General features: G+C 29.7%; 2 protein-coding genes and 1 non-coding gene across 5 annotated transcripts; 1 reads left to right on the top strand and 2 right to left on the bottom strand.

The window, feature by feature from the left end:
• Window positions 1-30,845: 30,845 nt before the first annotated feature.
• Window positions 30,846-30,917, bottom strand: Trnac-gca (transfer RNA cysteine (anticodon GCA)). Its single transcript has one exon. It is a non-coding gene; the product is annotated as a tRNA-Cys (tRNA).
• Window positions 30,918-39,507: 8,590 nt separating this feature from the next.
• LOC129962477 (uncharacterized) lies at window positions 39,508-40,173 on the bottom strand. Its single transcript, XM_056076213.1, has one exon. It carries the CDS (start codon window positions 40,171-40,173, stop codon window positions 39,508-39,510), a length of 666 nt encoding a protein of 221 aa, XP_055932188.1.
• Window positions 40,174-78,424: 38,251 nt separating this feature from the next.
• LOC129963949 (conotoxin ar11a-like) lies at window positions 78,425-143,686 on the top strand. Of its 3 annotated transcripts, none has more exons than XM_056078568.1 (4): window positions 78,425-78,575; window positions 135,678-135,771; window positions 135,892-135,937; window positions 143,388-143,686. In XM_056078568.1, the coding sequence occupies exons 2-4, from the start codon at window positions 135,708-135,710 to the stop codon at window positions 143,554-143,556; spliced, it is 279 nt and encodes a 92-aa protein (XP_055934543.1). In that variant the 5' UTR covers window positions 78,425-78,575; window positions 135,678-135,707; the 3' UTR covers window positions 143,557-143,686. The 3 variants fall into 3 exon arrangements, with proteins under 3 accessions (XP_055934543.1, XP_055934545.1, XP_055934544.1); XM_056078570.1 differs by lacking the exon at window positions 78,425-78,575 and adding an exon at window positions 121,055-121,146; XM_056078569.1 differs by lacking the exon at window positions 78,425-78,575 and adding an exon at window positions 125,736-125,824.
• The last annotated feature ends 493 nt before the right edge of the window (window positions 143,687-144,179 follow it).

Below are 144,179 nucleotides of genomic sequence, written 5' to 3'. Positions count from 1 at the left end.
CTCGAAATCAGTCATTATAACGCTTAAAATCGTTTTTGACATTTCTTTTCTTTGCTCGGGATATTTAATTAAGTACCTAAAATTGATTACCTTAAAAATTACTGAAGTACTTAAAAAACTAATAAATATAATAATAGATTCGAATTGAATTCGAGCCCCATAAATTCATTGAAGCGGCTCATAGATGATAATTTTAAGAGTGTTCGATCCGTTTCCTGGAATGACTTATAAAATTTATTTTTAAGAAATTGCCTAAAACTATCTTCAGTTTTGCTTGATTCTTCAGAGGCATTAGAAAACTTCAATTATCTTGAATTATTTTTCAAGAATGGGAGCTACATATTTTTCAAACTACTTCATAAAATAATCAATTAAGATTCGCTAGATAAGTGGAATATTGGAAATTTTAAAATGAAACAACTCGAAAATCAAATAAAAAATATTGACGTATCTTCAGCCTCTTATTTGCTACTAAACCAAGTGTTACTAATAAGAAATAATTATTAATTAGAATTAATTTTGCATTATTGCAAATCTAATTTTCGCCCTATAAAGAACAGCGTTATTTTTTAGAATTCGATTCAAGAAAATGGTCATTTTACTTTTTATACAAACTTAAGTGATTCAAATACAGAACATAATGACAATGACTCACAAAAGAAATGAGACTCCATTAAATAAAAGTCAAAAATAGATGTAAAACTCCTCTTGTGAACGCAGCAACTTATCAAAAATTGCTGAAATTCCGAAGCCAAACATTTTAATCCTTTACTGTTAAGAAATTTCAAAAATCCACTTTTTTAATATGATTTTAGAGAAATAGTATTATCTTTTCTTTAATTTCCTTTTTTTTCTCACTTAAGTTTAAAATCCAATTTGGCTTCTTGTGCTATGCATAAACTCCAGAGATACGCGGCATTAGGTTACTATTAAATATTAAATCGAAGAATTAAAAATATGTTGCATTTATCAACAAGTGTGGAAGATTGTGATACATATTTATGGCTTTCATTATGATAAAAAGTTAAGAATTATATGCAGTATTGAAGAGTATTAAAATATTAATATTCCATAAAATTATAGCAGTAAAGGATTTTATAAAATTAAGAACTGACAATTAAATTCTAAAAATTTTGATTAAAAATATTCTTGACTTGTAGACCTTTGACTTATATATGTGATAGGGAATTAAAATCATTCAGTTCAATTCTATGAATACAGTACGGAGATGAAATCAAAAAAAAATATTTCAACGAATAAAAGTTTACACAACGAAAACATGCATTTTAATTTTTAGATATATATATTAAATATTTTTTAATTAGTCGACCCATATTTCAACTGATTATCGGCTAGAATGTGAAAATAATTGAATATATAATAAAAAGCCGTGTCAGAAAGATATAAGAAATAACATTTTTAATTAAAAAAGGAACAACGACATACCTTCATTAACGATTTTTAGATTTTTAAAATATTTATTCATATGAAGCAAGATGCAATGCAAATTCTATTCTAATGAATGCCTTAATTAATTGCATTTTTATTTCAAGAAAAACTTATTTAATAACTGTTCCTCCAAACAAATTTCATAATGTGGTTATCGACGTAATTCCAACTAATTTGACTAATTTTCAGATTCTGGATTATCATAATTGCGGTTTTGCCAGTCTTAAAACAAGTCAAAGTAGGAAAAGAAAATCCTAGAATGATACTTGCAAATCTCTTCTAAGTCTTTTGAGAGACAGGCCCCAGAGGAAAGATTTAATCCTTCCTGGCTTACGAGAGAACAGGACAAGGATACAAAAAGATTTACGGTATGTTAGTCCGTGGCCGACTAATTATAGATCTGAAAGAAGATTGTGCGCTCGAAAACTGCCTTGGGAATATCATCAGTTTAGAAACGGTTCCATGTGATGGTGATATAAAGAATAGTCAGAATTTGCAAATTTTACTTGAAGCTCAAACTTTGCATGGTCTTTTGCTAAAAATACCACTTAATGTAATTTGAGGGTTTAAAACTTAATTTTTACTAGATCAAGATGCGAAAACTTTGATGATGGAGGCTTAATGAACCTTTCATTAGTTTTCTTAATGATGAAATGGGTCCTACTCCTAAGTCATGGAACTGCGTTAATTTAATAAATGAAGCTAAAAGCTTTCATATTTGAATCGTTTTTGGAGGTTGGATTAAAAAATATTTAAAATGTCGTTATTCCACCTTAGACAATTAGATTACATATCTGCAAATTAAATTAAATTATTTTCTAAACAATATATTCTAATAAATAAATAATCTAGATTTATTTTAGACTTTCCTTTCCATGCTCATTTAACAGCGTTGTAAGTACAAAAATAACAATAAATTTTAAACAAATTCAGTAATTATGAAAGTTTGTTAAATGATTAAAATTCAGTATTTCCATAAATACATTTCATTATTTCATAAGGATTGTGCATTGCCAAAATTGCTGTACATTTATAGGAAATGTGCAACATAACTCCAATTGTATATAGAAATATTGTACTGTATATATTTATATTTATAGGAATAATTTTATGGTTAACTGACGAGTTCTTGAAATGACAAATGAAAAATAATATATGGACAGAGAATTTGTGTTTGCAAAGTCTTCTGGCAAGATAGGTTAAAGGCGACAATTACTGGCACTTTAACAGAATTTGTGAAGTATTTTCTCAATAACTTCTTTTTTAATTACCATAGTCTTGAGTTTCAAAATCTTTCAAACTAGTTTAGGTCTGTTTTACAAATTTCATTTATAATATTTGCCAAAATATTAGTTATATGAACCAAATATTGAGGGCAAGCTTTTTCACCAATTGTTGATTTGCAGATACTAATTATCAGTAGAGAAATTATCTAGTTATTGACATGAGTGCACCAGTTTTCGACAAGGGAAGATCCTGTTCATTTCGCATTCAACCATCAAACGGGTTAAACAAAATATCAGTATTTATACCCTTATTTATTGGTACAAAATTTGTTGAACACTTTTAAACTTATTTCAGTTATGTCAGTTATTTTCAATGCAACAAAATGATCCGAGAAGGACAATTACCTGCGAAATTTTTAAATTGGTAAGTATACTTTGATACATTTCAATCAATATTTAAGGAATTAAAACTTTTCTTATTTCCAAACATTAGAGTCCTCTGTAGTTTGGTAACTATGTACTGCTTGCCCTTCTGCTACTGTCTCTCCCTAATCAATTTGAAAAATAATATTCGGTCAGTTGCAACTCTGAGAGAATTAGCAACCTCTTTCTTTTTCAAATTTCTAAAAAGTTTATAACACTTGATTACCTCCCTTCCCCACTTTTTTTTTTCATTAAACATTGCGGCTGTGAAGAAGTCACCCTTACTTATTTTTTATTTTGTGCCCATTTCTGCTGACATTTCGACTACTCATATCCTTCTTCAATATTCTTCGGTTTATGGTCATCTTTCATTTCATTGTTCTCATTGGATAACTCTTGGAGTTCCCATTCTACTTCTTTTTCACTGAAATTTTCAGGTAATCAGATTTTTTACCTCTAATATTTTTCTTTCCTATGCCGGTGCCATTGCCATTTTATTCTCCCTCTCTGTTATATTTTGCAATTTAATCTTCATTTTTCCTGTTTTTCTTGTATTTGTCTGTTCCTCCTATTTTTTTTTCCTTCCCCACATTTGCTTTATTTGTTGTCTTTCTTTTCAGGTATCTTTTTATTTTATGTTACACTTTGTGGCGGTATTTTTTATTGACATTAGATCAACTAAGAGATCTCTTCGAGAGCCTTGGTATTAAGGCAATGGCTCATTATTTTACTGAACCTGCACTGAAGTTTCAACGGTTATCAACGAGTGCTTCATAGAACATAAGATGCTGGTTTAAATGAGATTCGGAAATAACTCAATATCTGGCGTTCTCCAATTCAAGAATTGACCATACGCCAACCTGTTATTATCAGACCTATCAACAATTGATCCTTCTGCTATTTTTTAAATGAAAGCACCACTCTGTAATGTGTAAGCATTTAAAAAAAGTTTTATGAAGTAAGCATGTATTTACACCTCAGGTCTATAATTGGTGAAACCAATCCTTTAGAAGACCCCCACTTCCTAACCCAAGATGGCAGCGCATTGCCGTTGTCTTGAAAGTTATTCAGAAAAAAATTCTTGTTTGCTTGGCAGTCAAGAAGAGTAGACGTTTACGTGAAGTGTGAGCGATCAGTTGCTCGCGAGGAAAAGTGCAGCAAATTTATTTTAACGATCACGCGGAAACCCAGGTAGTTTCTTATGAAATTAGTAGTTTATGAACAAAAATAATTTGTATTGACTTGAAGAATTATTCGTAACCATGATATGGAATTGTTTATCGGTAATTGTATAAAAGTGAGGAGTGGCTCGATGTGAATGAATGGATGATTAGTCAAGGAAACTGTTTCCTGATTTTTCTTGCGTAGAATGTTCTATTTTTTGCAAACAGGAGCTCAGGATATGTGCTCACAAATAGTGCAGAAATACTTCGTTAGGGAAATGTCCCCTATATTCGACATTTAGCACTGCCATGCGCAACCACTCACTGTCGTTATAATTCCTTTTTCTAAATGAATGACGAATTTGATTTATCCATTAGAAGAAAAAATAATAAATAAGAAGAAAAAGTGATATAAAAAGAAATTTTAATGCGATGAATTTAAAAGATTTCTTATTGAACAGAAAACGTGGAAAATCTTCGAAGTATATCCAAACCTTTATTATTATAAAATAAATTAATCTGCTCTGACAGTGATACATGAATATCTGTTAGATAATCTTAAACAATATTTTGTTACCTCAAGAGTTGAGATTATTCACAGAAATAATTTACCACGGATAACCGCTTCTAAATTAAATTCAATAGTTCTGCAAAAATAATATTCGAATTCATTTTTCAATTGTTTCTTCGTATAAGTATATATATTATTGTATATTTCATTGGCACCAAATCTGTCGGCCCTCCACAAATGCTTGAATAAACCTGGATTAAAAATGGAGTTAATGAGGTTCTTGAAATGAATGAAATAAAATAAATATTCATTTTTTTTTCTTTTTATTGAGCCAGAGAAATTTTTAGAAATGAAGCACAAAACAAAGAGAAATAAGAAAATTTCTAAAATTATTTATGAATTTCGAAAAACAACTAAATGATATAAGAGTATGATGATATAATAATTCCGCAATGAACCGAGTTTCAGAACAATGTAAGAAGACTGGATGAATCATTTTATGCGAAATATATAAAGACTGGATATCTCAGATTCTCTGGCTTTACATTGACAATCCTTTTTTTAACATAAGCAGATTTTTTTAAATAAAATAATGAAATGATAAATTCAAATTTTAAATATCCGTGAATCCGATTTTTGTACCATAATATATTTAACACACGGCTGCTGTAACTATTAGAGTGCATTTTTACAATCATGATACTCACTCTATAATAGAAAAAAAATGGAAATTTTGCTTATTGATCTGCTCAAGACTTTGATCGCAATTTTTATTAGATTTATAACTGTATAAAACAGGTACAAAATATTTATGAAACACACTTTCAAATAACCTTCGGAACAAAATTGTCAAGTTACATCAACACATGCATAAAAAAATGGTATCTTTTGTTTATTTATTTACTTATTTTTTGGACGAGAGAGGTATTTCTTCGTTAATAATAAAGTTCCTTCTATTGCTAAAAAACTGCTATTTTTTTAGTTTTTGAACGTTACATGGAATTGTCAACAAAATCCAAACAACCTCGAATTTTATCTCGTCTTCAGAAGTCTCAGGATTTACATATCTTTTCGTGCAAAGATACAAAAAAATTTCGGGATGTTGAAATTTTATATGCTGATAAAACGAAATGCTGATAAAAATAATAAAAATTCGAGACTCTAATACTTAGATTTCAGTTCAAATGGCTACACTAGAGAATTCGGATTTCTTAAACTCGAGCGTTTTATTGACATAATAAGGTTCCAACGATCCGATGAGTGCTTAAGAGACATCTATTTTTAAATCATTTTCTTGTTAGTGTAACCCAAATCATGTGAATTTTCTCAGATCGAACAGAGCTGATGACTTGCTCAAACGAATCAGTCGTATTGATGACTTGCGCCAAATGAATTTTACCTGTGTTTGTCCTAAAGAATATTTAAATTTTTGCCAAAGGCACTACTAGCATTTTTTATGGTTAATCATGATTTGTTTGAACAGATAGCAAAGTAGTAATATTTTATACAGTATTGTATGATATTCTTATGAGTTATGTTATGAATGTTTTAGACAATCAATTTTTTTCCAAGTATCTTGGTGAGGCAATCTTGAAACTTTTAAAAAATATATGAAGAATTCTATTTTCCTATAACTAATCTTTACAACATTAACATAAAGCAATTTAGATTCATTAACTAGAAAATGAAAGAAATTACATTAACTAAAAGTGCAAAAAATTGTAAATATTTTATAATGCTTCAATTATGCTTCAAAATAAAGGGACATTTTCTTGTAAAGTAAGTTTAAATTTTTTAGTATCAATTGTAGAGTATTTTCAGCAAATTTCGCACTCTTAAAGAAGAAAAACCAGTTGAAAAATATTCATATTAATCATATAAATTTTTAACAAACAATCAACCGTCATTTCGACTCATTCCATGATTTAAAAAATCGTAGGTAAACAACTATATTTTGAATTTGTAATTTATAAAATTTTTGGCATTTAAGGGAAAATAATCATATTGTGAAAATCCACTTAGCAAGCATATTATCATCTAAAACAGAGTAAACTCGAAAATAAAATTGCTTTGTTTCCAGGAAAAAAAATGTTTTTCCCACAAAACACTTTCTTTCAATTAGAGATGCTTTCAAGCCAGCGATTCGCCGAGTCAACTAGCTTCATTCTACTAACTAGAAACAGAAGTGGAAGAAAAACGTTTGATGTATTTCGCTGAAAAATAAATTACAATTTTCTTAGAGGAATTCTCGTTTCTTCTTCAGATAACTTTTATTTTTAAGAAGAGAACTTTAAAAGTGAATTTCCGAGTTGGCTATTAAAGCAGCAAAAGAGCGAACCTCTCAACTTTATTTTTTCCCTTACTTAGAACTTTGGGAAGAAAATGTCATTTGAAGACCAAATGAGAGCAGAATACTTTGAACTGGAAGGAAAAAAAAAACCAAAATTCAGTAATGAGACAAATTTAGATGTACCAACAAAAATGCATTTCTTCAGTTAAAAAGAAATTTCATTACTACATCACTTGTTTCGGGATTAAAATTTTGTTATTTTTATCATGCTTCAAAAACATTTCCAGCTTTATTTTGGTAAAATGAATTAAGTAAATGTATTTATAAATTGCAAACAATGTCTGAATCTATGTATTCAAGAAAATTTAAATTTTTCGACTCGGCAGAAAGACAGCTCAAAGAAAGCATGAAATTGACTCTACATCTCAATAGTACTTAAATGTATTGCTTTAATCACATGTTTATGTTACTGGATGATATACCCAGAGTTCCCCAATATTAAACCACTTTCATGCGTAATTTTTTTAAACATAAAGACTACTTTTAAAAAATATTATAATCTTTTTGTCGTCTATAGTTCCATTTTTTTGCACTACTAATAAAACAAAATCGTTTTATTGTCTGAAATGTTTTTAATTAAAATTAAAATATCCATTGAAGCAGGCGAATTTAAAAACTCCGATTGTTAGTTTTCTCCATAAATTTTTCATATTTTTTTATATTATTCCTGCAAATTTTGCCCACAAATGCTGAAATATAAAAAAGTTCTAAACTTCATTTTGGAATACGAGGAATTAAATAGATAATTTTTGATATAGAGAAATTAAGAATTATAGAAATTAAAGAGAATTTTAGAAACAGATTGGTAGAACAGTTTAAAGACTTAATGCTGTCTAGCAAAAGAGTACTAAAAATGTCTTTATTTTAGAAAAATTTGGGTTAAAAAAATTAACATAAATCAAAACATTTCCCAGAACCCAGAACTGAAACTTATATAAGTGAAATAATAAAATTTTGAGTTTTAGGATGGTTTCAAAATTTGATGAATAATTTTCCAAAATTATTATAGAAAACTGTCAAAATTTTAGCTATTTCTCATAGCATACAGCTGCTTCTGTCTTTAAATATCTGTTTCATTTGATCGCAAAACTTTTCTTTTAAGTCAGAGTGATTGGCTTACGTTTGAAGAAAATGAATTAAAATTCCTTTTTAATCATTATTTGAAAGCCATTAAAAATGAAGGTTAAAAATATCTTTAAAATAAATAAAAAATTTAATACAAATACTGGTAGTGTATTTCAAAGTCTTAAATTGCACAGCAAAGGAGTACATACAAATTTCTGTATTTCAAAATCATTTACGTTAAATTTTCTAAACTATTAATAAATGGCTCAGAAATGAAATTGGTATTGTTATAAAGGAAACATTTTTAATTTCATGACTGTGTAAATATTTTGGTTATTTTCTTCGAATTTTCTATAAAAATAAGGCAAACTGTGGGTTAATTTCTCTATTAAGTTGCCGTCGGCGTACATTTATTCCATTTACACCCTTAGACTTTACTTTACTAACCTCAGTTGGAGTGATTGTCTTATTCCTAGGTTTTAGGCGTTATAAATCAATACTTTGAAGCAAATGAAAGCGAGGTGAAAAGATATATATTAAAATAAAGCATAAAGTAAAAAATAGTTGTAAGAATAATTCAAAGCTGACATAAATTTTAATGTTTTCTATGTATTTTAAAATTAGCAACATTTGAAGGAAATATTGTGAAAAAATGAATATGTTGATGAATTGATATCACTGAAATAGTAAAATTTGAATTTAAAACCCTAATATTTCTTGTTCCACACTTTGAAAAGTAAATAGTGCTTTTTTTCTTGTCTTAAAAAAGGAGCATGCAAAGTTCATTGAAATCTATCCAGTCGTTTAAAAGATATGAAATATATAAATAATTAGGAAAATTCGAAAACACTTTTTTCATGCAAAATTGCAAAGATTCAGTTGGAAATTATGTAAGTACTGAGCTTACAGCTCGGGCTCGGAATCTCCAGACTTTCACCTACTTGCACCCATATAAAAGTTCCTTGGCAGTCAGAAGCTTGACTACGACGACGACCTCAAATGAGTCATACGACAGCGGTTTTTAAGTTTGTGTGCCGGCGTGTTTAAAGACAAAAGATCTATGCTTTATGATTTGAATTTGTATTTTTGGAGATCAGACGGCAGACAATGTGCACACTAATGATTGCAAAACCGAAGATGTTAAAATGCTTCGGAATGTTTTAAAATCCATTTTATCTCTATGACCAATGATTTCCAAATTATATAACTCTTTACCACACAACAATCAAGCCAATCGAAAAGATGCCTTTCATAAGACTTTTTTAATCAGTCGAAATTATCCACATTATTTATGTGAGTAATATAATCTCTTAGAGCTAGTGGATATGAAGGCCACGCCTAACTCAGAAACGTCTGGTGACCTTAACGGGATTATGACAAATGGTTATATTATCGGAACAACTATTTGCCATTGTCCTATTTCAGTCATGTGATCCCCCTAAAGTAAGCGTGACCTTCAATTGTGCACAATAGCTGGCCTCGTGTGAATCCTATTTTACCGGTAGAGATTTCAAATTTTAAATAATATGAGCTTTCATCAATAAGAGCTCCAAATCTTGTATCCTCGTTTGACAGATTTGTCCTTTATATATCGTTTAAGTGTGTCAGATCCGTTATATTACATCATCGTCTCATTAATTTCTAAGATTTTCCCGGTATAAAACATTTTAGAAATGAGTAGGATAGCATATTTAATATACGAAGCAGTTTATGTAATTTATGATAGCCATTGGTTCCTAACTTAGAAATTCCTCCAGTATCAGTTGAGTTTATGTGGTTTAGGAGTCAGCCAACCCGATTACGAGTCATCAGGGATGAGATATAACTATCGTGTAGTTCCAGCGCTCCAGACTAACGATCTCTGTAACATGGTTGATTCTTTAATGATCGTCAATAAATTGATTCATAAAAAGCTACATATTTCGTTAGATGCTTTAGGAGTAAATTTTTCCCCTGCCTGTGTGACGTACAAATTAGTTTGAAATATTATTTATTAAGTCCACTGTAAATATCTGTTGAAATATATCAATTGGAGAAAGATTGCTTCCATTAGTAATACACTTACTGGGACCTGAATCTCTGGTAAATTCATTGTGATTTGCTGTAGAATATTTTTTTACTCCATTTCGGTAGAACGGAATTAGATTATGCAGGCGCGTTGGAATCTGTTTCCTTTTCATTTCTCACATCATCTTTATTAACGCCATCGTCATCATCGGACTCCCTGATATCATACACCTATTCAATTTAATATCATGTGGTATTATCCACATCGCTATCATCAATTATGTTCTCTTCATCTAATGGAATTTCATCCCCAAGCAAGAAATTTCGTCTTAGATAGGCTCTTTCTTTAAATTTTATATAGAGAATTTCAAGAGGAATTCAGAGAATTTAAAATAATATACATACTTATATATTCATAGAAGAATAAGTTATACGTTTTTATAATTGTAGTAAAATCTCAGTTATTGGGGTTATGTGTTCATTGTTTCTAGAAATTACTTGAGGTAAGGGCTGCATTAGGACAAGTTGTAAAAGACTTGCCAATGGAAATTTTTAGGCTAGTACAAAACTATGTGGCTTATTAATCTTCATATAAAATACTTTTGTATTCTTTTATGTGATTTTTTTTATTTTCTCTTTCGAACTAATGCAATGTGAAAATATGAGTTTACATAAGAAATTTCTATTTAAATATACCCATTTTATAAAATTCATTTTGTTTACAAATAGAATATGCAAACGACTAATACTGTAATTATAAATCTCTTAAATATAGCATACTTTTATCTAAAATAATACTCAAATGTATACGTTTAGCTGTACACATAATATATGAAAATAAGCTCCTAGCTTGTTTCCGACTTTTCTCTATTTTGTATGACATAAATATTAAACACACAAACGAACTTAAATATTTAACTTTTCTATTCTAACTTATATAATGTCCTCATTGAGGAGTTTTTCTATGATTTTTATAAAAGTAATCCATCTCTATTTTATTTGTAAAATGTTCAAAGTATTGGATGAATTTTTAAAATTATACAGCATTTGAGATTTTGAATCCTAACACTCAAATATTTCATAACGAAATTCAGTCATACTTTTACATTGAGTGCTTTTTAAAAACATATCAAATTTAACAGAACTAATCGCAAAATAAATGGTATCTATTTTAACTTTTAGAACTTTTGTTTTCATAATCACAGCTACATGGATTTATTGAATAGTAGAGATTCTATAAAAGTTTTGGAAAAATCTATCATTTTCAAGGGAACGTAACACAAAATAAACATAAAAGATAAAATTTATGGGTTCTTTCATTTGAAACCAAGAAATTCAATTATTTTTCTTTTATTTGCTGAAGTTTCTTTTTTCGATTTCATTTCCAAAAACTGTTTTTTGTTTTTAAATCGGAAAAAAAACTAGACTTTGAAATTTCTTTTCTTAAAAGAATGAAATGTGTTTCCAGTGATTTATTCATTTGGTCTATGTTCTTGAGAGGGGGACATGCTAAAGTCCTTTATTGGGAGAGTAAAGTTAGTTTCACAAAAATTCGATAAGAATTAATGGAATTTATTCAAAATTTTTGCAGATTATTTGATCCAAAATGTAATTTTCTTTACTCTGTTCCAATTCTTTCATCTTAATGAAAAGCTTAATTTTCTAAATATTTCTTGGTAGCATTATCGACAGTTTTGCAAATCAGCATATAAGATTTCTTTACTGAACATTTGTTTTATAACTTTATTATTTTGTTTTGTTTTATTTTTCCTAAGGTATTTTCCACTTCAAATCAAGAAACGTAAAAGTTATGAATCATTTGAAATGATACCGAAGAGAATATTCGAAATTAAAGAGTTTAAAGAAATAATTAAATGATCTTATTTCTAAAAAATATTTTTATGAATTTGAAAATTTATTTCGATAATTTGTATTAATGTAGAATATTTCATTAAATATACTCAAAATGTCTGCTGAATTGCCATGCCCAAATAAGCATTATTTTTTATGAGTGTAAATACACCCAAAGAATTAGAATTTGGAGATCAGTGAACAAATAATTTTTTCATCGCCAATTGCATTTCCATATTTTTTCAAGTAAGTCACATAAGAATTTTTGTCACTAAATTTACAAAGCAATTACTGTAAATGAAAAATATATCAATTAAATGGTCTTTTTCAGTAATTTCCATTGAAAAACTGAATTAAACCAATTTCAAATTTGAGCTTTCATAAATTTTTTTATTGTGTAAGGTAAGGCCGGGATAGACTGGTTGGTCGATGCTCGTTCTCTCATTCAGGTCTAAATTACGATCTGTGAATGAGTGAATAAAGTCCGCCATGTGGAAAGGGCTGTGACGCATGAATGTCGAAAAAGTATTCTTTACCCTAGATGGCGCTACTGAAACAAGCGACGCTAAAACCCGGCTTAAAATCGCTGACTTCGTTAGTGGGCTTGTCTATGACAAGTGCCATAAACAATAACATTATACAAGGTTGTCATAAAGCCTTTCCCTGGGAAAAAAATATTTTGAAATAACATTTGAATATAATATAATGAATGTGAAATTTATGCTATAAAAATGTTGTATTATTATTTTTTTTAGTTCATCATATAGTGCAACTAATACAGATATAGTGACTTCCCATTTTATTGTTAACAAAATGACGTCAACGAAGAAAAAGTTTAATGTTTTGTTTGGTTCTATGTCTATTTGGTTTAATGTCAATTTTGGGATGCATAAAAGACAGAATGTTTTGCAGCTCAAATTGAAAGTAGTGATACACTCAAAATTAAGATCACAATTCTACTGTAAAAGTAGAAATGTTAAACAATACTTGGCGAAAATGGAAAACCTCGTCGTCAAAATTCGAGGAACCAATTTTGTTTACGCTGAAATTTGCATCTAAATGATTTTATTAAAATCATTATAAATGTCATTACAATGTATCGAAAAATGTGTCCAATTTTAATATTTTTTGTAATCAGGGAAAGATTTTGTACCCACCCTGTATATCATTCTAAACCAATATTTATTTAGATTTATAATATTGTAATAATTATTCATATTTATAGTATCTAAATTACTATACGAATCTATATTCATATGTGAAAACGAACATGAAAGCAGATTGGGATTGAAATTCACCTTGTGGAGTTCTCAAGAAATTGTTTACTTATGATTGTAAAATATGATAGCCAAGAACTTAACGCTGCTTATAATTTGAGGCAGTAAGAATGTTTCATGTACGTTGGTCATAATGCTTTTAAAACGGAATTTAACAGTCCTGTAGACATTTTATAAGATATTTTTAAATGTATTTAGGAGAAAAGAAGTTTTCAGAAAAGCTTTGAAAAAATAATTGTAATTTTTTATTAGTGGAATCTTCAAACACTTAATTAAGACTTCAATGGAAGACAAAAATGCTAATATCGCTTGAAATTGAAGTAAAGCAAGTAAGTGAGAGCATTACATTGGCCAGTGAAAAAGTTTAAATCGATGGAAGGAAAGCATTCGTGAAATAAACATTATATCATTACTTAAATAGGAATTCAGAAGTAGGAAATTCAAAAGCAAATTTTTTTACTAGAAGAATTTTAATTGGTAAATGAATTTTACTCTGAAAACCATTATTAGAAAATAATTAAGAAAAAAAATACATTTGACTAAAAGAATTTTTTTTTATGAAATAAAGAGATTGTCTTCAGAGGAGAATCTTAGACAGCACATGGAGGACGGATTATGCAATCAATTATATGAACTCGAAATAAGTCTCGATTTCTTATCCAAACTCACTAAATTCAGATATCTCAAACCTTTGTTTAGAAAGATGCTTTATCTTTAGAAATATGCCTCTTCTCTATCGCTTTCATGCGTTTAATCGATTCATTTTTTTTCGATGTCAAAATTCTGGTGAAATCGCATTTTCAAGCTACATTCCAAACATCAATTTCTTGTTGATCGCTCTCGTTATCTGTCATAAACATACATTACAATTTAGCACGGTTCGATTTTATGAAATTATTCGGAGGATAATTTTTATTTCAAATTGCATTATAAAAATAAACAATAAAGAAAAGCACTAGAATATATCTCTAATATTGAACATTAAGCTTGTAGTGCAATTTTTTGCCGCTGAATCACCGTTTGAATAAATTGCATTTATATATAATTTTTCAATTTTTAACTACAAAATGACTTAAAATGACATTCTATTGTACGCTATTATTTTATTGCCATATATATAAAACTTCCAAAAGTGCAATAAATCATTAACAACAATTTTTTCGTTACGTATGCGGACAAAAATCTTAAAATCTTCAAAAGAAAATATATTACATAATATTTGCAGAGCCTGACAACATTAGCTGCCTTTGATAGTGTTCGCTCACAAGTTTTCTTATGAAATACAGTTTTTATGTTATGGATGATTAATCGAGACATCTCCTTCCTTACAAAACATTATATTTCTTTTCGCCCGAAAACGATGATCACGTTCAGAAATACTAAATTTCGGTTAGGCTTAGTTTCCAGCACATTTCTCGAATACTTCAAAGAATGTTACAGCACATTCGTTTTTTCAAAGGGCGAGCTGCTGTAGGAAGAAATGATATATAAGTATAAGCTCTTAATCATACGATGAACATAAATGGGTTACATATCAGAAAAGAGAAGAGACGGTGACAATTTTCTATTTGTCTGTGTTAACGGCGGCAGAAAAAGTTATATTTTGGCATTTGTGTTAGTGCTTGTTATTAATGGGCGAAATATGTGATACTTTTTTAAACTATTTTCTGACGGTATATTCGATTTCTTATATTTTCTACAAACACTCCATAAATTATTACTTGGGGTTACAAATGGATATTTTTTCTTATGAAATCTCAATTGGCAGGATATATGTATTTTCTGTCGTAGAAAGAATAGTTCAGTGTTCAATCACTTATTACTCTTATGATTAATATGAATTAATTTATAAATTCGATTCTGCTTTTTAAGAGGGGTTCCATAAAGTTTATTCAATTTTGGTGATTTTTATCTTTAAATCGCTTTTCGATATTCCACTGCTTAAGGCTACATTTATCTAAAAGTCGCCGTAATAATGCAATAATGCGAAAATTCACATTTCTCCTCTTCTAAAAAAGAACAAGCATTAACGTTAAAACAACGAAGATTGAATAAGAGATCATAGCATTGTGGAAATTAATAAATAAAAGTTGCGATTCATTATAGGTATTGAAAAATCTTCAACTTGTCTGAGGTTTAGAAAATATGCATTCAATTTCCTCTTTCTATTTCTTCTTAAATTGGATAAATTACAAAAATAAACTTTTGAAATACAAGTATGTTACATATTCATCTGTAACAGACAAAATAATAGCAGATGTGTTCTTCGTATATCATCTTACTTGTTATTAACATGATATACATGTAGCAAAAATCAAACAATGACATATCCATATCTAGGTTTCACAAATTTACTTTTCCCTATATTTTCCTTTGATTTCTATTGTTAAGCATTTTTTAAATATTCAACAATATTACACGAATTCAAAATTATTTAAATAAGTTTTAAAAAAAATAATTATGTTCAATTTAAAAGCGTAACAGACATACCGACTTTTTGTAATTTTGCAATATCCTTCACATATCTCTATTCTGTTACAAAATAATTTATAGATACTAATTTATAGATACCATTCATTTGATAATTAAATCTTCTACGACAAATGCCTTTAACATTGGTGTTATGACTTTCTGATCATATAGCAATAATTATTTTATTAACTACGGAAGTTTTGATTGATCTTTATTTATTTTCAATCCTAACATTTTTAAATAATAATTGTTTGATACGTAAATTAATCTAGTTAAAAATCAGAAGAGTTATCCTTTATTAAAATAATTATTTCGATTGCTTGTTGAATTAAATTTTGGGATGCATTGTTTCTATATGTTTTAGAATATTGTTTGAATTTATTAAAATTATTTGAAACCTGTTTGACTTATTACTTATTGGTTTCTAAGCGTAAACAGTGTAACTATGCATCGCGGATTCATGCCAATTTATAAGTATAAACTAATCTGAATACGTTATGTATATATGTAGTGACGAACGCCTGATGACGAGCGCCATCTGCTGGCCAACAGGTGTTGATGCTTGTTAGACGGAGTACAGATCAGACGGGTCTCTGAACGAAAAACGCGATGTAGGTCTGGACGAGAGCTGTGAGACGATAAATGCAGCTGACGAAACGACGAATATTGTCATGCAATGACTGCGATATTAACATGTGAATCAATCCTGCGACGTATTAGACGAAATCTGTTTAATGTTCATTTAATTTATATTAATGTAATTGTTCGTCCTAAATGTAATTAAATGTGTGTGATTCTAAAATAGTAGTGATTCCTGAGTCCTACAAATATATATATATACAGGTGGTTATCAAAATAATGAAAACACCTTAGATTTATAAAGACTCCTTTATTAGTATGGTGTAGGACCACCTTTGGCATGTAATACAGCTTGGATTCGCCTAGAGATCGATTCACACAAGCATTGAATGGTGTTTAGAGGAATATTGTACCATTCTTCCTGGAGATATTGTGAAAGTTCTGGGAGAAATGCCAGTGGGAGATATCGATTCTGTATTGAACGTTCCAAAATAGACCATAGCGGTTCAATTATATTGAGGCCGGGTGACTCTGCGGGCCAAGGTAGATGTTTGACTTCATCCTCGTGTTCATCAAACCATGATTGGAAAACTCTCGCTGCATGGATAGATACATTATCATCCTAGAAAATTCCATCTCTTGCAAGAAACAAAGTTTGCATCATAGAATGCCAACTTCCATGACCAACAATGGCCAGCTAAAATTCCTCTATACTTCTCCTCTATCATCCTTCCTGTCAGGGTTAAGATTGGTCAGCAGAAAACCATGACATGGCTGCCCATATCAAGACAGATCCACTTTCATGCTTAACAGTTGGAAGGAAATAATCACGGCCATACGATTGCGCAGGTGTCTCCAAGCGTGCACCCGTTCTGTTGTAAGAAAAAGAGTGAAACACGATTCGTCAGACCATATTACTTACTTCCACTTAACAATCTATCAGGTTTTGTGAGTGCGACACACTGTAGATGGCTTTTACCATGAATATTTGTGACAAGTGGATTGGGAATTGTTGCTCTGCTATAAATGTGCTGTTTATGAAGGTCCCTTCTAACGGTAATCACTGACACTGGAGAATCCAGAAGGGTATTGAGCTCTGCGGTCAGTTTTGCTGCAGTTGTTTTAGACATTATAATCCGCTTTAATACCCATAGATCTCTTCCACTGAGCTTCTCTTTCCGCCCACTATTTTTCTTTGCCAACTTGTCTTGCCGTACTGTGTTTATGCTGTCATGACAATATACACCGTATCTCTAGAAACGCCTAAAAGTGGGGTTATTTCGGTCGCATTTGCTCCAGCTAGACGGGCTCCTACAATGTGGCCTCTTTGAAAATCTGATAGGTCCGACATTTCACGCTTTCGAAAAAAAATCCAAGAATTACAGAACTTCAATAAGGCTAATACATACTACCAGAATATATCCATTGCTATTTATAAAAAAAATGGTGGCTATTATTATATTTTAATGCTTACGAAGCGCATTCGAAAATATCACTTTTATACACAGGCGTTTCCATTATTTTGATAATCGCCTGTATATATGTAATGATATTTTAAAATCTAATTTGAACTTAATTAATTTCCTAATTTTTAGCTGAATTCAGCACATATTAACTTCATTCTAAAATATTCTCTTATTTGCTGATCTCATTCCACTTCTTCTATTTAATTAATGCAACAGAAAGCTCTGTAAAAATGTTTTCGTCAGCAGTTCCCACACTCCGAGTGAAGGGAAAAAAAAATGCTAACCTAAACAAATTCTTTTAAAGATCCCTATAATTCCCTTACCTAAATTTGACATGTGTAATCTCATAGCATATGTTCACAGGGGTAAAATTTTCTTTAGCTTTTCCTCATTTTTGCTTTGTGTCCCGGAAATCATGAAACAGCCAATTTAGGCAAATACTTATATAAATATAGAAAAACAGTCAAAAACATTCAATAACTGTATTTTCATTAAAATTGGCATGAAACTTTAAATACAATCGGCAGCTTTTTAATTTTGTAGGTTCTAACTAGTTTATAGAAATTACTCTTAGAGCGAACTAAGTAAAAAGTAATTTCTTCGTAGCGCATGTTGGATAAATAATGACAAAACTTAAAATATCAGAGGAAATCGATTAAAATAAATTTCAGTTATTTTCAAAAAACTAAAGTTGTCAAAGGTTTCTAATATTAAAGTAAAATGTTAATTTAAATTCACTTCCCATACTATAGTTTATTCTGAAATTTTATTCCAGATTTAAAATTGGATTTTTTTTTTGTATGTGTGGGGTGAGTTGCAACGCGTGTTTTTATTACCTTTTTAATTAATGAAATACTCAAGATTACTCATTTTATTTTTAAATAACTCATAGAATACTTTTCATCCTTTTTATATTTATAATATTTTATACTTTATCCAAGAGGATATCATCTGCAGCCATTAAAAGACTTTAATACCAAAACTTATTGTTAAGGTTCAAGCCAAAACTTCCTCTTATATCTTGCAGCATTTTAAATCCGGTTAGGGTGTAAATTCAAGCTACATTAAAAAAAAATAATGTGCGAAATTTGAAATATAAATGAAAATGAAATCCAAAATATTAAGAGATTTTAGACTGCATTTCAGGGTTCTGGAGCAAGACTAGGGCAAAAGAGCATATAGCCCTTATCCGTGAAGTATATTATTGTTTAAATTTTGAATGGAGGTTAAAGATTTGTCTGCATGTTAGCTTGTAGTTTTATAGTGCAAGAACTGGTGTGTGTGTGTGTGTGTGTGTGTGTGTGTGTGTGTGTGTGTGTGTGTGTGTGTGTGTGTGTGTGTGTGTGTGTGTGTGTGTGTGTGTGTGTGTGTGTGTGTGTGTGTGTGTGTGTGTGTGTGTGTGTGTGTGTGTGTTTATTACGGTTTATCGGCACTTCAATATTTTGATAACTCCCCTGTTCTACTATCTGTTTTAATACTACAAGGAGTAAATGAAACAATTTTCTATTGTCATTTGGATAAAATTGTCTCGGTATGTTAAATATGAATTACTTAAGGATAAATAAAATGGAAGTATAAAATTTATCTCTAATGCATTGCGATGTTTTATAACTAATAGTTATTTTCATGCATTGTTTTGAAATAAGAAGGAAAAGTATAAAATAATTTACCATTCAAAGTTTCAAATGCAAAATAAACAAGTAGAAAATGGCAGCTTAGTACTCCAGATGGAATGACAGGATAGGAACAAAAGGTACTGAAATCAAAGAAGCCGAATAAATAATAGCTGCATCGAACGCAACATCAAGGAAACATAAACTATAAACGTATTTTAAAGTGTTCAATAGAAAGCCAACTTTCATAACTTTCGAAATAATGAATACATAAATACATGCAAGTAAATGAATCTCAGAATTTACAAAAGATTTTCAAAAATACACAAAGGAGTTTGAAAGATTCTTAAATATATGTTTCAATCCATAATAATGATGAAAAATTCACAAAATAAAATAAAAAGCATGTTCAACATTTTAAGAAGGTGAAATATTTTATTTTAACATCTTAAAATATTTTAAACAAATGACTTTATACGAGATATTTATTTTAATAATAGTTTATCTGTAAACTAACAATTTTGAGAACTGGATTAGCAATTCAGCATTCCGTTTCACTGAAATAATCATATTTAAAAATTACATATAAATAAGCTTTTAATAACGGCTTAAAACTTATAACGTACGTTTAAGTTTACCTTCTTAAATTTATCAGCAATTATTTCTGAATTTTCAAATAACACATTTGAAATGTAATATGGATAAACGCATTCTTGAACAAACAAAGTAATTTTCCAGAGTCATTTCACTTTTATTTCGTAATGTGTATACTTTTTAATTTACAGTAAACTCATTCCATTGAAGTCATATTTTTCACTCTATCAAATAATAAGATAATATTTTTTTTAAATGCATTTTATATTAAAATGGAATATTCCAAATTTAGTCAAATGGCAAAATTTAGTCATTGGCAAATGTGGCTAATTTTTTTTAAGCTACTTCAGATGTATTTGCTATAGTTGTCTACTTTATTACCTATTCACTTGCTTTTGAGATTTGAACCACATATTATCAATCAATCTCCTTTTATTCTTATTCCTCGTCCATTTTATTTCCTATTCCTCCTTAAAAAATTGCATTATATTTCCTATAATCAAAATATGTTCTCTTTCTTATCATGAGCAGGTTTGTAATTTGTCATATGGTTTATTTTTTATTAAAATACTCTGCATATTTGAATAAAATTAAAAGTAAATTTTTCATGAAAGTGCGAAATAATTAGCAGTAATGCGAACTCAAAAAGCAGTTTTAAATTATATTTTTCCGTCATCATGCAACTAATTACAGTACTTGCACTATTACGAACCAAAGATTGTATCTAAGTGTTTTTAAAGAAGGATGGGTTAAAAAAAATTTCAGATTTTAAATCACTTATGAAAGCTATACAATGACATCACTTTTGAGCTTTATTTATAATGAGTAATTCAAAAATCTATTTTGTTTCCGCTCCATCCTAATATGCACTGTTTATGATCACAAAATAGTTAAATCTGCCACTAGCAGGTCAGTCATAAATGCTTAATTTGAAAGATTTAATTTAAATTTTCGAATTGACGGACTCTGATGAATTTCAAAGATAATGATATCATAATATGTCTCACATACTTTTCAACAATTTCTCAAAGAATAAAAATATATCTGCAAACTAGGAAATTACAATGTGAAGTGGCGAAGTAAAACAAAGTGACTTCAAAAGACCTACAGTGAAATACGAAAACAATAAAATTCCTTCATTTATTGCTATAAAAAGGACAAATATCAGATTTTTTTTCATAAACATATCTAAAATTATTTTCATCACTTGTAATCATCGTATTTTAAAACACAATTTATTTCATTTGTTTACGATTTCCAAATTTCCATGGAATTCGTGTCTTGTTTCAAATTTGATCCTAATTTTACTTCTTGATGTCGGTTGGTTACTTCTATTAAATAAAAAGTGTCTCGAAATCCAACTAACGTAAATTATTGTAAACACAGTGCACTTCCGAGTATCCGGCCTAATGTGGCGAAAAACTGACCGAATAACAAAAAAGGCAGAAAAGCTGGAGTTCCATGAAATCATTTCTTTGCCCACCAATGCCGGAAGACAAACTTTTATCCAAAACTCACTGTTATAATGCGTATTTTCTCACTTCTTATTGAGTACTAAGTCATCCATTTACCTCAATATGAAAGCAGCCGAAGCCTATTGAATCAGAGAAGCAGTTGCCGGTAACGTGTCGAGTTAAAATAGAAGGCTCTCTATTGGTAGTTTATATATGTTTACATACTGCACTCTACATTTCAAAAATTTATTAGAGAAAAAGTAAGTTAAAAGATGTAAACTGTTCACATTTTAACATAAATACTGTAATGCCCAACTTAAATGCAGAAAACATAAACAAAACATGAACATAAATCGTAAGCCTAGTTCTGAAGAAAACTGGCTCAAACTGATTTTATTTTTCACCGATAAATGATTATACCGATATAAAAATTAATCTAAAATAAGAGCCAAAACTTATAGTTCTTAGGTTTTGAAAAACTCTTTAATAGATAACTTAAAAGACACCTTGTCTTCCTCATTTAATTACGATAAAAGAAAACTAGACCAGAAAGTAAGGAAGCCGGATAGTCGCGAACCGGTTACTTGGAAGTGTAATGTAATAAATGCAGTTATGGCCAAATGTATCGATTGTTCTTTGTCTGTTTTTTCTATAATTACTAGTGGAATATACTTCAATACATAGTCGCAATTCAAGCTTTTAAATAATAATGTAAGGAACGGAGATAAAAATAATTATATTTATTTAATGGACTTAATAATTTAAAAATAACTGGATTTTAATTAAATATTATTATATAGCTAGCACGCTTTGTCTATATTTAGGTTTTATAATATTTACATCAAAAGTTTTTAAAAATTCATACATTTTTAGAGATTTTTTTTCCTAACCTGATAGTTAAATGTATAATTTTTCTAAATACAAAAATATAAAATAAAACAGATGGCTTTTGTTAATATGCATAATTTAATCCTTTTAATTATGTAATAAACAAAATTGAGAAGTTAACCGCGCTTGTAAAATTTTGATTAAGCAAAATTAAATGACACTCAAGAATAGTTCTTTGTTCAGATGAGATAACGAGCTGATTTTTTTTTAATTCTTTTATTTGATGTTAATGAAAGTGCCGATATTAACGTCAGCCGTTGGCATCAAGGAAATAACTCGTTTCGCTTCAACTGATGATGACACTGCCTTCACCTTATAAAGAAGAAACAAATGTATTCAAGAGATATATATGAATATGACCTTCAGAGTATATTACATTCCATACGAATCTCACTTAAACAAGTATCCCACTGATGTTAGTCGTTTTCAATTACAACAAATGATTATTCACAGTTTATGTCAGTGAAATGAAATGTATATCGCTAGATTAATATTCAGATAGGTTTCTTATTTAATGATTTTCCTTTTGTAATTTTAATATATTTAAATGAAAAAACTTTCGTTCCTTTCAAAATTAGGCGCATAACTTCAGTCTTTAGATTTAATAAGAAATTGCTTAAAGAAGACGGGATCTTTTTCTACTTTTGTAGTTTAAAATTAAAAAAAAAAAAGACTTACGTCAAATAAAACGAATGAAAAGATCTTTCTTATTGTTTAAAATACCGCGGATGGTGTGCAGTTTCATTTTGTATAGCACAATGACTTCAATAGATATTTCTATGACAGACGTCAAATTCTCTAGTTAATTTAATAGTGGAAACAATTACTTATTCTTCCGGGGTAAAAACGTGTGACTTCATTTCAGAATTTAAGTAATACAGCATGCATCACGCATCAGATGAAACGCACAGCTATGTTTGCAGTATGACTTCGCTTCAATGATTTTACAATACTCTTCATATAAAATAATTCAACTAGGTTTTATGTAAAATGTTATAATGGTAATCGCATTAATGTAATTGATAAGTATATACCTTTCATTTTATTAGGCGCTTGTATATATTTTGATCATTTTTTTCACTTTCAAAAGGCATTTATTGAGAAAAATTGGCACATTATATATCAATCAAAATATTTTCCATCATTTTTATAATAATAATCCAATAAGTCTTACAAATGATTGTCATCGAATTTTCTTGGTCTTCCAGACAGTTCTTTGTCGTTGACATCTAAATCCACTTTTAAATCTTAAAAACCAAAACCGACCATTGGGATATGACGGAGCAACATCACCATAAGTTTTTAAAAGTGTCTGATGGGCTTCGGCAACAGATTTCTTCAAATCAAAAAAAAAAAATCAATGAATGTGGAAATGCAATTTGGAGAGTTTCATGTTTAGGGTCTTTATGCACTGAATAACTAAATAATATTAAATGAAAAACTTTCAAAATGATAATAATAAAGTAATAGTAAATAGGTAAAACCCAAAATCATTGTCGCTTATATAGATAATTCGCATGTTTACCAATAGATGTCGCTGATTAAAATTCATGAAAGCACCTGATAAGTTGAGCAAAAATTAGTATTTGTGTAAGATAATCTGTGTAAAAGATAACACCGATAATGATGAGTTTTCAAATTCATTGTATGAATTTCCAAAACAAATCAGATTGAAAAGGTCTTAGAAATAGTATCTGGTGCAATTATCAGATCCTGCAGCACCTGATTAATATTTGAAAATTCTCACTCTTAGATCACCAATCATTTAAATATTTACCAGTACTTATTCCTGATATTTCAATAATAATAGCATTAACGCTCAATACCAATTAAACCAAATGCATTTTTATGTACTCTTTAAGTATTAAAAGAAAAAGCATAGATAAAATTCATTGAAAAAAGTGAATTTATTTATTCTGTAAACTAGTGTTGTGTAGTTACCTTAAAAGAAACAAATCACTTAGAGTTTATTCGTCTTTAGAAAGAATAAATTAAAGAGATCAGTTATTTTATTATTGCAGCTTAACTTGTTAAAAAATACTTCTTTTCCTAAGAATTTAAATTAAACTATACAATAATTTTAATTTTTAAGTACTAATTATAATTTTTTAAAAATATATGAAAATCAAGCAAGTTTTTTGACAAATAATCATTTATAATATTAATCTTAGTTTTTTATTTAAGTTCAAGTGATTATAAACTTCCAAAACATTATAAAAAATTAAAATCATGAAAACATTATACCTTTACTATTAAAAGTCCTCTAACTACAAAGTTAAAAACAATGTTCCTGTAAATATAATTACTTTTCCTTGGATTAATTATAAGTAAAAGCAGGCATGTGCGAAAGTGCTTTGATGGTTTTAGTTTTATTTTCTTTGCCAAATCGTCTAGCAGAAAAGTTTTTAAAAAATGCATACGTTAATAATAAGAATTAAGAAAACATGTTCTCCTCTGCTCCTAATACTCGTATAAAAAATTCTGTCTGTTTTTAGCAAAGCCACCTGGAGAAAATTGCTTTAAAAAACTTCTTTAGCAACAACTCAAGCACTTAAATGTTCTTAAAGCTTCCTGTTTTGATAATTATTTTTTAATCTAAGTGAGAATTAAATGCTTTTATCAGAGTAACTTTATTTTTTCCATTAAAAGTGAATGTATAATTTTAACTGAAGTTTTAATGTGTTATATTCGTCATCACTTTTGCTTTAATTACTTTTCAGAATGACGATAAAAGTTCAGGGAGAGAAAAAAAAATTCATTTCACTTCTACATTAGCATATATAGTGAAAATTTAGAGTCGAAATCGAATATGCTTTCGTCGAACGTTTGTGTAAATTGAAGTAATTTATAAATCCTCTAAAAAAAATTGCAAAATGAATTTTGTTCTTTAAATCTGTGTAATGAAAACAACAGATGGAATTACTGGTTTTACACGTGCCGATTTTTCTAGCGCTACGATTTAAATTTGTTAATGATAAACTGAATAAATAATTATTACATGAATTAATAGATAACATAATAATAAATAATAAAATATCTTTTGAAGTAGTTTTTACTTATAAAAGCATGGAATTCCGTGATTTTTCTTTTAAAAGCAGGGAATGTGTCACCTTTGTTTTAAAAAGCTTGTGTAAATACATATTACAAAAAATGGCAAAAATTATAAAAATATATAACGATAAGGAATATATTTATTCGATGTATATTCCTTGCTGGTATGTGGCTTTAGATCGCCTTTTGTACATCTTATGATAGTTGCTTTTGCTCATTTCCAATTGGTTTTCTGAATTGGTGGAAAAGACTTTGCAATAGACCTTTACTTTTCACTAAACCGTTAATTTCGCTTAGAGTGTACCAAAGTATATGAGTAAATATATTCTTTGGACTCACCTAATAGACGTACTGCTTATTCACGTATTCACATTTCTCTCTGAATTAACATCCCTCTCTGCAGTTAACAGTAAAAAAATGTTAACCCTAACCAGTGATAGGTTTGGTAAACATCACGAAGGTCATCTGTTCTTATTGAAATTGTTGCTGAAATACTTGATATGGTTACTGCAAATCCATTACATACTGTAAGAAGTGTTGGATGCATTTAGGTTGCACCCAAAATGGTAATCTAGACTCCTGTTCTCTGGATGATTCCTCGTCGATTCTAGCGCGTGCAGATGTTGCAACTAAGATACGAGCAAGAGCATTTCGACTAAGTGATCTAAGTGATTTTTTTTCTCATCTGATATGATGATGATAGCAAGTGTCTGTTGCACTTATTAAAGATCGATGAGGCATACTTCAAGAAATTCGTTCACATCATTTGACAGAGAAAAATCCTTACGTTCCGGAAACAGCGTCTTAGCACGATGCTAAAGTGGTTGCGTTGTGTGGCGTCGCAAGTACGTTCGCTCTCAATCCGTTCTATTTCAAAGGGATCCGAAAAAAATGCTCCATTAAAGTGCTCGGTATCCAACAATGCTACAGAATTACATACTTTCAGAATTCCACATGTATTTGATTAAGTGATGCAGTAATACTTCCGGATAGAGAACTCTCCGGTAACTTTGCAGTTTAGAAGCCACTGACCGCGGTCCACCGACAGTCTTTCGATGGATTTATGTTTTTGAGGTTATTTAAAATCTTAAATACATGCTTCAAATACATGAGAATCGAAAGAACTGAAATTTTTCACAGAGAGTTAAGTTATACAGATTCTTCCCTTAGTATTGCATTCCGCATTGATGCTAGCAGTCTCCTGAATGCATGCATGATCCTTTACAAAAGTAAACATGATGAAATCTTTTAATTCCTATAAAAAAATTTCCATCATCTCTCTTGTGTTTTCATAGTTCTTTACAATAACCTCCTTTGAAAATATCTTCCATCGAATATGTTCATGAACAATTTGGTACTGGTATTACCTGGAAAAAAACTGGTATTACCATTCAAACATTTCTAAGTTGTTTCACTATAATCCATCCATGGAAGATCTATCTCTTTCAATTATTACAATCGCGAGAGCATTCAATCACTATTGTGTGGCAAATCTATACTTTCGAATATTGTATGGCAAAATATAGCTCAAAATATAAATAGATTACACAATAAAAAGAAAACCATAAACGTAAAGATTTGTAATTGTTTAAAGAATTTATTGCAACATAAGAGTAATTTAAAAATTTAAGAAATATAATATGATTTTTAATAAAGAATCTGAAAAATAGATGAAAATAAATTGTACTATTTCTCAAATGGATCAAACTTTATTGGCTTCTTTAATATATTTTACGGAGCAATCTTTTTTTTTTCAAAGTTAAATAAATAATTTGTCTTAACTACGGATTGTTTAGAAAATTGTAAACAAAGAAAAAAATGTCTTAAATATTAGTTGTTTCAAAAATTTTAATTAAAAAATTTAGCTTTAAAACTGCATATTTTTTAAATAAATATAAATCCAAATTAATCTCTTCCTTGCTTCCAAAACCTTCTATTAAAAGAAGAAATAGATTATTATCCCGTAATTTTTTGCTTCTTCACAGGAATTCCTGGTAAAAAGAGAATCAGCTGAAAATGAGATAAGAAATTCTATTACTTTTTTATTGAGTAAAGACATTGTTAGGAAACTACAAAACAGGTCTTCATTCATGTCCGCAAAGGCTTCCAGATAAAAGTGAAAATGGATCGTTGGAAAAAATGAAAACTGCCGAAATGTTTCCATAGAGTGAAGAAAATCTTTTCGCGTGGACTGAGAAGAAAGTTAGAAAATTGAGTTAATCTGATGTTTTCAGTAAACTTTCGGACTCACGAAAAATGGCGAGAAAAAACTCTTTAGATTTAGAAAAAGTTGCTTTGAAAAGGATTGTTTATTTATATATTTATTTATTTATTTACTTTTCTATTACTTTTAAACCACAACTTTCAATACAAATATAAAAGCTCCAGTCGCATATAAAAGTATTTTTAAAGGTCAGGTAAACATTTTTAAAGAAATCCTCAACAAATACATTTTATTCTTTATTGACTGTGCAGTAACAACATTTACCCAGACTTATAACTTTTATCCTTTAAAAAGTAACTTTTTGACAGATGAAATTATTTTGTTTTTCTGTGAGAAATTTAATCATTTTTTTCGAGGCTAAAATATACATCGAAAGAATTTTTCAAATTTAAATTCTCAATATTTTAAAGTATTTCGAAAGATTATATTGAAAAGTACACTCATTTTGAAACTTGTATATTTACGTGTTATGGACCATCGGTCTGTATGAGTTCATCTGAATTCTATTGTTCATAGGCATATTAACAATATTAACATTAGAGGAAAAGAAATTTAGCATGCATATAAAGCATACCATTAAACTCAATGACATTTCGACATCAGACTATAATAATTTCAACTAACTTATTTGGTAAATATATGATAATTGAGGATTTTAATACTTTTAGATATATATTTCATATACGAAAAGCTATACATATTAAGCGGGTCTTAAATGCTAGCATTATCGTCAATGATAATTAAATAATAATTGTAGAAAAACAAATTGAATTCAAAGATTGATTTATCTATTATTTCAAATGTTATTATTTAAAAGGGCACGCTTTTTTCATATATAGAGGGCACTCTTAGCTCTGAATTGGTAGGGATTCTTTGCAGTGGATAAATAAAGAAGACAACTGAATCTGCTGCCGTTATAATTATTTCTCAATTAAAAATTTAAATTCGAACGATATGTTTTGCAATGGACCAAAAATTAGAAACACATCTTTCGTCTGCATGAAAAATTTAATTATTTTTAAACAAACAAAAACTGTACGTAAAAACTTTCATATTAATTTTGAAGGATAATTCGACAATTCTATTTAAATATTTACCAAAATTCATTTATGTGCAAAATCTGCATAAGATAATATACCAGAAAAGCATAAAAAATAATTTAAAGGTTCATTTTATACGCTGTTCACTACAAATTCGCAGAAAGAGTTCGCGCGATTAAAGCAAATTACTTTTCCTGTATGTGTAGTAAAAAAAGTCGTTTATGACTTCAGTGATGTTTCCGTAATGCGTCTGTCTGACTTTGATTAGCTAGAGCACACCCACCTTGTAAACCACCTACGCGGTCACTTCCCGTTTTAGAACATGAAATCCTAGGCTACTACAATTGAAATGAAAGCGGAAGCTAATTTGCTTGGTTCGGGCGTGGAATAACAATTGTCAAGAGTTCCGAATACGGCGAAACGATAACGATATTATTTCGTAATACACACTTCCTTATTCTGAGCTGCACTTCGAGAGAGCTTCCAATGGATGTTTGTTTTGCGAGCCGATTGAAATGTGGTATAGATCCGCATGCTTTTGGAAATCCCCAAAATAATGTTAATACATTATTCATTTAAATAGTTTTCGTATTCTAATTATTTTTCCATTACTATTTATAATTAGAAAGGGGAAATATCTAGATCCATCTGGAGGATATCGAATTTTTATTATTGGTCTCATATTGAAAAAGTGTCCAGGCTTGAAAAAGCACTTTAAATGATAAAAAATATTCAATATATTTGAGGTTTTGAAAAAATTAATTAAAATCGTTAAATCTAAACAGTGTAGAAATGAATTTTTCCTCCCTAAATTATTTATATAGATAAAAATAACTAGATATGCCCGACAATTTTGATCTCTGACTTTTCTGAATTATATAAATTTATTTCACCCAAAATAATGGTGGTTACAGATATTTCATTTCTTCCTCCATCCGATATTCATGTAAAACACGCGAATGAAATGTTGCTGGATATCTAAGCGGATTCTCGCTTCATACCCAGTGTACGGCAATGATAGTGTGGTTGTGTTGGCTGTTACATTGGCGTTTAATGGCTATTTGTATCTTACTTAAATGTCCGTGTTACATTTCCTGGTGATCAATCGTTCAAATGCACCAGGCGGTTAAGTATCAGCACAAAGGAGTTTTTCCTTCCTTCTGCTTTTCGATTTTTTTTTAATGAATTTTATAAAAAAAATTAATGTAGCTTCGTTTCAGCCAGATTTTTATTTAATTTTTTAAAATTATTTTCTGTTTATGATCTGTGATTTCATTGTTAGAAAAGTTAAAAAATATTAAAAATATTTTTTCCCATTTTTTTATTATTATTATTACAATTACAGTATATCCCGAAACTAAGAACTAACTCCCGAAAATATTAAAATACTGCATTCCAAAAAGACTTCGGGGTTTAAGTTGGAAAAATCCGAATCTTCAATCGAATAATAATCTATCATGGAACTGACGCCTTTTCCCAGAGGGCTGATGAATTATTTTTCAACATAATCATTTAATTGATATTTGAATTCAAAAAATATTAAATTAGTAAATGTTAGAATCCGAAAATATTCACAGAAATAAATGGTGTATTTATTTAGAATGTAGACAGATAAAACATTTTGGAAACGTATTAGAAAATTCAAAATACGAGTTAAATAAAAATGTCGAATGAAGGAATTTATAACATTCCTGAAAATGAATTCACTGGCAGAACAAAAATGAATATACTTTAAAAATAAGACTGTTTTCTTTCCTGTTTTTTTTTTTTTTCGGAAATGTCTATTAGGAGTTTATTCAGTATATAAGGATATCCATTTATGGTCCTCTAGGCTAAATCAAAAGCTTCATTTTACATATAAAGATACAAATGACACAAAAAAATCTCGATAATTGATTATAATTATGTTGATTTAAGATAAGGCTCTCAAGTTAAGTTTAAATTATTAACTAATTAATTAAAAGGTATGAAAACATAATTGGTAGGTATTAACTAAGATATATGGCGCTTAATTTCTAATAACTGCGAATAAAAAAAAATATTCTACAACTACAAGCGCAACTGAAATGTAGATTCTTTAACTATTTCATAATATAATTAAAATAAGCGCTAGAGAGTTTGAAGACAAAAAAAAAAACTCGAAGGGGGCACCCGGGTTTGAACCGGGGACCTCTCGATCTGCAGTCGAATGCTCTACCACTGAGCTATACCCCCGCTCTCGAAGCAGCAAACTGTTTCCGCTCATAAAGCAAATACACTTTTTAAATCTGAAATCACGTGCGCTGGCTGTCATTTGAACTCAGTTATCAAAGTTCTTATCAATGCGAAGGAGGTATTCGAGCACAACTGATAACACTCGGAATTTTCTAAAAATATTATAAGCAATAATTATTTAAAATTATTTATGACATTAGGCAAGTTATTTCCGTTTCCTAATCAAAAGAAATCAAAATGCAAAAAACAAAACACTTAATATCGCAAAATTATTTCAAAGAACTCTTTATTATAAACAGACTCACAAATTGCGATAAAAACTTACATTTAAGATAACTAATATCACTGCAGTTTAACTACTTCATTACAAAAATAAGCAAAATAGTCTCATTCAAATTCATTTTGAAAAGTGATACGATTTTTTTTTTATTTCAATCCAGGAAGCTCGTGATATTGCGAGGAACGGGGGAGGCTGTGTTCAAAATAAAGGGTCAAATAAAACGATGCATTCTAATAAATACTGAGTGTCATTTTACACAGATAAACAACGCTTGATATAATCATTCTATATTCAGAAAGAAATTTTATGGAGTTCTTTTGTCATTTCAACTATCAATGATCCATATTTTGAATAATAAAACACTGAATTTAAAAAGAGATTTGGTCATTTGTATTAAATTGTTTCTATAACTCTATGATTCTTAAATTTTCTGTTTATTTTCAATGAAGCGGCAAACTTTAGTTTCTTACAAAAAGCACGCAGCAATTCAAACTCTTCTCTTTCCTTAATTTTAAATGAAATCAAAAATTTTAAGTATTTTATATATTTTTACTATAGGGATGTCAATGAATTTTTTTAAAAAAATCTTTTAACTTTAATTTTTTTTTTTCGTAGCTCAGTATACAAGGAAAGTAATTTTTTTCTGGGAAAATCCCGAATCTCATATGCAGCAACAGATATTTTTAGATAATTTATAGCAAGTACCCATACGCATTCTGCTTAATCCTTAAATCCACCAAATGCGATCAAATATGTAACATACCGCACCATTGCTTGTAAATAAATAACTATTAGATATTGATATTCAATTTTTCAATCTCTTCGTTGTACGATCTGGGTAGGATTATTAAACAGGGAATTGTTAAAAGATTTCGCAACTTTGGGAAAGAGTACAGAATATTTATTTACAATATTTATAGAATAATTTAATTGTGTACTTTCGCTGGATACTCAAAGACATGTGCGAACACTTATTCAAAATAACATTAGTATAAGTTAACTTTTGAAATATTATTCTAACAACATTCCTAATTAATTACTTATTCTATAATTATAAAAAGTACGTATCATTATAACTTTTTAAATAGGTCAGATATTATAATTTAGTATTAATTTTTTTAAAGTTGGATGATTTTTTAATTCATTGTACACTGAAATACTTTTAAATTTAAATTTCACACATTTTTTATGCACAATATATTGAAAACTACGCTTTTAACAGTGATCTTTAGTTTAATTGTTTTGCTATTTCATCTTATCAACATTTGGTTCAGAAAACTGCTTATATAAAAGTTAATTAAAATCAAAATATGATTTTGGAAGTTGGGAAGAAGGGAAAAGGACCCTTGGACTCTCATTGCCAAAGGGCCCTAATAGGATTTAATCCAGCCTTGAATCATTAAAAAAAAATTATTATTATGCATGAAGTAGCAAAAAATTAGAGAAAAATGTAAAATAATAAATCTAACACTCAAGTGACAACATTGTAAAGTTATTGGAGAATTCTTAGAAGAAAAAAAACTGCTTCTGGCTTTTGTAAACGTTTCTTCCTATTCAATGTTGAAACGTCTACTAAGCAAGAATAAAAATTTTAAAGGCCTTCAGACTATTACACCACGTGAAGGTATTTCAAAATAAGAATATAAATTGCAGTAGTTGTGTAAAATGTGTTTAGATTGCAACCAGACCTTGAAGAGCCGCATTTACTGGATCGTTTGCACAAATATTAACCTTTCATAATTTCGCTGAAATTAAAATGGTCAAAACGTTGAATACCACGTTAAGACATTGTAAATAATGAGGTCATGGTTTTAGGAAAAATCTACATTTTTATAAGATAAACTTCCCCCATTCTCGCCATTTGCGGGCTTCTAAATGTCCGTTCCAAATGTTTAAGGCTACTAAATGTTGTTTTCAGACATATGTGTTGCTCATTAATGTTTAAGGGCTATGAAACGTTCATTGATTCACAACTTAAAATGATTTTAGGTTGCTTCGGACGTAAAAAGTGTTTCATTTTTAAAAACATATTTTTTATGGTTACTCATTCCACATCGAGCTGGCAAGAGATTTAAACAGAAATTTAATATGGAAACATTTATTAAATATATAAATTCTGACAATTTAATGTAATCAAATCTGACCTGAACTCTATAATTTATTTATTGATAAATAAAATCTAGTATTATAATTTCAGAAAAATTATCTTTAATAAACGCTGGTCTTCCCTATACCAGCCTTCACATGGAATGGCATTACGTTTTGTATTTTGTTATAGTAAAGCAATCCAAGTTAAAAACTCTCCATCCTTTAATACCATGCTTTCAATCAGAAATCAATTTTTAAAACAAATATCTGATTTGGAAAACAAAAGATATTATCAAATTTTTGCATTTTCAAGTTATTCTGTTCATATATATATACAAAATGAATTGCTGGCCACTCTTTTTGAGAAATTGCAAGCAACATTTAATAAGCATCTACATTTTTGGCGATAAAGCAATTTTCCAAATCTCAATCATCTAGCTCTTTCGGTTTTCGAGTTCTGGTGTTCGCATTTGCTTAGTCAGACGAGAAGCATATCTTTCGGCGCATTTAGTAACTTAGAAATTTATTATTAAGCAACATAATAAACTTCGCTACTCTCATTCTAACTCAATGTGTATTTAGTTACCTTCACAAAAACTCATAATAACACTTCATGCTCATGCGATTATAATCTACCACAATTTATCAAACTCACAGTCAGGCATAGTTCCAAAAGGATTTTAGGACTTAGAAAAGTCAAAAGCATGATTTTCAATAAAATTTCGGAATCAAATTCCTTGACGATTATAATACTTCCTCTTTGCATATTTCGCATACTTGAAAATAAAAATATACTGAGAATTCTAATAACAAAAACTAAATCTACCATGGTTCCTAGTGAAACCAACTGATATATTTTATATGACATTGTAATATGAAAGAAAGAAAGTAAAAATGGTATACAAATTAATATGGAAGTCAATCATTTTTATTACTAACAAGTTTTTTTTTTGGCAGTTACGTCAGACAGATATATCGATGCATTCTTGCAATCTTCTCTGAAAGCTGTTGTGGGCATATTTCCAAAATTCATTATAAATAACTGTTGATTAATCAAAAAAAGGCTTCTAATGATGCTCGTGACATGCCTCCAGAACACGCGGTCTTTCAGGAATCCTTAGGGGAAAAAATCAAGAATAGAAAGATCATGTGATTGAAGTGGATTTGCAGTATCTCTATTTCAAGAAATAAAACAATGAACAAATGTCAGATGAGTTTATACTGATACTTGGTAATTGGGCTGTTGCACCATCCTTCTGGTAAACCTCCAGAACACGCAGTCTTTCAAGAATCGATGAAAACTCAAACACAGTAAAATCAGGAAGCCAAATTGGCTATGCAGTATCTCTATAAGAGGCAAAATTATGTATAAAAATCAGGCGAGTTCGTACTGACTCTTGGGATTCGGGCTGTTACACACCATCCTTCTGGATCAATAAGTCTGGAGCCAAAGCATTACTTGGATTCATTAAAGCTTTCCAACATCCCCATATAACATCTCGAACTCATAGCCACTGCTTTGGCATTGCAGTTTCCAAAGACACAGAGCCTAATACATCAATCTCACATCAAACATATTTTGGGAAAGTCTGACGTCACTTCATCAAGAGATTGCGTAGCCAATTCAGTTGTTCCAATCAATTGACTTCTGATGTCACATTTCCTAAATATAGACTCCTGGAATTCTTCAAATACTGTGTGTTCGAGGAAAGTGTCGCGACTATGCAATCTCTAAAATAAAATATTGTGGATGAAGTAACGTTTATTGGTAAGAAATGGCGAAGAAGTGAATGCGATAACTTCCGGAGAAGTCATAATCAAAGATTTCCAAATGTGTCTCTTATAAATATCAAAAAAATAACATGTAGGTTCTTAAACAATTGTTTCTTTTTTTTATCAAAACCATTTGAAATATGTAATCAAGATCCGTGACATCCTATTAAAATCTGCTGAAAAATAGCATGCATTAAAGTAGCATGAGCGCAAATATTGAAAAGCTTATAGTAATCAAACATTTTTAGTAGAAATATATTTGAGCAAATTTAAATGAATTACCTTTTTCTAGTGATTCAAAAGAAGATTACTAACAAATGAAGTCGCATAGATAATGAAGACAAAAACTTATTTCAGTAGTTTGAAAGTTTTTTCCTGAGCTGATATTCAACTGGACATTTTTTTCTTTCATTGATTAAAAAAAATTCCGTTAAAATCAATCTACTATTTAACAGACTTGGATTTCTGGATCCGCTTGATTGCTTTTTATGTAAGAAGCAACAATATCCGCTCACTTCACTTCTGTCTACAGGCACACAAACAAAAATAAAACTGAATTATCTTGAACGTCTCATTACTTGAGGAATCGATAAAAAAACATTCTATACTAATCATAGAAGTCCTTAGGCAGACGAGTTTCTTATTTAATTTATCCTCTTTTTTTCATCCTTATTTCTATTACTATAACTTCAGCTTCTCGAGCTTCATTCTAAAAAAATCATATAAAGAAAACAAAAAAGGGAGAATCAATGCATTCAATTAAAATTGAATGACTGGAAAAGAAAAAAAGTCTATTAGTTCTTTAGAATAAACTTTTTTCAATCCGATCATCCATTCGAAACAAATACTCATTGTGAGTATTAAAATTCTGTCATTTTCTGCCTTCCTATTAAAGTTTTGAGTTTATAAAAAGTTACGAGATCAAATATTTAAAAAATACAAATTTTTCAAAGGGAAAATTTATTATTGATTCTCCTGTTTTTAGATAGAAAGTAATTGGTTTCTTATATGCATAAATAATTCGAAAAAAAATGTTTAACTTTCTTACAAGCTTTAATTTTTTCTCCCCCTTCTCTGCCCCTTTTTTTCCGCTCTGCACAGAAGTTCTCACTTTCATTCATCAATACAGGATAATTCGGTTTCAAAATGCAACTGATTTTCTAAGAATGGAAATGAGATTATGAAATATGCAACATTATATCTCTTCCATTATTAATGCGATAAAAAAACGTGGCATAAAAATGGCATGCAAATTACCTGAAAAACTCTGCGTATATTATCTAACATTTAACAAGTTGATTTTCTCTGAGTATCAAAGTCGTGTTCTTTTTCTACAGTAAAGGATTCCACAACTGAATTGGCAGGTCGCGCTATATACACTGTATAAAACATATATTCACTCTGTTGGCTAAAGGTAGCAATTATATCACAAGACTTCATGTGTTTAATGGATATAATTTGATGATGGGAATTTTTTTCAGAAACTGAAACATTACAGGATATAACGACTACAGATTATTGCCTATACTGGAGGTATTTGTTATCAAGATTTTGATGAAATAAATTCTTGCTATAAAAGGTGAAATTCTTTCACCAATTTTAGGACAAAATATATAATTTAAATTTTCTGGAAATACCGAATGCGAGAAAGATATTCAAGGAATCGTTGTTATATAGTATGAGCATATAATAAAGATGCTATTGAGTGTTAGCATATTCTCTATTCATATAAATATATCTAAAGGAATTTAGAATAAAAATGTGAAACCTTTAAATAAGAACATCATAACTATAAGCAAAACGAGCAAGAGTAAAACGTTCGATTCAATTATGTATTGTAATCAAAAGAATGTTAAGAAAAAAAGACTGACAGCTTTTGAAATGTTATTCTAAACAAATTACGACTTTTTTTAAATTTCTTACAGGGGTTTTATGAAAAAATGAGGGATTTGTGTTGTTCCTCTTTTTCTTTTGATAGTACCAAATGTTATAAACAGTATATTTTCCAATAATTAGGAAATGTTACGGGTAATGCCATTCAACATGTCATTAGGACTTTTATTGCGTGTCACATACGCAACCGCTTGCTACCTGACATCTTAAGAGGTGTTTGATTTTATCGTAGATGAAGACTAGATTTGCCACTATCTCTTAAAGAATAGTCAAACCTCACTGAACGAGGACATTTGGATTAGAGAGATTCGCATAACGAGCAAAACATAATGGAAAAAAGTGACTGGCTTACGGAGCGATGATTCGCAGAACGAGTGGCGAGAAGGCACTGTGATGTTACATGTTCGATTGGTCTTTATTAGTCTACATTGAGCTTTTGTTTGCTGAGATTCCTTATCTATACTTACATAAAGCTCAAGTATACTTATATAACACACAAGTGTGTGTGTGTGTGTGTGTGTGTGCGCGCGCGCGCGTGTTGGCGCTCTACAGGCCAGGTCATTTGACATACAGCTACCAAATTTGGTACGTGTATGCCTTGGAGGTCGGAAATATGCACCTGGGGTCCCTTTTTTGAAATTTTAATTAAAATTTTAATTATTAATTAAAAACTAACTTTTCCGCCAAAAAAATCCTTTCATTTTCCCCACCGCCAAATGAGTAAGGCTTGTTCTTTTTCCAACACCAATGAGGCTAGGCTTAACATTTTTCGGCCGATTATTTCAAACGATTCTGTTTATTTTCTTAATGTTTTATGCATTTAAAATTAAACGTTGTTAATTAATCGATCTTTCAGATTCATTCTGAAGTACTTTTGAATTAAAATAAAACAGATTAAGGAAATTAAAAATTTCTGATCTGCATAGCTCTACCTCAACTGGCGTAGAAAAATTCACGCATTAGCGTTACCGTAACTGGTGTTGAAAATTCCCGCATGCGCATTGTATTCTGATTGTTTACATTTAATTTCAACGAAAGCGGACTCGATTTAAATTATTTTTAGGTTAGTTGCATGATTTTGTAATAAAATTGCATTTATGTTAGTTTAAGTTCCTCGTTTTTTAAGTATTTTTTTTACTTGTTTTCAGCCGATTACTTTAAACGATTCTGTTTATTTTCTTAGTGTTTGATGCATTTAAAATTAAACATTGTTAATTAATAGATCTGCTCAATATGAACCTTTTGTTGACAAATTCTTGAGATATTACATAAATTAGGAAAGATATTCTTTAGTGCTCATAAGGTTTAAATGCTCAGTGACTCTGTTTTCTGTAATCATATTACAAAGAAAATGCTTTGTTTCAGTAAAAAATATAATTATATTAATTGCAGATTCATCCTTTCCACTTTAATTTAAAGCATAAATTCTACGGGAGCTAACAGAAACTTTGAGAGATACACATTACGTTATGACTGAAGGCCTTTATAATATTATGAGTGAAGTGAAATTTGAAGTTTTAAAATATTTTAATGAAGAAGTTATAATAATAGTTATAATAATAAAGTAGGAATTACATAAAATAATTAATTATTAAAATTTTAACGAGTATTAAGATTGGCGAACCGGCTGGTCGCCAAAGGCGGCTAGTATCTAAATAAAAGAAAGGTAGCTTTTGTCGAACGTGACTCTGAGGGGTTTGAACAAGTGTCTGAGCCTTAATAGACAAGTGCGTCTCTGTTCAATATTATGGGACTAGAAGGGATAGGAATGACATTGATGATCTGGTGGTAGAACGTAGCTAGAACTATCGAAGAGCTTATGAACCTGCATTCTGTGTCATAGCAAAACGTTTCCAGGAAGATTTGGCAGGAGAGAAGAATACTGTTTGTCTACCTCAAGAATAGCTCCCGCCAATATGTCTACGATAGTCTGTTGCCGTGGAAACAAGACCTGCTCCATTTTCAATAGGGGATTTAAAAAGAAAGGCATCCATGTTGGCTTACTAATCGCCTTGATGACGTATTGGCGATTTTTTTTAATTGATTTATAAAGAGTGAAAAAAAAACTGTTTAATATATTAATTATATAATAATATTTAAACTTTTAGACATAAAAATGAAATATTAATGAATATGCAATAAAGATGAAAATTATTACTATAAAAAAGTAATTATTTAACTTTTTAATATTTGTTTAATATTTTCATAACTATTAATAATTATCAAGGACTTTAGATTATTAATACAATGACAGAACTTCGTTGATTATTAAACTTTCAGCATGTATTTTCAAACAATTTCTAAGGCAAAACAGTTTTTAAAGTAAAATAAAATAAAATACCGTCTAAATTTCCAAAATAATGTTCATTCAAGCATTTCAAAATCCTCTAAATCACTCTCACAAGTTTCGGTTTCTTCTGAATCAGAATCATCATTGGTATAAATTTGAAATGACAGTTCGTCCACTAAATCTTCTAACAGTCCATCTTTCTCCCAATAATTATTTTCAAGCTTTTCTACGTGTTTGCAATGCGCTGCCCATTCTGCCGAAGTAACTTAAGTGATAGCTGTTTGAAGAAGAGATTTCAGACTGTCCAAACTTAAATCACCAATAACATTTCGTTCCTTTATTATTCTCTTTACAGAGGACCACACAAATTCGATTGCGTTCAAATCGCAATGATAAGGGGGTAGTCGGATAACTTCATGTCCTTCTTTCTCTATTAAATTATCAATTTTATAGACAATTTTCTTTGGACGATTACTGTCTATAAGAGAGAACAGTTCCGCTTTTCGCATTTTTTGATCGCAGGGTATTCCGTTGTTTTTCAACCAGTCTATCATAACTTTTTTTGTAGAATACTTCGTTGGAGTGGAGTTTTCGACAATCGTATGATACGGTGCATTATCCATGCATACGACACTGTTTGGTTGCAAATTTGGAAGAAGTTTTTCCGACACCCATTTTTTAAAGTTTTCATGGTTCATTTGCCCGTGATAGTCGCCGCTTTTTGTTGATGCTTTATATACTAGTAAAGCACCCGTAAGGAAACCCGTTGATGACCCAGCATGAACAACTATGAGTTTATTTTTCGAATTAACATTTGCTGTAGCTCCCAAAACTGTGTCATCTTGCCAACATTTCTTAAATGTCAAATTGCTGTCTACCCAAGTTTCATCAATATAGACAATCGGTCGTCCAGCTTTCCTGTGACATCTCATTTCTCTCAAATATCTGTCTCCAAAAAACAATATTTGGTCTTTCCATGAGTACTTTTCTGTTATTCACGCACTTCTTCCATCGGAAATTCATTGAATGTAAGACTTTGCACAATGTGTCTTTTTGCCACGAAAATCCAATTTTTTCTTTCAACACGGGTAGTAATTTTCTGAGGGATGGTACTTTCCTTTCTTTTTTGTAAAAGTCTTGAATTGTTTGCCGTATAACACACTTGTCAAAGTCGTCTATTTCACAGTTTCGCTCACTAGGTCTTTTACGGTGTTTACCGGGTGATTTTAAAACTGTCGATGAGCCCGATGTTGAAACTTCCTTCCTTTATTTTTTTTTTATTGTTGCTTCAGAAATTCCAGTTGCTTGAGAAGCCCTTTTCAGAGCTTGTGGGAGTGGAATTAACACAGATTTCGATGAAGCTTCATTGGAACAAAATTCCGCAACATTATATACAATTTTACGTGCCTGCGATTTCAAAATTTCACCCTTCCTTAACTTAAAGGCCATCTTGCAAGTTTAGCAAATTAGCAAAATCAATTAAACCAGTAAGGAACAAATAATTTTAAAAGCAAAAGCAAAATAAACACAAGGATAAGATAACGCGTGCAACTCTTTTAAATCCAAGAAGACGAATGACGTGATGTAACCTTTAATTCCGCCAATTCCCTACACGATTAATCCCCATTAGAAATGAACTAGTCTTGTTACTACAGCGACCGCCACTAGATAGACTTCTTGGCGGGAGCTATTCTTGTGATCGACAGACAGTATAACAGTCTCAGCTGAGCAAAAGCATTCTACCGAAATAAAGAAGAGGCGGTAAACATGCGATTTTGTTGCATCGTATGTTGAGAAGCATCCTTCTCATAAGACGGTAGCTATGAGAGTTGAAATTCATTTAACCCAAATGCCTCGTGTTCGCCAAATTTTAAGACAAATGCCTTTATAGAATTTTCTTATTAAAAATTTGTTTGAATATTTTTTAGACAGGAGCGCATTGTCCAATTTTACATAGATTCTTATAGAAAAAAATGGTTTGTTTTACGAACGTTTCACCTTATGAGTAAGATTTGGGAACGAATTGTACTCGTTATGCGAGGCTCCGAGGTACAAGAATATTTCTCTTCTGATTCGAACATTTCAGGAACCAATAACTTTAAAAATATCTGTCCCTCCTTTCATTCCATCATTTTAAGCATCTTTTGCGTTGCAGAATAGTAAACAAAATTCCTAAATAAACTCATCTCAGAATTGTTCAAGGAGAAAAACCTTTTCATTAAAAGGTGGAGGAGAGAAGAGATTATAAAATCAATGAATACTAAAATCAATCATTTAAGTTTAATATTTTACAATACGCTTAGTATAAAGAGTAGCTAGTTTACATTCTTACAAAGTAACTTTCTTTTATGAAAAACTCATTAGCTATAATACTGTTTGAAAATATTGAGCGTTTGTCTATTGTCTTCTTCGCTTTATCGAGCCTCCAAACTTTCCCGCCAAAAATGCGTTAAGCGTTGAGATGCTTTCATTCTGGTCTTAATATAAGTATCTACTTAATTAACTTTTTGAATAATTTAAGGTAATTACTTTTTTTGCAGTCTTTTATCCCCATTTACTAGGCTATTTCGAAATACTTAAATCTATCTTGCTTCTAAAAAGAGAACACGTTTTCTTGAGTGCAACATCATTAAAATAATAGTTTGAAGGACAAGTTAAATGGATATTCTTAATTTTCCCTGAATTATAATTAATGATTAATTATACGCAGTTTAATTCGGATTTCATGGATGGGGAATTTTTCCAGCCGGCTTCGGAAAGTAAAATTATTAAAATGATTACGAAGAGACTCTTTCAACGCTACTTACAGTGATAATTAATAACCATTTATAAAAAAAATAATGAAATGATTTAAAAATATATTTTTTTAAAACTTCCCTTAATCGTGAAACATATTGAGAGTGTTCACAATTAAGTCCATTGTCCCAGAAAGTAGAGCATAAGAAAATAAAAAAAATAGCAATCATCTTTGTCTGCATAAAAGAAAATCATGTAGCTTTATGATTAAATATTTGAATCTTCATGCGTGTGATCGTGTGTGTGTGTGTGTGTGTGTGTGTGTGTGTGTGTGTGTGTGTGTGTGTGTGTGTGTGTGTGTGTGTGTGTGTGTGTGTGTGTGTGTGTGTGTGTGTGTGTGTGTGTGTGTGTGTGTGTCAATATATTTTAGAAGATGTGTGACAGAAGAGAAAAAACTTTTGAAATTTTACAGTTCGATTTATTTCATCAAGGGTGACATATTATGTACAAGGAAGAAGTAATTAGATACAACAGTCTGCATCGCGATACATGAGCAGAAGGGACTCAAATACTTCCCTTCAGGGGTTTAACAAGGAGATTTTGATAGGTACTTCTTTGATACGTGTATACTTAAGAAAGAAAAGTTTATGTATTAGGGTGTCCCAAAAGTTTCTTTCTCATAGCGCTATGACTGGCCTTATCTGGCCCTGCTTGTGCAAACATGCAGGCTTATCTATTAGCGGTCTATGTCATCGGATTCAGTCGTACCAGAGCTCTACTGCTCCCCAAGCAACACCCCTAAAAAGTTCTTTTGTCAATTTGGTGGGATTGGAAAGGCGTGATTTTCTACGAGCTCCTTCCACAAGGCGAAACAATAAATTCTCCGAAATATTGTCATCAACTGAGTCAATTGAAGGCTGCCATAGCAAAAATAACGACCAGAAATACGAACCGATCAGGCGTTGTTTTTCATGATGAAAATGCGGGACTACATATTGCTTTAGTCGTACTGTGTGTCCACCACGAGAACACTTTCAGAAAAATGTCTATGTTTACGGCGGGCGTTATAGAACCGGGTTTCAGTAGTGACGATCTATTTCGAATAGGAGGAATTGGACAGAAGTCTGGGGGTTATTTTTTTTTTCTTGGCGTCAATTTGAAGCGATAAAAAAAGCTGGTGCTTATTTGTCTTTTCACATTAGCCGCAGCTGCATGTGTCTTTATATTTGCTTGCCTTACTTCTTTTATATTTTATTAACCATTTCTTTGGTAAATATTAACTACATTTCATTATTTAATAATTTTTTTCTTGTCCCTTAAATTTTGACATACTTTAAAATGCCTTTTCAATTTATAAAAGAAGAGACTTTAAAATTGCAAGCACGTAAAATTGTGCATAATGTTGCAGAGTTTTGCTCCGAAGAAGCTGCAGCAAAATCTTTGAAAGTTCTTCTTTCACAAGCAATGAAAAGAGCTTCTCAAGCGATTGAGTGGTGGAATTTACTATTAAAAAAAATTAAAAATGAAGATTCGACAGTGGACAAGTAAAACAAGTATTTAAACAAGTAGATACCCAAATTTAAAACAAGTATTAATTTTTTGTCATGCATGATTATACTTTAGATTTCTTAATTATTGTTTTCTTCTTGTGCAATCGTTAGATATACAAATAATTATCCAGATTTTCTATTCGATTTGCACTGTTCTTTGTATAAATATGACAGGAATATCAGATCTTTTCAATATTTCAAATATTCAAATGATTTCCAACTTTAAATTATTTCTTGAATTTGTTTTTTTAAATTAAATGTAATACTAACAAATATCTCCAATTTGACGCTAAGCGTGCTAAGAAACTTTAATGAATTTCTTCTAGACAATTGGCTACGCGAAATGAGCTCCTCCTACAGTAACTTATTTCTCTAGCGACAGCTGCAAACATAGACAATTGTCTAGAAGTGTTCTCGTGATGGACACACAGTAAGAGAAAAGTTCTTACTGTTTTATTGGGATGTTTTACCGCATCCTGCTTTCTCTGCAGATCTCGCTCAATCTGAGTATTACTTCTTTCTGTCCTTAAAAAATTATTTTAAGTGATAGGCGCTTTAAATCCATCAGCGAAATAAAAGCACATCTCGAGGATTATTTCTTTATTTCTTGTTCAAAACACAACAATTTTGGAAAGAAGGCATAATGAGGCTTCCTGAGAGATGGAAGAAGGTAATAGAGAAAAAGTGTTCTTATATAACAAAATAACTAATTAATAAACTGTATATATATATATATATATATATATATATATATATATATATATATATATATATATATAAAGCTTGTTATGAGATAACGTTCTAGTCTCCAATAAAGTCATTGTAAGCCCTGCGCAAGCAAAACATTTCTACTCACGTTACCTAAATAGTGCGTATATACATATTGTCTAATAATATAATTTGCATTCTGCATTGGTATCATTGGTCAAAGTTTTGTATTTTGCTAAAACATTTTGACTATAAAAAATGCATTCAATAGTATAGTAAAATGTATTCAATATGTATGTAATGTATTCAAATGTATTCAATCTTTTTATAGCCTGCATTACACCAGCCAAACTGTTAGCAAAATTAGGATGCTCGTTTCATATTGGGTTTTTCTTTCCATCCGAATGCGTGTACACAAACTGTTGATGATTCGAACCCCGTTCGCAACGATTTATCACTTGAAGTGAAATGATGCTTCCAATTATTTATGTAAGATGTTATTTGACGGTTTTATGGAAATGTTTTTTCACTCTATATAAGAGCGGAAGCACTCGTGCGCGTATACTTAGACGTAGATTCAGATTTATTTTTTTTCACTTGTGTTCGTAGTCTGTGTCGGTGTAATATGTGATATTTTATAATGTATTAAATGTTTGTTTGTCGCTAGAAATAAAAGTCTGTGTTTTTAAGAAGTCTTCTCGACCTGCAACATGCATTTTTCACTGCTATTATTAGAATATTTTACTCTGTGGGCCTTACAGACAATTGATCTTGACAATTACAGGGTTTGAACCCAAATATCGTCTGACACAAGATTTTGCTGATATAATGCAAGATAAATAATGATGTTTGTATGAACACTTTTTTCCCACATAATTTAGGTTTAAAAAACATATACTTCAAAATTCGATGGTAAGTAAGCCTAGTTCACTGGTTCCAATCAGGCATTAAAAATTTAGGCATATTTGTGAAAGAACTGAAATCAAATAAGAAGTATCCTGATGAAGAAATTTAGTGAAATTAATAGAATATTAAATGAAATATTTCAATTAATTTACTCTGAAACTCCGAACGAGCACCAAAATTTCTTCTGTAGATAGAAAAGTATATTAAATAAATTCTATTAAGTTCATCAGCTTATAAATATTAAAATAAACTTTATTAATTCCTATATTCTTATATAAAAAATCATAATGTTTTTAAGGAAAATACAAAAAAAGAAGAATTAGCAGTTGTTTCAAACAACAAAAATAATCAACGAATTCAAAATTTCAGAAGTCTTTTTTTTTTTCTTTATCAACAGTGCAAGTATTTAGACTTAGCATTTCATTATATTGATATCTCATACAAAGTTTTGTTGATATCTCATACAGAGTTACAGACATTTAAGTGGATAATTTGTATTTCAATAGATTACAAATTAATAATTACCAATTGACCGTTCAATTTGATGTCTCTTTAAAGCAACAAAATCTTTTGTTACATGGTCGAATTCAACACTTTGAATAAACTCAGAACATAAACCATTCAACATACATTTGAAAGCCTAGTCTACGTTGAAAAGTTTCTCAGGTAAGAAAGATAAATTTCTTTATTCTTTTAAGAATAATATATCTTCTTCTAGCTGCAGTAATAATTAGTAAAAAGACGTATTGCTTTTCAAAAAATAATTTGAAGAATTTCTCAGAAAAATTGTGAGTTTTCCTTCTTGGTTCAGTTGTATGAAATTAATGCATTCTTCACTAAGCTCTTTCGATAAGTCATTTTGATAGATTCGTTCAAATAAGTCACTAGTTTTTCGAATTCGGTCACCTTCCATGTTTAATAACTTATAAAAAACAAAAAATAAATTATGTAATGCAGAATGCTCTTGTTCTTTTTTTAAAAACTTTGATGTATCGCGTAATCAATTTTTCCCAAAGAATTATATGCCAGTATAAAGGTTTTTAAGTTATTTCTATATCCAATATTTTTTTTCGTGTGCTGCAATTTTAAAATTGTTTTTACAATCATTAAAACGGTCAGCAAAAGAGTTTTTTACCCAAAATAATTAGCATGGTAAACAGCAGGAAGATCGTTATGAGTTTGAATGCATCATCTATCCTCCTTTTCCAGATCTTCATTTTTGGGTGGGGGGAGGGGGGGTTAGAAAAAAAATATGCTTATTTACAAAGTTAGGTTAATCGGAATAAAATGTTTGGATATGAAAAATCAGTATTTTTCCTCTGCTGAAGGTTAGAGGATATTTCTTGTCATTTAATTTATAGCCTTAGAACTGTAGTGACATCAAGTTCCAGGATATCATAACATCAAAATTTTATTCGTCAGCATTTAACCCACTTACACTTTGAATGAGCATTACTAAATTTCAAATTTATCATCATCGTTCATTTCAGATATTACTTTAAATTCTACTTTTCTACTACTAGTTAACCATTTCAAATTTACCAATAGCTGCAGCTTATATAATAGCAACTGATTCATCTTTAATTACACTTATGGAAGTGCTCAACACTAAGAAATTAATTAGGATTAAATTTTTTTCAGGATTTTAGAATGGATTTTTTTTCCTTTTCTCAAATTTCTTTTGTATGTATCATTAGCATTGTGTAAAAAAAATACATCTTTTTTTTTTTAATTCTTTCGTATTGTCACTATAAAATTTATAATGAGTACATAGTTCCATGATGGAAATTATTCATAGAATTGATATTCATATGAAACATAACTTAATCATTACACCATTTATTAATCTGGCGTAATAAAGATTTAAATTAAAAAAAAGCTAAAATTCATAAAATAATTTATACCAAATATAAACACCGAGAAGTAATATAAATATGACCCATTGAAAAATAAAATGAATAAATTTATATAAAAAAAAATGTTTGAGGTATTTTAAAATTATCATATAAGAAGAAAATTATAGCAAGAATAATAAAATTCTATTTCGAAAACGCTGAAATGTACACTTTTCATGGACATATAATATGAAATTAAACTTGACAACAACCATAAGCTGTTTTGGTTAGTAGATATTGGCTTATATCCGAGGCCGTCTGTCCTGACATAGATAAAGCATCTCATAAAAGCAAGCTATCAACATTTATAGAAAATATATTTCATACACTCAATGTTTAAATAACAAAATAAATTTTATTAAACAGATAGGAATCTTACCAATTATATATGGAAAAGTGTAAATACAAACCTATATTTCTTTTATTTCACAGATATTCATTTCTTACGAATTAATTTGGCGATTAGATTTATAAAAAAATTTAACTGATCGATCTTCGACCTCCTTTCAGCTCCTCGTTCCTAGGCAACAGCCTGGTCGACCTAATCGAAAATTCACCAAGCACAATTTGTGTCGTATTATTCAGTGTGGCTGTCACATACGAAAATTGACAGGTATTCTATATTTCTTCCTCGATTTAATTAAAAACTCACATCTCCCGTTGTAGAGAAATATCTGTTGAATGTAACCATCACTACCATATCTAAGCGAAATAAAGACTATACGTAGCTAATCGCTACAGATCAACAAGTTTGGAATTTAAAGAAATAAATTCAATGGCATTTTAAAATGCACATGGTGAAGAGAAAATTATCATTATGATGAAATTTCTATATATTCATATAATGACATTAAATCTAGTATTTTGTGAGTAGAATTTGAAAAAAAAAATTATACCTGTACAATTTCAAATTACCTTTGCAGGAGTTCCTTAATCATGTTTTATATATTCATGCATTATCTTTGATATTCTCATAAAGTTACTGTCATGTAACAACATTGTATATAAAAAAAGAGAAAAAAACTCCGATAATGAGAAAAAATAAGATAAAACGGAAGGGCTTTAAAATAGTGTGTCAAATGCTTATTAGTTGAATTATTGAAACAATGTTAGAAAGTTTGAGTAGTTTCTACTTCTGTAAACTTCAAACTCTTTATTGCTACTCTAAAGAGCAATGCATATGGTCTCTGCCAATTTTGATGGTGTATTCATATAATTGTTTCCCACATTTAATCAAAACTTTAAAGAAATATTAAACAAGCAGTCCGACATTTAACCAGATTTCTCAGAAGTAAATGTATCACCAAAGGAAAAAAATTTCTGTCATCTCTGATAACTAGTTCCACTAGCAAAATAAGAAATCATTCGAGTGTAATGAAGTTTTAGATTATGAGACTTCTTAAATGGGCAGTTCGATTCCACTGTTTCTAAGATTATAATAAAATTTTAGGAAACTCCCTTCATTGAATCAATGGATGACCAAAGAATTTCCCATCGTGCCCGCTCAAAGGCGTTTAAGTACAAATTTAAAAATAGATGTTATATCTTATAAACAAGGAAGAATATTCCTTGGAAGAAAATCGTTTCATTCCTACTGAAGAGCAAAAGGCTAAATGTATTGCGAAGAGATTCCTGATAGATTATTTAAGAAAATGTATCCAAAATCGAAAGATAAATGTCGGAGCATTTTCAATCCGTGGGAATCAACTTTTCTCATCTCCCAGTAAAGGGTTCAGAAAGCCTGATAATAATGATGATAGAGTCGACATTTTGAAACACTATAGAGACAAGAACGATAAATATGTAAATGAAGGAACCCTGACCACTCCTACAGCTATGCTGAACTTCCAATAGCAATGAACCTATTTATCCCAAAGAGAACAACATATATGGACAATTATAATGATATTTTCATGATATATACTGGTAGGTTATTCCAGCATGCGATGTGACATGCGGCAGGTATAATTCTGATTGTCACCGATTGAGAGGAATAGGAATTAAAATTCGCGTAACGTTTATTTACAAAATTGCCTTATAAATACAACGATGAATGCAAAAATACCTTATAAATACAATGATGAATGCAAAAATACCTTATAAATACAATGATGAATGCAAAAATACCTTATAAATACAATGATGAATGCAAAAATACCTTATAAATACAATGATGAATGCAAAAATACCTTATAAATACAATGATGAATGCAAAAATACCTTATAAATACAATGCCTTTACATAGAAATAAAATAAACAATTGCTTTCATCGGAGCTTTTACGGTAACAGTATGATAGTAATATATTTATTACACACCTGATGATAAAATTATTCCAAACTCTTTAAACAGATGTATCCAGAATGTCACTTAATGACATGAAGAAGCAGTTGGTGCCCTTTCCCTTTCATGTAAATTTCTGCAACTGAAGATAGTCATAGCCATATTAGTATAAGAACAGTAGATTCAAATGTCAATTGTTTCAGCAATATTTTTTTTTTAAAAAAACATAATTTTAAAGAATTTTGCAATGACTTGGAAGAGCAAATAGCAAAGAATGATACTTGTTCATAATATATTGTTTTTGCCCTCTGAAATATGTGATAATTACTAATGTTTCATTCGTTTACAACATGGACAGTGTGTTGGCATTTTATGTTATAGAATAAAGAAATGATCCTGAACAGTTTAAATGAATTTCTTAGATATAAACACAGCTTTTGATGAATTGCTGACTTCAAGTCTTCAATGAATTCGCTAATACATACTATCAAATGATTTATTACTTTTCTATGTGATGCAATATTATAATTAAATAATAACCTTTATTTCAAGAAATTTTTTACACGTTAAGAAATATAGAACTATTGACCCTATTTGTCTGGCTGCATCTGATAGTTGAAAACTCCTAACAGTATTCAGCACATGAATAGACAATACATTGCTTCGTGATTAATAATTACATTAATCGAAATGAATTGTCTACAGTAAACCGTTTGAAGTTCGACAGCAGAAATTTAATTGTGGAAAAAAAATTCACTATGAGCACCTGTTTATAATACAACAATTCCGGATTTATCGGAAAATTTTGAAGCAAAAGGGAGCTCAAAATGCAACAACAACAACAAAATGATTGCAGTGTACATAGGTTTGCTCGATATATTAATCTTCCCAGACCGGTATTTATAAAGAAACTCATGGTTGTTATGAGAAGCTTAAATAATTAGTCAATCTTTGTGAAGTTAATACAATTTTATCTGTTGGAATAAAATAATATGATTGTCTCTTTTTTTTTGTCAGATGCTGCTTCATATAGAATGCATTCTAAATTTTTAAATAGACTTTGAATAAATCTATTTTAAATATTTCATAAAGAAGATTTTTTAAATGAGTTCGTGTGATTTAAAGGCTCATATTTAATGCCTTGATTTATCACCAAATTTAATAATTTAATTTATCACAAGTTAAGCGTTTTAAACTAATAAACGATAAACCAAATATTAGCAACCTTATATATTTTTAAAAAATGTTAAATAACATAAAAAGTACAAATATTTCAGGAGACAGATGGCGATCATAAATAAACTTTTGAAAAATTGGATTATAAATAACTTTTTTGTGATTTTACATGCATGAAATACGGAAACAGGCATCAAGTTTGTCTCAAATATTCTACCATATTTATATATACGGGTGGTTATCAAAATCATGGAAACACCTTAGATTTATAAAGAATCCTTTATTAATATGGTGTAGGACAGCCTTTGGCACATGATACAGCTTGGATTCACGTAGGAATCGATTAATACAAGTGTTGAATAGTGTTTAGAGGAATATTGTACCATTCCACCTGGAGATATAGTGAAAGGTCTGGGAGAGATGCCGGTAGAGGATATCGAATACGTATTGAACGCTCTAAAATAGACCATAACGGTGCAATTATATTGAGGTCGAGTGACTGCACCAGCCATGGTAGATGTTCAACTTCATCCTCGCGTTCATCAAACCATGAGTGAACAAGTTTCGTTGCATGGATAGGTGAATTATCATCCTGGAAAATTCCATCTCTTGCAGGAATCAAAGTTTGCATCATAGGATGGGCCTGGTCAGCTAAAATTGCTCTATACTTCTCCTAAGGGATCCTTCCTTTCAGGGTTAAGATTGGTCAGCAGAAAACCATGACATGGCTGCCCGTATCATGACAGATCCAAGGCCATACTTGACAGTTGGAAGGAGACAATCACTATCATATACTTTTGCAGGTGTCTCCAAGCGTGCACCCGTTCTGTTGTAAGGAAAAGAGTGAAACACGATTCGTCAGACCATATTACTTTCTTCCACTTATCAATCTATCAGGTTTTATGAGTATGACACCACTGTAGATGACGTTTACCATTAACATTTGTGACAACTGGCTTGGGAATTGTTGCTTTGCTATAAATGTGCTGTTTATGAAGGTCCCTTCTAACTGTAATCACTGACACTGGAGAATCCAGATGGGTATTGAGCTCTGCGGTCACTTTTGCTGCAGTTTCTCGCTTTTTAGGCATTATAATCCGCTTCAATACCCGTCGGTCTCTTCCACTGAGCATCTCTTTCCGCACACTATTTTGCTTTGCCGAACTTGTCTTGCCACACTGTGTGTATGCTGTCATGACTATAGACCCCGTACCTCTAGAAACGCCTAAAAGTTGGGATGTTTCGGTCACACTTGTTCCAGCTAAACGGACTCCTACAATTTGGCCTCTTTGAAAATATGAAAGGTCCGACATTTTACCCTTTTGAAAAAAATCCCAGAATTACAGAACTTTAATAAAGCTAACACATACTACCAGAATATATATATTGATATTTATAAAAAAAAACTAGTGGCTATTTTTATATTTTAATGCTTACGAAGAGCATTCAAAAAATGTCACTTTTATTCACAGGTGTTTCCATTCTTTTGGTAATCACCTGTACATTGAGAACCCCATTATGCTCAGCTAAATGCAATGCAAGCATGAGGCAAAGTCAGACTTCAGCCTTTGGAGCCTCTAGGTCCTTGATCTCTTGAAGCTGCATTTTAAGCCCTTTTTTCATGAGCTATTCTCAAGTTCTGAGGCAGTGCTACATTGTTTGAAGGCGTTCGGGCTCATGGACCTGGTTCGATGTTACTGTTGACCAGCTGGGATAAGCCACAACAATATTGGGAACCTCGGGAAAAGAAATAAATTCCCCTGAAATTTTCATATAATATTCTTTACACGAAAGTTATGGAAGATCTGCAGCACAAAAGATCTATTATACAAAATCTAAGAAACATTTTTAGACGAAAATAAATTAGAATTAAAACTAAGTATAAATATGCATTCTTTTTATATTTTATGACTTATTGTTTCTAAAATATACTTATCAATTTGTGTATGTAGTATAGCTGTCAGTCTTTACCGATATATACGATGTAGTACATGTCTTCTTTTATACATTTTTTTAGCTTCTGAAGGAGAGTTCGAACTCTTGTATGCCATATAGATATGCCAACTAGTTCTAATTTTTCACGGTATTCATATCATAAATGTCCTTCACAATAATATCAAACCCACAGAAAAAGAACAAAATAACACGATTTTATAGACACTTTCGGTTTCAGGATGCTACTTTCAGCTTAGCTTTTGCTTCAGGCAAAATAAAGTATAATCATTATAGCTTTTTCTAATACACTTAAGGGGACAGTGGACTGTTTTAGGCATTTTGGGGAATTATTCTCTTAGAGTTATGAAATTTTTATGCATATGTATCAAAATATAAATATGTCAAATTTCTTTTTTAAAAAATTGTTAAGCAAAATATTATTTTTTTAAAATTAAAAGGTGTATAATGTTTTTTTTTAAATTTCAAAACATTTCAGGCGACTTAGTTTTTAATTCTTTCTATTATTTTTTTTTCCTTATTACCCAATATAAGTTGATTTGTAATAAAACTGTATTCCAATTAAATGCTAATTTCTTAGAAATATTTTTATACACACTTACTGGATTTTCATAAGAATTTTATATCTTTCAGAACTGAAATTGGCATTTAACTATCTCAAAACACTCGAAATATAAAATGCATACCCTATTTTCTTTCAATTTTTAAAAGAAATCTGTATTGTCCATTCTATTTAATTTCTTCAAAAATGAAGACACCTGGAGCATTTTAAAGATATTTAAATCTAATTACAATATCATTCTGAGGAAAGTCATTCAAAGGTGCATTTTTCATGTTGGCCTTTGAAATATTCATTTCATTGAACATTATATCTCATAACATTATTTTATTTGAATATAAACTTTTATTTTGGTAAAGAAATGATAAAAATAAAATTTCAAGTTTTTGTCCATTTTTGCTTATTTCAGTCCACTGTCCCCTTAACGAAAAATGGTAAGTAGTTTGAAAACCGGAAAATCTAAAAAAAAATGTGAACTTTTTTTTTTCCTTCAAAGTCATCGGAAATCGGTGCTTTCAGAGTCATTGGATAAAGTTTCAAGTTTCTTTCAGACCACCCTTTTCATGACGTCCTATCAGATGAGCATTACTTTGGAGTTTCGGCTGCTATTAAGACAGGAAACAATACAAACGAAGCATCCCAAACGATTCCATTTCTACCAGAACTGAAATATATTTGAATTTTTTCCAAGCCTACGGACTTTGCTTATTCGGTAAATCTAAATAATCTTTCACTGAGGCAAATGATACTAAAAAAATAAAACTAAATATTGGGAAAGACACCGATTATAATTCGCACACAAAACATGAATCATTTGAGTCGCATTTAACTCCATTCATCATGAAGAACTTTGAATTTTCTTATTCAATGCAACTGAAATTTCCTGTGTGATTTTCTCTTCATAGCATTTCTATCTGCGAAAAATTTCTAACAAGACTATTTTCATGACACCTCTTCGTATCGTATAATATCTTCTTTTAAAAAGAATATAAATGGTGATTTTTTTCGGTTGCTTCATTGTCATTTATATTTTGAAGAAGCCTTAAAAGAAGTCATTCAATTCTCCACAATACCCATATTATTCATAAAAAAATCAAAACATATTTTTTAAATAACACTGTAAGTTTTTTAGTGAAAGTTTAAAGAAAGAAAATAGAAATAATTTTAGAGAGAATTCTATTTTTAATTGAATATATAAAGTATATATATACATATGCGAAGTCTTTTCCCTTATGTTAATAGCTCGTATTTTTACTAAAACAACAAAGAATACTCCTATTTCCAGTAGCTATGATCTTAATATATATATATGGGGGTAGCACTGAGCATTTTTCATACATCTATCGGCCACACATTGACCTGAATGCCTCCTACAAAAATATACCGCATCCAGCAGCATAAAATACATAGTTCAGATTCGAAAACGCATTTCCACGAACAGTGGAATGTATATAATAGTGTAGAAACTAGATTCAATTATTTCCTTTTGCAAACACCATCCTATGACAACTGTTCTTATAATGGAAGTGCCAAATATGAAAGATGTATTTTTTATGTGTTTATGTGTAGATAATTATTTCTTCAGTAAAACGGCAAATACTGTGAATGTAATAGGTTCTCACAAACATTTTTTTTCTATCAAATACACGCAGAATACTTGAAGGAGTTTTTTTAAATATCCCAAGTTCTGACCATCTTTCATATCCAGATAGAGGGTGTAGTTGTTAGTTGATATAAAGAATGGTTTGCGCCGTAAGATTTATCGGTACAAGTAAATCATTATGGAATTCAGACAGAAAAAAGAAGGATTCTTCTCCAAAAGTTTCGACAGAAACTACATTACCATGCATCAAAGTGTTCTATTTTAGGCTTCAGACATCGAAACTGCCTTCGTAAATTGAATTTCGGAGTGACTCTTCGATCTTTCGATGCATTATTTTTTATGTAAAGCAGCAAGACAGTCATGTTATCAATCAATGATAAAAGATAAAAAATCCCTTGCCTTTCTTTGGTCTATTTTGAGATCAGTAGTTTATTGAAGCTTTTAAAGATCAAAACATAGAAAATGTTTACTGAATCGCATTAAAAAAATATGAGTTTTTCATCACAAAACATCCAACGAATGGACTAATTATGGAAACTGATTATTTATGAGGACCCTCAAAAATATTATTTTCCAATACTGGTCCTTTAAATCAATCCATTTATTTAGCAGCCGTTAGAAAAGTCTATAAAAACATGTCAGTTCATTAGAATTAGAATATATAAATATATTTAATACAATTAGTATATATAAATATATTTAATACAATTAAAATATATAAATATATTTCATTTTAAGAAAAAAAATTAAAATTCGACAGACAACAATTCCATATAACCAACCAATACAACAAAATCCAATGGCCATTTTTCTTGACTTAAGGGGGTTTCTTTGGAACGACAACTCTTAATGACACATCCAATCTTTCATTAACTCCTTTTAATTGGATTGTCAATGTCGTAGTGTGGGTAGTGGTATATCGCCTAGGGCATTGATCGATATTTACCACCCCTTGTCCATGTATTTATATCCTAAAGGGTCCAAAATGTACAGAAGTTCTAAAATTCATATCAACAAGAAAACTTTGTTGGTGTATATTGCAACAAAGTTGGTGTATACTGAGCAAATAAAGAAATTTTGCATGCATATTTTATAATACAGGATGAGTTTTATTTTACTTCATAAATGAAAGAGTATAATAGAAAAAACCCATATGAATTAACAAACAAAACTGTAATCCTATCCTATTTCTGAATGTTGCAATTTAAAGCGGATAAAATGAATATGTTACCAATTGAGGAAAAGCTTAATTTAAGTACTTCTGGTACATCAACACGCAAAATAAGAACATATTTTCAACGAATAGAGAGAATTCTCAAGAATATCTGTACTCAGGATACCCAGATTTACAGCTGAGCAACAAACCCCAGAACCTTGGCGAAATACAAAATACAATCATGTTTAATATTGAACACTGGAAATACTGTTCTAGCTGCAATTGCTCAAATTTATCAGAAATTTGTCCCTTCCATCAGCTTTCGATCGGTTTCTAAGGGTTATGACTGAAATCGTCATATTCGCTTTATAAGAGTAACTTCCAAACTCTCAATAAGAGTAACGACCCATCATTATAGTAGGGGTAACTTAACCTTACAAAACTGATTTACCCACCAGATTACTTATACTTAATCACTTACACAATTCTTTATCATCTTACTTCTCATTCATTATTGGAATACCTCACATTTCAAAACAATATAATGCATGTTTAAACAATTTTAATTGTTTTCTTCAAATATTTTATGTTTACATAGTAAACAATAAGTGTATTAAGTTTTAGAGAAATCAAACCCAACGCTAAAAAAATCTGAGAATTTTTTTGTGCTGAAAAGAGTATCAATTCAATTGATATAAAAACAGCAAATTAATTAGATAAAATTCTTTCAAGTAAAGGAAAAAGGGCAGAAAAAATAAAAAGTTAACTAATGATTGTCGGTTAATCCGAAAAAAAGTATTTAAAGCATGTATTTCAAATTCTTAACTATGATTATGATTTAGCATAATGTTGTCCCCAGACTCTTGGAAAAATAATTATGTACAATATTAATCTTAATCTTCATTTAAATCCAAGTAAATATTATATATCAATTATAATTACTACACAGTAATTTATTTAAATTAAAATCTTGACTATAACCAACATTATACTTTTAATATTTAATGTGTTCTAACTACAAAATTATGAACCAAGTTTTTGTAAGTATAATCAATTTTCCGCGGATTAAATTCACTCAAAATTAATCATATACGAAAAATGCTTGCATAAATTTAATTTTACTTTTAAAAAAAAATGTCCAAGAGCAGCTTTAAAAAAACATCTACATCCATAATTAAAAATATGAATCTTGCTACTATTAATGCTAAAAAATAAAACAAGTTGTGTTTCAGACCAAGTAGTTTTTAAAAATGTTTTAACAGAAACCTAAATGCTTTAATGCTTTTCAGATTTCATTTCAATAATTTCATTAATTTGAGCAAAAGTTAATTTTTTTATTAAAGCACTCTATTTTCCCACCTATCTATATAGTTAAAATAATTAGGGAAACCAATGAGCCAATAGCTCGGAACAATCACCTGTCCTTCCTGCCTAATTTTGTTTCAAATTAAAGCTCATGGCATTTAAATCCGTCAAGAAAGACGCCTACTCTTCTTCATCACAAAGCTTCGATAGAAACTGAAAAAAAAAAAATATTCGTTATATATTCTCTATGAAGAAAACCCTCGATAGAGTTCTCCAGCCAGAACCATGGTATCAATTCAAAATGCTTGTTTCATACAAATATTCATGAACACTGATCATATGGATACTCATTAATGGTCGTCTATCCCCTACATCTCCATTCCCAAAGATATTGTAAATACAACTGGACCGATTCCGCTCATTTTTATCGTGGACCGTCTTCTGGTTTTTTATAATATCTGAGAAAAGGATAAGAAGGTTCTGGAAAGATTTACATAACACACCTCCTAATAGACCTATTGTCAAAATGCCTATCGATTCTGGAATGTTTTATTTTGTCGCCAAATTCGTCGCCAAGGCCGGTGCTCATTCAGCATCCATAAAAACCGTTTGTAAAACTGCGTCCCTTACTTGGAGATTCACTGCGCTGGAAAGCAATATTACAGTGCGCAACAAGTATGTACGTATTACGTCTGTTCCATATTTTCTACTCTTCCTTCATTTGGTCGATTTCAACCAAATGTTGCGCATTTATTCTTTAAGTCAAAGGAAGGAATATTATCAACTGAACAGAATGAAAATATTTTTTTTCCACGGCTTATTTCATGGAAACTCTTGTTAATCTAGAGATATTTTCTTAATGGTAGATATTTGCAAGACATAATATGAGCAGATTGCTTCAACATAGTACTAGTACAGATTGCTTCATTGCAAGGCGTTAAAAACACTGATTGGAGACATAATATGAGCAGATTGCTTCAATATAGTACCAGTACAGATTGCTTCATTGCAAGGCGCTAAAAACGCTGATTGAAGACATAATATGTACAGATTGATTCAATATAGTACCAGTACAGATTGCTTCATTGCAAGGCGTTAAAAACGCTGATTGAAGACATAATAAGAGCAGATTGCTTCAGTATAGTACCAGTAGAGATTGCTTCATTCTAAGACGTTAAATGTAATTGTTAAATGTATTTAACGTTCATTGTAAGACTATTGACTGTGGAAAAGGATGATTGGTTTTATTTAGCATTCCCTTAAAAATATGTAAGCATTTTTCTCTTAGTCTGAATATATTAATAAATTTCCTATGTGAAATCAAAACGTTTAAAGCAGATTTCATGAATATAATGTATATACATATCATGTTAACACTATGTGTTTCAATAAATATAGAGTGATTCCAAATTTATGGTACTAACATGTAAGGATGGCAGAAAAAAGGATAAGAATATCTTCACATCGGAAACCCAGGTCGCAATCCATGTCCATAAATACAAAATGTCTCAATTCAATTGAAACAAGATGTTTTGTTTCTTGAAATATGAAAAGAAAGATGGGTGGGCGACTGTACATAACAATAACAACAAGCCCTTACTCCCCGACTACCCTTTAAATATGCAAAATTGACCAAATTGTAAAAACAGATATCTGCTTATACTTAAAAATTCAATACGAAAAAAAGTTCTTTACAAAAAAAACTTATATATATATATAAAGAAATGGGCTACTAATAAATGTAAGCAACATACAAGAACTAAATTCACAATTTCTCAAATAAAATAATCATTACTACCCCTAGAAATAGCTCTTCTATCACAGGATACCTTTTCCAAACCAATCCTACTTTTCAAAGTAAAGTTAATACTCTATGAATGGCGAATTTATTTAAATTCCTAATTAAATTACTAATCTTATTTTGAAGATATTTTGTTTCAATTCGCACGATAACGTAAAAATCTGAATTGATACTTAATACCAGTCAAACTTATTTTTGTCTTATAAATTAATTGCTACTTTGATTTAATTACGGATTTAAATATCAAACATTTTGTAATACGACACATTAGCCAAGCACGTTGTTGAATGCGGAGGAATTAAATTAACAATTACAAATTATTTCCAATGCAAATAAAGGCAGTGAAATGGCAGCGACAAAAATGGCTAATTAAATTAATTAACTTAAATATGCTGTTTTATTTTTGAAGGAATCAGATTTCAACTACCAAATTATATCTTTTCTTCACTTGAAGACTCCAAAGCCTTTTATAAAGAACCAGAATTTCATTTTCCTTCTCCAAGATCTGCGACTTCACACGAAATCCTGGGGAAAAAAGAAAATCATTTAAAATGAGATAAGAAATTCTCTCCTTTTTTTTTATTTGAGTGAAAACATCGTTAGAAAACTACCAAACAGGCCTTCATTTTCACAGAATCTGTCCGCAAAAGGTTCAAGAGGAAAAAAAATGAAAATAAATCGTTAGAAAAAAATGAAAAACTGTAAAAATGTTTCCAAAAAGCTGAGAAAATCTTTTCGCTTGGGATGAGAAGAAAGTTAGAAAATTGGGTTAGTCTGGCGTTTTCAGCAAACTTTTAGTCTAGCGAAAAATGGATGAAAAAATTTTTACATTTAGAAAAGTTGCATTGAAAAGGATTGTTTAATTTTCCTACTATTGCCAGGTTGGATTTTCTTTTACCACAACTTTTTTTAGAAATATAAAAATAACAATCCTGCAGAAATATATTTCTAAAGGTTAGAATTATTTTTAAAAGAAATCTCCAAAGGAATATATTTTATTCTGTGCTGATGTTTCAATAACTGCGTTTACCCAGACTTTTTTTTTTATTTCATCAGACTTCGATTATCTTATTAGATTTCGATAAGAAATTTTTCCTGGTTTATTTGGGTTGTTGTTTTTCTGCTTGATAATTCTGTTATAAAATAGTGAATTTAGATACCAAATAATCGAAGCACCAGTGGCATAAAGAAGGAAAGGGGGGCAAGAGAAATATTGATGTCTTAAACGTCAGCCATAGGGAAAAACAAAATGATTATTAGTGAGTATTTGTCACTAAGCAAAATCTGATGAGCGAAAAAAAGTACCACATCTCGAATGCTATTTAACCTTGTTAAATCACTAATGACAATTAAGGTTTTTAAAAATCATATATGTATCAGGTTCCAATTTCAAAGGCGCCATGGAGACAACACATTACTGTATTTAAGCCACTTTATAAAGTCGAACTCGGTAAGAAAGCAAAAGGCTACAATAATCTGGATCCCGTTTACCATATTCCTTGCGTCATTGCAAAATATTAGAGCAAATTTAGTATGATTTAGCCTATTTAATTCCCTTTTTTTATTTAAAACCATAGCCCGTTTGGAGCGGTCATTGTAATACTGAACCATCTTCAGATAACAATACCTGATCTCGCCACTCGTCCCTCCTTCTTACCACACCAGCGTACAAAGAATGAAGCTGTTATGAATAATCATAAAAGGGAAATATCATAGTAAGCACTGAGTATCTAAAAACGCAAGGCTGTACATAAAGAAAATAATGAAACAAGCGAAAAAATTAAAGCGTTCACTGAACTACTATTATTCGATAAAATAAGATAACTCTATGAAGTTGAAGTTGAAGTTGAGAGAGATATTTTCAGTGGTAAATATTTATAGCAAAATATTTTATGGCAGATATTTTCATTCGTAAATATTTATGGTAGATATTTTCATTGGTAAATACTTATTTTAAATATTTTATGGTAGATATTTTCATTGGTAAATATTTATCGTAAATATTTTGTGGTAGATATTTTCATTGGTAAATATTTATGATAAACATTTTATGATGGATATTTTCATTGGTTTTTAATTTATAAATCTAATTCATTTTCGTGCTTATAATATTTTTTGTATAAACTGCGAAAATATATTCGGAATATATAAATTCATTCACACAGCTAAAATTAGGGAGGGAATGATTAAACGTTCCATCATTTTAGTCTATTCCGGGACACTTGGATATACTACAGCATGGGGAGTGACAAGTGAAATTGCTAATGCAAGGAGATTTATGAGATTTACGTCACACCGAGTTAAGGAATATTTTTCATACATCCATATTACATTTAATAGAATTACTAGTGGCCGAAATTTACATATATTTGTCAAACAATAATTATTATACATTTAAGCGCAATTTCATTTTAATTGAAATCTGTAGTAATTAATTCTCTCTGTAATTAGGCTCTATATATAAAGCGATATTTGTTTCGTTTCAATCGAACTATTTCCCGAATGGTAAGAGGTTACAAAATTCACCGGTGCAGTGGCCAATTGTTGCTTTTCTAGTGATGTCAGTTTAATTCGCCACTGATAGAAGGGATCGGGAAATTCTTAAATATTTATTATATTTATATTACAATGAATATTATACTATATTTATTAGCAATTTCTTTTTGTGTATTTTTTTCTGGTCAGTATTTTTTAGCGAAATATGAGAGAAAATATTGCTGCTTTTAAAATCATTATTAATCATAGTCATTACGTAAAATTTTACTCTTTCTAAATTGTTTTTGAAAATAAAACATAGTAAAAAATAATTTTCCAAATATTTTTCATAAAATATTCAGAGTAAGATTTTTGATTATTTCTTAAAATACTATGTTTATCGCCATTATTTAATTTGACAAATTAAAATAATATTTGATTACTCATCAATCAATAATTGATAATAGTTTTAAATCATATGTTTTTAGAATTATTTTGTCACTTCTGATTAAATAATCGATGCAACTTCCTTTTAGTATCCCAACCTGAATTGTTAAAGAATAAAAAAAAAGTTTAATGCATTTTTAAAACATGGTTTAATATTTGATTATAAAATTAACACATTTTTTAAATATCCCCAGAATTCAATAAGTGCTAGAATATGTACTTTTGTTACTTTGAAAAAATATTTCTTCGCTGTCAATGCTAAAAGATTAACTAAACAAAAACTGAAATTTTGAATCTCATAAACATTGTATGCTTACAAAATACGTCTATTACAACAAACCAAATGGCGGAAATGTACTATGTTTCCATGAGATCTAGATAGGTAGGCGGTCATCTCGTCTCCTTTCGCGACGGGCGTGCCATATATGCATCACCTATGAACGTCTCTTACAGCTGGGCGTACCACTCGTGCATTTCTGAAAATCGAGCTCATGGAACGTTGGATATGTGCATTCTAAACTGGAACAATTTTTAAACGTCGCAAGATGGCTCCCTGTGTACAATACTTTTGAAATAAATATAGTTTCAGTGCTCTGACCTTCAGCAAGCTCATATTCAGCCTGACTTTGGTATTTTACTCATCAGCTATTGCAGGGGAGGAGGTAAAAGTAATGTAAATAAACACAGCTCGTCTATGTAACTTTCCACTTGGTAGAATCACTTGCGTTTCGTATCTTGATGCGAATTCTTTTTTGCTGTTACTGGTCTTCTTGAGATTTACTATCAATTCTGTTGTATTTAGAGTAGCTTTCGGATACATTCCGCGCACTTTTCTTTTAATTACGGAAAGCCTTGGTTTTGGCTTATTTGTCAGAGGAAGCATGTACTCGTATTATGAATTAACAAATAATCTAAAAGTAGCAAATGCTAAAAAGGGTAGCAAAAATTACAAAGTTAGGACTTTATTTTGTTGTTGTTGTTGTTGTTTTCAATGTTGGGCTTAACGACGCAAAATCCCCTTCCTGTGACATGATTCCTTTCGCGTACACTTCGTCCCGTGCGTGCATTAGCATAGAGGCCTCCAGTCCCGAGAGGGTTATTGAACTATAGTGCATATTTTATAAGGTTTTTAAAAAAAGGCACATTGTTTTTAAATTTGAATTCTAATTAATTTATGAATATTATTTAGTCATTTATATTATTTATTTTTGCTGTACATTAGCTTAGGTCAGTAATTTTCGTTAATCTAACAAGTAAGTACTGTTGGTATTGCAAGACATTCTGCACTCTCATTTAGTATTTTGAACTGTATTATAGATTATGGTAAGGGCTTAGAATTTTTAGTTTTACGATAATTTAGAAAAGAAGCAATGCAAATTAAATCCAATTAATTGAAATTATGCATCTGAGGCTAGGAGATCTGAGGCCGTGTTCGCAGCAAAAATCTTCCATTCTCTCATACATGTCATTCAATTGTTTATGATAAAATTAGCTGTTTATTACTTTGAAACTGACTTCCAGTCACCTTTGAGTTTTTAGCAAAACTAGTAAATTAATGGGATTACTCATCAGAAGAAATGGTTATCTCTTAAATTGAAAAATAGAACAATGACAATCATAACTATAAGTAATTGAAAAAAAATAATGAATTACAAATGTTAATATCCATTTCTGTTTAAAGCAATTACAATATTCGTATTGATGGAGCAAATTTCAGCTCTCTTTTGTGAACATGGAAAAAAGAGATGCAGAAAAATCCGCTGCTTTCTCTTTTTCATAGAATGCCTTTGTTATATTCTAATCTTCTCTCCCTAATCACTAATTCCTGTTAAAAAGGCTGGGCCACAAAAAAAATTTAGTGAATCATATGGGAATTTACAAAACAAAAAGAAAAATTTAAATTATCAGTATATTTCAGTTTAAAATGTCATGATGCAATTTAAAAGTAATAAAAATAATTTTTTAGAAAACCAATTTTTTATAAATATTCTAAAAATTCGCTACACATTTTTTTATCAAGACTTTCGTGATCAAAATGTAATCGATAGAAATGCACTAATTGAAATTTTATTCACAATTATAATACATTCTTAAAAATATTTTTTTGTCCTTTATTGACTAAACATTGGTGTATAATTATTCCAACAATATTTATTTTTACAGGTTTGTTAATATATGTAATGACAATTAACTCTTTAGTTTATTAATAAAGGTGTTTTATAAAAGTAATTTCATTTTTATTATCGTTTTCTTTTCAAATATTATTACATTTTTTTACTATAAATATATTTGACTCTTATAATAAATAATAGCACAAATTTATTGTAAGTTGGAGCCTCTTACATCAAATAAAAATTAATCAATAAAGTGACAATTTACTTCTGAAGATTAATTAAAATTTTATTCTTTGAATAATAACCATTTAAAATTTCTGAATTATAAAACCCCGAAAATTGAATGAAAAATCGATTATAAATTTTCATCTCAATGAATGAGAAATTAAATTTAAAAAAAGCATTTAATGTGTTCTATTAAAGCAGAAACAGTAGACTCATAGTTTGGAATTCCCAGCAACTAATATATTACCTCAATTTTCAGACCCTTTAAAGAAATACATTAGAGATCATCATTTGTTTTGCATAATCTTAATAGTTCTCATTATATCAAAAAGAAGAAATGCTCAGGCATTTACTACAAAACACTTAACTTCTAATTGAGATAGGGATAGGAGATCTCCAAATGGAAATTTCCGTAATATTCCATCCTCGGCATATTAAGTCAGAATCATAAACAAAAGTCGAAAAAAAACACTTTATCGTATACCTCACAGAGACAAAATTTTCGTTTTAAGATAACGGAAAGAGGTGATTATAAAATCATGAATATTAAAATCAATCATTTAACTTTAACAGCTTAAGATGCTCCATTTTTAGATGATGAATATGTTTCAAAATATGGATATCAATTAACGAGTTTTCATTCCTTTAAAATAATTTTCTTTTGTAAAAGACTCATTAATTGTAAATCTGTTTGAAAATATTGAGCTTCTGTCTATTGTCTTCTTCACTTTATCAAACTTCCAAACTTTCCACTCAAAAAATGCATTATGTGTACGAAACCTTTCATTCGAGTCTTAACATAAGTACCTGCTTAATTAACTTTTTGAATAATTTAAGGTAATTACCATTTTTTGCGAACTCTTATCCCCATTCACTAGGCTATTTCGAACTACTTAAAATCTATCTCTCTTCTAAAAAGAGAACACGTTTTCTTGAGTGCAACATCATTAAAATAATAATTTGAAGGACAAGCTAAATGAAGAATCTTAATTTTCTCTGAATTTTAATTAATGTTTAAGTATACACAGTATAATTTAGATTTCATGGATGGAGAGTTTTTCTTCTCCGTTTCAAAAATTAAAATTAATAAAATGATTGCGAACAGGCCCTTTCAACGCTACTTACATTAATAATTAATAGCCTTTAATAAAGAATGCTAAAAGGTATTAAAATAGATTTTTTCCTCTTCATTTTCAACTTGAAGTATTCTTTGAATGTTAATATGTCAAAAATGTTTACAATAAAAGTATTGCCCTAGGAAAAGAAGAGAAATTTTAAAAATATAACATGACGCTTTAACTTTATCAATAAAATCATCATAAAACATTGTGACTAATTTTTTTCGATGTTCGCAACTGTTTATGAGTTACATCTTTTAAAATAAATATCTTTTGGGTAGTCTAATCAATTCAAATAACGTCACAAGCATATGCCAAACGTAACTACGTGGTATTTAAACATGCAATTGAATATTGTATTGTAATTTTCAGTACACATGTACCTATAACAAACAACATTTTACTCTTAACTTTTTGAACTCAAAAATTGTACACTATTTTTCAACTTACAGGTGTTATAACGCAAAAGAGAGAGCGTATTACAAGCCTGTAAAATTCCTTTCCAGTTAGTTCTATCACCGGAAAAACTGATTTACAATCATCTTATTGGATGCTGCTCGGGTGCCGAGCCAGTAATCCCAGGCCTTGGCGACAAATCCAGAAGTTGACGACAAAATATATAATGCTGAGAACTTCGAGAATTTTAACGATTCGTCCATTAGGAACCGTGATACGCCTGATTGGTCTAGAAGATTCTCGGCCTGCCTCCCAGGAACTATAAAAGGACGGCAGTTTCAAGCTGCGAGTAGTCGAAGCTGGAATCGTAGTCAAGTAGCGAAACAACGGCGGAGTGCCATCATTGTATGGATCCCAAGCTATTGCTGAGCTGAGCTGTGTGCCGAGTCCTGTTATCTACTGTAGAAAAGCGTCGTGTCGTAAGTGGAGTAGCCAGTTGTTTAGTAGTGAGTCGGCAGTTGGATAGAGCTAAATCGTGGAGACAGTGAGAACTTAGCCGTTTGGAGAGACCGTAGAACGAAGATCCGAGGATCCCCTCTCCTGCTGGATTCTGTCTGGCCGCTTTGTGTGCTGTGGTCGAATACTATTTGTGGGCTACTGTTGTAGTTGCTGCTGTGTGCTCGCTTCGGTTGTATATAGGTGCCGTCTTGGTATTTGTCTCGTCTGTGTACTCGTGTTATTCGTGTAAATAAATGTCGTTGCTGTTTTCTAGTGAGGCCTGCTGATTGCGTTTTCACACCGTACATCCACTACAAGCGAACCCGGTGAAATCCGTAACAGATGATTTTGCCAACAGAACTTTTTTAAATTCCCACTTTTCGGTATTCAATTATTAATTTTTCAAACGCATAAGTATAGATCTTTCAAATTAATAATAAAATACAAAATAAATCGTTTAAGGAACAATTTGATTCATCATAAATTTTAAAAAAGAATATTATTTAGATTTGATTATTCAAATTAATATAACAAACACGAATGTTTTTGATACAAACAGAAGATGGTAAATGAATTCGACGTCCTAATTTCATAACTGACAAAATAATTCATTTTTAAATAAAGTTCTGACGTAAGAACTACATAAAAAGATTCAAAACAACAACAAAAAACTCTACAAACAGCAATTATGCAATGCTCAGGATGTGATTTAGTATAATGGTAATATGCCTTTAGGTCGCTCATTCAATAAACTATTAAAACGAAATAACCAGTCAATTTTGAGAAAATAACCCTCAAACTTTCAATGTTAATTATACAGGGTGTCTCAAAAACCTTGACTGCGGATTTATTCCTTAAATATTGATGATAGACATATACTGTAAATCACAAAGTCGCGTAAACAATGTTACAAAATGTTATGAAATTGATTAAAATTTTCAGGGGATTAAACTTTAAAAAATACAAAATTTAAATTTTTATATGAACCCCTCACAAAAGAATTCCCATAAGTAAAATGCGCCCCATCCTCTAATAAGGTCATGAACAAAATTTCAGAATTTCATCATGAAAACTCTCAAGGATATGTTGAAACAAAGTTGGTGAAGGATCAATCACAAATTAAAATGCAAATGTTTATAACTTCGGTGCAGATGACACGAAGCAGGAATGCATCATAAGGCAATAAAATATGCTTCATATCTTTAGTTTTAAATACAAATTTTAAAATCCATGCTCCCTGAAAATACTTTAAAATTTTATATCATGAATTACAGAATATAACTTAAAAATACCACAGTCAATGATCCTGTAAAAAAATTTAGAAATGTTTGCATATGCAAATATATATCTCTGATTGGTGCATCCCATAATCTCAACAGACGCGTCATTATATTATTTGTGCTCTGTCTTACGTAAGCTCAATAGCATAGCTTACATAAGAATAACTCGCACATAAATATTTCACACTTCTGCTACATTTTGGGAGTTCAATTAGCTTGTACAAACAGTATGCCATAATACAGAAATGAAGAACTTTTTGAAATCCTAATATTTTACAGTTTATGCAATTGCAATGCTAGCGAAACTGCACAGGAATTTCGGAGTAAATATCCCAATCCCCGACATTCTTGTGGGAGATTTATTTAGCGGTTAGTGCAGCGAATGTGTGAAAGAAGAATCGTATATCCTGTAGGTGGACCAGGTAGGCCCATACTTCACTCAACCTGATGAAGAAATTGATATTTTGGCTTACTTTTGCAGTCATCCACATAGTAGTGTTCGTACTGCTGCTTCAGAAATGAGCCTATCAGTGTGGCAGCAGTGTGGAGAATACTGAGACGGAATAGATGGCATCCTTTTAGCATTCATGGTGTGCAAGGACAGGAGTCAACAGATTATCAACGTCGTCTAGATTTCTGAAATTGGTCTGTTAATCAGGAAGATGCTAATCTCTGTTTCCTGAAAAATATAATTTGGACAGACGAATGCTGTTTTAAACAAGATGGATGCATAAATCCTCAAAATGAGCACTTTTGGTCAGACGCAAATCCATTCGTGGTACGTGCTATTCATCATCAGAGGCAATTTTCTGTGAGTGCATGGTGTGGTATTTTCAAAAACCGCTTGCTTGAACCCATGCTGTATGATGGTACGTTGACGGGAGACAGATATGTTAATGAGATTCTGAATGTGGTTATTCTGACTTTATGGAGGAACTTCCTCTAACAGTACTTCCATATGTTGGTTCCAACATGATGGATCTCCAGCTCACCATACTACAGTTGTGAAACACTGTTTAAATAACGAGTTTTCAGATAAGTGGATTGAATTGCATGGTCCAGTCGAATTTCCCCCTAGATCATTTGATTTTACCCCCATCGGGTGGTTTTTGTGGGGTCGTTTACGTACAGCGATTTATTTGTCACTTCGCTTACATAAAGCAGAATTGCAACAATTTTAGAGGGTTGTCGTGACATCACCGAACAAGAATTCGATAGAGTGTACAGAAGTGTCATCAGACGAACGCAGCTCTGTATTGGCATGGATGGAAAACATTTTGAACAAATTATGCAATATTTTCTTTAAGTTATCATTTCTTCAAATTTTTAATACGTTTGAACCAATAAATAGCAAAATTATTATTTATTTATTCAATCATTCATTTTGTTAATTTGTGTACGACCTCTAAAACACGAACATCCAACATGATTTTTCCTCTTTGCGAACTCCAATCCAGGCATCGAAAAGTGGTTTAAGTTAGCATTTATGTAGTTTCATATCTTTGAGACTTTTTGTGATAAAATGCTGAAATTTTGTACATGATCTTATTAGAGAATGGGACACATTTTACTCACTGGGAATTTTTTTGTACAGGGTCTGTATATAAATTTAAATATTGTATTTTTTTAAACTTTAATCTCCTGAAAATGTTAATTGATTTCATAGCATTTTGAACTTTTTTACGCAACTTTGTAATTTATAGTATATGTCTATGATCAATATTTAACGAATAAAAGCTGCTATCAAGGTTTTTGAGACACCCTGTATACTAATAATATGTCAATCGCGTAATCTTGGCAATCACGTGACCTAAGTTCGGTCCTGGGCAAGTGGGTTTTTTTATTAGTGTTTTTTTTTCAAAATTTTTTTTAATTAATTTAAACATTTACAAATTGTTTTAATTAACATGCTTTTCATTTTTTTATTCAAAAATAAATATTTATTTATTTTCCAGTTTCTTGAATTATTTAATTTTTAGAAGAAAAATAATTAAAGATACAAAAGCATTTTTCTAATAAAAATTATTTAAATAAAATTAATAACTTACAGACAGTTTCAATTCATACGTAACTCTATTATGAAAAAGTAGAAGTTCACATAAAGCATAATTTATTTTTAGCAGGAAATATAATTAAAAGCATAACTTAAATGATGCTGAATATCATTTATAATTACTGACATCATAAAAATATTTCATTAATTTTATATTATATATATCAGAACCAGAATGACAATTCTCATAAAAACATTTGAAACAATACAAGTATATTTTGACACCATGTACAATTGATAAATAATGATTATCCAAAAGAGAAACATTAAAATGTTCGATAGGAATATAAACTTCATTTAATTTCAAAAAATATTTGCCTTTCTTCAGAAAATCGGGCAGTATAAGAAACATTTCGTATCATGTTATTAAATATTTTGAACTATCTACCTTTGCATTCCATAACTTAACATCTGCTTTTCATTTTTCTTATTATTAATATTGAGAACATTTGCCGCTATATTTTTATTAATTTCAGTTGTTCTCTTCAATTTCCGATATAAATACAGCTTCGTTGAGTTATAACAAATGATTTGTGATTATTAAAATTCAAAAATTAAAAACTTTGGGGATTTTAATAGTTATCTAAATTATTTTTATCGCTAAAATTATATTTAGAATTATTTTGACACTTGAAAGTTAAATTATAATTCAAGTACCTAATGAATGAACAGAATTATTTTTCTTTTAAAAATAAATTATAATTTACTTATTAAGAGACAAAATATTTATTTTTGCATACAAAAATAAGTAGCAAATTTACTAAAACCATTTTTAAATTGTCCATTTAAATTTAAAATTACTTTTCTTCTAAAAAATTATAATTCAAGAATTAGAAAACAAGATTACATATTCAATTAAAAAATTAAAAACATATTAATTAAAGTTATTTTTAAATGTGTAAATAAATTTGAAATAATTCTAAAAGAAAATAAATTTAAAAAAAACACTAGCCCGACCCGAATTCTCCTCTCGTCATTGATAATTCAGCGGCCTACCGACTGTTTATGTTCTACAACTATAATGCCGAATTAATGTATAAGCTATACTGAAAGTTTGAGGGTCATTTTCTTCAAATTGGCTAGCTATTGCTCTTCAATATGTTAATGAATAAACATCCTAAACTCATGCTAGCATTGTACTAGATCTCATCGCTAAGTCAATTTTCCAACCTATGCCCCCCACCCTTGTGAGTCAAAGTTTGAAACAAGTATTTTATTTTAAGATTTCAACTTTCCGAATACATTCTATCATATATCAAGGTTCTAGACTGTTTAGGTATTAAAAAAAGATGCTAACAAACATTTACACAAATACATTAAAAAAGTCCTTTTTTAACTAAAAGCTACATTTGAAAATGTAACAATTTCATAAACAAAGGATAATTATTTTTCTAAAGAGAAAAAAAAACCTGGTGTTGGACTCCCTGCTGAAAAAACAGCAACAGGATATTAGTATGGTATTTTGCATTGACTCAACAGCTCATGCAAGACATTTTCCCAGTAAAGTACAATCTGGACCTTGATAAATGTATAGTGAATGTTTATGAAACGTAAAATATTCAATAGAAAGATGTCCAAAAATGATTATTTATTCTGAGAGAACAAGACTTAACTAATTGTCAAAATACTGCTACTGCTTTTATGATTTTTTTTTCTTCCGGATTCACGTACGCATACAGTTTATAACGACTTTGTGGACTCTTTTTGGAACACTCGAACGTCATTTTCCAGTCAGCATATAGACAGCAATGCCTTGATATTTCTCTTATCTCCAAAATATGCACATTTTTGCTTTGTTCAGTTTCATTTTGATTTTGTTTGTTTTTTCTCGCAACATTTCGTGCTTTGGCCGATATGAAAATCTTTTCTTTGCAGCTTTGTGTAATTCTAAACAGATTTTACACAAAGTTTTTCGAACAATGTAATAGGAAAAATTTGCAATATTGAAAATAAATTCTTGCCTAAATGCTAAGCGTGTATTTTAAAAGAAAAATTATAACAAATCTTTAAATTCAAATTAACCACTTTTGATTTGAATATTGTACATTGCAAAGAGGCATGTCACCCTGCTTATCTATTAATGGAAAATCAGATTTATTAATCTTCATATTTTTTAATATTAATATAATCTATTTTTTAACATTAACATGTATTAATATTAATATAATCTATTTTTTAATATTAATATTTCCAAGTATTTCCAGGTTTCTGTTACCAATTGAGACAGTAATAAGATGACTAAAAGTCACAGTTTTGTGCTGATTATCTTGATTTAATAACTTTAACCGTTTAGAAAGTTCAGCAAATTGGTACACAATTTTGAAGTTTCAAACCAGTTATATTATGCTTAATGTAACTTCCAAGAGGATATTATTTTGTGATACAACTAGATACATACAAAAAATTTTAAAACGCGGATGAATTATCAGGGAAATATAAATGAAGCATAAATTAATACGTCCTTTCTAATGCATAATTTTTTCACCGGAAAAGCACAAATTTGCATTTCATTTCTTTTTCATATAAGGAAATAGCACCACTATGCTTGTAACGCGCATTGCTTAATAAAAATTTTCATACAACACGGCAATCCAAATGAATGTCAAAACATTCATTTGCGCCAGACATAATTTAGATGATACGGATTCCTTCCCGAAGTATTTTGCGATGAATTTGACCTTCGCCTTGGTCATCAAAACATCCCGAACTGCAGGCAGCAATTGCCACGTGTCAGTTCGAGTGGCATAAAAAATTGATTACTGAATGGAATAAAAACAAGAATCCTTTTCACTCCCCGCGTCGATTGAATGGAATATTGAATACAAGCTTATCTCTTCTAGTTTTTCATGTCTAGATTCTAGTTTTTTCATGTCCTCACTGCTCTAGAATTTTATTTATGCATCTTAACTCCATATAAGAGAATTATTTTACTTTCTATCTGTTATTGCTGAACTGAAATACAAATAATAGTGTTCCTAGAAGGTTTCGGTTTTGACATTGATACTGATCTTGTTCTAATCAACAATTTACTCAAGTGCAAAGATGACTCTTAGTTAATTCTGCATTTTAATCTATTTATTCTCTGGCCTGAAATGATAAAATGTTTACTGCTGTCAAAAAAATATTTTTGAGGTGTATTTGAAAATTCAACATTTAAAAGAATTTTAAATCGATATTGTAAGAAGTAAAGATTAGAAAATGTTTAGTATTTACTTTTGTTATGATTGCTGTTTAATAAGACCAATAATAAAATCTAGGCGAAAGATTGCAAATAAAAAAATCATTTGTTTTACTAAATTAGATTATTTTTATATCATCACAGATTCATAATAATAACAGTTTTTTAATATTGCTATGTTTTTAGATATATGCAAATATATTTATAATCTGCTATTTTGATAACACAGATAAATGGTCTACCACTGCCACATGGCTCTAGGTCGAAGCGCCCTATGGAAAAAAATTTTAACACAAGAAACCTCATTTTCGATCTGTAATATCACTCAAATTCTCATTGTGAGAAAATAAAATCAAATAACAGCGAGATCTGATTCTCAAGAGAGGACTTCTTGATCTTCAGTTAAATACTTTACCTCTGAATTTGCATTGTCAAAGAACTTAAACCTACCAAAATACAAAGAAGCACTTTCAATAGATATCGAGTACAACGCGCTTTCTCATTCATAAACTCGCTTCCATTTTCAATATTAATTCAAAATAAACAAGTGACAAGAGACTGCAGGATATCAACAGAAGAACTCTCGATTTGAAATTGAATACTACTGTCATTATGATATACGTCAGCGCATTATCATACGCAAATTTACGTATTCTGTATTACGTAATTACGTATGAAAAGGTCCCTGCCTTTAAATTAACTTCATCAACATGCTAATGATTTATGTTAGATTATTTATTTTTTGTTGGTAATTTCGTGAAAATGTCTAAATTATTTATTTATTTATTTTAACAAATGAAAATGCTGTGTGTTTGTTTGTGCGCTGTTAGATTTCGATAGAAGCATGTTGTTAATAAATACTGTAATAATTAAACAAATATAAGGAAACAGAATCTGGTAAGGTGCATCGCATGTGATAAAGAGTTAATGTCATTCGAATACTTTTTAATTTATGTAATTTGTTCTTAAATTTTAATTTTGGCAGTTTAGCCAGAGATATTTTTAATCCAACTATTTGTTCCTCATCTCGTCAACTCAATTTCCCTAGAGAGTTGCTTATTCTGCCTGATCAAAAATCAGCCACATCGCATCCCGGCGCAAGCAATATACAATATACAAGCTATATGCATATCTAATGAAAGAAATCGCTTTGAAATATTGCATTAAATCGTAAAATGATTGCGGCAAAAGGAACTCTAGAACGATTTGGGGATTTCTCAATCGACAAGCGGTTGATTCACCATTTACCTGTAACAATCAAGAGTAACGAAACATACAATTTCAAGAATAAAAATTAATTACAATGTCAATTTTTTTAAAATATATATATTATTATTGGAACATTGAAACCAAATGAAATAAATACGTTTTTCCAAAATACTAAACATTTTTTCAGCCGCAATATATTTTTCATTAGTCATATTTTGAAGTAAAAATGTCGTCATTTCAAATTTTTTTTTTTTTATATATTTTTAAAATTAGGCAATAAATGAAAAATGATCGTTATTTTTCGCATTTATTATATTTAAAAAGAATTTTTAATGCATCCAACAACTTTCTTTTTTGGAATTTAATTATCTCAATTTTAGTTTTTTATATAATTTAAATTAAATTTATAGATGTTTATGTTTTAAATGCTAACAGGTTAAATGCGATGGATGTCATTTTTATTATAATATCCTAGTATTCTTATATAGATTCTACGACTATTTTTTTTTTTTAATTTTTCAAAGATTTTACATAAACTTGCATAACTGAATGCAAATGACAAAAAGATAAATAAAAATATAAATTTGGGCTTTTTCATTTGATTTGAAGATTTTTGTCTATCCTTCGAAGATTTTTTTTAAATAAATTCTTATTTCCATCTACATTTTAAAATATAATGGCGAAATTGTCTTGTTTTTTTGTTAACAAATTATTTAACATTGATATTAAAAAGATGAAGACATAAATGATTAAAATTTAAATCACTGCACCTTGTGGAGTTTATGCGATTTTGTTGCCTACAAACGATTTTAATCTCAAGATGTTGAAAGTTTTATGTACTTATTAATATTTATCTAAATTTGTGCATATAATATTCAAAACATGGTCCTCTATTTTATCTAAAGAGAGGAAGTTAGAATAGGCTTTAGACTATAATCCGTTCTATAAGTCTAATAACAGATTAAAATACGCCACTACACACATTTTCAAAGAAACTGCCATGCTTGAAGCTAAAACTCCTGGTATTATTTAAAGAATACACAGCTAATAACGAGTTATTCTCGTGTTTTAAGGTACGAGAAACATATTTGTACCGTCTGTCAATTATTCTGCCATCTAATAAATAAATAAAAAAAAATTGCGAAAATAGTTACTAATTTCGACATTTAAGTTGACGTGTCATGCATTCTAAATTAATATTATTTATCATGCTTTCTAACTATAAAGTTTGAAACATTCATTCCTCAAGCTTTTGCGACAATGCTTTGAGTTAGTCATTCATTATCAAGTGTATGTGTGTGTAAATATGATTTTACAGATACGTGGCTAGAAAGGATAAACCTTTGAAATGAACTTCAATTTATTTTACCACAAAACCATAGTTTGTAAAAGGGGAAGAGCGATAAGACTCATCTATTCACATAACAACTTAAGAGCAAAAGAGACAGAATTTTTTTCCTTCAATGATTTTACTATGAGATTGTCATAGGGATTTCTTTGGTAAGGAAATCTTAGGTATCTATGAAGGAATACTTAGGTATTAGAGATTTTTTATCCCTTCGCTCATGGCGTGGAATTTACCGACTCAACAATTTTTTAAAGTGAGTGTTAAAAATAATGAAGTAAAAAAAGTTCGATTTGGGTCAAGAAATAAGTGAAAATTGTAAAATGAAGTGATATGGGCTAATTTAAGATAAAATTAGGAAATCAATTAAGATTTAAACTAGACTAAAAAATATCATTACATGTGTGTGCGTGTGCATGTGAAAATATATCCAAAAATATGTTCACCTTAATAAATGTTATTATAAAGTATTCTTTCATTCTCTAAACTACTACTACATCACTTTATTATTCACTTAAGTTCCAAGCATTGATAGAACAATTTTACCGCATTATAGAGTTCAGCTTGCTTCCTGCTCATACCAGCAACAATGGTTGATGGGTGCAGTCTTCAATCATCCATCTCTGTTCACGACAGAAAACGAATAAAATATTGTGCAATTATTATTTTTCTTCCGGCATAGGCGAATGATATCCTGCAACTATTTACTATGGGAGTCGGTGAAATTTATAGTGGCAGGAAAGCATCAGATACCCTTGATGATTCTGTCATGAAGAAATAGCGAGAATTTATTTTGGTTTTAAATTATGTATTCAAAGTCCATCTGTTTCCACTTCAAATAAAACAGTTGATGCTAAAAACTGTAAGATAACGTTTATTTTTTGTTATTGTACTTGTAAATATACTAAATTATAAAGTGACTAGTTGCCCCAAAACTAGCCGAGACGGTCCCGATTTTAAACAATCGCTGGCTTGACGAAATTGCCTCTCATTATCTAAAGTGCCACTACATGAAACGCAGAACATCTAAACACCTCAGATGTAGAACAATATCCATATTAAATAAATAGTATCCGATTTAGATTCCTTTTTGTTTTAAATGCAATAAATGTTATTAATCATATAAATTGTTAATACATTTTTATCAGTATTTTATTTAGTTTAGTAGTAAATTAGTAATACCATTCTCTGTTTCATTCAACATATTTTTATGCTCATAATCTTACTTCTTTGCACAATTATGAAATCTTATATGCTTTTCTGAGTGTTAAACTAAATTTGCACTTTCTTGCATTCATGTTTCTTTAATTCCATTTCATTTTTATCCAAAAGACATATTATAAATGTTTAGTGAATTTTCTCTGCCCATTTTCAAGCGCTTTAATCCTTTTTAAGTTTTTGAAAACATATAGGATTAAATAAATTAACACACTAAAAAGCAAGTCAGTTTTTATATACTTTTTATATAATTATAAAGTTTTAATAAGTTTGGAAACAGCTAAATATTCTTTTTTTACTTGACGTAGTAATAGGCTTCAGAATTTTGAAAAGTAAAACTTAAAAAGAATTTTATACCAAATAATAAAATATTTGATCAAAAAAATTCTGCGAAATAATATATATTTATTTATAAACAGATATTAGATGACGGCTTTGCTAAAGAATTAAAATAAATAATTTTATAATTATGAGATACAATGAAAATATTCAGCGCAAAAGTATGCATTTTGAAATTAGAAGAAAATGAGGTTCGATTTTATTTTTTTTTTCCTGTCTCTGCTCAACATTTTATAAAAGTATTATACTAATTTTCGTTTACAACAGTAAAGAACAAAACTTCCCGAAAAGGAGACATTTATTGCGATAATTTAAAGTAAAATTTAAATTACCTAAATAATTTTAGTAAATACCTGTTCAAACTGGATCAATAATGATGTTCATTAGAATAATTTTAGATAAAAAAAAAGATAAAATTCTAAAAGCTTATTTTAATATTAAAATGTTTACAGTCACTTCCAAGAATCCAAATGCGGCATTAAATTTCTATATTCGAAACAAAATCCAAAATGTCAAGAAAATAGATCTTAATGCATTTTATATTTTTAAATTAGTTTATAGGCTTAAATTTTTCTTTCTCTTGCTCTTGTAATTTTTCTCCTTGGTGCCACCGCGAGTAAGAGGATGAGAAGTCATCATATAAATAAAAATGTTCCCTGTTTTCATAATCGCAGCTTTTATTAAAGCATAAGGCATAATATTACGATCAATGAGGAAGAAACTACCTAAAGGGAAAATAGTAAAAGTGAAATAAAATTCTTTATATATTTATACTTTATCTCCTTTTGCTTTTTAAAAAATTGATAAATTATTCTTTCTTTATTAGTGGCATTTTTCGAGGAAGGGAAGGGTCCTTTATCTCCATCTTAATAGCAATCCAGGCATAGCATTTAGACTAGTTCTCTAATCCAGGGATGAATTACAAAATATCTACTCAATTAATTATTATGTTTTGATTAGATGAAAAAATAACATATTTTAATTAATTTCCACAAAAAATAGAGTTGAAAAGCATTTTTATAATTTTATTTCTGTCTTTCTTACATTTATTTGTAAAAAAAAATTTAACTAATACAGAATTATAAAAACGGATGCAGTGAAATGTTTATTTATTTATTAACTGCACTTTTATAACCCTTCTAAAAATATGTATGTAATTTAAGATTTCATACATCAGCTATTTTCCAATTAGCTTCTACTAGTTGCAATTCGGTCGCCACAATCTATATATTAATCTAATCCGCACCGTAATAAATTCTTTCGAAGAACTCTTTATCGGCATCCATAAATTTTTCCTTGTTTAGTAACTCGAAATAAAAACATAAGCACGAAATATTGAGTGCCGATCTTTCTGGATGTCATGCAGTAGCACGTTTCTAAATGACGCCATGAAATGCCACCGTGTGAATCAAATTCAATCATACGTCACAGCGGGGAAAAATGAATTGGATGTCTGCTACACGCGCGCGATTTTTTTCATTTTTTTTTTCTATTACATCCACCTTCTATCATCGTGTTTTCTTCCTCTCCCAGTCCTATCTGGCTTTGATGGACGAAAAATTTAAAATGCAGCCTACTGAACACCTGCTACGTCACCTGCTTATGACACCACGTGATGAGACGTCACGAAATCAAAATGCTGGCAAGGTTGAGTTGAGTAATCACCCTCTAACTACAGAGATGCGCATTTACTTAAAAATATTGTTAGAATTGTGCGAGGCAAGGAGAAGGAAAATATTTCATCCCGGAGAGCTTCTAACTAGGATAAACTAAAGTTTTGAAAGACACAGTCAAAAAATAAAATAAAGGTAATTTTTATCAGTTCTATGAACTTGCATGTTTTAACTAAAGTTTTATTTCTCTTTCTACTGTAGTGAAATATGTTTATATTTTTACAAGAAAATGTTAGGATGCAAATTAAATGATCTTGAAAAAAATGTAACTTATTTTATTTCCTTTTATAGCATTTATGATTTATCGTAGAATTAATTTTATCCCATTTTAATCCTTAAATCTTTGAATACTTTTTAACATTATCATTAACATTAATTATTATTGATAGATATGGTGTATTTAATGCATCTCACTTTAGAATTTCAAAAAAAAAAACATTTAAAGCTGCTTTTCAGGAAATCAAGTATGAAAGAGACTTATTAAAATCAAAATGTATAAAACGTGATTTTGTTCATATCAAAATATATAATTATGCTATTTTAAATTTTTTATTGTTAATAATTGTGATATGTAGTAATTAAATTAATACAATTTTTGAAAGGAAAGGATTTGTGAAATGTACATATTTTTGTATGTCTGGTTTTGTTTTAAATTCGCCTTTAAATTATTTTAGAATTTAGTTTAAATTTAAAATATTCATCAACTGAAAACACACTGAAATCGAGAAGCAACTACAATTATAAATACATTTTTAGTTCACCATTTCAAACCGAACCTTAGTATATGTTATTTGATGTATAAAATTAACCAAATTCCAGTTCGCTGCACGAACCACTTTCGTAAACAAAATGACATTGGGAAATGCGGAATTAGAATAAAATTTTTAATGGATATTTTACCTGATATATTATGTATTTAATCTAATTTATAGCTTCCGGAAGTAACCGAATGACAGTATACGTAATTTAGCAAGTTTCCAAATACATAGTTATATTAAATTCAACATGTAAATTTAAATTTAATATCAAATATATATTTCGTAAAAAATAATTATATATTAATAATTACGTATTAGGAAAATTATATATTTTAAAAGTAATTTGGTATAGTTTAATAAAATATATTTAAATCTTTTCTAAATCATTACAGTTCTGCGTTTTAAGAAGAATCAAGTAATAAAATTGCATTAATTATTCAGTTTAAAATATTTGTAGCTATTATGTATTCTTCCAATGCATAATTCATAAACCACTTTCGGTCTTGGTTTTGTGTATACTTTTTAATTACAAATCTGTATTTTATTATTTGAGATAAAAATTTTACATCGATGTATTTTTGAAAGAAAAATAAATTTCAATTCTCATCACTGTTTTGAAATGCACTAGAAAACGTTTAATAAGACGTTTCCGCATTTTTACAGAATTAAAATTCTTTTCATATACATGCTCATTAAAATTCTCTTCCAAGATGTTTGCAATGACAGAATTTAAATTAAATATAGACGCCTAAAATATTTTTATTTAATATTTTTAAACGAAATTTTAATAACCATTTAAAGAGTTAATAAAAAATTAGATAGAGGTAATTGTTAACACAATTATTTTTATTAGTGGAAATTCAGAATTTTTTTTACATTTGCAAAAAACTGGCGTGTTTATTTTTTTCTTTTTACGCTTATATGTTGTACTTCTTAGTGGGAGGAGCAATATATGAGGCAAATACTAATAGCCTCATATATTGCTCCTCCCACTATACTAGGATATTTTGGAAACAATGTGCATTTCTATGATGTAAATGGATAAACAATTTAAACAATGAATATTTCAGAACACATAGATCAGATGATCCTATTTTTTCTTTAGAAAAAAAAATAAGTAAAAGCTTCAGCTAATCCTCTTTAATTCATTTTGATGCAAATTAAAGAGGTCAGATTTTGTGATCTTCAATTTGACACATATATATTTGGGTCACACTTTAGAAGGAAAAGGAACATTAGAAAGTTAGAATGCCGGAGCTGATAAAGAAGTTTTGCGTAACGTAATTGAAGTACGGAAATCACGCATAACGAAAACCAGTTATATTTAAATTAATTATGATAGAGAGAGCAATCGTTATTCATTGCATAAAAGACTATGGTTTAAATCTATGTGTGATATAATTGATAGTAGTACATTCTCTATACACTATTAACAATTAATCTTTTTTTTTTAATTTTCAACATTATTTGTGCTCAGTTAATATTGTGATATTTAGCTAATATAGTTTTATTGATGCTATTTTTGTCAAAAACAATTACTCGCTTTGCAAAACGTAATACAATTCAGGACATTTTGATAAACAACGGAACAAATCGTATACATCCCGTCAATCTACGCTTTCGTACAAGACTTGATTGGTGTGTAACTTTTTTCATTCAATTTTTAAGATGAAGCGAACTTATTTTGATGTCATTTTTAAGATGTGGTGAAAAAAAATCATTTGACTTTTATGTGCATTTCTGTAATTGTCATCATAATTAGTCAGCTATTAAAATCTCCCCCATTTTTTAAAATAAATTGAAAAAACTATATAACAATAATTTTCAATTCACGTTACCATTTCATTTAAGGATGATTATTTTTTTTTAAGAAATTTCGCTAAACCAGTTTAATTAAATATCGCTAAAACATTACTCTCAAGTAATCATTTGCAATTATTCAAAGTTTCTGAAATTTCCACTTTTCGAAAAAAAGTTTCTGATGGCATTATGAAGGTCTCAAGTCGGAGAAGCCTTTGACAGTAGTCCCAGTGAAACTTTTACAAGAAGGGCAAAGCCACATGTGGAAACCCGCCCTTTAAGATTATCTGGTTCTTGGCGCTTCTCGCCAATGTCTTGCTTCGAGTTATAGAATATATAGTTAATAGAATAAATCATTTCCTTTCGATGGTCTCAGCTCTTCATGGACCAATGCCAATAGCAACAATTAAGATTTCATAAATTATGTTTATATATATATATATATATATAACTTTATAAAAGTGATTATAAGAACGTCCCATTTGTGCTAAACGTAGCTGCGATATTCTGCGCTGTAAAATGTTAATGGAAGCGAATAGACGCACAATATGAATTTCATTTCTTCTAACCGAATTCAGGAATTTGAATTTAACCTCCTATACTGTCCAGCTAAATATGTACAAATAAATAGCTATAAAAAATATTTGCTGAGCTTAAATTTAAAAAGTGATCCTCTGAAGAATTCTTCTCCTTTATTTCATTTAAAATAAATCGCATAAATTTTAACACGAAAAACTAAATGAGTTTTACGCCTCTTGATTTTTTTCTTTATTTTATTATTGTGATCCAGAAGGTAAAAAGAAATTACTTCATTGAATATTTATAATGATTAGACAATGGCATCTAATTATTTATAAATCGATTAAAAGTTGGAGATATTAAAGGAGGCTTTCCGTTCAAAAAGGCTAAATTTTCTAAAATGAATCGCGTTTAAAGAAAGTAAACATTCCATATTATCAAAAGTAGTATGATGTTTTACATTTTGTCTTAAATTCGAATGATATGTCTTGAATTGTCCAATTTTCTATGAATAGACTTTTCACTTTAAATCAGAAGTAGTAGCCTTTTTAGAAATTCCTGCCATACTTATTATTAAATAAAAATGTTATCCACTCTTACCTCGCATATAATTGGATACCTTAGGCAGGCCTATGACCGTTAGGAGTGCTCATATTTTTATTTTTAGAGTCCCTCTCATGAGATTATGTGCTTCGTAGTATATTTTTTAAACTTTATATGCACTTAGGGAGCTTTTTACTCTATCGATTGTACAAAAATTGAAAACAAGATCACATACCAAATTTAATTTTTATTTATCTTTGCGTTTCTAAATTATGGCATTAACATGCATACAAAATCATAGACCAAAAAAGTTATCAACCCTTTGGGGGATTTAGTTCAAAACTTGATAGGCATGAGCATTTTAGATGCTAAATTTATATACAAAATTCTATCCAACGAATCTTTACCTTTTGTATGTATTGAAAAATTGCGTTCTCAAACAGATAAAATTCCTCTCAATGGATTTATCCAAAATTTAAAGGAAATCTACAAATTTTTGATTCCAGGATGTTTGAAACATGGAGATTCGTCAAAATGGCAAGTACAAATATTTTGGAGATTAAAATGCTTTCTCTGCATATACTTCATATGCAAGAAAGTCAAAACTGAAAGAAAAACTATGATTATATTTAAATTTCTAATAATCTGTTTCTGAGAAATACTCCTATATATTGAATATTTCCTCTTTATTAGCAAATAAGATCATCTTACTATTGCAGTTCTGTCAAGTATTATTAAAATCTATTATGTCTAGACTCATGCTATCTTAATACTAATAATAAATCAATCAAGAATCCGGAATTATTGGGACCAGTCTAGATTGTCTCTTCCGGCGCTGGCACTTTACTCATTGCATTAGCACTGAAATTTTAATCGAAAAATTATATTCATTTATATTTTATATATTTATTTATTTAGATTCGCAAACACAACCTAAATAGCTTAAGATGTTAAAAAAAACTAAACACGCATCTTATATTATCTCTGTTTTCAACGGCATATTTTCTTCAATATGGCAAGCTTTATAATGTTGTTTCGCAATGTTTTGTAAAGTTCACGGACAAAACAGTTTCATTTGAGATAAAGTTGTAACTGTGTTATTCATTTCAATTCAGATTTGTGTGGGCGTAGCGCTTCCTGGTTTGCATTCAAATTGACATTGGCTGTGTGCAGCGGCAAGCAAGATCAACAACGTAATTCCGAATACAAACAAGTCTTATCTATAATATAGGGCCAAATAAATTTAACTTCATAAAGTACTGCAGACGCATGAGTAATGGTTCAATTGGCTTGATCTCCATAAGTGCAAGTCCAGCGCTCTCCCCTTCAACGATAAACAGAACTACTTCTGCAATTCTTCCAAAGGAAATCATCCATAAACTATAATAATATAAGGAGCTACTTCAAGCTTTCTAGTTTCCAACAATGTGGTTGTTGTGTGCTACGCTATGTTTCATAATGAATAAAAATTCAACTTCTCTCTGCTTTGTAGATTTGACCTCAGTGACCGTCTGACCTACAGCTGCCAAACTTCGCACTTAAATGCTTTGGAAAATAAAAATATGCTCCTCGAAACGATGTTTTTTTAAATTTTAATTAAAATTTTTATTAATTAAAAATTAAGTTTATTGCTATGTTTTTCCACCATACTATTCAAAAATGTTATTGCACAAAAAATAATAAAATTCAAAAAAAATTATCTATTTAATGGTTTTAATTTTATAGTTTGCCAAAATGTTTCCTAAATTTTGGCAATTTTTAAAAATACTTTTTGCTTATTTTCTAACAATAGATTACATTGTTCAAATTCAAACAGTTTCCATTGTTTCTCCAAATACCTAATCACGGGATTTTCTTCCCTTATTGAAAGATAATAAAGATGCATTCTGTTAATTATATGTGTGATTTACAAGATGAATAAAAAAATTGAAGTTGCAATATCGTGAAACTTAGAAGATTAATGAAATGGATAAGTTTTTCATAGACCTGTAATATCATAGGACTGGTTTCCATTAGAAATATCCATGCATTCAAAGAATATAGCATACGTAGAACAATTAAAATAAGACGATTTTAATGTCTGAGAATTCGACATATTCACAGACATGAATTTATATCTAGAAGATTTAATTGAATTCAAATATAACCACTATTCTCGGCAAACCATTGGGTCAAAGACGACTAATCTTTTATTAATATACCTCTCCTATTATTATATGCTCATGCTACATTTCATTCATTTGATTTAATGCGGTTTTCAGTTTGTATATTCAAAGGAAATATATAAAGTCTCATACAAATTATCTTAAGATATTCATTAGCAAGGAGTCTCGCTGCATCTGCTGTATATTAATTGGAACAGAGCACGCTATAAAATGCCGTGAGGGTAAGTTTAAAAGGGTGTGCTGAGATTAAAAGTGATGATAAGGAAACAGTACAAAAATTCAAAATAAATTAACTGAATTTGTCATTGACATCATGGGTTAAAATATGAAAAATTTAAATACAGATAAAAACAACTGATCCTGAAAAGAAATGTACAAATTTCACTGCATGCATATATCTTGATATCTGTTATAATTGATTTTTTACGAGAACTAATGAAATCAATGAAGTTTTTTAACGGTTATTAATATTGCCCTGGTGAAGACTATTATTGATTTAGATTAGATAATGGTGTTCAATTTTTCACCAAGCACGGTAAAAGATTTATTTATCTTTTCTCAATTATTAAAATCAAAAACAATAATCTTTTTTTTCTATTTTTACATGCTGATATATAACAGATACAAAGAGAAAGTTTTATAATCGTCAAAAAAATTCGAATTCGAAATCTTGGCGAATTTCTATATTTCATACCCAGAGTCCAAAGAATAATGGTATAAAATTATGTCTATCTGTGAAGACAACTCAAAAACCGATTGAGTTGGAAGCATTAAATTTGTTATGTGTTCTTTACAACGAGGAAGTCTCTGGCCGGCAGTTCAAGTATAATTTAAGCAGCAGAATATCGCGGAGAAACTAAAGTTTTTGCTGAAACTCTTCCGTTTTTTAAAGGCAAAGGTAATTTTGTTATGATTTATCCTCAGCATAATTCAGTTTTTTTCCCAAAATTTAATGAGTAGTATCTATGTGTGGGATTTTTTCTGTATAACTCAGTCGCTGTATTTTGATACTTTATGCTTAATATGATGCTCTTGTTTCATATATGTTCATCACTAGTAGAATACTCACCTTTATTTCATCTCTCCAAAAAATAATTGTGAACCTCTTTAAGTGCTTTTTAAGGAGACCGTTATTCTTCCAAAATGTTGGAAGAATTCTTGTAGAAGATCCCAGTACCTCTTCCCTCCCCCAAATAAAGTGATTGCTTTATTACGCGAGCATGCAAATCTTTCAGCATTAAAAAAAAATTTTCTTCATTTATGTGATCTTTTTTTTTTTTTCAAGATGAGTCTTAAAGAAAAGTAATTAAGAAGGGGCATCTTACGTAATTCGATTAATGCGTATCAGATCTTCACAAGATCAATGAAAATGTCGCAAAGGAAGTTTTCTTTTGAAGTTGGAAATTGCTTAATCAAATTAACTTGTACGGTTAATTTCTATCTTGAGCATTTATTTTTCTTCTCCGGAAAAATTGTTTTTTTTTTATCGGCCGATTTTCTTTTCTTTTCTAATTTAATGAAATTTCATTCTAAATTCATTAAGAGTTATTATTAATTTCAATCATCAGTCTATTTTATGAAATTAAAATTTCATTCTAAAATCCGGCAGAAGTATTATCCAATCCATTTTTTTCGTGTACTTAAATAATAAATATCTTTTATTTGGTTTTCTTTATAAAGAAAACGCCAATTTCCTAAACATCAAATCATAACTTCGAGTCTCCTATTTCGAACTGGTTTCCAGATTTTGTGACTCATTATACAGCATTTTTACTTTCGCAGTATGAATTTTCCTTTCAGCTGATTGGCTACAAATTTTAACACACAGCTATAGTTTTGATCACAAAAATCGCATACTAAATACCATTTATCTCAGTTATTGTATCTTTGAATTTCCGCATTCACATACACGCGTCTAAACATGCAGGTAAATGGTCGCCTTCTACAAAGTTTGGTTTGAAATTTCATGCATAGATTTCTGATGATAAATTTATAAACCAAATATCGTTTATTTAGCTCTTTGCTTTTTGAACTATCGTGTTTACAAGCTCTGGGATAAACAAACTTCCTTTCAACAGATTTTTTTGAAACTTAAGTAATAATCAACGTTAGTAGTGCTGAGCTCATCTAGTAAGTTTTGTCCTTCTAGTTCAATTCATTTATGAGTTTCTGTATTCGCAGACTTGATAGACAGACCTAATTCCAAAAGAGTGTTTTTCCATTCTCAATGTTATTTAAAATGAAGAGATTCATTTTAAATGACATTCATTTAGATTCCTTTTAAATGACAAAGAAAATATTCATTTAAAGCAAATCTTTCGACGATTATAATAATACTGATATAAATATTATTATTTATTTACGTTCTCATACATTTCGTATACAGGAAAGTAAAAATGAACACACCGCCATATATTAAACAGCTCTCAGATGATTCATTTCAAAACTGATATTTTTTGTCTTTTGTGCATACATATTACTGCTTAGGTGAAAACTCTGAGCAATGTTTGCCAAACATTTTTGTCCTCCAAAATTACGATAATTCTTCCTGCTTATAAATCAATGCTAGATTTTTCAAGATATTCATTGTTTTATGAAATTCTTAATAATAATATCCTCTAAAAACATTCCTAATTAAGATGTTTAGGTTTTATTCCAAAAAATATTTTTATTAATTATTGTGTTAAATGACTCGAGTAATTAAATTACGAACTCTTTCTTTACTCAATCAGGCAATCCATTAAATCACACTGAGTAATAATATTTTTATGAATCAAAATGTTTTAAGCGTTTCTTATCGACCAGCTGCTTTGTCTGGGATATTAGTTATATTTCATTCCGTTAAATATTTTAGATGTAACTTCATACTCAAGGTACCGTGAAATTGCAAGGCACTAAATAGGTGTTATTTTGCTCCTATTCATTGTCTTAAACATGTTCCACTTATTGTGTACATGAATCTAATGAAACCCAGACCCATGACATCATAACACTATTAAAAATGTAAATGTACAGTTAATCTGTGTCAGAATTTAGCAGTATTGTAAGTGCATTTTTATTTATCTCATAAATGACATAGGTTTTAAATAGATTCTTTCTTCTTTAGCTTTCAAGAATAGAATAAAACCACGAGACCAAATAATGGATGAAACAATGAAAACGATTTGAACTTCAGTAAAGCAATGTAGTATATTGTTAGGAATTAGGAAAAAAATGCTTTTTTTTTTTAATTTCAAACTTTGGGAAAAATATGCACGATTATTAAAAAGATATCCTTAAAAAGACAGTTTTCGGAATTTTGAAACGGTATAAAAAATTTTATAGTGCAATAATATTTTCGGAAATTATAGAAAAACGATAAAATGAATTATAATTATAATTAAAATTTCAGAAACGATCGCTCTGAGGTGCACATCTCCAGGTTTCAAGATACATATTTACCGAATTTAGAGTCGCTTGTAGAGAATAAAATGTCTAGTTAAATGGTGTCGCCTGTAGAGTTCAACATGTACACATTCGATCTTAAGATTATTAAAGATGGAGAATGAGGGTTGGTTGTTTCAACCATCAATGATCGACATTTAAAAAATTTTTTACATATATCAGGTATTGAATTTTCTTTTCAAATGCCTACAAGCTATTTTTCATATCTTAACATATTTGCATTTTTAAGAACTATTTACAATTTTATATAGGTTATTAGGTTATTTTTATTAGGTTATTTCCAATTTTTAATTATTTTATCTCTCACTGTGATCTTATTTCTACAGACATTTATTTCCCCATTCGAACAGCATTTATTTATTTATTTTTAAATGCCGCTCCATTAATATCAGGCTCCAAATGTGTGCGCATTTCTTTTTCTAATCAGTAGAGATGTTCCCACCTTGTGTTCAGCTCATTTAAGCTTAAAAATGGTGTCTCTTTCGCCACTAAATTTTTTCCAACTAATTCATGAAACGTCATTTGGAAGTCAGTTTTTGTAATTATCTTTATCTTAAGTCTCCTTATGTTATCTTGTGACAAAATTGTTATTAACCTTTGCATGTCCAAACTCTTAAATATTGATGCTGTGAATCCCCCTATCATTTTAAGTGTGCTGGTCCTTAATAATAATACCTATTTTATAATGAAATATTGTTCAACATTTTATAATTACTCCAGAAAATATTCTTCATCAATCCTATTCCTGTAATGACTTATATTTAAAATACGACGATGCAGTAAAATGCTTTTTCATGCTTCATAAAATTTAATAGGTTTTCAAAAAAATACAGCATATAGATGTCTCTTTCATACCGAGATTATTTTATTCATTTAAGTCATTAAAATTCTTTGCTTTCTATGTAAAAAATGCCATTAAGGCACTTATTAAAAATTTTTATAAAAATCTTTGTAAAGTTTAGTAGAATATGAACATTTATAAAGTGACAAAATGTCTCATATTAGTCTGGCTGACCGCCAGCTATGATGAAGATGTCGCTCAGCTTTATTAGGCTTGAATATAATGTCCTAGATTTTTATACAAAGTAAATAACCCGTTTTCGAAAACATTAAATTGGAAAAGGTCAATTTTAAAAGTAAAAATACTTTCTCTTTCTCAATTTTTTGTTATTATAAGGTTACTTATAACGTTTGGTTATTATGTAACCTAACATCCTGGATTAACGATACCGTTTCGATTTTCACCTCCTTATTCAAGAATTAAACGCAATCGAAAATAAAAATAAACTTTCGTTGAATCTTTTCTTTATTTAGTAACTAGCCGCCTTTGGCGACCAGCCGGTTCGCCAATCTTAATGTTCGTTTAAATTTTAATAATTAAATAGGTTGAACCGGAGTTTAAACCCCCTTCTTCGCCAAGTTGCGATAACGCACCAAAGCTGCCAATCTTTATTATGCACTATAATTGAACATCTGCTTCTTTGCTTTTGAACATTTGGCAAGGCCGTTGTTTGCGATTTTTAAAAATTTCGCCAAGCAGGGGATAAAACTCCGGTCGTACCATTAATAATTTTACGCAATTCCAACTTGAATAGATTCTTCAGCAAAATATTTTAAAACTTCAAATTTTTATAGTCATATAATTCACTCATAATATTATAAAGGTCTTCAGTCATAACGTGATATGTATCTCTCTCATTTTCTGTTACACGTCGTAGAATTTATGCTTTAAATTAAAGTGTAAATGATTAATCTGCAATTAATATAATATTTTTTACTGAAACAAAGCATTTTTTTTAATAATATGATTACTGATAATTGAGTCACTGAGCGGTTAAACTTTATGGTCACTAAAGAATATCTTTCTTAATTTATGTAATATCTCAAGAATTTGTCAACAAAATTTTCTCAGATTCATCATGAACAGATAGATTAATTAACAATGTTTAATTTTAAATGCATCAAACACTAAGAAAATAAAATGAATCGTTTAAAATAATCGGTCGAAAACAGGTTTAAAAATAACTACTTAAAAAACGATGTATTTAAAACTATAAGCATATACAAAAAATATATAACTAACATAAATACATTTTACTTACAAAAGCATGCAACTAACCTAAAAATAATTGAAATCGTCCGTTGGTTGTCATGCCAACAATCAGAACACAGTGCGCATGCGTGAATTTTCTTCGCCAGTTACGTTAATGCAAATGCGTGAATTTTTCTACGCCAGTTGGGGTAACGCTATGCAGATTATACATTTTTAATTTCTTTTATTCTGTGTTATTTTAATTCAAAAGTACTTCAGAATGAATCTGAAACATGGATTAATTAACAATGTTTAATTTTAAATGCATAAAACATTAAGAAGATAAACAGAATCGTTTGAAATAATCCGCCGAAAAATCTTAACCCTAGCCTCATTACTGTTGGGAGAAAAAAACAACTGATGCCTTGCTTATTTGGCGGTGGGGAAAATGGAAGATTAATTTGGCGGAAAAGTTGGCGGTGAGGAAAATGGAAGATTTTTTTGGAGGGAAAGTTAGTTTTTAATTAATAATTAAAATTCTAATTAAAATTTCAAAAAAAGGGACCCCAGGTGCATTCCCGACCTCTAAGGTATACATGTACCAAATTTGATAGCTGTATGTCAAATGACCTGACCTGTAGAGCGCCAACACACACACACACACACACACACACATTGAGCTTTATTATAAGTATAGATAAATTGTTTATTTTATTTTTAATTCATATTTAAAAAGAAAATACACAAGATCAAAAAAAATTTTCAGTTAACTTCTTAAACATTTCCCATTTTAATCTTTATTAAACACTAAATGTTCATCAAAATATGGCCTATAAAGAAGGAAAAAAATAATCGTATTTATACCAAAATGCATGTATATTTCTTCATATCTTCCTGCTTTTTCAATAAATAACAGTTTCAGTGTTTCTGATTTTTTTTTGTATTACGTTTATTTTTATGTTGGATTTTATTCAAAAAAATTGATCATTTAGTTGAAGTCAAATCCTACAACCTGAATTTTGACATGCAAAACGTTCCTCTGATGTAATTATATAATTCGATATTCTTCATAAATAGTGATTTTTAATTTAAAATTTATGACATCTGTCATTTTTTGAAAAGAATCTTCAATTAGAGAGGAACTCTTTCTTAAATTGTCATATATTTTTTAAAAATAATCCTTCCACGCAGCAGAAAAATACCATCAAATGCCAGATGAAACTTATCTAGCTGATTTTTCATGCTTTACTGATTACCATTGAGTCATTCTCTCTCACTTTATCGCCTTTAATGCCTTTCTATCTAAGTGGACTATCAATCAATAATGCCCTTCACACTTTCCTTTTCAGTACGCATAATGCAATAAATCATCTTCTATTTTCCAATTCACTTCTTCAAAGTGAATCAATGAGTAGGAATATCCTATCAACGTCACACAATCAGAGCATCTTGAGTGTGTAGCGATCGTGCTAGGCAGTATTTTATTTTGTTTTGTAATTTTTTTTTATTTCTCCAACTATAATTTCAAAAAATATTATCTGAAGAAAACCATTTTTGCTCTCTTAAAATGAAAATCATAACTTAAGCAATGGAACCAATTTGATCTCAAGCTTCTTTTCTTCAAATTGTGCATTATTTTAGATATTTTTTAATTCTAGCCTGAATAAATAATAAGCAAGCAAATAAATAAATATAGTTCATTTTTGCTTCAATATCGGATGAAAGGAAATAGTAAATATAATATATATTAAAAATGAATGTAGCATTTTGATTCAACATAAATTGCAACACTCATTTTAAATTGAAAAGCTCATATTACCGCTTTTTTTGGCTTGAGTTCTTAATTTTAATTTATTAAGAAAATGAAGTATGAGATTAAGAAAATTAAGTATTCTCATTGATGTAATTCTTCTGGGGGCAAACCTCAATTATGGGGAATAGAAGTTGCCGGAATAGTGATTGGTTCCCGCTGCCCTGATGGATACAGAAGTGATGAGGGATGGCTATCCCTCTACCGATGACGTGACGTGCTCCCTACGAGAGAGGTCGTGTCGTTACTGGTAATGGCCCTTAGGATTCAAACTTAGTTCCCGCCAATGTTGTCGTGGCTTTCCAATCATTCCTTTACCGTGTACCTTCGGGCGGGTCGAAGTAGGCAGTTGTGATTCCTATTGATGTATTTTATTCCAAAATTTGTAACAAATTTATAATTTTTGGTATAAAGGCCAAATGCCAAATTTTACTATTTAGTTCAATGCGATTCAGTGCAATTTTGTTCTCATTCACTCGGATAGAGAAACAGGCTTACTTCAAAATGATTTCGTTCGACCCAGAATGAAGTGAAGCGTCGAAATTAACCAAACTCTCGGAAGAATATTGTATAAATCTAGGGTGTGAACAATTTTAATAATTTCATTTTCATTTTAAATATTTATTAAATTTTAGTACAGTTTTGCTGAAAGCATGAAAAATATGACACATGAAATTAAAAGGAAAGTACATTTTCCTCTTATCGATAAGTCGACCTTATGTTACTCATGATTCCTTCAAAACTTCCATAAATGGCATGCTTTACAACTGTTATTACCAGCGTGATTGCTGATATCTTTCTTTCAAAGACTTTCCATTTAAATTTATTGTCTGATGTGCAGATGTTTGACAGCTGCTCGTTTCTGATTCAACCTGCTCTGGAGAAAAGAAAATGTATGATTCACCATTTTGTTCCATTTTCTAAACTACTCTTAGTGGATGTACATGTAATCGTGATTTTGAGAGTCATGAAATTCGAAATTTTTTGAAAAATATTATGTTTTTCTAGCACAAAGATTAATTTCTTTTTTAATTCTGACTTACTTATAAAAGCAAGAATTAATATGTTTCGTGACGAAAATAAACGTAATTTTTAAATCCCTTCATTATTATTTTAAGATAGAATAATTTTATTTTTAATAACCATTCTTCTATCAAAGAAAGTGTTCCTGAATTAATCTTGTATTTCTCTTATACAAGGTCTGCCAATTAGAATTGCGATTATAAACTCACTATTTTCGGAAGATAAAATAATATTAATAGATATTTTTTAATTATTCCCGTTGTCCAATAATTTGCAAAATGTATACTTCATTCAATTATTAAACAAATCTTATTGAGTGTAAGCGCCAGCTTCAAACTTTTGCCTTCTATATTTGAAGAAGTTATAATGACATTATATTCAAATCAAAGTAAACAATTTTCAAGTCTTGAAAGTTTTAATAAAATATTTTATGAAATTATTGTTTTGATGTGTTTTGCAATCTGATATTGATTTTTTTTATTAAAATAAGAAAGAAAATTTAACTTATGTATTGATTTTTTTTATTAAAATAAGAAAGAAAATTTAACTTATGTATTGATTTTTTTTATTAAAATAAGAAAGAAAATTTAACTTATGTATTGATTTTTTTTATTGCAACGATTAAATTTAACGATTAAGCAACACATTTCAGAATTATTTCGTATTTAGAAGTTCATATTCAAGCTGACGGGGAAATCATTTTCTCGTTGCCATCCTTTATAACGGGACTGCATTCCAGCATTTTTATTAAAACTGACAACTTTTGTTGTGTTTTTAAAGCGAGCTAGAGGGTTGTTGTGTTCTTAAAATTGATGTATTTTTTTGTTGTTTAAAGAAAGCCCTAACAATTTCTCAAATGTTCCTTAATAAGTGCTATTGTTCTTAACTCTAAAAAAATGTGAATTTGGGGGAAAGTCATGAATGCCACGACAACTCATTGTATTTGTAAAGCCCCATGCATTATATTAAAGTTTTGAACTTCTCAGTATGGTGAAGAAAACTGAGAATGCATTTTGAATGTCTTCGTCTCCGTCGACTGAAACCAAAATTTAGAGCTGAACTTTAATTACAGCAACAAGAGCAATATCGCGTTTATATGAGTGCAAATATACAGACCGGCAGCTGATCCATCTGTTGACAATTTAAATGCAAATATTGTGCACCATACTTCGTTTATCCAATTCTTTACGTTTTATGGCTATCGTGTTCGTTTGTATTAGAACAGACAGTAGACCTGCTGGTGGATTTCGTCGAATATTTGATAAAAATTTATAATTTTGGTACTAAGATCACATACCAAATTTTATTTGTCTAGCTCAAAATGTTTTTGAATAATCATGCTTTTAATCAGGCATATTTTTTGAAATATATTTTTCAAAAATCAGGGCAGTCGGTAATGGAAAGATGCGTCAAAATCACGAAATCATTTTTTTTTTTTGATGATTTCAGTGCTTTTATTTTGTTTTCGATAAAGTAAAAATTAACTGTTGTATTAACTGATGATTGTTTTTTTCTCTTGTGTTATATTTATTCTGGACCATCAGTACATGTGCATAGAAAGAATAAGACAGAAAGTTAATAAATTGAAATCAAATAAAGAAAAATGGCACGAAAAAGATTTTTTTGTCATTACAAACATTTTTAGCTTGGTAAATAATACTTAAACGAAGTAAAATACTGTAACTAACATTTTTTAACCAACGTGTAAAAGATTATATTTATTAGATAGATTTATAATTCAACTGACTTTCAATGAGAAATTTTAGATACATTGAAACAAATTTCTTTCTAACTATACCAAACGCTGCATTGCGGAGAAATTCGTAAATTACTTGAATATATATTCAGAAACTTAAATTATGCTTCTGGATGTCACGTTGAAAGTGATTTACATCTTTAAATATTTAAAACGTGATGTTTAATTCATACAGCTATAACTTACGTGTCTAGAAAAGCCCCTCTATGAATTTTAACTATTCAAAATATATCTAGAAATATAGACATTTAAACTAAAATACGACCACTGATTAAATATATGTAAGTTAATTTCAAGTTATCTGGTTTAAATATGTGGCATTGTCTGTTTCATCACTATAAATATTTACTTTATTATTATGAATAATTTTTCTTTCTTATCGATACATTGTGTAATACGCCTATTGTAATATATTGTTTCAATTAATTAATTCCTAAAGAGTCCGAGTCATTGAATATAAATACTATTAACATGGGGAAACAGAGAAAGTATTGTAATTATGAAAAATATCCGCGATTTAAGCCTCCTTAAAAATTAATTCTAGAATTAGACTATTGATCTTTTCATCTGTTTATGAGTAGGTGAATTCGAAGGAGATTCCTCATGTAAAATGTGAAATGGTTCAGAAGAATCTTTCCTTTTTAATTTTCAGCAGTGAGAAAATTCCCGCGATTAAATATCTAATGAAACAATGAACACAATTTGAATATGATTGAAATAATGAAATTTGTTTGTAGAAATAATGAGAAAACGTATTCTTTAAAAATTCGTCAAAAAGTTAATAAAATTTCCTTTAAATAAATTCGTATCATTAAAAAAAACAAATTTTAAATATAAAATGGTATAAAAATCAATTTTGTAAATCAATAATTTTTGGAATATTCGAAGGCAATTTAAAAATTTTACTGCTCTAATTGATTAAAATTCTTAATAAAATTCATTTCAAAAAATTAAAGTCTGCTCATTTCTACTCTCCAAAGTATATCTGTGCCGAATCTGATATCTCTAGGTCAAAAATTCTACTCAATAGAGTCAAGAATGTTATTAGATTTGGCCCCGCATGGGGCATGTTCTATCCGACGGGGAAAGGTGCACGATTTACCATTTGTATAAGGAAATGAGTAATTTTGATTCCCTCAAATTTTCGACAGGCCTTTATTTATTATGCAGTTGAAAATCTCATTATAGGAACAAGGTATTAATATATTGCCAAAATCTTCAGAGGATTTTTTCTTATGTACCTAATTATTATTCTGGTTATGTTCATATTATAAGAATTATTTAACCTCACTACTGAAAAAAAATTAGTACTAAATCACATAATTTCATCTCTTTAATCAGAACTATTTTAAATAGAACCTAGACTCAAATGAAGCATATAAATAAGATTTGCGATCAAATTATAAATCTTTGTATTTTGTTTATTATTTGCATTTTTCTGCAGGATTCTTTAAACAAAATTTTAACATATTTCTTTCTGTATTAAGCACAAAATTTTGTACATGTAATTATGTAATCCTACGTTAAAACCCTTATATGCGCTAATAATAGAGCATATGCGATGTATTTAAATGAACGAAAAGCATTTAAGTTAAATATTTATAATTAGATAGTGGTTTTGCGACAATTGTCAGATAGCCAACTGTGCATTTCTTTTTATTAAACAAAGTCTTTTAAATTATGTTTAATAAATATGATATTTCAAAACAGACATTACAACAAATGGGCAAGCTTGTTATATATGGAAAATACGATACGCTGTTCATTATAACAGTTACTCCCGATTGTATTAGTGCAACTGAATTCGGCTTTTCGGGACCATTTTATCAATGTTTCTTACTATATGATGCAGATCTAATTTTATTATCCTGTAGTTATATAATTAAAGAATCATGAAATTTGAAGCCTATTCTGAATTCTTGGTATGGCACGCATACCGAATTCAAAATATACCGAAACTTCTTGTGACACTGGCAGAATGTAGGCAAGTTTTGTTGATAGATTCATTCCTTAAAATGTGTCAAAAATTCGAGAAATATATTTTTGCAATTATAATAATATATTTTCGATTCAGATGTTTGTTGTTTCCTTGCAAAAAAAATTATTCTCCAAATCGACTTTTTAAATCTTATAATTTGCTGCAGTACAGTAGATCAAAAGCAACCTCAAACCTTTTGATGACTGTGGTACCAAGGCATATATACTTAAGGTATTATACTTAACATTGCCCAATACTCAATTATCCATATTTGCATAGCAAACCGTGTAACGTTTCTGATGAAATAAAGTTGGCAATAGGATAAAAGTACTAAAAACTTCATCTCATAGAAAATTTTCCCCACAGGACACTTTTTTTCTTGGCGTGAATGCAGGGCTCCCCCGAACTCGACACTGGTGCTTTATGTAGAACACCAAACCAGAAAAAATATCAGCATAAATAGAGAGAGAGAGTTGCATTCTTATTTAGAAGAATTAAAGAATAATGCATTCATATTTTTACTTAGACAAATTGTATTTCGCATTTAAATTTATTCATTATTTATTAAAAATGCACATAAAATGTTTTATCCAACGAAAATGGAGACACGATTATTTAATTGAACTTTATTATACGAATTTGTTTTTGTTTATTTTCTTAGCATATTAAAGAAAAAGTACTTCTTCCCTTTACGTGATTTTATCCTAAATTTGTAAACATATCTACAAAATGGATAGAGGATTTTGGTTAGATTTTTATGTTCTTACGATTTTGATGTGAAATGTAATTCCATTCGTGTAATTCGTATCATTTTTAAATTTTCATGTTCCCATGCATATAGTTAGTTGCTTTTTATTGATTCAGTTTAAAATTCAATAAAAAACACCAGCTTTAATATAAAGAATGCGTACCAAATAGTAATCATTTCTTCATTGCATTTTTGTTACTATTTTCTTACTGGCAAGCAAACAGATGTCTACGTAAATTCAGTTTTCAAATATGTCTTTCGAATTTATAGTTCAATGTGTCAAATTCTGCTGCGAAGTTGTTTTTTCTGATCATAATATTATTAACTTTGTTATTCAGAAAGAAAAAAAGAAAGACTACGATAGATATTAATTTCTCGATAATTTTTATTTTTTACAAGTTGATTAATCATTGGGTAGGCTATTTTGAAAACAATTAATGACTCTCTAGAGTTGCCATCTGTTGTTCCTCAAAATCTCATAAATGGACAAGCACGGAAGAAAGTGTGATGAGAGCTTTCATTTTATATGTGTGGCAATCACTCCATTCTTACCGTAATTAAATTTGTATTTTAATTAATTTCAGTTATGAATAGAAATTTCAATTCGTAAGTACCTTATATTATGCATCAAAATTCGAAACATTAAATTTTAATCGCAAATACATATTTTGTAAGGTTCTGTGATATACATTGTTAATAATGTTAATCTGTTATTAATATTAAATATTAAAATCATGCACTGTCGGAACAATAAAGAAAAATAAACTGTCTGTTTGAAATATTTTATAAAGCATTTCTCTCTGTTATTCTGGGGTAGCATAAAAAGAATTAAAATTGAAAACATAACAAAAAAAGGCTTTTCTTTTATCTGAATAACACACCACCACTAAGACAAAAAAAAAAGAAAGAAATGTAATTTTTCACGTAAAATCTGATTTTTCTTTCTTTTTCTCTTCCTTAAAATTACAGTCCTTTTTTATGTTTATTTCTAAATACCAGACTTTACAAAAGGAAGGGGAAGCATAAAAAAATGAGTCCATGCATATTTACATAATGTCACTTTGTTAATGATTCGGGATGCTTTTTACATAATTCCCAGCTCTCTTCCTTCCCCGAGCTAGCAAAAAGACAAAAAAAGAAGAAAAAAAATCATAAATAAAACCATCTCTTAACAAGAAAAGTTATTAATCTACCGCTGTGAAAATTTCTTTTTCCTCTTCTCTAAAGAGAGGAAGAAAAAGAAAGTCATCACAGCAGTGACTGTAATGTAATGAAAGATAAAAGAAAAGGGCAAGAAATGATTTCCATAATACATGGTCATGCGAACTCTGAGAGCAGAGCGCTAAAAGAGCAAGAAATTAAACTAATAAGTTTTTCAATGAAATGAAAAATCGAATTAGACATGACTTATTATTTGAGAATTCATAACTACGTTTACTTAAAAGAAATATATTTGCATTAACACGGAAAAGTCTCGATGCAGCTATTAGTCTTCGAGCTACGAAAATGAAAAAAATAAGCAGAAGAAGGGGAAGAAAGCCGAGACTCTCATTAAATACAATCAAATAAATGTGAGATGAATTCTTATTTTTAACGCTTTTTTTAGCATTGATTTCCATACTACATATTATTAAAGATGTATTCAAATATTTAGCAAACGTTAGGAGCAAAGATAATTTCAGCTTTCTTTGCGGTGCATTAATAATTCATTAATAAGAAAACTCAAATGAAAATGGCAACTTATTTGCTTTTTCGTAACGCATTTCGCTTTTGATCCATTTTGTCAAAATAAATTTGCTTGAATTAGAATTTATTAAAGATATATTAACAATGCAGATCAGAGAAAACGGCTTTTGACAGCCAGAAATGTGTATGAATCGTTTGTGGTTTCCAGCCACGAGTTCGAGAAAACTTGATAAAGGGAAAATGCATCCACTTCCGTTGCTCAAAGAGAGTCAGATTGGAGTCAAAAATAAAATAAGCTCAAGCATTCGAATGTGGCTCCATTCCGCCATTCTCCAAACTTCACTTAAACTCCACCGCTATTCATTTTTAAGTGAGCTTCAGTTTTTACCTTCTCGTATACAGAATATAGAGAAAATATTGTAATTGTCAAAAAAAATTCGAATTCGAGATTTTGTTGAATCTTCACGCTTTATACCTCCTTGAGTTCGAAAAACACATTTTTGAGATTATATCTGTATATCCGCCCGTCTGTCGGTCTGTGACAAAGATAACTAAATAACGCTTTGATTCAGATAGATGAAATTTAGTATGCAGTCTTTACCCCCAAATTTTTAGATTTATGTCAAATTTTGAGCAAAATCCGTTCTTATAAAGTCTGTCTGTCCGGCTGTTCGAATATAAATGAACACAATAATCTCAAAACGAAGAATTTTAAATGAATAAAATTCAGTACTAATATTTAATATCTATACTGTATGCATGTATCAAATTTTGAGCCACATCTAACAAGGGGTTGATCGTCTGTTGGTTTATACTTTCAAAAATATGTAAATGCGATGACTCGAGGGTTCATTGACTTAATCATACGAAATTTGGTATGTGATTTTCTGATTACAAGTTTAGATCTATATCAAATTGTTGTTTCAGCCGGTTGTTTAATACACAAATTAAATTTTTGGGGAATATTAACCGCATTCCAGCGATTAATCGTCAAACAAATCGCCAAGGTTCACACGATAGATTGAATAAAAATGCAAAATTCACGTCAGAGGTTAATATTTCATAACTATTTGCTCCAATACCATGCAAGGCATTTTTTGGGACAGCAACTTTATTGGAGAGAAAGTTTGAGGGAGACCCCTCTTTCTGGTTCAGTTCTAGTACAAAGTTATCTTCCCGGGCAGTGTTGATTGAAAATAAATTGCTGTTCTGGGGGTTTGGAAATGAGCTCAGAGGGTAGAGCTCCAAAGTTTCTTCCGTCACTTCACGTTCTTCAAGCGTTTCATCTCAGCTAAACTGTCACTGGTGATCTAAAAGCATTCGGATTTTCTATGAACATGTTTATTCATAAAAGCGAATAAAGAAAAACATTAATAAAGAATATAATAATTTTAATGAATAATAAACAGAAAAGAATAACGATATATAATTTCCTTTCGCGGCACAACGGAAGAAAGTTTATTATCTGCCATTTTAAATCTATACAAATTCGGGGTTCTGTATGAAGATCATATCCTAAAAAGTTTACTCTTTTTTTCAAATTTATTTCCATATTATCTTAAAAATAGTAGATTTAAGTCAACACAACAGAAATCCTCAATGTAGCAGTCAGTTTCCCAACTATAAAGATGAAATTCTGATTAAATACCGTAAAATAAATTTGATTTTTTTTACATTCTCCTTTTTTATTATGTAATATTAAAAAGGCATTGAAATGATTATAAACGATGATCTAACTAAACATCTAAGATAATACAACTTTCGGTTTGAAAAATGAAGGCAAATCAAATGAAAAATTAGGATTCAATTGCTTATTTATTGCGAATACTATAATAATATTTTATTGAAAAACAAATTCACCTTTTAAATTTAACGTGCTCTTTTTAAAATAAAGTAATGAAAATTAATAAACAATTTACAACAAACATAACTGTAAATAAATAAGGTTAAGCAATTTTTACCATCCATTTTTATCATCTTTCCATCTAAAATAGAAACAATACCGTGTGTAAATGATCCGAAAACAAGAGTAAATAAACGGTATTTAATATTTATTTCTCTTGAATTCAATTATGAATGTACGTAAAGATAACGAAAAGGCTCAGAAATGAAAACTCCAGACATTTTCATTGCTTTGAGCCAACCTTTTATTCAGCATACTAACAAGGATTAATAACAAAATAAAACGAAGACTTCGTTCTTGCTAAAAAAAAATGGTACATTTTCTGCCGAAACATTGCTTTCTCAAGATATATAAGCACACACAGCATACAATAAAACTATAAAAAAGATAAATACATTATAATTAATTTTGCCTACTAGAGAATTAAAATAAATAAACCAGTATTAATGAAGATAATAGTTAAACTTAATATTTAAACAAATATTTAATAAATAAAACAAAAGATAAATATTCAAATGATATAATAAATGCGAATATAATAACATTAAAGATAAACAAAGCAAAAAGAATATTTGTTAGATTACGAATGCCAAAAATAAAAGTCATCTAGTCAGAAATTCAAAGGTCAAAAACAGTTCAGACATTCATTAAAATCAAACAATGACTGATAAATATAAACAGAATTTATTAATTTTAACACCATTTTGTTTACTTATTTACTCTACAGTTTATATTTCATTTAACAGTTCAAATATTGTTCAGATGATTTAATTATACGTTATAATGATGAATAAAATTAAATTAATATTTTATTTGCATATTTTATATTTATTTCGCAATAATGAGGTTTACAAAAACAAATCTGCTTAAAATAAAATTTATTATTGATAAATTAAAGGTTAATAATTAAAATTGTATAGCAAGAATAAAAAGGTTTTACTTTTCAAAATTTCAGTATCGGTATATAATTGGTTGTGGAGGAATACAAAAAAATAAAGTTGTTTTTCCCTATATTTTTCAAAGAAATGCAACAAAAAATAATTTATAAATAATTAGCAAAAATTAACTACAAAAGAGGAATATAATAGTTATTTTCGCTGTGTAGTAAAAAAGATTAATATGTTCTGTTTAATATTGTGATAGGAACTTCGAAATTGATTCTTCAGATTGCTAACTCGAAATGGCATCGCTTTATTCTTCTTATACCAGATAATTTCATTTTTGAATTATAATATAATCTCGTCATTCAAAATTGAACAAAATTCAAATCAACTTCTCACAATATGCTAAAAAATTCTCATAAATAGTTGATAAGAAATTTTAAAACCAATTTAAGTCTTTTTTTTTTACAAAACAAAACAATTTTTAATAAACTTATTGTTAGTGCCACAGGTAAATGTAAACGTAGAAATCTGGATTAATTGAATGAAATTTTTATTTTTAATTAAAATACTATAGTAATTTATACCTAATTAGGCAACGAGGCAAATTGCCAAGGAAAATTGATTATACTATCTTGTTTCTTAGAAAAAAGTCCGAAAATGGAAACTTAATCTTACTCGTAGTCTTTGTATCCTACTGTACTAAAAAATGTATCTTAGCAATTTATCTTGCAAATAACCGATCTAGGGAGTGAGTTATCACACGTACGAAAGATTCAATTGTTGTTGTTTTTTCTGTATATGGCTGCCACTAAACTAAGCAAACGTAAGAAAAACACCGAGAGAAGTGAAAAGGAGTTTGTTTTGGTCCTTCTCTAGGTTGCTTTAAAGAAAATACATATTTCTCAGTCTGTCAAGCAAAGCTGGTGCACACTGTAATCACCGTTCTCCCACATATTTTTTGTTCTTGATTATCCTTCTCAATCACACATCTTTCAGTTTGAACAAAACAATTTTGAACAAATTTGAACAAATCTGTTTCAGATCTATAAACAGCATATACCGAATTTCATTTGTCTATCTTGTTGTTCTGCTTTATCTTAAGTATGCACAGATGGAGACAGATAAATCCTTTGATTGATTTGATGCAAAATTCCACACAAACTTTCAATGTGGATGTGAAGACACTTTTCAAATATTATTATTATAGCTTTCTGTGTTTTAATTTAACTGTTCTGTGTTTTTCCATTTATATTAATATATTTATAATCAATTTCACTTATATTAACATATAAGCGAATATTCTATCTCTCGGCAGAAGCGGTCGAATAGGATATGGATTTACAGTTTCTGATGTGAAGCTCACATACTAAATCTCAACTTCCTAGCTTGATGTTTTTTCAAATTATCAAGATTATATACTCAACAGACGCACATAATTTCAAAAATATATTATCCGAACTATATTGAGTGTAAAACTTGGTGGTTCATTAAAACTCCCAAAGCGTATCTTTAAAAGCATTAAATAGTTTTCTCTTTGTATATATAGTGTAAGAGGAAATAAAATTGCACTCATTTAAATCCTAAAGAATATCAGTCAATACAATTTTTTTATATTTTAGAATATATAACACGATGAAAAGAAAAGAAATTTTTAACAAAATATACTTTAAATGACAAGATTTCATACATACAATAAATTAAAATAAAGTACGCTAAATACAATTCATAACTCTTAATTTATAAACTTTTTAAAGATATCAACTTTTGATTAAAATAAGAACTGTTTAATAAACTGGATGTTTTTTTATACTATGGAATACGTACGATATGAAAGAAATCATTACAACTAACAAAAGAGAAAAATGGATACATTTAAAACACGTTTAAACGATACATTACCATTTTAAAACACTTCGCTTCTTCGCTCTGTTTCTTGCAGAAAAAATCTAGGCTTAGTGTTGAAAAATGAATGAATCTGCAATTGCGTGCAGCCTTGGATTTTCTTCGTGCTATTAATCATTGTTTTTAAACTTTCGTGGTAAAAGAAACAAGCCCACGATTTCTTTTCGGCAGTATGCCAAGAAACTGTTCTTTCTAGACATAATGCAGCTAATCCCGATGTTTGTTCCTTCAACGGTAATCTTTTTCAACCACTTTAATTTGGATTTAATTTTAGTTTCTAGCATTTCTTTTGCTCTCATTTGAATAAAATATTTTCCTTCTTAAAGAAAATATGCTCGTAATTCATTCATTATTCAATTACATAATATTATTCAAGCTTGTTCAAAATACAAAATTTTTTCACAGCTTTCTTTTTATTTTCATCAAATAGTATTTTTATATTGTTAGTAATAAGCAGCAAGTGGTAAATATTTTCAAGTGAATACAATGTCGCTTGAATTTATCATCATTTCAAAATGCAGATTTCTTTAATTATCGCCCAGTCATAACGTAGCATCGCTTATCGAACTGTACGAAGCGCTACACGTTCCAAAATTGAACTGAAGGAGTCAGTTGAGCATGAGTTGGCGGAATTCGAACTTTGCATGTGCATAATTTCTTACATACTAATTATTATCGACACCATTCTTCCATAAAAAGATTTGCATCAGAAATTTAAGTTCAGCCTGTAGTTTTAATTTAATTGTAATGATATAAGTTTACCCTTTATTCTGAAAATTAATTTTGTGCTGATTACTTATATTTTAATGTACAGACATGATTTTATGGATAAGGACTTTAAATTCATATATAATTTATTGATTCAAATTTTTGCTATTAATTACGTAAAATTATATACTTTAGAATTTTGTACATTTGGGAATCGTTTGTACAGCGTGAAACACTTCCATAGTTTATCTTGTTTAGTTCAAATTTCGTTCTTAATTTTTGTTCAAACAGCGAACTCAACCTATAATTTTAACATAAATCTCTACTAATAACAAAGTTGTGTGTGCGCGCGCGCATGTGTATTTATTCGCTCCAAACAAGATAGATTGTTTTGATCTAGAATCCAAATTTCGCATAAATTTGGAACATCGCAGGGTTTTTTTGTAAAATTTCATATAGAATAGTAATTTAACTAAAAACATGATTTGGACGTTTCACCACTATGGCACTCGAGATTATTATGGCAAAAAAATGAATTTTACATTTTTTTAATTAAAAAATTGTTTCTTAATATTATATTGAGAGCTTAATTTCTTTTATAAAATTTCACAACTTTGTGAAAATATTTTTTTGTCTATTTTTTGACTTTTTGTAATGACATTAAAACCGTTTTTATTGCTTCGTCAAACATTTAATCAGGTGAATCCCTTCCATTATGAGTATATTGATAGCTAAGACGAAAGGATTCTGCTTCTTATCTACTCAGTTTTATCTGAGAATTAGATGATGAAATTATATTATCGCAGGAAACAGTGAGCAATTAGATAAATCGCTTTCAGGCCAATAACTTTCGATGCCACCGCGATGTCATTGGAGTGAATTCCACTTGGAATGCTATTGGAATAAATAGAATCGGTGTAAGATCATTAAAACAGGGCAGCTCTAATATTTGTTCCAATTTGATATTTAAAAACTCTTTATTGAGGTAATGATAAACATAAAGTAATGTATAAAATCTTTCATTTTATTTAAACACATTCAATATTCCCTTCCTGACATACACACAAATCAATTAATCGCTAAAAGCGGCTTTGTAAATAATAGCACTAATCAAACTCAGAGAAACAATGACATCTAAATCAAGTTGTCAGAAATGAAACTCGAATGACAAAAGTTTCTAACAATACAAAAGCTTTTCAATATATTAATCTTTAAAATTATCGTGCTAAAGTGAATTAATACTGCATTGAACTCTTTCACATTAAATAAAATAGTATTATTGATTTTGTTCATAATAATCGTTTTTTTTTATTTTTAAAAGTAATTGTTTTAGTTTAATAATGACTTTAATCTTGTTAATTTTTTAACTTTTGATTTGAAAGCACAATTGTACACTTTTATAATAAAGGAGGAATTTCAATTTTGGTGATAAAAACTTGCTGTCAAAGTATGTTTGATTTCAGTTCAGTAGTAGGATTAATTGTTTTTCTTCTCTGAAAAATAATTTAAGAGAGATACGAATAATTTTATGCGCGTTTACTTCAATAAAAATCAAATATTCCATATTTTATTTGAGGTCATATTTTAGTTGCAAAATAAACGTCTAGTTACACAATAACTTGATGCACTTTTAATTAAGTTTATTTCTAATTCTCAAAATACAAGATTTATTTAGCCTTCAGTACAGTTTAAAGAAACGGAAGTTCACTAATAATAACACCTTTATTATCCCGTTAATCGGTGTTGCTATCAATATAATAAACTCAGGATTTCATTATTTCCTTGTTATGCAAAATGTATGCAAACATAATATTTTAATTAATTTGCTATCTAAAGTATCTAATTTTGTTATTATGAATTAAAAATAGATTTTGGTGAAGGTACCGTTTATACATCTTTCAAGGAATGTCATAAAACGGCGAATACATTTTTGCTTCCTACATTGTCTTAACATAAAACGACGTATAAATTAAAAGATATTTCATTGAAATTTTAAAAAATAACTTTATTTTAAAAAATTTGCAATGCAATAATGCAAATAATGCAAATTCATTTAAATGCAATTATAGAAGCATTAAAGACTGTACTAATATATTCCTGCATATAGGGATTGCAATACCGGTATACCGGGATACCGAATACCGGTATTTTGAGCCATTTGTACAATTTCGTAATACCGGTATTCACAAGTTTAAATACCGGTTTTTCGGTATTTAAAGGTATTTCTAGTAAATACCGGTTTTTCGGTATTTACTAGAAATTTTTAAAATTGTGTCCCCTATATGTTCAGGTATCGCGAACATAGCAAAATAGTATACGTTTTTGTTTTTATGTCTCCCTAACGGACGAAATTAATTAGCCAATTAATGGCTTAAAACTAAATTAGCGAAACATGGATTATCCCTGAAAGAAAATATTGTATCCATAACGACTGATGGGGCAACAATTATGAAAAAGGTTGGAAAGTTGATTGGTGCAAATCAGCAGTTGTGCTATACACATGGAATTCAATTAGGAGTTATAGATGTATTATACCAAAAAAAATAAAGAACAGAAGAATCCAAATACTGTGGATATAAAAATTTCGGATTCCAACTAAAGAGTAAGAGTGAGAATGATATTGACAATGAAGATAATGACAATGTAATTCTTGAAGAAGATATTGCTAATGAGGATGAAATATTAACCTATCAAGAATTGTTTCCTATAATTTATAAAGTTCGAAAAATTGTTAAGAAATTTAAACGTTCCCCTATAAAAAGGATATATTACTAATATATATACTAACTGAAAATAAAACAGAATATATGTTAATATTAGATTCTAAAACACGTTGGAACAGTTTACTCCTAATGATGGAACGATTTTTTGAAACTGAGAAATACAATCCAAAAAACAATACTCGACTTAAACCTGTAAATTAATTTTTCAGATAGTGAATTCGACTTAATATCCAGAACTGTATCAGCTCTATTTCCAATACAACTGACTATTGAGACATGATGTCGAAGAGATTCTAATTTATTAACAGCTAATGCAACAATAAATTTCATGTTGCAGTCACTGAAAGAACAGTACACATCACTATCTGAAGAATTATATATTACATTGAAAAATCACTCAGAAGATAGGCATACCGAAATAGAAAATGTCTTATGGTATTTACATAATTATAATGATTTTAAAAATGAAAAAGAAGAAAAGAAAATAACCAACTCAAATATGATTAAGTTTAGAGTAAATTTTCTTAAAATATTTTACCCACAAACCTATTCACATTCAGAAGAATTCGGTTCAATTATCAATGATTATGATGTCACTACTGTCGATAGTGAAATGGAATTGTCTCTTGAACAAAAATTAGAATTAGCGATAAATAAAAAAAATTTCAACGAACCAAAATACAATACAGAAATCAGCTATATCCAAAACCATCCGACGAGAAATCGATTTGTTTGAAGATGAGGGATTTAGAGGTAAATACTTGGAAAAAGTATATTGCGGATTGCTAACAGTACCACCCACTAGCGTAGATGCCGAAAGAGCGTTTTCGACAGCTGGTCATTTTTACACAAAATTACTTTTCAGGCTTAATGACAGTACAATTGATGCATTATGTTTTTTAAGATCACATTTCAAAAATTTGTAATAGTACCACAGACTGAATAGTGATATTTACACTTTTTTTGTGATTTAAATAAATAAGATGTTTCTTTACTTTTTTGTGATTATATACTGTTATAATTTATAAGTTACAGATTATTTTTGTGATATTTATACTCTCTAACAAAACTGGCAAATAAAACAAAGAAACACCTGTGTTTTCTTTCTTTTTCTAAAATTTCTAATACCGGTATTAAAACCGGTATCCCGGTATTAAGATTTAAAAAATACCGAATACCGGTATTGAAATTTTGGTCCGGTATTGCAATCCCTACCTGCATTATATTGAAATAAATAATATTTGAATAAATAAATTTTAATATTAAATATTAATCATTAAAGTGGAAAAATCATATCTTTATTAAATCATATATACGTTAAATATGAGAGAGTATTTAAGATACATGAGTATATATTTTAAGCAATTTATTTGCATCCAGGTATGCGCTTGGTTAAGAAATATTTAATAGCCATTAATAAATTTATCCAACAACCTTTTACTTTCTCGTATAAGAAATATAGAGAGAGTACTGTAAAATTTCGAGCTCATAATTTTGAGGAATCTTCACGTTTTTTTTTTTTTTTTTTTTTTTCGAAAAACATATTTTTGGCATTTTTTCTGTCTATGGCAAAAAAAATTCAAAGATGCTTTGAGCTAAACGTATGAAATTTGGTTTTCCCACCAAATTTATGAAATTTGGTAGGAAAACCAAACCAATTTTTGTGAAAGATTTATTCGGAGAAATTTTCTCTGTCTGCAGTTCGAATATAAGCTAACACTACAGCTACGAAACAAAGAGAGGTGCATATGAAGCTTTCCTTTCTTTGCCTCGTATAAAAGAAATATATTGCAGTGGTGACGAATGAAGGAAGACTGGAACGAATCGATATTTAAATGTAAACGATTTTTAAATCAGAAATGTCTTAGCGATACCTTATAGGATATCTTAAAAAATTTGAACTATTTTTCGATGAAGAAAAAAGAATCCTTATAAATGCATTACAATATTATAAATTACAAATTCTAAAATGAAAATATCATTAAAATCACTCAGTTTTGGTTTTACAGCAACCTTATAAAAGTTATTTATATGTAAATAACGATTTATAATGAATTTATAATTGTAATACTTTATTAATTCTAGCATGTATGATAAATTATAATTTATATAGCTGTAATTTATCATCCATTTCTAAATTGAAAAATTTTGTATCTTCATTTTTTCAACCAACTGTTTACTATATGTAAACAAATGTTTCTTTTTATTTTGGGAAGAAATCAATAATAGTTAAAAATATCTTTTTTATTTTTAAATTCTTAAATATTTAAATAGGAAGTAAATATGGAATACTTGAAAATCAATGCAAGAAATAGTCGAAAATTTAAAAAATATAATTAATTATTAATATTGTTATTAATAGAAAAAACAATACATAATAATATGCGTAAAGTAATAAAAAACGTGTATGACGAAACATTTGTTAGATATAAATGAAATTTCGTATAATATATACAAAGATAGCATTCCTGTCTCATTTTTACACAAATTGCACGCATCACTTCCCTAATGTCATTCATGTTAGTCTGTTCTTCGCATAATATACATTGGACCTTATTCATCTCCGTTGATGTCCAAGAAAGTTTCCGTTACAAAACACATCCCAGGAATTTGGAGGTTTTGATTCAGAGGTGCTTAATGTGTCAAATTAATCTTGAGCACTGCATGAGGCCTGGGATCCACGTCCCATTCTTCTTGCAATCGTTTTATAAAAATTCTAATAAATAATCTTTGTCATAAACAAAATAAATTAGTAATAGGATTTTTAGTGTGTGGGCATGACATCACAATTGTATATCCGTATGAAATTTGGATCAAATCTTTCCACTACAGGTGGCCGAATAGGCATTCACTGTTGGCGAAGCTAAGCCCAGAATGTACCATATTAAGGAAGTAGACTATAATGTGGAAATTATTTCCGCTTTTTAATAATAATTTTTAAAAAGACGATTTATGAAAGACAGATGATGATTTAAAATAATAAAATGAGAATCAAAACATTAAAATAACTAACGTTAAATGGTAAAAGATACCTTGCTACAAATATTTAGAGTATCTACAATTGCTTACATGTTATGGCCCATTTCACAAACAGTATGAAATCAAGATGATAATGATTCTTCTTTCATCATAAGTTAATTTCTTTCATATCGCTTTTATGCCACTCACTTCATTTCTCAAATGGAATTCTAAAGTCACTATATAACTTAATATTAAATTCAAGAATATAAATTTAAATGCTTTCATCATTCGCATATATAATTCTAAAATCAATACATTTCGAATGACTTATAGACGACGCCATAATCTATAAATCACCACGTTTTATGGAAGTATACTTAATAAATTTAATATTTATCGAAAGCCCTTCTCGGCACTCCGAATTATTTGCTCGGCCTGAGAAATGGGCGTCATTTATTTATATCAACAGAAAAGTGATCAAACATTCAAATAATCGGCAAATATTGAACTTCGCTTGAGTCCTCCTTCTGCGTTCTGATGAATGGGAAGGATCCATTCTCTGCAGTTTTCTCCCGATCATTCGTCGAAGATTTATGAAATATTAATGTGACAAACAGGAGAGAAATGATTCCTCGGCAATAGTTTCTCAGTAAATATTTAACGTATTTTGAATATAAATTAAGCCGCATACATCTCAGTGAGAGATATCAATATTAAACAGACCCGTTAGGAATGGAGTCGTTAAGAATTCGTTTTTCTAGATGTGTTTCCTAATGATGAAGCTTTAAGTCATTCTGAAAGTAAAATGACATACTTCAATTTAACAAACCATTGTTGTTAGAATGTTAAGAACTACTCTTTCAAAATAAAAATTTGAAGAAAAAAAATCGTTCACTTCATTAGACCTTTAACAGTGAAACTGAGATGTTACGCTTTCGATTTCCTAATATATTTTTTCATTTAAATCCCTTAAACAATTTGTGTAGTTTCCCTATGACTTCCTCATATATTTAGAGAATACAGCCCCTTCTTATCGGTATAGCTTATAAAAGCATGCATCCTTTGAGTATTTCGTGTGTGTAGGAATAAAGAACTAGGTATCAAACCCTCAAGGGCCATGGTAAATGCACCAGAGCGAATGCCCTGCCTTCTCCAACCTGACTTCCTCGAGTTTTAATTCAATATAAAAATTTTGTGTTTCGAAATATAAAGAAGGAAACCAAATATGAATTTTCCTCGTCATCTATTGGGTCTAAATTTTTATATAGATCTAAAAGTTTATTCACAAATAGTAAACCAAATTTCATCTAAAACGTTGCAATTTTCAATTATAAGGTTCACGGAGAAGTAAACAAGCGGACGGATTATCGTCCCGTTGACGAATTTTAATACATATCGAAATTTCTGATGATAAAATTATATTCCAAATTTCATTCAGCTATCTTTGAACTCTTTTGCTTTTTAGTGTCCGCATGCATGTGGATAGATACTTTTTTATACGGATTTTATCCAAAATTCGTTAGAAATCTAGACATTTCGGATTATCATACATGTAGTTGAATGCATTTTTCAGCTCACATTTTCACAAATAGATGGACTGAATTCCAAAAATGTATTTTTCGAATTCGAAGCGATCTAAAATGTAAAGATTCGTCAAAATTTAAATTGGAGAAGATTCATTTTGAGTTCAAATTTTTTGATATTTACAGTACTTTCTCTTTGTGTACGAAAAAGTAAAGAGCAAGAATGGAAGCTTTGGCGCACGTTCTTACTGAAAGTATCATCCATGTCCCCCGAGAATAAAAATGATCTACATTTAACGAAAGAATGAGAGCAATGAATGGTAAGATTTTTATTTTTAGAGTCCCGCATTTATCATACATTGAATAATCTGACCCGCCCTGAGGCACACGGATAAAATCTAAATGACCGGGCAGCACTGGCGGGAACTAAAGTGAAATCCTGAGTGCCAAGAGTCCCGTATATATGTGTTTCGTACCTGATTGAAAACCGAATATGCATTTTTGGACGACTTCTTTACTGGTCGATTGAAACTAGTATTTTATATAGAACTACAATTTTAGAATTCACGTATCAAATTTCATTTATCTAAATAGTTGCGTTTTCAAGTTATCGTGTGTACAGGCGTGCGAAAGTACAAACGAATAGAAGATCAATTGTGTACCAAATTTTATTCATCTAACATTTGACGCTTTGTCATTATCATGTTCACTTGTTCTCAAGCCTATAGACTTCCTATGAAAAGATTCCTCTTAAAATCTGATATAAATCTAAGAACTCAGTGTTAAGAACATTTGATAAATTTCATTCATCTAGTTCAAATCTTTTTAGAAATATCATCTTGACAGACAGACAGACCTCCAAAAAATTTATTAAATCTGAGTTTCGAAAATAACTTTTTTTTAACTAGCGGAAGTCTGAAACATTTAGATTCGTCTAAATCTTCTGCTCAGATTTTTCCACGTAGAAACGATCCACCCCGATGGCCGCACAATGAAATGATTTCTCTTATCAAAAATGAAACATAAAAGTTTTCAAAATGAGCTTTTCGATTGCCAGATTCTCACAGTCGTCTTTTTTTAATCTTTATTTTGTACTTCTGATTTTGGGTTAAAGTTCCGTACTAGAAGAAATATAATTATTTCTTGTTTAAACTATACAATCTTCGATTTAGGATACTAGCAACAACTTTTATACTTGACATTATCTATGCAAACACTAAACCCTTTAAAAAGAATGTGCTTAACCAATGTTTTAAACAAAATGTTTTTTCTATCTTCCGTTTTCGCACTTTTGTATATCCTTTATATCAAACAGAATAAAGTAGTAACAATCGACTCATATTTCCCAAACTGCATATCAGATACAATTTTCGACTATTTAGTACATTTGAATGAAAAAAATACCTAAAATGCATTGATGAATCCTTTTTTTATTGTAATGTAAAAAAATAATAGCATATTTCATTTTAAATCCAGTTTTAAATAAATAATTTTCAGACTTTTAGAAAATGAATTTATAATCAATTCATATCATAAAAAGCGGCATTTTGACATTCACATTTTTCTTATATATCCCTGTTTGCCAAAAAATATGTATATTTAATCACTGACATCCAGTTTCAATGAAAGAATAACTTTTTTTTGACAAACAAACAAAAATGGAAAAACGAATCGCGGCTATTAATGAAAACATTCCGCTAAGGAATAATGTAAGTGAATGTCTTGAGTATAATCAACCTAATGAAGGCCCGGGAGAAATCAGAGGCGAATTATGATAACAAATAAAAATGCATTTTGTGAAAAAAAAATACATGAAATACATTTATTTTTTATAGCAAGATCTGTAATCAGGTCCCGTTTTTTAATCATTAAGAGTTTTGGCTGTCAAAAGCATTCTATGATCTTCGGATTGCAAATGAAACTTTTTTGTAAACAGGGACAATGCTTAGTTTTAATAGAAATTAATCTCTGTCATTTTCCATTGCCGATTAAATTTGAGATTATATTTCATGAAAACGAAATAAATTTACATATTTAAAATAATTGGGAAAACTAAAGAACCCATTTCTCAACTCTAAGCACTAATCCTATTTCGTCAATTTTTGTCGTTATTATTTTTTATCCTTATCGTCAATTATTTCGTCGAATTATAATTTTTTTTTTGTCAATTTTCATGTAAACTCATGATCACTTACTAATCCATTGATAGTCACAAGTCCTCCACTACCCTTTGCTTTCAAAAAAACATTAAATATACAGTTTCATTGTTCATTTTCTATTGGGGAAGAACAACCGTGTTCTCCAGTTTCAACCATTGTACCGTTTCTGCCAATTTTCATTTCGTATCATAGGTTGGATCTAATCTGCTAAAACCTTTCTATACTTTCGATCCTTCGCTTCAGGCTTACGATTGGACCAGCAAAAAACCACGAAACGGTTTCTCATATCATGGTATATCCATTTCTTTATCTGATAGATGGAAGGAGACAATCACAATCTTAGATTTGTGCTGGTATCCTCCAAACGTTGTGGGGGATAATGTGAAAGATGGTTCATCTGACCATATAACCGTCTTTCTCTTATCAATCAACCAGTTTTGTGGTTACAGCACTTTTATAAACAACGTTTGGTATTCACATGTGTGACAAGTGACTTGGGATTTATTGATCTGCCGAAAGTGTTCTGTTTTTGAAGGTGCCTCTTGACTGTAATTATTGAAACTAGAGAATCCAGATGCTGATTGAGTTCTGCTGTCACTTTGGCTAAAGCTGTTTTCTTTTTAGACACTGCAATCCGCTTCAATATTCTTTGGTCTGTTTCACTCAATATCTTCTACCTTCCACTATTTTATTTGGCAGAACTTATCTTACCGCCCTCTGTGCTCGCTGTCATGACTTTAGATTTAAGCGTGCTTCTAGAAACGCTTAAAACCTGGGATGTTTCAATCACAGTTGCTGTAGCTAGACGGGCTCCTAGTTAACAATTTAACCTCTTTCAAAGTCTGACATTTTATGCCGTTGACGAAAATCCAAGACGAATGCAATTTTACTAAAGTTAACTCATATTATCATAATATATACTTTTTACATTAAAGAAAACAAGTAGCTAAAGTTTTACTTTAATGCTTACGAAGCGAATTTTTAAATGCCAATTTTTTTTCACAGGTGTTTTCATTATTTTGTAACCACCTGTAAAAAGAAAAAGAAAAAGGAAACGAGAAATCAAAACTACATATTCTGAATAAATTGAAGTAATCATTAGGACAGAGCGAGATAAAAATCATGAACTCTTACGTTTTACAGACCGCGAACCAGCTGCTGTTTTTCTTCTGGTGTATACCAAGGGCGAATTTCGATAGACGTCTTTTCTGACAAAAGAGGACATCCTTAGGAAAAATAGGAAATTAAACTACATTCTCTTTGAAAATAAATTTTTAATGCAGAGAATATCGAATATTGGTTATTAAAAAGAAAAACTCTTTTCAAATACAAAAATAATATACAAATTTCATTTAAAGACTATTTTATTAGGTGTAATGGTACTCTCTATAGCTTTCAGGATACTCTTAAATTGATCCGTATTGGAATATATTGCCATTTATACTTACATATTTTTATATATTTACACATATATTATTTATATGTGGTGACTTATAAAAAGTGCATGCAATTTATTTTTGATGCAGATTAATAATTTCGATTGTTGCTATGAAATATTGTTTTTCATTTTCTAGATATAATTAGTTGCAACTTTTATTATAATACTAGCCGCCTTTGGCGACCAGCTGGTTCGCGAATCTTAATGTTGGTTTAAATTTTAATAATTAAATATTTTACGCAATTCCTACTTTAATAGATTTTTCATCAAACTATTTTAAAACTTCAAATTTTGATAGTCGTATAATTCACTCATAATATTATAAAGGCCTTCATTCATAACGTAATATGAATCTCACTAATTTTCTGTTAACTCCTGTAGAATTTATGCTTTAAATTAAAGTGGAAAGGATGAATCTGCAATTAATATAATAATATTTTTTACTGGAACAAAGCATTTTTTTATAATATGATTACCGAAAACAGAGTCACGGAGCGTTTAAACTTTATGGGCTCTAAAGAATATCTTTCTTAATTTATGTAATATCTCAAGAATTTGTCAACAAAATTTTCTCAGATTCATCATGAACAGATCGATTAATGAACAATGTTTAATTTTAAATGCATCAAACACTAAGAAAATAAAATGAATCGTTTAAAATAATCGGTCGAAAACAGGTTTAAAAAATCTACTTAAAAAACGATGTACTTAAAACTATAAGCATATACAAAAAAATAAATAAATAACATAAATGCAATTTAATTACAAAATCATGCAACTAACCTAAAAATAATTTAAATCGAGTTCACTTTCGTTGAAATTAGATGTAAACAATCAGAATACAATGCGCATGCGTGAATTTTCAATGCCAGTTACGGTAACGCAAATGCGTGAATTTTTCTACGCCAGTTAGGGTAACGCTATGCAGATTAAACATTTTTAATTTCCTTTATTCTGCGTTATTTTAATTCAAAAGTACTTCAGAATGAATCTGAAAGATCGATTAATTAACAATGATTAATTTAAATGCATCAAACATTAAGAAAATAAACAGAATCGTTTGAAATAATCGGCCGAAAAATGTTAATCCTAGCCTCATTACTGTTGGGAAAGAAAACTGAAGCCTTACTCATTTGGCGGTGGGGAAAATGGAAGATTGTTTTGGCGGAAAAGTTAGTTTTTAATTAATAATTAAAATTCTAATTAAAAATTCAAAAAAAGGAACCCCAGGTGCACATTCCCGACCTCTAAGGTATACATGTACCAAATTTGGTAGCTGTAAGTCAAATGACCTGGCCTGTAGAGCGCCAACACACACACACACACATTGAGCTTTATTTATAAGTATAGATATAGATATAGATAATTTTTCATGGTTTCAAAATAAAAACATTGAAAGCAATCAATTTGTTATGTAACTAAGCGCTTTAGTTCGTTTAAATATATAATGTAAAATTAATTAATGTGCTATTTTGGCTGTTTAACTTAAATTCTTTTATCATCAGAATGATAAAAATTGTTAATTAAGCATCATTTTAGAAAATCATTTTACTTCAGGGATTTTAATAGAGAAAGACAAGGATCAAAATATTTAACTTTATTAGTTGCAAAACATTCGGTACATTTTCATTTTGCCTATGCTTTAAGCTTTCATTCAAAAATAATATTGTGTGCCAAATTTTCAGTCATTTTTTCTCAATTTTCACTTCTTGGTTTCTTGCATCAATTAGTTTTCATGGTACCAAAAATTAACTCATTTCAGTTTCTAAATTAAAACTGGTTAACATTGCAAAAATCTTACAATTCATTTAATAGGGGAACTAGAAACTTGCCGAAAACGACTAGATTACATTAGTTCCAATGTGTTTATATATTATTATTTTGATGTAATTTCTTTCAATCTCAATGTTTCCGAGCATAAAATTTCTGGAGATTAGACAAGAAATGCAATTTTTAAGAAAAAGTACGAGGGGCACTGTTCTGTTTCGATATTTGGTTTCGACGTCATTGCCTTTGGTGCTCGGATGAAGACACCGTACATTCATTTCTATCGGAGTAACATTGTAAAAGGATATAAAGATCCCTCTAAATAATTTCATAGCTCAAGAAAATACTATAATATGTTTGTCACATTTGGGTATAATATGTTATTATATGTTATAACATATTATTGTTATAATATGTTACTTCACATTTGGTACGATAGTTCGAACATTTCGGTTTTGATGAACAAACAACGATTTTTTTTCCTAGAATAATTATTAATCGGGCATCATTCAATGCTAAAAACTATGTATGCGTTACAGGACAAAGATCCTTTGTGATCTATCTGCAGAAGATAGTTTATGTCCTCACATCATATTTGTCTGCTGAAGCAAGAGAGCTCTAAACCACTGTGTTACTTTGTTACATTGTGTTACTCTAAATCACTGTGTGTTTTGACAAATCTCTTCATCTCAAGAGGCCCATGATTTAAAACTTATTGATAGTGAAAATGTTTTGAAGAACACAGGATACCTGATATCAACAAACAGAAAATATAAATTCATAATATATCATTTTATTAACTCTCTCAGCTTTTACGGTTTGCAAGTTTTGGATTCTTTTTTATTTTTCCTTTCCTTAAACTTTTATTTATAACCAAAGTATGTCAGTTAATCGTTCAGATCATCAAATTGATTTCTTTTTGAAATAATAATCTATAGTATAATCGTCCAGCGAAATTTATTATGAAGGACGAAATTAAAAATTCCCCCGCCTCTTTAGCTTGAATCATAATCAGATGTGCGAATCCCTAACTTTTGCTTTAGCATCGACTCAGACATTTGCCGACCATTTAGTACTAATTTAGTTACAAATTAGGAAAACCAATGACATTTATCATGTATATATTATATACATTGCATATAAAGACTTAAATTAAATATGTTTAAAATCAAGCATTAAAAGGAAAAAATATGAACTATTAATGTAATTTTCTAATAAGGAATTTTACTTTGCATTCAGCTTATAAAAGTTTATGAAATTTTTAATAAAAAATTTAAAAGTTTGATGAACGGTGAACATTGACATTCTGAATCAGTTATTTTCAGTTTATTTTGGTGACCGTTAACGTTTTAATAATATTTTCAGCTCCTTTAATTGGTTAAATGAAGCGTTGAACTAAGTACAGCTTTAAAAATGTTCATTGAAACAATTTATTTACATTTAACTGTTGCCATTCGACAATCAGTAATAAAAGTGTTTTATGAATTTAGATACTTAAATTGTCTTATTTATTAGTGTTTCCATAAAGCTTGCAACAAAAGTGTCCAGTTTTTGGCAATAAATCTCTAGAGCGTGTGTGTGTATGTACGTGTGGGTGTGCATACGTGCGTGAGTGCTGACTCTTTACAGGCCAGACCGTTTATCTAGAGTTCCCAAATGTGCTTTGGAGAGTGGAAATGAGCACCTCTGAACGATTCTTTTGAAATTTTGATTCTTTGAATGAAAGTAATTTTTAAAAAATGTGATACATTTTGAAGATTTTCCGACAACTTCGTAAATATTACCACACAAAATTGATATTTACACCGTTTTAAACTCCAAAAAATCGTCTTTCCCATGATGCCCTTTTAGATGCTTTAAATTTTATAAACATATTTTTAAGCATATTTCACAACAATTTTTTCATTGTCATGAAACCCAAATCGTTTACATTGCTTCATATAAAATATCTGATTGGGTGATTCCCTTCCATTGAAAGATAAAGAATTTTTCTGTTGAATATCTATATTTTTTGTAGGATAAATAATAAAATGAAGTTGCAATATCGCTAATATAAAACATCGGTAACCGAATATAGTAACGTCATGATGTCATAGAACTGGTCTCTATTTAAAAAAAAGTTTATATACACAATGTAGAATATATGAAAGACTATTAAAATAATACGGCTTTAAAGTCTGACAATTTGATGGAATCGTTTAAATGAAATTATATAAATGATTTAATTGATATTAAATACAACCAATATCTCCGAAGAACCAGTTGGCTGTCAAATAAAATAAAACAATTTTTTTTAACTTGAATCTTCTATTGGAAATTTCAAGTTATCTTGAAAGATCATGGTTTTTTTAAGTCACGTGTATCAGTCCAAGAGAAAAACATCATGTTCTCACATGACTCATATTTCATAATCACCAACATTTAGAAAAGCGATGGTTTTTGACCATCTCAAAATCAATCGAATTCTAAAATTTTTTTCCTCGTGGCCAGAATTTTTTTCGTGAAAAATCAATTTAAACCGGTTTTAAACAATCACGTGACTATCAGATTACGCATGCATCAATATGTTGGAAATGATGGGTCCCCCCCATCTGAAAATTCTTGAGCTCTAAAACTTTTTTTTTCCTGTTACTTTACTACTACTTAGGCGGCAACTTTTTCCCTGTTTCTCGTTTATCGCATTTTCTCCTTGCTACTTCTTCGAGCCTTTCTACTTCTTACGACCCTGCCCTTTATTAGCCAGACAGGAGAATCGGGTGTATCGCGGACATTCACGCCAAGTTGTGCCTTTTTGGTGACAATAAATCGCCAAATGTGGCAACTTTCTTTGTCATTTTCTAATAACCTTAAAAGCGATAAATCGCCAATTTTCTGTCCTTGCATTTTGAGGTGTTAGAAGACCCAAACAAACCATCATGTTCTCATGTGATAAAATGAGAAGATTGTTTTAACTTATATTAATTTGATATCAATTGTAGGTAATTCAAGTTATTTTTCTGAATTATTACATAATTTTTATTTATTTTATAAAAAAATTGAAAGCATTCCGATCTTTTCGGCGTTAAATAAATTCCACCCATTTTCAATGCCTAAATATTTTGAGAGAGAGAGCGAGAGTTGTGTTAAACTTACCTGAATTAGCATTCTAATTATTTGAAGGAACTACAACACTCACTTATTTGATTCCACCTGCCGTTAACATATATGATATCATAAAACTTATGCAAGACTTTTACAACTGGATGTGCCTATCTTTAATTTTGATGCATCGTTGTTTTCTATTCTGTTCTGGTGAAAAGTTATACAATATCTGCTAAAATGAACTCGATAAAAAATTCCTAAAATTCAATCACAATGCATAATATACATATTTTATTTTTAAATTCTTTCACCAATATTTATATCAGTATATTGGGCCAACTACAGGATGTGTTGAACATAAGAGAATTAACATTAATTCGCATTTGAAAAAAGCTGTTATAAAAAATGATCATGCAGATTTTACGAAATATTTAATTGCCAGAAAATGATTATACTGTTTTAAAATATCAGAAAGACAGACATATATGTTAAGCTCTAAAGGGAGTCCTTAAAAATGAAATGCATTCAAAATGGCCCAAAATGGATTAGATTTTCTTATGTATATATAAAGACACCAATTCTAAAATACAAAGTGAAATAACAAATTCTTATTTTGTATTAATCCTTTTTCCATTCCGTTTCTCGTTTATTTAACAATATTTCATATAGAGGCTAAAATTTCATTCGCAGAGTTGCTGAAAGCTATTCTTCTCTTTTCGCTTTTTATATGCTGCCGATTCATCTATTAAAAATATTTCATTTTAATTAAATATAAATAAGAGCCAAATTCCATGTGTTTTTTTTCTCAAAGTAATATTTCAGTTTTAACAAATATATTTTAAGTGCCCAATTCACAAAAAATAACCTTAATGAAATTTAATTTTTGTCATAATTCAATTTTAATTAGACATAAAGAAAGCCAAATTGAATTTTTACTAACTTAAAATAATATTTCAGTTTCAACTTGTTTTGACTTGTCCAAATTATTTTTCGTTTCATATTTTTAGTCAGAAAATATATTTATGTTTTTCATTTAAAAAAATAACTTTTCTTTAAGTAAACGTTTTAGTTTAAATAAATTCTGATTCTGATTCAGTACATGAATGCTAAGAACTGTGGTATCATGTCGTTGTATCTTTATTGTGGAATTCTAATAAAATCATAATCACCGTATTCAATCACTTTGTTACTTAGGCGGCAAATGAAACGAAGTAAACAAAACTAAATTACAATACCTTAAAATCTGGCAACAAAAAGATTTTGAAAATCTTAAATATAAAATATTTGAATCATTTAATACATTCATACGAAGATAAATGTCGATTTCTTTTTAAATTTTTGTCTTATAGTAAATTTTATATTGCGAACTACAAAAAATTTTAGATTAAATTTTAAGTAAGTACAATTTTTAAATTTTCGTTAATTTCAAAGTTTTATAAAGAATAAAATGTAATCGAAGAATTATTTTTAAATTGCAAAAATTATAATGATTACTATTTTTAAAAGAAAATATTCGAAGAATTATATAATACAAAACTTAGTATTTAAAGAAAATTAATACCTTTTTTTTTTAAGCAGTAAGAATCAAATTTGTTGCTTTTTTTAAATGTATTTAAAAATGTATTTCAATATAATCGATGAAATGCTTTTATAATCCATTTTTAATTTTCTCGGCTATTGAATTTTGTGTTTGAAATTAGATGTTGCTTTTATCTTATGGTTTCAAATTCATTTTTTTTTATAATTTTGGAAATTTTATATTAGATTTCTATATTTCTTTAAAAAAAAAAGGTTATAAACTGTAAAATTATTCACTTTTGCAACATTTTGTTTTAACTTTGATCCTCGATATTTGCAAAAGATTAACGATTAATTCGAATTCCCAGAAAAAAATTACCAATTTTGTAAAAATACGTGTATTCATTTTTCATTTTAAAAAATGTGTATTTTCCTTTGAACAATTCTGTAAGATTTGAATGCAGTAAAGGACAAAAATGATTTCTCTGAAAGGTTTAAATGTATATGAATTCCCTTTAAAATTAAAGAGCGTTAGTATGTTGTCCAAAAAATTCTATAAAAATATGTGGGCTAAATCCTAGGGACGGGTACCGTCAAATTTGGCGCCAAACTTTAAAGATCCAGCGTTTTAAAGTCGCCAGCGTCTCTTGAAAATCGTCATAATATTGAGATATAAAATTCTGAAGATTACAGCGTCCACGAGGCTTGGCGAGAAAAATTTGGCGGAAAATCGCCAAATGGTACCGTCTCTAGAACTGTACCAATATGTGTTTTGAACAGAAATAGAATAATGCTGCTAGCCATTTTCAAAGTATCCACCTAATTTTAGGTGTATAATTGTATATGCAAAAGTACGCATATTAGTGATTAATCAATATGTGTACAGATTTATTTAAAAAAATTATAAATGGATTAGATGCGTAATTAAAATGAAATCAAAACTTTGCCAGCTTTAAATCTTAATTTATTGAATTATCGAAACAGTGTTGCCATACCATGACCCAATATAAAGCATTTCATTACAGATTAATAAACTTCGTATGAATTTGATTAGCCCTCCCTACGTGATAAATTGTTTCACCAGAAATATTGATTGTATTTATTTTTACTTAAATCTCTTATGTATAACTTTGAGCTCATGATTCTCCCAAAAGTATTTTTAGATGTTAGAAGAATTTTTTAAAAATTGATACATATTTTATATGCTTTACATTTGTATTTTGTTAAGTGAAGCTCCTACTGGAAACTCCATAAGGAGGTTCCATTATCAAATCTACTATCAAAAAGGATGATTTTTGCGCTGCTATAATTCCACTTTCTTATTTATAGAAACACTGACAACGGTTTAAATTCCAGTGAAACAATGAAATCTATTTTTAAAAATAGTGCAAAAAACAATTTAAAATTGTTATAATTCAGAAAGAAATTATATAAAAATTGCTGGTATAGCTAAAAAATAACTTTTTAAATTTTAAAACGTTGTTGAAATTGGCTTTGAGACAACTTTTATATATTATGGAAAATGCTGGAATCTCGTTTAATTTTTAATTGAAATGTCAATTCTTTCCGAGGTGTTCATTCCTAATTTTAAAAGTATACGTGCAAAATTTGAAGCCTCTAAATCAAATGTTCTGTGCTATAGAATACCGACATTCAGGCAGAGACATACATTATCCATTTATAACAGTAGACAAAAACCTTCTTGTACATCTGAAATTGGAATTATATAATGCTTCTTATATTCAGCCGACCGCCCCGCCACCACTGAACGCAGCAGTATCGACAGGATTTCAGTTATATAATGCTTTGTACAAAATCGGATAGCGAGCAAGTAAAATATTCTCGAGTAAAGAGGAAACATGAATTCGCCAGAATGCCGACGCGCATATAAAATTGTTGGCTGTATTTATATTTTTGTGAAAATAGTTATAGTTACATCAGATTTTCTGATACGTATTCATATCCATAATATTTTAATATTAAATACGTGTTTATATTTAATGCATTTTCAATATTTGAATTTTGATTTCTGATTAGATGCAGCAACGATAAACAAAAAAGAATTATTACAAAGTTAAATTTTTAGAAACTGCAAAGCTACAAGGAAATCTTCGTTGACACATTTTCAAAAGATGCAATAAAAATTAATAAATTTGTGAATTAAAAATTAAACGAAATTGCAAATTACAACAGAAATCGTATGTATAAATCACTTTATGATACATACTTTGCATAATAAAGGCAAAGATGGAAATACCTAAAGAAAGCAACTTTAACGCTGGCAGAAGTGCGCGGATGATAGTTAAATAGATTTAACAACTCGACGGCAAAAAGAAAAAAAAAAAAATTTTTTTTTTTTTTTTTTCGCAAATTCAATTTAAAGTAAACTTGTATGGAAAGGATGATACTAAATGTTTGTTACCTGAAATTTTTACGATAGTCTAAAAATTTTTGTGTGATAATTGGATCTGAAGTTATGGCGTAAAACTTAAAAACATTTTATTCCACCCTTTAAAGGGATGTAGAAACTATATTAGCGTAGTTAATCCTTTAATCCTTCTGAATGCCAAAAGAAAAATGTGTCCTGTTTCATATGCGATTCAAACAACATTCGATTTTATATACGTTGGTGGTTCAAAATGTAAGACATCTTTTTCTTCTTACAAACGCAAATTTCGCTTAAGAATTCCGTATCTAAAAAAAAAATGAAGATCACAGCAATCACATGCCACAGATAGTTTTTGTGTTCCAAATTCTCTGCTAGAAAATGGCGGCGTTGATGGATACATGGTCCATTTACAATGCAAGTGTAATATGAAAAATAATTAGTTTTGGTACAATGAATTTAAAACACGTTGAATAATTGTTTGAGACCTGTAGAGATTTGGAGAGCCAAGCACATCCACCACAAAAAAAACGCGTGATGTGTCAAAGGTTTGATTCTAATCGATCGTCGCATTCATGTTGAAATTGGATTAAATCTCATATTTTCGTTTGCATTATCGTGCACAAAAAAAAAATTTAGCTTAAGGGGATATCTCTCTCTGGATACCGCTGCAATTCTCAGACAATAAAGCCACGCGAATGGGTTGTCTCTTCAGCATTTTAATGCAACATCGAACGAAAGGAGATTTTTTTACGGATCGTACTGTGACCAAGGATTCAACTTGGATATACCATGTGACATGGAGACGAATGATGCTATTTTGTATTGGCTCCGCTATCTGGGCTTTGATTTTCTTTTATTTCGATAGATTGGTTTACCGATGACCTAATGTTTCAACTACTATGGCGATTTATGGAAATGTAGTATGTACCAATACCTTTTCATGTTCATCTGTTTCTTAGATTACATGAATAAATCTTTTCTCCCATTGGACTTGTTACTTTACATTTTTACCCACCCTCGTATATAGATTTGATGCAAGTTAGTTTTGCTATTTAAATTTTTCCGGCTCTAATATTAAATTTCTATTGGTAAATATTCGTTTTAAAAAGTCTTAAATTAATGTTTTTCTAATATAATGCATCCTAAGTATGGAAATAAATATGAATACGATTTAGATTTGCAATTCTGATAGAAATGACACGATAGAAATCTTAATAGTTACGATGACCTATTTTCAAGTCTGGAATTCAGTACAAGTTTCCCAAGATCCATCGTGTGTGTAGACTTAATGCATTTAATCTGTCGTTATGGAATGTTAGCGTCGCATAGAATTTAACTATTTAATCGTCGTGCCCTGCCATATGCGAACATCGAATTTTCACTTTTAAACTAAAGCTGAAATTAATTCAAAGGTGATTTAATTCGATGCAAATTTTCCTCAATCCATTAACACCTCAAATATTCTATGGATTTTAAATTGTATAAGACATCAGACTCGCAAAATTGAAGACTTCGTCTAATTAGATAATAAAAAAAATGTACAACAATTAAGGAGTTAAGAAATGGTATGTTAAATCATGCATCGCTATTATAATCCACCCATAGTTCAAAATACAAGATCTGTCCGTAAAAAAAAGTCTCGTGTGATTTTTAAACCGAACGATAATTTATCGGTATTATTTGAAGCTGACCTTCAGCAAATTACCCATTCAATAAATAAGGCTTTAAGCCAATTGCTTGTAAACGTAAATTATATAATGAGCAATCATTGAGTTACGAGGTACTCTACAAATGAATTGAGTGGAACCATCTTCTTAAAAATATTAAAATAAACTCGGCTACTTGATTTTATACTATTGAAACTTATCTGAAAGTGAATAAAATAAATTATTTACAAAAAATCCTAAATTTTCTGTCGCATTTTTCAAGTCGGCTGTTCTTTGGATCAGATGCTAATATAGGTCATACTGCTGCGTTTAGAGAGATAGTTTAGTTTCCTTTCAAAATCCAATAATTAGATTTCCGTTACTAAAAGCGCATCCTTCCGGGATTTCCTTCCTTTTCTTAATTTGTTTCGCGCGTCTTACTTTTTGTTGTTTTTATGTATTGTCACTGCTTACCTACTTCCAATCCTTCCTTGTCAGAAATATAACATTTTCAAATTAGGTGAGTGTTTTTAATTTAGTTATCTGTTTAATGTAAATTAATAACAGTGAGTTCTTTTAGGATTTCAGTATGTATTAATTCCTCTTATTTTAAAATTAATAGTCAATAATTTTGTTAATGTTTCCTTCTAGTCTCTTTACTGTTTGTGAGAAATTGAAGTTCGGTTTAGAGATGTATGCTGATGCTTAGCTCCTTGATCTCACTTTCCCTACTATTTTATCAAAATTCAGTGAGTTGATAAAATTGTATCAAAAGGAAGTAAATGAATAAAGCTGAATGATTTAATTTAATTTTAATTTTATGAATTCGCTAACTTTTCTACTTTTAAGAAATATTGTCATTCAAAATTTTTGCAAAAGCCTTTGCTTTTTATTTACCAATAAAAAAATATTTTAAGATTTTTTAAAGATATTTATTTTCAAAAGGTTTTAAAGTATCTGTATTCCTTAAAAAATTTTTTAAACTATCTTGGTAGTTTTAAACGTTAATTTAAATTTTAATAATTTTCATTCTTGGAAAAATTGAAACATTTATACCTGACATAGATCATATTAGCATCAGCATAAATAAGTCATGTATAATGTTTACTCGTCAGTTTCACAATTGGTAGCAGGAGATTTAATTGAATGTTCTTTCTTTCTTTTGAAAGTTGAAGATAAATAACTCTATCTACTGTAGAATTATTATATAGTCATATTATCCATCTATACTTATAATAAAGCTCAATGTGTGCGTGTGTGTTGGCGCTCTACAGGCCAGACCATTCAACCTACAGCTACCAAATTTGGCACGTGTATACCTTGGAGGCCGGGAATGTGCACCTGGGGGTTATTTTTTCGTATTTTTAATTGGAATTTTATTTATTTAAAAATTAAGCGGAATTTTGGCGTGTTTCTGCTATAACTTCCGAAAATATTACCGCACAAAAGATTTTTACATGAAGTTAAAGATCAAAAAATTCTTTTAAATGATACCAATGTTTTAACCTTAAAATTAATTTCTATTTTTAATGAATTTTTAAATAAATATTTTAACTATATTTTTCAACAATTTTTTTCGTACAAAATAAAAATAAAATTTAAGCTGCACGAGCACGTTTCGCATTCATGGGAAAAAATTAGCTTTTTTCAAAGTGTTGCCATCGCATTAATTAAAGATTCAACTAAAAAAAATTAAATCTTTTTGAAAATGAAATCTGCAAAAATATAATTTTCGGCACGTGTCTGTAGGAAATGAAACAAATATGAAATATTATTTTTTCTAAAAAATGAATTCAAGAAAAATTATTTTATCTTTTACACTATCTATATTATTAATCCAATAAATCAGTTTTATTTTAAGGCAAGTTTTGTTTAATATGATCAGGATATCCATTCAAATCAGGGCCACACAGCTAATTTGTAAACCTTTAGTAATAGGCACAGATCTGCTAAAATGGTCTAAATGGAAAATGATTATATTTTATGTAACTTGATTCAATAAATGCTCTAATAAATAACGAATTTTTGGTTTTACATAAAGCTTCTGCTGTGGAAATCACGTTTAACACAATGTTCTTGAAACACTAATATTTTAAATAAAAAGAGTTAATTTCCAATCAACTAAATCAAACAAACTGACTGATTTATGAAAATTTGAATATCACTATTCAATAAACAAGGATGATTTTAGATTTTCCATCGATCGTTTCTAAGAAAATACGCCAATCAGCGCGCAGGTTTCTCAAGATTAATTTTCCTAAGATTATGAAAATGTTGAGTTTTTCCAAATTTTTAACATTCAAAACTTCATAAATAAGTCTTAGTTGATCGTGGAAAATAGAAACATTCATTCATTTATTTAAAATTTGGTGTGTCCAGAATATTTCTCAGAATATGATACCTTACTGCATTAAATTTAGACTTCATAATTTTTGAAATATATTTATAGGCCGGAATAAAATATTATTATTGATTTCATTTCAATCCTTTTGAAAGCAAAACTAAAAACCGAATTTTATGCTGAATCTGAGAAATTTTTGTTGAATTATTGTTTAAGATATTACATAAATTATGAAAAATATTTTGTAGTTCGCATAAGACTTAAATACCGAGCGATTCTGTTTGAAATACTCATATTCGATAATAATAGTAATAAATAAATAACAATAAAGATGATAAATAAAATAAAACGCTTGGTTTTATTAAAAAATTTCTTTATATTAATTGCAATTTCATCATTTCCACTTTAAATTAAAGTTGAAGTTTTACCGGAAATGACAACAAATTAGGAAAATATATATAGTAAATTTAACGAAACGATCTAAACAACAATATAAGTTTGGTATGACTATCAAAATTTGAAGATTAAAAATGTTTTGTTTGAAAATCTATTAAGAGACCAGTTACTTAAAATATTTAATTGAAAATTGTAGCGAGCGGTAATACTGGCGAACCGGCTGGTCGCCAAAGGCGGCTAGTTGCTCAATGAATCAGATTCTGCCAAAATGAACTTTGCTAATTCATCGCGAGTGTTTCAACTTAACCTCCTAATAGTCGGGCAAATGCGTCTCACGACCATCGAGTTATCAACTTCAAACTTACAAGTTGAAATGAAATCCATCAAAGGCGCCATAATTTCATATTAAAGTCGCACATAATCCCCAAATACCTAAACTGTTCTTTAGATTTTTAATTGAATCGGTTAGACAGTACGTTCTTGGAATGGGAGGAGTCATCCAATTAGGTTATGAAAAATGTAAAGATCGAAAAAGTTAATTTTCTACCTAATCTTCAATAATTTCATACTGCAGATTAAATAAATTTCTTTCATTAACTCATTAATTTAATGATGTCGCATTTGTTTTTTTTTTTGTTTTTTTGAGAATTGTAAAGCTAACAAATAGCTGTTCGCTACTAAATTTTTCAGTGACCTGCGATTCGGTATTCCCTTCAAACTTTTCTCTTCACTTAATATTTAGGCTTAATTTAAAATCGGTATAGTTTTTCAAACTTAAGTATTTTTTAGTATTCGATTTAATAAAAAAAAAATTATTCCTATTGAAATTATGAAATAGATTTCCATAAAGTTGCCTGAATATACAGTGAGAGTCGAAAGAAAGTAAACACCCATGATTGATATAGAAAATGTTTCATTTCAAATATATTATTGATTTATAATATAAAATAGATATATACAATTATTAACTTATATAATAACTTTCAATTGAATCAAATGCAAAAAGAAATCATTCAACTAAAACAGAAAAACATCAAATTGTATGAGTCAAAAAAAAAAGCAACGGAAGAACCCTGTCGCCGACAAAAACAGTGAAAGCTGCAGTGTCATTATTTTGCCTGCAGTACTTTAGATTATATCACTGCTTTAATCGTCTGGGCATAGATGTTACCAGTTTTTTTTTCTGTTAGTTCGGGAGAAATTTTTTTGCCGTTTTTCTATGACAATTTGTTTCCTTTCTTATTAGAAAGGATTCTTTTTCCTACATTTTTCTCAAGATATGATCATACATTTTCAATGAGGTTTAGGTTTGGCGACAGTGGTGGATGGTCCAAAGTCTTCGCAACACGATAGAGTAACCATTCTATCACAATCTGGATGTGTATTTGGGATCATTATGTTGGAAAATCCAGCTTCGTCTCAATTCCGAATTCGCAACACTAGTGAAAACATTCTTTTAAAATATTTAGGTTATCCATTTTGTTCATTGCAGATTCGACAAACACTAAAATATCGACCCCTCCTGCTGACCCCTATTGCTGCAGGAGGTCCTTCTTTCAACAATCTGTTATCCCCAAATCATAACAGATCCACCTCTGCGTTTTATTGTCTTAGCAGAATACTTATTACTAGATTCTTCATCCTTTGGTTTCCATATTTTTGCGAGCTTCTGTGGGCTAAAAATTATTTTTCCCTCGACGCTAAATAAAATATTATTCCAAAAATCTAAATCTTTATTGAGGCACAATTTGGCAAAAGGCAGACGCTGTTTCTGGTTTGATTTTCGTGATGAATGCTTTCATGCATGGAATCCTGCCAAGCTATTTATGTTCATGAAGAGGCCTCATTATAGTCCTTGTATTCTTTGATCTTTGGGAGATGATTTGAAATATTTTAAGAGCGCTTGCAACTAGGTTAGCTTTGACCACTCGTACCACTACTCTTACTTCTATATCAGTAAATCGTCTTGGCCTTCCAGTTCTCTGAAAAATCTTTAATCTGTCTGTATTTGAAATATGTCAAGAATTTTCTTCACTGTTCAATGGCTTCTTGCAACAATTTTTCCTATTTCACCTAAGGATGTACTATTTTCCTTCAAGTTTATCATCAATTTTCTCCTTTCTAGTGCTGTTTGTTTCCCCATCGCAAAATCTCTCGGGTTTTTCTGGAAACTTACATAAATTCAGGCAGAATATAGGACTTGTATCAAGATCTTTTGAGAAAAGTGGCGAATTCTATAAAATTAAAGCATTTGAAGGAGACTACTGTGTTAATTTTTTGACGCATAAAATTGGATGATCTTGAGTTATTTCTTAATGTATTTTAATTGCATGTTCACAATTTGTTCTATTCTGCTTAAATAAGTTAATAATTGCATATATATACTTTATAAGTCAATATATTTGAAATTATATTATTGACTTAACACAATTTACAGTTCTAAATCGATCATGGGTGTTTACTTTCTTTTAACTCTCACTGTATAAAATTGGGTAATATTTTACAAAAACTGTATGCATTTTATTCTTCACAAAACTTGAACCTGTAAAACATATTATTTACAGTTTCAAGATTTAAAACTTGCACAATGCTTATAGGACTTCCATTGAAAAATTTCGAAGATACCTTGCTGAATGTCTTTTTTTTTTTTAACTGTATTTTAAAATAAAAATTGGCAATTAACTTCACTGTATTTTCGACAAAATATATTAAGAAAAGGTATTGTAATTGACAAAATGTACTATCACGAGAATTTGACAAATCTCCGTTTCTTTAAATCCAAAAGTCATTTTTTCAATTCTTTTGCGTATAAATGAAATCTAAAAAGATTACGAGCTCAATAAACAAAATTTGGTTTAAGATCTTTCATCATAATCGCACATCAGTGCAAAATGTCAGCAAACTCGATCAAGAGATTGACTTGATCAAGAGATTGACAATTGATATGTTTATTCTCATATGTATGGAGGTATTCATTCAAAAGCGCAATCTATGTGGAAATATTTTAATACACAACTTTAGCACTAAAATTATAGATATGTGTCAGATTGTGAACCGAATCTGTCTCCAGTACTTTATTTATGAAACTTGGTAACTCAAAAACGGTATATATTAGCTGAATAAAATGAAGTTTCTGTCACGTTACTAAGTGAGAGAATATATCATCAGATATCCGAGTCCTGAAACTCGTTCCCCTCAGGGGCTCACCTACTATAGGTGAGTACGGGTGTCCCAATCCCGAGGTACCCAGGGATCTTTACTCCCTTCATACTTACTCTCCTCTACGACTTCTGCTATTTGCTTGATCTTCCATCCCTCGACGGCAAGCGAGGGAGCTCTCCATGAGAAGCTGTCGCCGCTCTGTTTGCTTCTCGCTTCTCATGGACAGCCAAAACCCCCACGTGTTGACCGTGCGTGGCAACCCATTAGACGGGTGGTGCACTGTTGGTCCCCAGTGTATCAATTCGGTCGGTAGCAAACCACCAGAGTGGTTAGTCTGCTAGGGATCAAGCGAAGGGGTCACCTTCTGTGGCTCTGCGTTAAGGGTGGTAGACGTTCCTGGAAGTGACCCTTAGCGTATAGGTTCCGATTAGCATCAAGGTGAGCGCCGAGGCTGGGGATGCCTAGAGCCGGTGGCTGCCTTCCCTTGTTGGGCTCTGTGGTGGGCGGTGCCGTCGAAACCCGAATATGAATTGCACTTTGCATGGGTCTTTTCGAAACGTCTTTGTCCGGATATTCAATTACTGAAAATACTCCTTTTATCATCTTACACACTGACAAAACCTTCCATAAAGTCTCGCCTTTTCTTATTCAGAAACTTATTGTCTCAACCATTGGAGAAGTCAAAGATATTAAAAAACTTAAATCTGGAGATTTATTGATTGAAGCAGTCACAAAATCACAAATATCTGTTCTTAAAAATTTGAAGTATTTAGGAGAATTTCCTGTGGAAACGTATCCTCATAAATCCTTAAACTATTGCTGTGGTGTTATTTCCGAACTTGACCTCGAATCTGTTTCAGAGTCTGAACTTGTAAGTGAGCTAAAAAGCCAAAAAGTTTGTGAAGCCCGTCGAATAAAAATAAAACGTAACGGTCAACTAATTCCAACGAAGCATATAATCTTAACTATTTGTACTTCTCAGCTTCCGAAAACTATTCTTGCTGGCTATGCACGATATAAGGTTCGCCCTTATATTCCTGCTCCTTTACGATGTTTTAACTGTCAGAGGTTCGGCCATTCGAAAAACGCTTGTCGAGGTAAACAGACTTGTTCCCGCTGTGCATCCTTCGGACATTCGAGTACAGAATGCAATGCAGATCCCAAATGTGTTAACTGTGATAATCTACACACCTCAGATTCCAAGGATTACAATAAGTGGAAAATGGAAAAGAAAATTCAGGAACTCAAAGTAACTAAAAATTTATCATATTCTGAGGCAAGGAAACTTGTGTATCCCCAACCTTCTAATACATCAGCTTCATTACCCTACTCACGAGTAGTCAAAAATACTATTTCTGGTTGTACTCAGACAGATGAAAAATTAACTCGAGTTGTTTGTCCTCCACTTACAAAGTTACAACCTTTCACAACTAATAAATCACAGCCAGATACTAATCCATGTACTCCCGTTATTGCTCAAAACCTTCCTTCACAAACTTCAAAGAATCTTAAGAAAAAAGAAAAATCAAAATATGAAGTGAGAACTGAAAAAACGAAAAGTAAAATGTCTCCAGTTTGCAAAGAAAACAACCTTTCGAAACTTGCATTTGATTCATCATTTGGTGGAACTGATGTTCCTCAGCCAACTGGGGAAACTACTAATGTCCCATACAGTGAAATACCACAGGACTTGAATAAATTTAAAACTGTTACATATAAGAAAAAATATAAAAAAGATCACAATTCTGAAAATATATCGAATTCTAAATTCTGGAAGACTTCACCTCGACAAGTTTCCCAATCTATGCCAGTATCTAATTTTATTTCGTCGCAGACCATAAATTCGAAATCAGCTGATAAAATGGATGAAACCAACTCTGAGCTTGAAACCATGTCCACAGATAAGTCCAATCAAAATACTGACACCGAAATAGAATCGGATAATACTATTCAATACAGCCCTCACGAAACAATTAATGAAACCCCACCTGCTCCGGAACCTTCTACAGATTGCACCGCAGTTGATAAAACTGTTTGACAAAGTCCCCAAAAATGCACGGTTCAATGGGTTGATCTTAAAAAATTTTACAATGAATCTCCAAATACACATATTCATAACAAATACATAAAAAAACATCGAATAAAAAGATTACAATGAATTTTTTACTTGATTTTGTAATATATTGTATCTGTTTTAACGTTATGAGACTTACATTTTGACGTTTTAAATTACATTAATATTTTAATCTTTTATCATTTTTGGAAAATTTTCCCTTCTGCGATATAATTTGCATTTTTAAGAATACTGATAATATTCATTATTTATCTTTCATTTTGTCTCGAATTTGTAATTTTAAATTGTATGTCTGAATTGTACTTGACATATTTTTTGATACCATATGCCTAGAGAAGTATAGTGTTTATTTACCATAAGCTTGGCGCAGCATAGCCAAACATGGCTCTTTCGCCAGAAAAATCCAATCAACCAAACCTGAAACTCGTTACTTTTATAAAAAAAAATACAAAAATCACTAAACCATGTGGTTTCAAAATGGAATTCATCAAATCGAAATTTCTTCTGAAATTTACGAAGGTGCGTTTCTACAAAATTTGGCTGACCTGATGTCATAATTCAATAAATATCTTCACTATAATTTCCACGCCTAAATTTGCGATGCTGTATTTTATTTACTAGTATATTTCAATGTGTTTTTGTGTATTATGACATATTCTAGCTTATGTGTGCATCGGAATGCCCCCCAAGCGTCAGTTTGGTGGGAAGGGATGATATCCGCTTTTATTTGTAAATAGTTTAGGCCATCATTCATGGAACTATGAGAGTAAAGAGTAGTAATTAGTATGAAATAATGTAATGGGTGCATTCTGTATAGCGGTGTATTAGTTATTCTATTAGTGTATTGTCCCAATGAAACGTTTTATGTTTTGTGGTTTAGAAGAAAAAATTGGATGTGGTTTCATCTGATTAGCATTAAAATTTGAATCGGATCTACACTATTGTTTTGCATGAGGATATATTAAATTTCTTTGATATAAGTCGTTGCGTTTTTGAGCTATCGTATTCATGTGCAAAAGAACAGACTGGAAAGATTGAATCTAGTAATAATGATTATAGGATAGTAATATTAAGGCATTGACGAATTAGATCCAAACTTGGATCTAGTTCGTCAATGCCTCGATCTAGTTCTTATTATCGAATCATAAGTTTTGATTTTACTTTTTGCGTTTCTGAATTTTTATCACACGACTAACAAAGGATGCAGACTTCTTGTAGACGAATCGTTTTGAAGTGAAGATTTTGATATACCGCATTGAAATCTTTCTCAGTAATATTTTACCTGTGTTGCATTTAATTGAACGACGAAAAAGGCACTCTAAAATGTTTTCTTTCCCAGCTTTCGTTCGAATTTGAACGATAATTGAAATTTTGGGTCATCTGCTTAGGCTTTCTACATTTACTTCTTAATATTTCTTTTGCATTCGTATAAATGATCTGCTGCTCTTTAATATCCGATAAAGTTTCGTTCAGTTAGGATAAGTAATTTGCTATTATTAAAGTCCATAAAATTGAAACCTTAAATTGTTATTATCATTTTAAAACAATCAAAATTATTTATAAACATTGGTTATATTTAAAATTTTTCTTTAAAAAATTAAATTATAATTCACATTTTTATTTTCGCTTAAGAAATAAAACTATTTGTAATTCGCTCATTTAATTTCAATTTTTGAAAATGCTTTTTCTAAATGCACACATATTTATTTTCTTCCTTAGAAAAATTTAATAATTCAGATGTTAGGAGCATAAACATTTACTTTTGTACAAAAAATGAAAACCATATTAAAAACTTTTGCAAACTATTAAAGAAAAATTTTAATTTTAAAAAGGGGGGGGGAGTCTAGGATTGAACTCAAAATTATTACGAAGCGGTAGCTTCAGCAATCACGCCGTTTGACTTCTAAAGATGGGAAACAAGTTACTAATGTATAAACTGTACCAAAAGTTTGAAAACTATATTCCCTGAATTGGCCGTTGGTTCCGCTTTAATATTTTGATAAATGACCACCCTTAAGGTGTTCCTTTATACTAAATCTTCACTAATAATTGATGTACTATCCTTATATTAAATTTTATCCCGAACTTAATTTTCCACCCCGCGACCTCCTCTTGTAAATTAGGTCCTCATCAAATTTCGTATTGTTCGTAACAGCCTGGTTTCTATCCGTTTCTTTTTTAAATAGCTTCCTTTAACCCCACAACAGCATTTGAACCCTATTTAACATGTGCTTAGCGATCGCTATCATTTCTCCAATTGGATTGCGATAATCAAGTTGTAAGTAGTTATCAGATTATTTTTTCCTTCCATTTTCTTAAGAAATGTATCTATACTTCAATGGAATTTTATACCATTAAAATAGATTGTTCAATGATTTTTTTAAATTTATTTTCTTTCAGTTTCTTAGACTTCAAAAAAACCCTCTAAATATGTGGAGAACAACGAAAGCGGCGTTCATTTTACTCCTGGTCATCTCATTCATTTTGTCTTCAGGTAACCGCCGTTAAATTTTTATTTTTATGCATGGCATTCATGCAAATATTAACATTTTATAATCAAATTTATTATTATGTTCCTTTACTTGTACAATTAATGTTTTGCCTTTGTTTTCAGAACAAGCATATAAAAGAACATCTTCCCGATCGCACGCCATTAATAAGTATGATTTTATTTTCATATTTCAAGAAAGTTTACTTTGTTTGCTTCCACTAAAGTGTGCAATGCATTCACTTCCAAATGAACCACACATAACTCGTTTGAGAATCAATTTATAACAATGCAATTTGCCTGCCTTTAATGTCAGGCTCAAAAATGACAGGTCTGATGAAAATAGTTTGTTATACGCGAAGATTAAGGGAGATTAACAGAAACAATTACCATTCATTACATCTGCTATATTAAATTTTAAAATTTAAAAAGTACTCTTCGAGTATTTTTTGTGAAAACTGTAGAAAGCGATTTTTTCTACATTGAGAAAGAAAGATTATAAAACTAGTATTTAGACATTTTTAGTGTATTTATACTGTTTAGGGAATTTTCAATAATTTAGAAAATAAATTTCATTGTTACCAAGTAGGGATATTTCCTAGTAAAAAGTTCCGATGATGAATAATATGAGCTCAAGTACTGCAAGCAATTGAAAAGATAATGATACGGTGAAAGAATTTAAAACTGATTTACTTAAAGATCTATGCCAAGAAAAAAAAATGCGTCTTCAAATCTACTATCAAGAACTATTCGATCTTCTCTTGATTGCTGTTAAAATATGTTCAAAATTCCTCTTATAACATGTACAATTTTTGTCATTGTATCGGAACTAAGTTAATAAAAACCAGCATAGCCTAAACAGAAAAGAATACTAAAGATGAAATTGTAATTTAATACTCCAAACATTGTTTTATCGAATGTAATGCATTATGTTCTTATTTATGAGGGCTATGTACAATTCGCTTGCAGTGCATCAAATATTTAAAAAAAAACCATGAATACTTCTCGAAAAATGTGTCCTTAAGATTTGGTTTAAGTAGAGTATTGAAAAAGTATTGGAAATGAGTTCTTCAGACAACCAGGTAGTTCGCTGGGAATATTAGTTCTATTTGATTTCAAGTAAATCGACTACATACGATATGCCCATAATTTAGCCAAATAGTCTGACATTAAAATTGTTGTTTTTTTTGCTAAGTTTTATTTATTGTGTATGAGAATCTTTCTAATGCAAACAGTCAACAGTCGCATACGTTGTTCAGAATGCAAACAACGTCCTTTATGAATGACGTAAATATCCGTTTGATGCATCTTCTAAATTTCCCGATTTTTCAACTTCCATTTTCTTTACCTTGTTAAATATATATTGAACAGAATAATTTAGCTTTCAACAAGGGAAGAACATCATGCGATTAAATATTGGATGGAACAATAAAGATGGTTGGAATATCAGAACAGTGTAATCCATTTTGGGCAATTAGACATTTTTTTAAAAAAAGTTGCCAAAATTCATCACATATCTGCACGGTTATTAATGGGTGTGATAATAAAAAGGTTTTAAATTTTGAAATGGTGTAAAATTTTTGTGCAATTATAATTTCGAAAGTTATCGCGGAAACATAGCAAAATTCAAGTTCATTTTTAATCAAAATTATATTTAAAACTTCAAAAACTCGCTCCTATTTTGCTTATTCTCGCATACATGAATACATGTGCCAAATGGGTAGCTGCAGGTGAGACGGTCTGGATAGTACAGCCAATAACTAACATTTCCACTGTTTTTGTAGAAAATAGGGTGTATAAATCAATACATCTTCTAAAATATATTTTATAACAATACACGAAATGTTGCTTTCAAATCGAAAATCCATTCTTCTTTTACTGGTTTAATAGAAAATAAGTAGTTATTGAAATAATGCAAAATATTTTGCACGAATGCTTTATCGCGTGACCGCATCCACTTATTAAATATCGTCTTTGTCATCTGACCGTTCACATTTTCATAATCAGTCTCAAAATAATTTCGTGAAACTCCAAAATAAGGTATTCATTTTACTCACCAGATCGAACTTGTTAATGTGGCAAATATTGATAAACCTGCATTTTAAATCTCGTTAGTTGACCTGTAAATAAAAATGGAAATGTGTACAGTTTTAAACGAAATACTTAAAAGATCTAGAGGGTAATTGAATAATCTGCTCATTTCATTGTATTTTTTACTATTGGTTGCAATCTCATCTAATATTGTGTGCTTGAAATACGTGCCTGTGTGGTGGGGGACGCTTAACAGGCCGAACCGTTTGGTCTAAAGGTATCAAATTTGGCGCATCTAAACTTTGGAAGGTGGGAATGTACCATTTCGAGCGATTTTTTTTTTTTTTCATTTTAATTGAAAATGAATGAGAATGTTGGATTTTTTTTCATCGAAACTTGAGAAAACATTCCAGCGCAAAAAAGTGTGCACCTTTATAAAGTTGAAAAAGTCTATTGACTGATGCAATTTGTCATGTCAATTTTTATTAAATGTTAACAATTTTAGAAAAGATTTTTAATTTTCAATTGTATTATATACAATAGTTCAATAGATTTCATGAGTTGATAGATTTCATCCAATATTTGCTTGATTTTTTTTTCCCTTGTTGAAAGCTAAAAATTTATCTGTACAGTTCGTTTACGGAATAGGAAAAAGATGAACCTAATATTATGAAAGATTATTACATCACATTATAAAAAAAAGTCGTATTGAATCACCAAATTTATTGTGTGTGCATAAAGAATAATTTTTCTGCATACATTTCAAAATTGTAAATCATATAATACTTAATGTAGAAACAAATGAACCATTTAAAAAGGTTCTCTGAGTGAATGCAATTGCCTTATTTGAAAAACCACTTTTTTTTAGCTTCGTAAGATTGAGTTATTATTTTAATTGGAACTTCTCTCTGTTGTCCGTATTTAACCACATTTTTTAAAGGTGTTGTAAACAATACATTTTATAATTATGGAATAAGAATATTTTTATTCATTTTTTAAGAGATTCCTGTCCAACGGATTTGGATATACAGTTGTAGAATAGAATTTGTTATTCATAATACAAACACTTACTTATATGAACGAATTTTCCCTCTGCATTACAAAAAGAAAATAAAATAGTTACGATCATTTCAGAAATTTTCATTGTTTCAAAATTTAACACCTGCTTCTGAAATTTTATCTCAATTTCGAACTACTTCTTTTTTCCCTCAGATTTGTAGGGCCTAGCCATTATCGGGTTATTTTTTCACCCAATCTTTCATATTTCTTATTATTTTAGTATAATTTTTCATCCTTATCATCAATACTTAATAGTATGCAGTCTAGTGAGAGGTTCAAATGTTTCCCCAATGCACTAATGCACTTAAAGAAAGCTTTTTATGATAAAAATAAAAATCCAAGAACTTCCTTACAAAATCATTTAAACCGGTTTCTTTCAATTCCGGCTAAAGAACAAGATCAGATTTATCTTCAAATGCAAATTGATTTCTCAGATCGATTCAATTTTATACGCATTAGTAGAATTTGGCGATCAACTGGTCTACTAGAAATGCTAACTACATTTATGTTCAATCAAACATATTTTACATAATTTTATTCCTTTGACGATATAGTTATTTTACATAGTGCCATTAAAAACTAATTATTAATGGCACTATGAAAAATAATTATTAATAAAAAATAATTACTAATATTTCGATTTCCATTGAATTTAAAATATTTTTTAAGCATTTATGCCTTGACCTTTTTAGTATTTTGGACTCTCTAATTGGACAATTTTTACTGAGATGACTCATTCATTTTATTGATTCAAACTTCTATAAGTGTGGTATATTTTTTAATCATATGAGAATTGATATTGTTTTGAGTTTTTGAAGCATCAAAATGCATGGACAGAAAATTGGCGATTTATCGCTTTTCCGGCATCAATTTTTTGCTTTTGGGATTATTAGAAAATGATAGAGAAGGTTGCTACATTTGACGACATCGATTTAGCCCTAACAAAAAGTTACCAATTGTTGCGAATGTCTTTCATGCCCCCGATTCTCCTGTCTGGCCATTAAAGGGCAGGGTCGTAAGAAATTATCCCCCGACAAAGCAGAGAGAAGAAAATGGGACAAACGCGAAATAACGTGGGGAGGTATCGATAGTTATAAATAATATAACTATCGATACCTCTCCGCGTTATTTCGCGTTTATCCCAATGGAAAAAAGTCCTTTTTTTGAATATAATACATGCATAATCTGATAGTCACGTGATTGTTTAAAACCGGTTAAAACTTGCTTTTCACGGGAACAAAATTCTGACCTCGTGAAAAAAGTTTTAGATCCGGATTGAATTTGAGATGGTCAAAAACCATCGCTTTTCTAAATGTTGGTGATTGGTAATTGCGAAATATGAATCATGCGAGAATGTGTTTCTGTTGCGTCGATACCACGTGACTTAAAAAACATGTTCTCGCTTGATAACTTGAAATTTTCGATATCGTATTTCAATTTTATTTCTTTTATTCAGTTTATTTCAAAATCATATTTTATCAAGTTATAACGCCTGCGAATGAAGCGAGTCTGGCTTACAAAGTTAAAATGCGATAATTTAATCTTTTTTATGAATGGTAATGACAGTAAAGATATTAAGTTTCATCATGTTCTTAATCGTCGTGTGAAAATATTTAGGAACCAAGTCAGGTGAATGATAGTCATCAGATTTATTTTTTAATCTTCTTTAAATCGGTTGGTACCGCGATGGTAAGATCTCGGCTTCGGAACCTGAGAATTTCAGTTTCGAGACCCGATTCCACAGAAGAACCGTAGTGTAAGCGGGTCTGATGCACGTTAAATCCGTCAGTGCCAAATGGTGTGGTTTGGAAATTTGGAGAGGGCTCCAGCTCGTGTCGTCCTCATCATCTGACCGAGGTTCAAAATTATGAGATACGTCCCAAAATAGTCGGTGTTGCTTTAAAACAGGACGTTAATATAACTGAACTATCTTTAAATCGGTATAGTGCAGTTTTAGCCCGATAACTGAGTGACAGCTTCGTCACGGAAGGCCACAGGTGCAAAACCAAATTCCTCCAAAAGCCCGTCGCATGAAAAAATATGCAACATTGTACCGGAAATCTACAAAATTATGCGTGGTATATGGTTTCCTTGTTATATCCGACTAAGCAATAAAAATTTTATTATAAAATTAATTTCTTAAGTTATTTTCGGTTTCATTCTATTTTTGTACTGTTCAGTCTATTTTTTTTTCTTGTGACACATTGAACTGACGCTTTTGAAAGGAGTTAAGTATCTGATATTTAATATGCTGTGTTTTCTTCAACTGTTCCCATTCCAACATTTATCAGAATTCCTAAACCACCTTTGAACTCTTTAAAGCTGGCAAATTCAAACGGAGCGCTTACCAATTGATTATTAAATATGCTTTAAAAAGTAAGAGCCTCGGTCTAGTTTATTGCGTCGTCTATTTCAGAACATGCAAAGCCAACGACGCTTAGAGGTCAAATTCTGCATCCTCGCAACACATAAAAGGTTTTTTTTTTTTTTTTTTTTTTTTTTATTTCTGAGAACGCACCATAAACCTCTACTCCCTTATCGAAAGAAACATCGGCACATAAATTTCGAACAGCGAAGGAAAATATACCGGCGAGCTAAATTATTGTTCAGAATCATTTCTTTTTTGAAATGCGAGAGAATAAAGCAAACCTTTAATTTATAGTCGATATCGGCACATTAAGTGCGCTAAGAGTTAGCCGATAAAATAAGAACTTCTCACGTGAAAGGCAAACTTAATTAAATTACTTTCCACTGCAATTTATGCAAACACGCAGCTAGCGTGAACGATAAGCTAAATATCATCCTCTGTTTTAAATGTTCGGTTTCTCGAGGGGGGAAAAAAAATTTTTCACTACCCTCACCCTCTTCCCTAAATGCTTATCTCGAAAAGGTGCGAAAACTTTGAGAACTTTTCCCCACTGCTTCGAACAGTTTTTTTTTAATCTTTCGGCTGTCTTTTAGAATCGTTTGTTTGTCCAACAGTTATCGGAAAATTAAGTTTGCCTGCAAATCGTCTGCTATTGATTTTTTTTTTCTTTTATAATGGAATATTTTTCATCATTAAATGAGCTATGTTGGTTTAGGAATTCTGATTTTTTTTTTCTGCATTGCTAAAAGTAAGAAGAAAATCAAATATTTAGGAAGAAAGCCGAGATTTGGCAATTCTTAAAGAAAATATTGAATATATTTTTTTTAATGCAGATGCGAAAAAAAAAATTCAAAGAATTCAACGGATTGGTATTTTTTACAGCTTTTTATTTCCCTTTTTTATCTATGCAAACAGGATGTTGCTTTTTCATATATTCAGAGGCTTAGACAAAGGTGGGGGGAGGGGGTAATGTTTCTTTATTATAATCCCCCACTAATTTGCACTTCAGATGGAACTGTTTAATTTTTTGAAATCTTCACATGTGGATATTATTAAAAGGGAAGAATTAATAAATTTCCATAGAATGGTGAACTAAGCGATCCTTTAAAATTTTTCAATGCTAACAAGTTATTTTCTGTATTCCGCTTTATGCCATTTTGATTTTGTTTGGCGTTATCCGATATTCGTTACTGAGAAGTAATTTGAGTTTCTTATTGATAAAATTTTCACGTTTTTGTAAGTTTTATTCGACTACCTGGTCATTCAGTTTTCACTAGTAAGTTTAAAATAAAATTGTGTTACAGAAATATATTGCTTGATTCAACCAAAAATTCATTAAGTACTTGATAATATGTTTATCCGTACCGCGTCATTTTTTGTATCGATTTATAACGTATATTAAAGACTAAGTTTGAGTATGTGCGATTTTAGAAATGTAATTTATTGCACGGATGATGCATAAACAAATCCTTTATTTGTTAATGAAATTATTGCAAACTCGGTGTGAATTGCTATTAAATGTTTTAACCATCTTGGGATTTGTTTCATGTTTCTGAAGGTGGAGTTTTACTGTTGACTTTCGACTAGTTACCCGAATGCTCTATTTCTTAAATTTAGGTCTAGATGAATTTTCTGACTTCGTGATCTTCTGAATTTAATTATCAATTAATAGGCTGATTCCATATGAGAGGCACCATCTGATAGTGAATATTGAAAAATTGACAATACTGCATGTTAATTACAATAATGAAATATATTAAAATCTATAAAATGGAAAGCAACATAAATAATTCTTTAATAAAAAAATCTATGGGTCAAATAAAAATCGTGAAAACATGAGAACCTGAAATCAAACCATGAAAAATGTTCAATATTTTACTTTTTAATGTATACACTAGAATGCTATTATATCTAGGATTAGATTAGATTAGGTTTGGTTAAAATGTTTGACCTCAAGGTTTTGCGAATTTTGCTTTAAATATCTTTATTTTTTCTTTATGTAAAAAAAAAGTATTTTCTGCATTTTAGAAAACTAATAGACGTGTACTCATTACAAATAATTTTTGTTTGTTTTCCTGTGTTATTCATTTTTCATTTACAATAAACATGGGACAATTCATTTTACTGCGTTTTAATGTTGGTATTTTTCTTTCTCTCTTCATAGGCGAAGTTGCAACGTTCGAGGGGAGTTTTGTTTGAAGGACATCGAATGCTGCACAGGAGAATGCGTTTGTGCCACAAATGCGTGCAAATGTGGAAATCGGCCCAAAGTGAAGCCGAACAGAAATAAGCCACAAAGCATGGCTCAGCGTCTCATCTGCCGCTATCGATAAGAGTATTTTAATAAATGTCCGTTTCTAGACTTTTATATTCTTCCGAGTGTATAAAGTATTATGCATATATATATTTTTTTATTGCAGAAAATGCACAATTGTATAGAAAATAAAGGCTTATTTTGGTGTTTATGTGCCATTCCTTGTCTTGCTTGACACATCACGCACTAAATACAGATTTGTGTTACATTTATAGATGCTATGTATTGCATTCACAGGTTTATAATAGATTTAGCTTACAGGTTTGTATACTTGGACATTTAGTTTGTAGTGAAATGAATAGACTCCAAGATTTTAAGCTTGGTAAGGCTTGGTAAGGTCTCGACTTCGGAACTGGAGGGGTTCGGTTATATCGAGGGTTCTCGATATAACCGAAGAACCGTTGTGTAAGCGGATCTGGTGCGCATTAAATCCATTGGGGCCAAGCGTCCTCCCGGTAGTGTGATGTGGAAGTTTAGTGAGAGGGTGAGAGCTCAAGTATCGTCCTCGTCTTCTGACTGCGATTCAAAATGACGAGGTCCGTCCTAAAATAGCCCTAGTGTTGCTTTAAAACGCGACGTTAATGCAACTAAAACTATCTCTCGCAAGGAATTCAGCGACATTAGGCAAGGCCGTGAGTGGCA

Source organism: Argiope bruennichi, chromosome 3 (genome assembly GCF_947563725.1).
Source record: "Argiope bruennichi chromosome 3, qqArgBrue1.1, whole genome shotgun sequence".
Taxonomy (NCBI): Eukaryota; Metazoa; Arthropoda; class Arachnida; order Araneae; family Araneidae; genus Argiope; species Argiope bruennichi.
This window is presented reverse-complemented; position numbering and strand designations above follow the sequence as displayed.

Excerpts from the sequence above, each read along its gene's own strand:
- LOC129962477 (XM_056076213.1), bottom strand. The coding sequence starts at position 40,173 with ATGAGATGTCACAGGAAAGCTGGACGACCGATTGTCTATATTGATGAA.
- LOC129963949 (XM_056078568.1), top strand. The coding sequence starts at position 135,708 with ATGTGGAGAACAACGAAAGCGGCGTTCATTTTACTCCTGGTCATCTCA. Across the intron at positions 135,772-135,891 it reads CTCATTCATTTTGTCTTCAG|AACAAGCATATAAAAGAACA; the intron begins GTAACCGCCGTT and ends CTTTGTTTTCAG. Across the intron at positions 135,938-143,387 it reads CGATCGCACGCCATTAATAA|GCGAAGTTGCAACGTTCGAG; the intron begins GTATGATTTTAT and ends CTCTCTTCATAG.